We start from the raw sequence: 144,179 nt of genomic DNA, 5'->3' as shown, positions 1-144,179 counted from the left end.
GAGCACTATGGGACTCAACTGCTGAGGTCATTAGTCCCCTAGAACTTAGAACTAGTTAAACCTAACTAAACTAAGGACATCACAAACATCCATGCCCGAGGGAGGATTCGAACCTGCGACCGCAGCGGTCTTGCGGTTCCAGACTGCAGCGCCTTTAACCGCACGGCCACTTCGGCCGGCGGATTCGTGATATTCACTGTGCACTCGTGAAATGGTCGTACGGGAAAATCCCCACTTCATCGCTACCTCGGAGATGCCGTGTCCCATCGCTCGTGCGCTGAGTATAACACCACGTTCAAAGCCACTTAAATCTTGATAACGTGCCATTGTAGCAGCAGTAACCGATCTGACAACAGCGCCAGACACTTGTTGTCTTGTAAAGGCGTTCCCGACCGCAGCGTCGTATTCTGCCTGTTTACATACCTCTGTATCTGAAAACGCATGTTTGTACCAGTTCTTTTGGCGATTCAGTGTATTTTAGTGTGGTTTATCTACAAGAACTCTATTACATGCTATTTCATAGTATGAACTGTAGCAGCTGAGCGTAAGTGTTAGTCATGATTTTTTGCGCCCGTATTGATATCTTAATTATTTGATGTTTCAGTGAAACGGATGCAGTGAGATTACGACGCGTCATTTACGAGAATTTTATTGATATTTTAGGTAGACACTTGAAATTGTTTATGCAAGCCGAAATAAGTTGTGTCTCTGACGTGACTAAGAAGTCTTAGCATATTTTACAGCCTGAGTGGAGAAATGCCGCCTTCTTCAACAAATGTAGTAACCCTTTCGTCGATACTCAATTTATTCGAGAAGTGCGGACTGAGGCGGTCAGTAGGACCAGACATTTCGCTTCGTAGACAGACTCGGGGGTCGTCGGCTTCGCGAAATGAAAGATAAACATCGCTTCGGATACCACGCCACAGTCGGGATAAAAGTCTAAAAACTTTGGGGAAGTGGTGACGTAAGGGAGCGCTTTATGGTCGCTCGGTGGGTGACAGGAGGCAAGCGGTGAAATAAAAGGGGGCGCTCCGGCGAAGATTGCAACGTCCCATCTAGGCGACAGCCGCCCCCCGTACACCCCACCGCCCCCGCCAACGCCCACGCACCAAGCGGCGTAATGAAACTAAAACAAAGGCCAGAGGCGGAGCTGCCGGACACGCGTATACACGCACAAAGCTGTCCGGCGCGCGCAAAATACGGGACACCCTCGCACGTCATTCGGCGACACACACTTTCACGCACACAGGAAGCGAGACAGAAAAAAAGAAAGAAAAACGGAGATGTGTTCAGTCCTCCCTCCTCCACCCCCGTACACCGTCGAAATGAAAATTGTGTCGGCCTGAATGTGGCGTAATGACGTCCATTTCGCGGCGGGAATTTTAGCGCGCGATATTGTCTCCGCTGCAGGGTCTGGGACGCCAGCTAATTTTGCGAGATGCTGTGTGTGTGGCGAAGCAGGTGACATCATGTTTGTTTGTGTGTGCCTGGTGCAAACCTTTCGGGATATTGACGTTCCCGACGGAAGGCGGAAGGAAGATGCAGAAGCAACTTCGGTAGCGCCCCAGGAAAGCGTGTGTACTGTACTTGGCGGTCGGTATGCGATTCCTCATCCCAGTTTAAGAAAAAAGTGTATCCTGCAATATCTAGTCCAAGCAATAGGTTTAATAGAAATGCAATCTAAAAAAACGAGGCTCTGGTAACTCTGTAATTGCGTCCGGCATAGCTAATAACAGGTATCATGAGTCCTGTATTGTACAGGAGGTCAAAATGGTTATAATGGCTCTGAGCACTATGGGACTCAACATCTGAGGTCATCAGTCCCCTAGACATAGAAATACTTAAACCTAACTAACCTAAGGACATCACACCCATCCATTCCCGAGGCAGGATTCGAACCTGCGACCGTAGCAGCAGCGCGGTTCCAGACTCAAGCGCCTAGAACCATTCGGCCACAACGGCCGGCGCAAACGGTCAGTGAGACGGGGGAACGGATATGTAGACTCGACAATGTTCGAGTCGCATTGCTGGCCAAACACCTTTTTTCAGTTAAAGAATCAAACTGAATCTAATTTACACCTCTACAATGCGGTATCTTCTTTGTTTCTTTCTGTAACCTTTGCTTTTATTTAAACATTAAGACATAACACCAACTTCTTCCAGAGGTAAACGACCATCATTTTTTCGTACACGACACAAATAAAGCCAATAGAATATAATAGTGGATACGGTATCACAGTCTGTATCCAATGAAGTGCAAAAATTACAGTAGGCACGCTACGTTAAATTGCACGTTATTCTACTTGCAACACCTATTTTCGAACTATTTTTTATCTATATCGACATTTCTACGCCAATTTTTTGGAGACTAGAAATCTACTCTGTAGGAATCAGCATAGGTTTCGAAAAGACGATCGTGTGAAACCCAGCTCGCGCTATTCGTCCACGAGACTCAGAGGGCCATAGACACGGGTTCCCAGGTAGATGCCGTGTTTCTTGACTTCCGCAAGGCGTTCGATACAGTTCCCAACAGTCGTTTAATGAACAAAGTAAGAGCATATGGACTATCAGACCAATTGTGTGATTGGATTGAAGAGTTCCTAGATAACAGATGTCATTCTCAATGGAGAGAAGTCTTCTGAAGTAAGAGTGATTTCAGGTGTGCCGCAGGGGAGTGTCGTAGGACCGTTGCTATTCATAATATACATAAATGACCTTGTGGATGACATTGGAACTTCACTGAGGCTTTTTGCGTATGATGACACGGTATATCGAGAGGTTGTAACAATGTAAAATTGTACTGAAATGCAGGAGGATCTGCAGCGAATTGACGCATGGTGCAGGGAATGGCAATTGAATCTCAATGTAGACAAGTGTAATGTGCTGCGAATACATAGAAAGAACGATCCCTTATCATTTAGCTACAATATAGCAGGTGAGCAACTAGAAGCAGTTAATTCCATAAATAATCTGGGAGTGCGCATTAGGAGTGATTTAAAATGGAATGATCATACAAAGTTAATCGTCGGTAAAGCAGATGCCAGACTGAGATTCATTGGAAGAATCCTAAGGAAATGCAATCCGAAAACAAAGGAAGTAGGTTACAGTATGGCCTGTTCGCCCACTGCTTGAATAGTGCTCAGCAGTGTGGGATCCGTACCAGATAGGGTTGATAGAAGAGATAGAGACCATCAAACGGAGAGCAGCGCGCTTCATTACAGGATCGTTTAGTAATCGTGAAAGCGTTACGGAGATGATAGATAAACTCCAGTGGAAGACATTGCAGGAGAGACGCTCAGTAGTTCGGTACGGGCATTTGTTGAAGTTTCGAGAAGATACCTTCACCGAGGTGTCAAGCAGTATATTGCTCCCTCCTACGTATATCTCGCGAAGAGATCATGAGGATAAAATCAGACAGATTAGAGCTCACATAGAGGCATACCGATAATACTTCTTTCCACGAACAATACAAGACTGGAATAGAAGGGAGAACCGGTAGAGGTACTCAAGGTACCCTCCGTCACACACCGTCAGGTGGCTTGCGGAGTATGGATGTAGATGTAGATGTAGATGTAGATTTGTAGTGATGCTTATGTAGTGTGTTGTATCAATCATGAAAATTCTTTGACTACGTATATGTATTTCAGATGTGTGAACTTTTTGAACGATGTTGTTTAAATTATGCTTGTGGATTTAAATAACTACTGGAATGATTGTTATATAATGTACTGTAAATGACTTGGTTCATAGTTAAGAACGTAGGGTAGAATGTAGAAGATGTGGGGAAGCCCCACTGCTACTGAAGTAGCCTGGCGGAGTGCAGAAGGTATGGTTGGCGCGCAAGTGGCAACTCGTCCTTTGTGACGGGTAATGAGTCTGGGTTGACCAGTGCTGTGGTTAACATCTCGCTAGCAACTACATATCATTGTGGCTCATATTCTTGGAGTTTTGAGGCCAGAAGATCTTAAGAGCATTATTTATTGGCCTCGGATGCTGTATTTGGTGGTAATATTATCAAGCCATGGTTTTTGGCCCTATAAAAATAAAATTCCAACGGCAAGAAAATTAGTAATAGGGGAGGCGAACAGTACTGCCATGACAGCATCGCCCTGGTTAACAGCCACTGCAAATTAAGCCACCAGCACCTATCAGCCTTTCACTAAATTTTTTATATTTGACACACTGTAAATGGACCAGGTATTTGTGAAATTTGGTTGATTTTAATAATAATTGTGGTGTTGCTAAAAACTCTATCTTGCACCCGTGATTATCCAACTTCACAAACCTGGACAGGTATCCTATCCTAGTGAGTGTAATTCCCAGTGTCCCAAATTACTACGGAAAGAATTATTCGGCAGCTGTAAAAATAGTTATGACTGCTCTCTAATGTGTGGAGCTATAGTTTTTAAAACTCAGTTTTATAGTTCGAGAAATACTCACGTCCAGTGCAATTTTAAATCAATCTGCAGTTATTTTCTTGAACAATTTTCCTTACTTGAAAAGTTGACAGAAAAAATATTATTAATTTTTGCATTTATGTACTTTGATCAGAATTACGAAGTTTATCAGTGTTCAGTTCATGAGAAAGTATTTGAACTTGGATTTAATGTTGTGTTGGCATTTGCACCGATAAATATATTTTGAGTAGCTTAAAAGACTGCTTATCAAAGCACATTGGTTATTTAAAGAGCATGGTTCTTCAAACCATGAAAGATTAAGGGCCCTCATGTACTAGGCTAGTTAGTTTATGAAGCAAAGCAAAGGCTCCTGCAGAGCCAGTGTAGTTAGATTCGCAATTTGTCTAACTGCTTCGAACCTAGTTTAAGAAAGACGTATTTACTGTGTTAGCTATTCTAATGCAAGCTGGTTAATGCACAGGCATAGAGATCCCGTACTAAACAATAATGTTGTAGAGTATCATCATTAACAGACTCCGTCATTTAGATCAGAATCATTTCACGCTCTTCCCTGTTTAATATTGCTTCTAGTTTCATGTGTATTGGTGATTGGTTCTATTCACTACTGCATCTAGTTCATTTAAGGTACGTGTTATTGAGAGGTATATCTTACTGTTTATCTGCAGAGACCAACTATGTCCAGATAATCACAGCAAGAATCTCTCTTGAATAAGTTCTCCACAAACAGAAAGAAAATAGGGTGTTTAAAAACTAAACTCATTCCACAGCAACATTATAGCCTGCAAGAATTAACAATTGCAACTTTTCGGGCAACAAATCTGCATCTATTTCTATGTATTCATTCACATATACATACATGTTCCTCAAAAAAATTGACAGTGTTTGGTGGAGGATTAATTAGTTCCAGTATTGAGTGAAGAAAAAAATCAATCTCTATTTGCCTATGTACACACTTTATCTTTCAGATTCTCGTTTCCAAACGCGTTGCACTAGGCGACGAAAAACTTCCTTATCGGGATGGCGCCTTTGAAGGTACCGCGCAGCATACGCACGAGCAGCGGCAGTAGCTTGGTTGTCGGACGCACCCAGCATCAAAAGCTCTTCGACTTATTCATCGTTTACGTACTCCATCGGGAAACCACCCTACGTGAACTTAGGTTATGGTTGCACGCTGCGCCACTAGTAGGCACACAGTGCAATTTAATGGATCCCACTGTCACATGTGGTCATGTGACAAAATGATGTCCTGCTTATAGACGACGAGAACAAGCGAACACGACAATAACATCCCTGTAATGGATTGGTCTGCACAGAGTCCTGCAGATCATCGAATGCAGGAAACAGTGGTTTCTACTTTTGGAAGTAGCCCACCTCTTGTACTTCTACCATCAAACCCAAGAGCAGGTAAGGTAGCAGTGTTGGCGTTTCTCCTTTTAAAAAGGAGTGCCTGGTTGAAAGAAAGAAAGCAAGTATCAAGGCTACAGGGAAGACACCATCTTCAATAAAACTTACTCCAGGAGCTTCATTTGATGCATCTAATAGACTTTCAAAATCTGGAGCTACCAAGAGGACGCTTTTCGTAAGGAAGAACCAGAGAGTCATGAAACATCAGGATCCTTGTGAGAAAGACCCTGTTTCAAGCGTTAGTGAAACCATGTAGAATGACTCATCATCTGAATATGAAGACGACGTGGAGTGGGTTTACAGCGAGCCACTGTGGTCAACTGATATCTCTAAAGAGACCTGGATTAATGATCTAGTGGACAGCATACAGAAGGTATTCTGTTGGTATATCGTCAGAGGCCACATTTTCAAAGTAAGCTTTGAAACTCAGACCTTACCAACTTCACGAAGAGGGATCGGCCTCGTCAATGCCTGACATAAGTGTCGGACCTTACTAATCTACCGTACGCATTAAACTATCAACAAAGACACACCAAGCTTAATCAAGAACTTAAGGCTGAATTGGAATCCATGCAGTATAGTGCCAACAACTGATGAAGCTAAGATACAAATAACCTTTCGCAATATTAGATTCTCTACTGCGAGTTCAGTTATAACCAACAAGCTGACAACAGCCATCCATCTTACATTAAAGCCAGAATCTATAGTTCTCTTGCAACAGATGATAGAGAAATCAGAGTCATTCAAAAATACCCGCAAGCTAAGTGGCATACAATCTGGCGAAATATCCATAGCTCTGTAGTGCCATCACGCGTCTGGTCTACATGGTATCGAACCATCAACGACAGAATTCCAGCCAATGAGTAGCTCCACGATATCCACCAGAGCCCCACACCCATCTGTATGACATGCAGTCACGTGTACACCTTAATTCACAGGTTGACCTGTGGTACACATGCCAAGTAGACTGGTAATAATTGACAACACGGTTCCGCACAACATCGACATCATCGGATTAACCAGAAGAGAAAAAATACGATACTACCGCAGGAAGCAAAATGCCGCCATTCGGATTTTAGGTGATACCGCTGCTTACATTGTCACTAATCGCCATACAACACTTGAAGAATCCTGTGCATATGTGGAATACAAACATGCAAAGATAAGAGGACAAAGAGATTACATTGACACATATGGTAACATGTTGAAAATTACGGTGCAGATGTGAATCAATTTATTTAAGTCACTACTTTGTACAAAACAACGTATCACAAGAGCAAGAAAAACCAAGCACTACATACAGATATTTACTATCAAGAACAGTCTTGATCACAATTTATTTATTATGATGACCGGTTTAACCACTACTGTGGACATCTTCAGACCTTACTCACTGGTCTGAAGATGACCACACTAGTGATTGAAACCGGCCACCATAATAAATAAATTGTGATCGAGACTGTTTTTGATAGAAATATTTGTAACACATTGATCACTGTCACTCCCATAATGTATTCAAAAGTAATACATACAGAGCTATCCTATGTTAATATCATTATTATTTCTTATTTTTCCTTTATTTGGCAAGGAGCCAATTTTAGTTTCTATAAGAAGACATTTTAAATCATCAGAAGATTACTTTCCTCTACCTGAAAACAGACATCACTTGCCATATTAACGTGGCACTATTCTTTCAGTTACGGATGTAGTTAAGAAAAACACAAGAACCCAGAAAAGAAAATTTCTGTTTCACAACTATCCAAAAGAAGGCTATTTTGTGAACAATAGCGAGGTATAGCTTGAAATTTAACACCTCCTGTTTTTACCATTACAAACATCAACATCCTAAATTTATATGTAAGAGTAATATAACTTTCAACAAGAATATTTTCAAGATTTGAAAACTAACTAACCCTTTGTGGATTAGTACATTGGTGTGAGGAACTCTAAAAGAGTATTTCATAAAATCCGTATGTTGCCATCTTAACACTAGTGATAAATTTATCCTGCTGTTCAATCACGGAAATGGGACAGTTTACTTCAAGGAAAGGAATTCTTTACTTGAAGTACTGTCTGAAGATAAAACTATGGGATAAAGTGCAAAAATAATTTTTTTGAATCCTGTACCTAATTCCTATAAACTGTTAACTGTATGTGCATTCAGAGCATATTTATACGAACACATACAAGGAAAATTTTCTTATCAAGTAAACTTAAGGTTCAGCCTGCACATTCAACTGTTGGATGCAGTAGAAATATATTTCCTTTATGAATCTAGCATCTATTTCTTTTAAAATGTCAATTGTGTCTGCATTCAGTGCTTATTTATGTATGTATTTGTGTATGTATTAAATGTTCATATGTAATTAAAGAAAAAAGTGCATCGGCTGCTTTCGCTGGTGCTACGAGCTTTGGGCAGATGCCGACGATGATACATGGAAAGTTTTTAAATGTGTCTTTCGTCAAGCAGAGTAGAGACTGACCATTTTCCTTGTTATGGCTGAAATGAATGCAGAGTACCCGACAGTTGTCCAGCACTCTTTACTTTCGAAGCAAGCATTTAGTGCGGGTAAAGGCTAAGTTACTAAATGATTTAATTTTATTATTTATTTACAACGCTTTATTAGGAAACCTGAGAACCAGAAATTAGGAACTATATTTTCCGAAGGTGAAATTTTAAACGTTTTAGTTCTTTGTTTAGCTATTACAGAATGAGAAAATATTTGGAATATTTTTTGCAAGAGTAGCATTTAAATGAATTTTCCATAATTTAAAGACTTCTAATTTAATTCAAATTTTAAATTTAAAATCGGTAGCCGATTGTGGGGCACCTTTTCCTAATACTATTACAAGCTATACGATCCTTTGAGTGAACAATGTAAGTGATGTAGGTGTTTGACAACTGTTAACTTTCCTGTACCGTACATTTTCCAGATAGACCGTAAGTTGCAACACCGATCAACACAATTAGATGAAAATTATTTGGTGTTGAATGGTAAAAACAGAAAAAAATAGCCCTACGTATTTAGGGGGCTCCATTATCACTTCCGGCCGCTTTTGCCTCTATGCAACTCATAGGATGGCCTTTACTTTGAATATGTAACACTCGGAAGTGGGTAAGCAAGTTGACGATTGCACGTACCATACGTTAGCCGTCACACAGAAAACAATTTTTAAATGTTTTCACAAACAGTTTTTTAACTATTCACTGTGATATTTTTGATCTTAAGATGACCTGATGATGTTACTTGGTTCCGAAACAGCTAGTAAGTAGACAAAATAAAAGTGCGGTTATTGACTAAAGGAATTAAATTTGCTTCTTCAACGACGTTCCTGGTGCTGCCTCCAAATCAGTGACGAATCATGCCTGATATGTGCACGGCGGAATTTTCCTGTCTGTTGTGGGAAGTTGTTGGTGTATGAAACATCGTCAAGCCCCATCCGGCGAAGTTATAGCAGGTGGCCCAACATTGGGCGACTTGCGTGTCGGTGATGATGAAATGACTATGAGGACAACACAACGCCCAGTCCACGGGCGGTGAAAGTCTCCAACCCTGCCGGGAATCGAACAAGGGCCCGGTACATCATAGGCAAACGCGTTACCACTCAGTTTTTTATCTCATTTTGTTCGTTATTGTTTGCTCTGTTTGTTCAGGGCAGATGTCCCGTGACACTTGTTCAAGTTCATCATTGATCCATTAAGTCAGTTTTTTTTATTATAATTATAGAGGGTAGATAACCCTTTGACCGAACACGCTGAACTACCGTGCCGGCTGTTGAGCAGGCGGACTTAGCCGTAGTAATAGAGATAAACACCGTTCTGCAAAACTTAAGAACGAGAAAGGTAAATTAACACAACACATTAACTACTCAATGTTCAGATGTTCAAATATGTGTAAATTCCAAAGGGACCAAACTGCTGTGGCCATCGGTCCCTAGACTGACACACCACTTAAATTTATTCTAAGAACAACACAGACAACCATGCCCGAGGGAGGGCTCGAACCTCCGGCGGGAGGCGTCGCGCAATCCGTGACATGGCGCCTAAAACCACGCGGCCACTCAGAGCGGCAATTACTCAGTGGAAATGAATGAAAGCGCGAGAGCGTATTTCCCGAGATTTCCTAACCGTGCCCAGAAAATTGACGTCACAGGGCGTCAGGTCAGCGTGACTATAGTGCCAAATGGGGCCGGTCATGCAACAAGAGGCAGATGGTGCGACGGGAAAGAACAGTATGTGTGAATCACAGAGCAATTGCGGTGCACTGTGGTGACACTCTTCATTACGCCATGGCCCGAAGACAACGTCTGGATGCCTTCAGACGGGGATGAATCATCGGGAAACTGGAAGGAGGTCGAAGTATGACGAGCTTAGCCAAGGAGTTTGGTATTGCTCATAGCATTGTTTCATGTGCATGAGGAGCGTTCCGAAGCACAGGCACTGCGTCAAGAAGAGAAAGTGGTTGATCACGGTCAGCTACAGCAGCAGGTAACCGTTACATTGTGCAACATGCAAGTCCTGCACACCCAGTGTAAATACACTGACTTTTGCGGCCGAAGTCAATTTCCGTAAGAGTCCTCTGGATTTTAGAACAAGTCTTGTTGTAAAATCACGTTCCAGAGTTTTGGAAGTTACCTTCATCACGTTATGTGTGAAGACATTCTCGAAACAATAAGCAATTTTTTAGAGAAATACTGTAGGTATTTGTGAGAATGCGACAAACCTCTACGCGCTATTTGTAATGTATGTCTTGAGACTATCGATAGTCACTTAGAACAGTCGCTTTGAACTGGAGCTCTTGTTGCAGGACTAAGGAACTTTATGTTAGTAAGAAAACTTAATTTTTGGGTTTATTCATTAGTTCCCTTTCTCAAAGTACTTACTTTATGATGTTGAAGTTTGTAGAAATAAAGAAAGCTCAGCATGTTCCCCCTTCGTAACATTGGTTATCGTTAAAAAAACGACAAGGGAGAAATGAAGAAAATAGGAGACAGTGTAATTTCAAAACAGGCTGCATGGTGTTGATGGAAACAATACCTGCATGTCTATCAAATCTATCAACACACAATCGCATTGCTTACAAGGTAGAAATATCTAGATTCATCTATAAGATAATATGGCCATCGAGTGACTCTAAAAAACAGATTCTCTTGTAAAAACGCTGGAAATTTTTTCTTGGTTTGATTAACTTTGCTTCATTTTTTAAGATTCTAATTAAAACTCGTTTAAGGACAATTAACCAAATACTTTGAGACAAGAAACTAATGGTCAGACTTTTGAATACTTACGTGTTATTGGCATAATAGACTTACCCTTTATAGCTACAATTCAAAGTGGTATCCGCTTCTATCATTACAAGAGTTATAGCGGAATCCATTGGCGGAACGTAACTACGATTGATAAATCGATTGACCTCATTGGTCGCACACGTTTGTTTATGGTAGAATTGCTCCTGCTACACCAATATTTTCAGTATTTCATTTTTCACAGGGGCACTGACAAGTGCTTATTGATGCACCTCCTCCAACACGACACATCATCGTCTCAAGTTCAAGTGTTCGAAAAATGAATTACCAAGAATGGTCGCCAGTTCTTGGTTGTAACAATCCAGTTTCTAGTACTTTTATGTCCTCAACGACGACATTTCTTTGTAATTACAATGACGCCTGATGCGAAAATTTTCCTTTATCATTCGTTTGCACCTCAAAGTACTGCATCCCACTCAAGATAGCACGGCTAAAACACAGGGAGCTTAAGTTGTACAGAAAGCAGAGTACAGTTATGTAAGCGTCGGCAGTGATAGGGAGGAAGTAGGTGAGAAGGTAGTGTGTTCGGTTTTTAGCCTACCCCAGATGTTAACCAATCTGCACTAGAGCAGACACTGAAGGAAACGAAAAGGAAATCGGGAAGAGGAGTTCAGGTTAAGCGAGAAGAAACAACAATTTTGATGTCTAATGGCAACATTCTACTGGCAACATTGTAATTTTTTTTAGAGACGGGAAAGGATTTGCAACAGCAGCTGAAAGTAATGAGTAGAGTCTTGAAAACAGATTACAAGCTGTTCATCAATGAAAGTAAAGCAAGAGTAATTGAATACAGCTGAATTAAATTATGGGACGCTGAGAGAATTAGGTGAGGAAACTAACAGTAAATGCAGTAGATGAGGTTTCTTATTTAAGCAGCATAATGAGTGGCGATTGCTGAAGCGCAGGGGTACAGAATATAATTGATTTATGTTACGTATGTTTGAGAATAAAACACATGCCAGTCACGAGAGGGTAAAAATGTTGCCCAGTAACAGCGGTTCTGGAAAAGAGAAATTTGTTAACAGCCAATGTAAATTAAACTATACGGAAGTCTTCTCTGAAAGTATTTGTGAGGCGTGTAGCCTAATGTGGAATGTAGCCTAATAGTATCACACGAAAGTTGTGAACAAATCAATGAGGATTTGCAGAAACTAGATGCATGGTGTAATGACTGGCAGTTATCTCTCAAAATTAGTAAGTGTAACCAATTGCGTATAACAAGGCGAAAATCCCCATTAATGTATGAGTACAAAATAAATGATCAGTCTTTGGAAGCGGTAACTTCAGTGAAGTATCTAGGTGTGACTATTCGAAATGATCTCAAATGGAATGATCAGATTACACAAGTAACGGGTAAGGCGAACTCTAGATTGCGGTTTATTGGTAGAATTCTGAAGCGATGCAGTCCTTCAACAAAGAAAATAGCTTACAATACGTTAGTTCGTCCAGTCTTGGAGTATTGTTCGTCTGTATGGGACCCTTACCAGTCGGGTCTGATTCAAGAGATTGAGAAGGTCCAAACAAGAGTGGCAAGTTTCGTGACTGGTACATTTAGCCATCGCGTGAGCGTTACAAATCTCATAGAAAGTTTGATGTGGGACACACTTGCAGATACATGACGCGCTAAACAGAAGGGGCTGCACACTAAATTCCGAAATCCAATCTTCACCGAGGACGTAGAGCATATATTATTACCACCAACTTTCAAATCGCCCAATGATCATCATTCGGTCCCGGCGGAGGTTCGGGCATGGGTGTGTGTTTGTACTTAGGATAATTTAGGTTAAGTAGTGTGTAAGCTTAGGGACTGATGACCTTAGCAGTTAAGTCCCATAAGATTTCACACACATTTTTTTGATCATCATTCAAAGACAAGGGAAACAAGAGTTCGTACTGAGGCGTTCAGAGAGTCTTTTTCCCCTCGCGCGATCCGCGAGTGGGGGGGGGGGGGAATATGACTTTGGCGCGAATTGTGCCCTCCGCCACACACCGTTTGGTGGCTAGCGGAGTATATATGTAGATGTAGATGTAGATGGAAGTGAAACGGTAATGATAAACAGTTTAGACAATAAGGAAATAGCAGTTTGGGAAATGTGAGAAAACAGAAGAATGATGAAGATTAGATGAATAGCTGATGATTTACATCACTATTTTATTTATTATATTTTTTACAAAACAATCACATAAATATTTCACAATTCAGTGACCGGTTCAAAGCAGCATCTGTCTTTATTCTGAAGGTGTTCACTGACTCTGTCCTAAAAAATATAAGAATGCTTTAAATCACCAGCCACAGGTTTAATAAGAACACAGTAGAACACAAGTATTAATGAAGCTGTTTTTCAGAAAAATATACAGGGTGATTTAGCTGGCCTGGTCTCTGGTTTTTATGCAACACATAACGCCTTCAAAAACCACGAGTGAGATTTTCATATTCTCTCGCTCGCTACACACGAACTATCAGTCTTAAAGGGGAAAAAATGAATTAGACCTTTTTGTAGGAAACTTAATGTAATTAAATTTTGTACTGAGACATGTTTTCACTGTAGGTTACGATTTTCGAGTTATTCAAGAAAATCACATTTCAGGGTCACTTTTGTACGTTTTTCTTGAATAATTCCAAAACTGCAGCCTGTAGCGAAAGCGTATCCCAGCACAAAATCTGACTGCGCTCAGTTTCCTACAAAGACGTCCTTTCATTTTATCTGAAGCACTAATACTCTGCACGTGGCAAGCGAGAGAATACGACAATCTTGCAGGTGGTATTTGAAGGCATTGCACGTTGCATAAGGCTCAGCGATAAGCACAACTGAATTACCCTGTCTCCGTAAACTATAAAAATGACTCTAAGTTTCGCTGGATGGTGCGTGAGAATCTCCACCGTGCCCATTCACATGTAGCCACACTTTATTCCGCCGTGAGTGACATGTGTTATCGGAGGCGGACGCTTGTTCACCAAACGTAGTTACATCGGTCCCTGCCAACTGTCTGCCGTCCATCCGCTTCCCTCAGCAACCAAATACAGGAAATAAAATCAGCCGAGTTCCCTGTCGAGTTATTCAAACTTCCCAGCGCGCGCCCTCTAACTTGGTTCCAGAAAACAAAAAAAGAGAAGAGAGGATGGTTGTAAGAGAGTTATTCTACTCCTTTTGTCGCCCAAAAGGGTATTCGAGAACATTCTGGTATACAAAGAGCAGTTTTGTGTATTTAGAGACATGGAGTGGAAGGGGAGCGGAGGCAAAAGCGAAAGGAGTGTAACACCAACACTGCTGTTTACGTAGCTTCCAGCAGGAATTACAAAATACGTCAGATATTTCAGAATTATAACTCGGAAACAGCTTGCATGAACGCAAAACGAGTTGCAACGGTCGTTGTTTTGCTTATTGTGATTAAACTACGGGTAAAAATTTTAGAGGGAGACGAAGGCTTGAATAGAGTAAGGTGATTGAAATGAATACAGTTTGCAGCAGTTACACAGAGATGAAGAGGCTTGCACAGGACAGGCTAACATAGGGAAAGCAACGGCAAACCAGCAACAACACGTAACACAGAAAAGCGTGCTGGGTGGGGGGCTTGTATTCATCATTCACGAGAAATATTTATAACATAGGTACACAAACCGTCTTCGTGAATCGGTTTATCTATTAATGAAAATCAAATCACATCTCTACAGTAGCTGTGAATAATAATTAAAAAAACGTTCAACACTCAATAACCTTTCAAATTATCATAAAAATTATATCAATTAAAAAAGTCAAGAATTATGAGGCGTTTCCAAGCACCGCATACGTATATGAAGGTACTTTGTTCCAAACTACCCGTTTCACGGAAATATAGACGCAACTTCAGGTTCATGTGCCAAGAATACAAACCGTTGTATGAAATTTATTGAAATGATAGAACTACATAACCATGGTGTTGGCAATCAACAAAAAACAATGAAAAGCACTCACAATATATACTGAAGAGTCAAAGAAACTTGTACACCTGCCTAATATCGTGTAGGGCCTCTGCGAGCACGCAGAAGTGCCGCAATACGACGTAGCATGGACTCGACTAATGTCTGAAGTAACGCTGGAAGGAACTGACACCATGAATCCTGCACTTTTGTCCATAAATCCGTATGAGAACGAAGAGGTGGAGCTCTCATCTAAACAGCACACTCCAAGGCATCGAAGATACGCTCAATATTGTTCATGTCTGCGGAGGTTGGTGGCCAGCGGAAGTATTTAAACTCAGAATAGTGTTCCTGGAGCCACTCTGTAGCAATTCTAGACGTGTGGGGTGCCGCATTGTCCTGCTGGAATTGCCCAAGACCGTCGGAATGCACAATGGACGTGAGTGGATGCAGGTGATCAGACAGGATGCTTACGTCTACATCTACATTTATACTCCGCAAGCCACCCAACGGTGTGTGGCGGAGGGCACTTTACGTGCCACTGTCATTACCTCCCTTTCCTGTTCCAGTCGCGTATGGTTCGCGGGAAGAACGACTGTCTGAAAGCCTCTGTGCGCGCTCTAATCTCTCTAATTTTACATTCGTGATCTCCTCGGGAGGTATAAGTAGGGGGAAGCAATATATTCGATACCTCATCCAGAAACGCACCCTCTCGAAACCTGGCGAGCAAGCTACACCGCGATGCAGAGCGCCTCTCTTGCAGAGTCTGCCACTTGAGTTTGTTAAACATCTCCGTAACGCTATCACGGTTACCAAATAACCCTGTGACGAAACGCGCCGCTCTTCTTTGGATCTTCTCTATCTCCTCCGTCAACCCGATCTGGTGCGGATCCCACACTGATGAGCAATACTCAAGTATAGGTCGAACGAGTGTTTTGTAAGCCACCTCCTTTGTTGATGGACTACATTTTCTAAGGACTCTCCCAATGAATCTCAACCTGGTACCCGCCTTACCAACAATTAATTTTATATGATCATTCCACTTCAAATCGTTCCGCACGCATACTCCCAGATATTTTACAGAAGTAACTGCTACCAGTGTTTGTTCCGCTATCATATAATCATACAATAAAGGATTACGTACGTGTCACCTGTCAGAGTCATATCTAGACGTGTCACGGGGGCCCATATTACTCCAACTTCACACACCCCACACCGTTACAGAACCTGCACCAGCTTGAACAGTCCCCTGCTTACATACAGGGTCCGTAGATTCGTGAGGTTGTCTCCACACCCGTACACGTCCATCCGCTCGACACAAATTGAAACGAGACTCGTCCGACCAGGCAACATGTCTCCTGACCTGAACAGTCCAATGTCGGTGTTGACGGGTCCAACCGAGGCGTAAAGTTTGTTGTCGTGCAGTCATCACACGAGTGGGCCTCCGGCTCCGAAAGGCCATATCGATGATGTTTCGTTGAATGGTTCGCGCGCTGACACTTGTTGATGGCTCAGCAATGAAATCTGCAGCAATTTGCGCTGTCACGTTCAACGATTCTCTTCAGTCGTCGTTAGCCTCGTTCTTTCAGGATCTTTTTCCGGGCGCTGCGATGTCGGAGATTTGATGTTTTACCGGCATCCTGATATTCACGGTACAATCGTGAAATGGTCGTACAGGAAAATCCCTACCTCATCGCTATCTCGAAAAAGCTGTGTCCCATTGCTCGTGCACCGGACTATAACACCACGTTAAAACTCACATCTTGATAACTTGTCATTGTAGCAGCAGTAACCGATCTAACAACTGCTCCAGACACTTGTTGTCTTATACAGGGTGTTACAAAAAGCTACGGCCAAACTTTCAGGATACATTCCTCACACACAAAGAAAGAAAATATGTTATGTGGACATGTGTCCGGAAACGCTTACTTTCCATGTTAGAGCTCATTTTACTACTTCTCTTCAAATCACATTAATCATGGAATGGGAACACACAGCAACAGAACGTGCCAGCGTGACTTCAAACACTTTGTTACAGGAAATGTTCAAAATGTCCGTTAGCGAGGATACGTGCATCCACCCTCCGTCGCATGGAATCCCTGATGCGCTGATGCAGCCCTGGAGAATGGCGTATTGTATCACAGCCGTCCACAATACGAGCACGAAGAGTCCCTACATTTGGTACCGGGGTTGCGCAGACAAGAGCTTTCAGATGCCCCCATAAATGAAAATCAAGAGGGTTGAGGTCAGGAAAGCGTGGAAGCCATGGTGTTGGTCCGCCTCTACCAATCCATCGGTCACCGAATATGTTGTTGAGAAGCGTACGAACACTTCGACTGAAATGTGCAGGAGCTCCATCGTGCATGAACAACATGTTGTGTCGTACTTGTAAAGGCACATGTCCAACATTATCTTCCTTCAATTGGGCCAACTGGCGGTGAATCGAGGAGTTACTGTACATACTGACGAAACTAAAATGAGCTCTAACATGGAAATTAAGCGTTTCCGGACACATGCCCACATAACATCTTTTCTTTATTTGTGTGTGAGGAATGTTTCCTGAAAGTTTGGCCGTACCTTTTTGTAACACCCTGTATAGGCATTACCGACCGCAGCGCCGTATTTTGCCTGTATTTGAATATGAATATCTATACCAGTTTTTTTGGCGCTTCAGTGTATTTTCATAAATTAGACGATTATTTAGTTACAACATACGCTAAGCTATCCACTTTAAGAGTCAAACCACATTGGTGGGTTGTCATAATAAAACTGATTACACCACAAGATGCTTTTCAGAATGTACAAATCATGACTAATGAATGAGTGAGGCATGGGAAAAAGTTTGGGAATAAACAAATAATGAATGGAAGAATACTTTGAATGGGGATAAAATGCCTAAAAACTAACTATGTCCGGGGAAAATACCATAAATATCAACCAATAACAATACAAAAGTGCGGAATTGTAGCGTCGAGAAAGGAATACATCTGAAAAATAACTTACCGGTATCACCCCTTAGAATAGATTACAGGGTTAGGTAGATACCAACTGTGTAAAATAAAAGCAACTAAAACTTAAAATCTGGCCCGATGTGTGTACTTACGCTGTGTACTGCTAGCCCCCATGGGTTGCTTACACCACATCGGCCTGTTAGCAGTACCAGACTGTCTGTCTATCCGTCCATAAGGCCCCTTATTCTCCGGAACGGGTAGAGATATCAAGCAGAAATTTATGTCCCATACTAAGATCTTTGGTCCTTTCACGCTGTAAGAAAAATTAGCTTCTACGTCAACGCAATCAAAAGATTAGTTTTAGCCAGCGAAGACCTCGTATCCGTATGAATTTTGAAAAATTCTGGAGCTTATTATCAGTGAGAAAAATTGATATAAAATAACTGAAAGTGAAGTTTCCAGAGGGCGCAGCGGTAAAGAAGCACAGGCACAGATATACGAAAGAATGAAATACAAACAGTGTAGGATTATATTTAAAGAAATTATCAAAAGTAAAGACTCGTGGTTACAGACACATCAAATCTTTACCGTTGCGACCTTTTGACAGCTTTACCATGAGTTTTTTTATGTTTATTTTTCACATCGATAATAAGCTTCAGGTTTCTTCAAATCCACGTGGAGGAAGTCCCGGGCAAGGTATTACTACTACCACACAAACTTCTCAACGATAATAGTTACAGGAATTGAAGACTGATCTCAAGAATGTCTATGGATAACGGAATTAAACTGTCAACATTATTATTATTATTATAAAACGTTCCGAAATAATTCTTTTTGTGGATTCTATCATTTATATCCTGGTTTATTTTGTTTAGTTTTATAAATCTTCTGGTGTCCCGATTTTTTTCTTCCAATGTAATGAAATGATCCTTACACGAAACTGAGTCGATCCACATAAACAGAAAGAAGTTTGACTATTTCACTCATTATCATGGACAACTCGCACTTGACCAAAAAATTGATTATGGCAAAACAGTTTTTACAAACAAGCACCTAAAGGTTCCTAAGATCAATGGATTCCATTTTCCTCTTACTAACTCAATTTAAGAAAATACTCTGCATGTACAGATAACTCGGATTCTAGGAGGCCTATCAAAATGAAACATGAACCAGATTTTAAGTTGCACCTCCTGCAATATAAGTGTGAAAACCGCACCTAATTTCATGCTGCAGGTTTTGCGTGATGTGCGTCCAAACATACAGACAGACAGGCAGACAAACGAACTAAAATTTTGTTGCTGTTATGAAGACCTCTCATATTAAATTTTCTTAAACATCTCCTCTATACAGATATAGGCAAGTTATAATTTTATAATATGTATAGATATTTTGACACTCGTAAATTCACTCATTAAAACATATAGGATCCTTCATCAAGAAAGGTTTCACATTACAAGTGAAGAAAAGAATCAGAAAATTGTTAATTTGTAATTATATCGCACGAAGAAAAATATTTTTCATTTGATAAACGAATTCAAACTTAAAGTTAAAACCATCTCGAACGTCTTGGAATATCTGGGCCCGATACCTTGCCATTATCAGTGCTGTCGGTAATAGGTAAAAATCGTGTGAATTCTAGATCCCCTGAATAGATGAACTGTCTTTATACACAATTAAGTTTATACGCAACTCTCAGTACACCTGCCAAATTTTTTTCTTTTCTTTCAGTATTGTCACTACTTCAATGCGGCCCGCCACGAATTCTTCTCCTGTGCCCAGTTCCAACTTCTTCATCTCAGAACAGCACTTGCACCCTGCGTTCTCAGTAATTTGTATTCCAACCTCAGTTTCCCGTACAGTTTTTGCGCTCTATATCTCAAGTGCCATGGTAGGTAGATTTCGATGTATTAAACCTGTGACCCATCAAGTTGTCGCTTCTACTTGTTGAAGTTTTTGACTTGTGCCCCTTCTCACCGATTCTGCAGAGAACCTCATTCTTAATTTTGCCACTCCACCCAATCTTGAATATCCTTCCGCAGCATCACGTCTCAAATATTTCCATACTCTTGATCTCCAGTGTCCCACAGTCCACGATTAACTTTTGCCAATGTAGTGCTCCAATCACACATTCTCAGAAACCACGCAACCCACTATCCTTTAAAGAATCGATCTCCCATGTATAAAATAGCTTCAAACTTCTGATTACTTTACAATTGAGTTAAATTGTTAAATATATGACTTGAAGTATGTAGCGTGAAAAGTTTTGAAATTATGTTTAAATTTTGTTGGAAGTGCCCAGATGCTCCCATCAGCAAATACCGGATGAATCTATCTTGGGTAATTTGCCCTCCGTTTTAAACAAAATGTATTTTTCAGGTACCTTACTGTTTATGACATTTCTCCTGATTTAAGTGTCGTACAATGATATGATAATTTTGTAAATACATTCAGTGGTGGATACTGCCTGCAACATGTATTGCGAATAGAGTTAGTACTATATAATGAATAACTTAAATCCTCATACCTGATGCTATAGTTTTACTGCATGACCAGCGAAAATGCAGTAAGCGATAAACTTTTTGCCTGTCATCATTTATGTGTGTCTGTGGGAGGGGGGGGGGCGTTTGGCAAGGGAGGGTGGCAAGTCAGCGAGAAAGAATTTTGTAAGGTGTTGAAGTTATGTGTAAAGTTTGTTGCAAGTCACGAAGTGCTCTCATTTTCAAGTACTGGATTAATATTGGATGGGTATTTGCGAGAATTATCGCACTATCAGTTTAACAGCTCATTCATATAAGTTGCTTACGAGAATAATATACAGAATAATGGAATACAAAACTGAGGTTCTGTTAGACGATGATAAGTTTGGCTGTAAGAAAAGTAAAGGCACCAGAGAGGAGTTCTGACATCGCGGTTGATAAAGGAAGCAACACTAAAGAGAAATCAAGAAACGTTCAAAGGATTGTCGATCTGAAAAAAGCATTCGAGATTATAAAATGGCACAAGATGTTCGATATCCTGAAAAAACAGTGGTGAGCTACATGGAAAGATGTGTAATATACACTGATGTTGAGGAAAAAAAAACAGAAACAAAACACAACTACATTCTAGTCCCGCATGTATATTAGATTCTCATCTCCCTTTTCGTACTGAGATACCCTGTCAATATCCTGATATACTTTCTCTGTCTATTCATTTTAAGTTTGTGACGTCAGCATATATACCTAAACTATCATTTTCGGTGTTGGTTTGCCGTCGATCTTGATACGAACAAGCCTATCACTGAACTGTTCACAGTAACACACTCTCTGGCCTACGTCCCTATTCATAACGAATCCTACACCCTCTTTGACAAGGTCGTTGGCAGAATGGGAGTGATTTCTCATACTGCAAGTCTTCGTCCGCCAATGCTGATGATTTTAATTCAATGTTTAAGCGATGGTGGGGTTCGGGACAGAGGAATATTTGTGCATGATACCTTCATAGCTGAGAAATAGAGGTAAATAGCAAGAGAAGCTGGAAGTGACCTCTTCCACCTGTATACATAGTTCAACACGGCGTTGCACGTCCTTGAATTTTGCTTGCAGACTATTCGGCGTGCCTGCCTGAATACCACGGCGGATGTTCTCAGATAACTTGTCGATGATGTTTGTTCTCGTCCTCATTACCTTTAAGGTGACCCCACAGTCAGCTTAGGTCAAGCCAGGTGACCTTGGGAGACATCATCATTTCCAAATCACTCTGTCAAGGAAAAACGATTCTACTGCAGCCATATTCATAGACATCTTTCATATGGCCGTTATTAGAGGAATCACTTATTCAATACTGTTTCACGAGAAACATGCGATCTACCGCAGAATATCGATACCTCGTCGCAATCAAACAGCGCCAGAAGAAGCAAGTCGCATAGAACACCACGAATAGTAAGCCAAACTATGTTGAAACGCGAGATCCACAGACAGTTTATGGAACCTCTTTGCTCCGACATTTCACAGGAGCCACATCGACGAGTTACATGAGAACATGTGCTGTGAATTCAGATACTGGGGCAGCAACATTCACTAACATGCAGCACCGTGTTGAACTGTGTACACGGGTGCCGGTGGTCACTTCCAACACCTCTTGTAATATGCCTTCATTGCTTCCCCGTGAGGTTGTGTCACATACAGATTAGGTTTTGTGCTATTTTCAAAAGATGAAACTGCAAAGTTGGCATCGCCTGTCGATACCACAGACATCAGCGATGTCTCACAGCAACCCCCAAAAATGAATGGGAGACGCCGCTGAAGATATTACCGCTCTTTCTCAGCCCTGCAGCACCATCACATGGAGGTAGACATAGAGCTGAACATGGGCTTGCTCTCCCCCAGTTCGTGACATCTGATGAAGCAGTCAACATCATCTAGTTATGACACCAGTGCTCTTCTAGTCTCAGATGGAAATGTACTTTTGTAAGTGATGAACTTGTACGTCAAGAGAAGAGTTTGTAGTTGTGTGCACCAAGAGAATCTATACTGTTCAAAGACAGTCGTAAATACTCGACACACTCCTGTGGCAATAGATTGTATAAAATTAAGTAAATATTTCTATCATTCTTGTAATAAAGTTAACTAACATTGTATTTGTTGTAGTTCCGTGAAGCCATCTCCCACAGCTATGGCCGGAAGATTGTAGTTTCATTAGGCCATAACAGGTCCCCTACCTTCATTTATCCCACCTTACGAGTGAGATACACTATATCACAAGTGTAACGTTTGTAAGTAGGCTGTTTATTTTCTTATATTGGTAACGCCGCCGCCACGTAGCGCTCTCTGTATGAAAATCAATGAAAATCACTGGCTGTGTGCAGTCTGTGGCTAGTTTGCATTGTTGTCTGCCATTGTAGTGTTGGGCAGCGGCAGCTGGATGTGAACAGCGCGTAGCGTTGCGCAGTTGGAGGTGAGCCGCCACCAGTGGTGGATGTGAGGAGAGAGATGGCGGAGTTTTGAAATTTGTAATACTGGATATTATGAACTGCTATGTATATTATGATGTTTCAACACTATTAAGGTAAATACATTGTTTGTTCTCTATCAAAATCTTTCATTTGCTAACTATGCCTATCAGTAGTTAGTGCCTTCCGTAGTTTGAATCTTTTATTTAGCTGGCAGTAGTGGCGCTCGCTGTATTGCAGTAGCTTGAGTAACGAAGATTTTTGTGAGGTAAGTGATTTGTGAAAGGTACAGGTTAATGTTAGTCAGGGCCATTCCTTTGTAGGGATTTCTGAAAGTCAGATTGCGTTGCGCTAAAAAATATTGTGTGTCAGTTTAAGGACAGTCTTGTATAATTGTTCTAAGGGGATGTTTCACGTTCGACGTATTTAATAGGTATCATTTTGATTGAATTTTCTCATGTTGAGAAATTAGAAGGAACGGTTTGCCTTACTTGATAAAAACTTGTTGAAGCCAAGATTGCATAAGCGTTTCCTTCTTCACAAACAACCGGTTTCGACAGACTTTCCCTTTCATTTTCAGGTCTGTAACACAGTGCATATACAAGGTGACAATTATTGAACGATATGAAAGTAAAAAACGTAAATTAGTTACGAATTACGGCGTACAGACACTTTATTCAACATGCAAGCGTCGCTACGTACATCCAGATTTAGGTTGTGACATGTTCGATATGTCTGCCAGCATTGGCGATGATGTGGCCCAGACGAAAACCGAAATTATGCATGACGCGCTGAAGTGTCTCAACATCGATGCTGTCGATGACCTCCTGAATGACTGTGTTCAGCTCCGCAATAGTTTTGGTGGTTATTGCTGTAATCCTCGTCTTTAATATATCCACACAAAAAGGAGTCACCTGAGTTCAGAACCGGAGAATATGGCGCCCAATCGAGGTCCGTGCCAGTGGCCTCAGGGTACCCCAGAGCCAGAATGGGGTCCCCAAAGTGCTCCACCAGGACACCAAACACTCTCCTGCTACGATGGGGTCGAGCTCCGTGTTGCATGAACCACATCTTGTCGAAATCAGGGTCACTTTTTTATAATTGGGATGAAGTCATCTCCCAAAATCTTCACGTACCGTTCGCTAGCCACCGTGCCATCACGGAGTGTCGCACCGAATATTCCGTGACTGGACATTCCACACCGCACAGTCACCCTTTGAGGGCGAAGAGACTTCTCGATCGCAAAAAGCGGATTGTCAGTCCCCCAAATGCGCCAATTTTGCTTATTGACGAACCCATCCAGCCGGCCGTGTGGCCGAGCGGTTCTAGGCACTTCAGTCTGGAACCGCGCGACCGCTACGGTCGCAGGTTCGAATCCTGCCTCGGGCATGGATGTGTGTGATATCCTTAGGTTAGTTAGGTTTAAGTAGTTCTAAGTTCTAGCGTACTGATGACCTCAGAACTTAAGTCCCATAGTGCTCAGAGTCATTTGAACCATTGAACGCATCCAAATGAAAGTGGGTTTCGTCGGTAAACCACAAATCATGCATGTGCATACTAATTCCCATGCCCTGTGGTCAAACGTGCACTTTTAACGTCCTAACGCAAACCGTTCAGATGCTATGGCGATTTTATTTCATACAGTTCGGTAATTGTCACCCTGCACATGGAATATATCTCATGTTTTGAATTATGACGCAATATTTGAAAGTGGTATAGTGTTTATTTCTACTGTTCTCATTTCTACTAGTAGAAATGGGAACAGCGAGAAACTTAACATCAGGATTGATGGTCACGAAGTCAATGAAGTTAAGGAATTCTGCTACCCAGGCAGTAAAATAACCAATGACGGACGGAGCAAGGAGGACATCAAAAGCAGACTCGCTATGGCAAAAAAGGCATTTCTGGCCAAGAGAAGTCTACTAATATCAAATAACGGCCTTAATTTGAGGAAGAAATTTCTGAGGATGTACGCCTGGAGTACAGCATTGTATGGTAGTGAAACATGGACTGTGGGAAAACCGGAACAGAAGAGAATCGAAGCATTTGAGATGTGGTGCTATAGACGAAAGTTGAAAATTAGGTGGACTGATAAGGTAAGGAATGAGGAGGTTCTACGCAGAATCGGAGAGGAAATTAATATGTGGAAAACACTGATAAGGAGAAGGGACAGGATGATAGGACATCTGCTAAGACATGAGGGAATGACTTCCATGGTACTAGAGGGAGCTGTAGAGGGCAAAAACTGTAGAGGAAGACAGAGATTGGAATACGTCAAGCAAATAATTGAGGACGTAGGTTGCAAGTGCTACTCTGAAATGAAGAGGTTAGCACAGGAAAGGAATTCGTGGCGGGCGGTATCAAACCAGTCAGTAGACTGATGACCAAAAAAAATAAATAGTGTTTATACAAGAATATATCTCTTATCGAAAGTTACGACTTAATATTACATTGTAACTCGTGAAACGATTCATATTCCATGTATATGCAGTGTGTTACAGGCCTGAAAATGACAGCAAAGTGTGTTGAAACGGGTTGTTTGTAAATAAAGACATTTTTCCAGAGTGAAATTTTCACTCTGCAGTGGTTCAAATGGTTCAAATGGCTCTGAGCTCTATGGGACTTAACTTCTGAGGTCATCAGTCCCCTAGAACTTAAAACTACTTAAACCTAACTAACCTAAGGATATCACACACATCCATGCCCGAGGCAGGATTCGAACCTGCGATCGTAGCGGTCGCGCGGTACCAGACTGTAGTGCCTAGAACCGCTCGGCCACACCGGAAGGCTCTCTGCAGTGGAGTGTGTGCTGATATGAAACTTCCTGACAGATTAAAACTGTGTGCCGGACCGAGACTCGAACTCAGGACCCGAGTTCGAGTCTCGGTCCGACGCTTAGTTTTAATCTGCCGGGAACTTTCTAAGAAATTTTTATTCTATATTCGGTTTTTCAGTTGAATTTTTCAGTTAAGTTTAATAATCAGATCCATAATCGTGGAGGGATAATATGGTGATTTTCCAGAGCCAAAATAAAATCGATAAGAAAATCAGATTGTGAAAGGATGCAGGAGAACGGGCATTCGGTGTAATACGTTGTGCTCGTAGGCAAGAGACTTTCACACGGGAAGGATCGAGAACGTAAAAACTGCAGTTGCCAGCCTCGTGCCGACGGCTGCCAGATAAGGCTCGGCGCCGTCGCAAAGAAATAAAGGCACGCAGTAGCGGGAGATAACGAGCTGGGTGGCCTGGCCTGCGACCTGCGTCAGCGCAAGCCGGCACGGCGGCAAACGGGTCCGGCGGACGCGTCCCGCTATCAGCCTGCCGGCTGCGGCCGTCGTTAACGCGCGGGAGGATTCCGAAACAGCGCGGCGGCGACCACTCCGTGATGCGACACAGTGGCAAAGCGCTCGGTTCTGCGAAGCGGGCGACGGGCGGCTGGGCGTGGCTTGGCGTGCACAGCGCGCTCTCGACAAAGGCGAGCAACGCAGCCGGCCGGCCGGCCTCTGGTGGAATGAGCGGCCGTAAAGCAAGCACCAGCCCACGCCGGAAGCTGACGAGACAGCGGCGATAAGTGTAGCGTAACCTGTGGGCTGCTCTGCGACCACGTCGCGTTCAGTGGTCTCGGCTCGGGGAACATGACATACGACTGCCCATACGAGTCTCCGAACCAGGCGGCTTTCATGCGAAGATTTCCCAGAAAGTATTGCACCGCATATTTTCTTTCTCAGCCGAAAGCAACGCTAAAAATGCTAAACGTTACGCGTGTAAACTACTGGCCGTTAAAACTGCTACACCACGAAGATGACGTGCTACAGACGTGAAATTTAACCGACGGGAAGAAGATGCTGTGATATGCAAATCATTAGCTTTACAGAGCATTCACACAAGGTTGGCGCCGGAGGCGACACCTACAACGTGCTGACATGAGGGAAGTTTCCAACCGATTTCACATACACAAACAACAGTTGACTGGCGTTGCCTGGTGAAAGGTTGTTGTGATACCTCGAGTAAGGAGAACAAATGCGTATCATCACGTTTCCGATTTTGATAAAGGTCGGACTGTAGCCTATCGCGATTGCGGTTTATCGTATCGCGACATTGCGGCTCGCGTTCGTCGAGATCTAATGACTGTTAGTAGATAATGGAATCGGTGGGTTCAGGAGGGTAATACGGAACGCCGTACTGGATCCCAACGGCCTCGTATCACTAGCTGGCGAGATGACAGGCATCTTATCCGCATGGCTCTAACGGATCGTGCAGCCACGTCTCGATCCCTGGGTCAACAGATGGGGATGTTTGCAAGACAACAACCATCTGCACGAACAGTTCGACGACGTTTGCAGCAGCACGGACTATCGGCTCGCAGACCATGGCTGCTGTTACCCTTGACGCTGCATCACAGACAGGAACACCTGCGATGGTGTACTCAACGGCGAACATGGGTGCACGAATGACAAAAATTCATTTTTTTCGGATGAATCCAGGTTCTGTTTACATCATCATGATGGTCGCATCCGTGTTTGGCGACATCGCGGTGAACGCACATTGGAAGCGCCATACTGGCGTATCACCCGGCATGATGGTATGGGGTGCCATTGGTTACACGTCTCGGTCACCTCTTGTTCGCATTGACGGCACTTTGAACAGTGGACGTTACATTTCAGCTGTGTTACGACCCGTGGCTCTACCCTTCATTCGATCCCTGCGAAACCCTACATTTCAGCAGGATAATGCACGACCGCATGTTGCAGGTTCTGTACGGGCCTTTCTGGATACAGAAAATGTTCGACTGCTGCCCTGGCCAACACATTCTCCAGATCTCTCACCAACTGAAAACGTCTGGTCAATGGTGGCCGAGCAACTGGCTCGTCACAATACGCCAGTCACTACTCTTGATGAACTGTGGTATCGTGTTGAAGCTGCATGGGCAGCTGTACCTGTACACGCCATCTAAGCTGTGTTTGACTCAATGCCAAGGCGTATCAAGGCCGTTATTACGGCCAGAGGTGGTTGTTCTGGGTACTGATTTCTCAAGATCTATGCACCCAAATTACGTGAAAATATAATCACATGTCTGTTCTAGTATCTTATATTTGTCCAATGAATACCCGTTTATCATCTGTATTTCTTCTTGTTGTAGCAATTTTAATGACCCGTAGTGTATTATTTGAAGCCTCCTGAGTGAGCGCGCCAAGTTTCCGTCACTTCTGACAGATACCGTAGCTGCAGGACAGTTTCAAAATGTCGTCTGTAGCTGATGTACGTTACAAGCAACGTGCTGTCATTGAATTTCTCACTGCAAAGAAAGAAACTATGGGGAATATCCGCAAACGCTAGTGCAAAGTCTGTGGAGAATTTGCTGCCGACAGAAGTACAGTTAGTGGCTGGGCACGGAGGGTGAAGTCATCAGAAGGCGGTTCGGTGGAGCTCTACAATTTGCAGTGATCGGGGAGACCATCCATCGTTGTCACACCTGACATGTTGCAGCGGGTTGATGTTCTCATTCGCGAAGACAGACGCTTTACGACTCGGCAGTTGGCGCTGCATCTGTCAATCGTCTCTGATATTCAAAACTGTGTGCAAGATGGGTCCTTCGTTGCCTAACAGTCGATCACAAATTGCACAGAAAAAACATTTATCTTGATTTGTTTCAAGGTTATGAAGCTGAGGGAGAGACCTTCTTGACCCAAGTATGACAGGTGATGAAACAGGGTTCACCATTTTGAGCCCGAAACGAAACAACAGTCGATGTAATGGCGCCTTTCCTACTCCCCAAGCAAAGCAAATGCTTCCGCTAGTAAGGTCATGATCACCGTGTTTTGGGACTGTGAAGGTGTGATTGTCATTGATGTGATGCCAAGAGGCGGTATCGTGAATTCACAAGCTTACGTCACCACATTAACAAAACTCATGACGCGCTTCCGCTGGCTTCGGCGCCACAGCAACGCAGGAGATGTTTTGCTGCAAAACGATAACGCACGGCCCAACACAAGACTGAGGACTGCTGAATACATCACAGAACAGGATTGGACAGTGGTATTCCATCCACCCTGCAGCCCTGACGTAGCCCCCTCGGACTTCCACTGGTTTGGGCCATTAAGGGATGCCATTCGTGGAACACATTTTGAGGACGACGAGGATGTGAGCAACACAGTGAAGCGCTGGTTCCGTCACCAGCACACAACGATTGGTACTGACAGGGAATACACGTGCCTGTTTCGCGCTCGAGGGGGGCCGTAGGACGGGATGGAGATTGTGTGGAAAAATAGGCTGTGTAGATTAAACAGCATTCTTTCGTAACTGTAAGCCTCACTATGTTCAATAGAATTGTTTAAGAAAAGAATTCGCTGCATTACTTTCTGGGAAAGCCTCGCATTTCCCATTACTACATTTGTTCGACTGTGATTTCATTCGGAAATCGTAGTATCGAACCAAAACTCGACTAAAGAGGATAATGGAAGAGATGAGACAAACGATTATTTCGGGATATCAGTTACCGGGGCTGCAGTTATTTTTGTATACCAGTTACAACCGTCTGTAACTTTTACAACAGAATTCCACAGATAGGGGGTACAGTTATCTCTGAGCGTTCTCGACACAGGAGCTCCCAGATTTCCTTCACATCGCGTAAGCTCTTAGTTGGACTTTAAATAATTTCTCTCTGATGTATTCCTTATGGGCGACACTGTAACCTTTGTCGACCAACTATAGGCAGTGCGATCTCTTAAAGCAGCGGTTCCCAAGCTTTTTCGACTTGTGAACTCCTACAACAATCCGACTTGCATAAACCACTGACATTTCAATACGCTACAATCGACATACATAAAATTTAATTCGAAGAGAAAGGTTACTAACCTTAAATTAACTTAACCGCTAACGGTTAAAACCTCAAATTACTCTGTTTACGGCTTAAAAGTTACACAACGTGTAACAATAGTTGCAATAGTAAATACAAGTTTTCGTTGTAATTACTCACCTCATCCTTGGAATTCAGTGAGAAGATTCAGCCTGCTTTTCATGACACACAGCCTTGAAGTCAAGAACCACTGAAGTTAAAAGACGTCTCACGTCACTATCAGCACATAGTCTATTTCCGAATTTATCATTTAAATAGGAGTACGAATAAAATGACTTTTCGCATAAATACGTGGTGAAAAAGATAACAAAGCCGTTCCGGCTTCATTCGATAACACTGGGAACTCCTTTAAACTTAACCAAAAACCTGGTCACAAAGAAGATTTATAAGTTTTCTGTAACTGAAAATCAGTGGAAATTTCGAAAAACTGCTCTTTTTCATTTATGTTTGATGTGGACTCTAAAGCTGTTGACTCCTGGAAGGGACTGCGAATTCAATTGTTATTATTGGACATTGCAGGGAGATATCCTCTGTGGCCACTGTGGCCGAGAGGTAGCAGATGCTTCAGTCCGGAAACGCGCTGCTGCTACTGTCGCAGGTTCGAATCCTGCCTCGGGCATGGATGTGTGTGATGTCCTTAGGTTAGTTAGGTTTAACTAGTTCTAACTCTAGGGCACTGATGACCTTAGATATTAAGTCCCATAGTGCTTAGAGCCATTTGAACCATTTATCTTCTGAAGGCTTCTCCAAGTCCCTTCATAAGTTCATTAACCATGTTCTTGACATTTTCATCGAAAGGAAGATTATTTTCCACCAGGAAGTCGTGGAGGGTATCAAAGCAGTCGGGTTGTTTCGTCTTGAAATTCGTTTCCAAAAATTGATTTTGTAATGAATAATTCGTTACAATGTTGCACAGTAAATACTTTATATTTGACCCCCGGAGAGATAAGTCGAAACTGTTAATTTTTGAGAAAATATCTGCCAAATAATCTTAAGTCTGAAGCCATGTTTCATCTTCCACTCACTTTGCTTTTGAGAGGCATGACTGGAGAGAAAAACGTAAACTTCGTCTTTAAGCTCATACAGTTTGAAAACAGTTCTACCTCGAGACTGCAATTAGTATGACACAATAAACACTTATAAATCCTTCCCATTTTCTCACAAAGCACTGTAAAGATGCGGGAATCTGTACTATGTGCCTCAATAATATTAATTATTTTCACTGCATCGTCTAGCACAGATTTCAATCCATTGGACATGCGTTTAAAAACAACAGCCTGTCTATGAATGCAACAGTGCGTCCAAGAAGCGTTCGGAGATTCCTATTTCTCTTTGGCAACAACACCAGCATAACACCCCGTCATAGATTTCGCACCACCTGAATAAATGCCTATACAGCGACTCCAGTCTATTGAATTTTCGTGGAAGCATTCGTCCGTCAACTTAAATATATCTCCTCCTGTAGTTCTCTCTTTCAGGGGTGTACAGAATGGAAGCTCCTCTTCTATAGTCCCGGCCTCCATTAATGCAATGGGTGAAAAGTAACAAAATGGTTAAATTGGCAACATCAGTCGAATCACCAAATTGAACCGCAAAAGAAGGACTGCCACGAAATATTCCCAAAATTTCATTTTCAACATAATCTGACGTGTCTTTCAACTGGCGGTTGATCTGTTGTTGAACAATGGTATCATACTTACTTTTTTTGTAACAGATTCTCCTGGAACGCACTGTAGTACATCATTTATGCATGGTCACAATAAATCTCCAATTACTGAACGAAGTTTTGCCGTTTTAGCAGTTCTGTAGCTAACGCAATAAGACACTTCAAGAGCATTTTCATTGTCCTGTTTGCAGCGGATACCTGAGCAGTGAAATCATTTTTCCACTAGTTAGCTCTTCGCTTAAGAAACTCAGCATATTTGTTTACGTGGGCGACGGTGTTTACTTTTTTTTGTCGGTTTGACACACTTCACTAGAAGCTGAATGACCTGTTGGCACAACACTAACTTGCGATTTTGTTCAACCCTATTTCCCTTCCAATCTTCCACTTTTCAACCAGTTATCCCTTTTAATTCGAGGCGATTCTGATACACAGCTGACAACATACTACATTTGCCACAAGGATAGAAGAAGTAGGCTATTGTTGAAAATCAAAAGCCTGACCGCCATGTAACCGTTGTAGTGGGGTCGGGTACAATTGTTAGTATTGTTAGAAAACAAAGAAGCTGGCAGACTAAATTCCCACTGTAGCGAAAGCAAATGCATTCCTAACGTTGTTACATAACTGTAACATTACTTTTGAGGACGCCTTCGTATCTCTGTGGGTTCAAGACTAGTCCTGTGCCGGTCAGGGCGGCCGAGCGGTTCTAGGCGCTATAGTTTGGAACCGCGCGACCGCTACGGTCGCAGGTTCGAATCCTGCCTCGGGCATGGATGTGTGTGATGTCCTTAGGTTAGTTAGGTTTAAATAGTTCTAAGTTCTAGGGGACTGATGACCTCAGAATTTAAGTCCCATAGTGCTCAGAGCCATTTGAACAATTTAGTAAATCAGGCATTGGTGGTAAATATTAATTTATTGTGAAAATAATGTGGTAAGTTACCGATGTGACACATATGTAACAAGGGGCATTACAGGGTTAATTTAATTTTAAAGTAATTGTATTATTATTATTGTTATTATGACAGTGCTGTGGAAACTAATGAAACAGTAATAGGTCTAATCTTGAAACCCACCATTATGGAAAAGAGTTTTGGCATACCCCTTGAAACATTTTGCGAACCCCTGGGGTTTCAGGAACTACAGGTTGGGAAACGACGCTCTACACCAACAAAATGGCAGATGTCTAGACACCGAGGACAGAGTTATAGCGCATCAATGGCTGATTCATCTTCTGTTAAGAGTCAGGCTCGAAAATTCGGAAACCCCTTCTCAGTAGCTGCTGTATGCCTATGGGATACGCCGCTCGGCCCACAGTTCAGTGCTCTGTTTTTTGCATTTAAGAAAAAGCTGTCCTGCTTCCTTTTGTTACCCACGCAACAATTCCTCAAACTAGTTAACATTTACGGCCACGGTCCTTCTGCCAAACAGTACAGCAGATGAAACTTCCTAGGAGATTAAATCTGTGTGCCGAACCGAGACTCGAACTCGGAACCTTTGCCTTTTTTGGGCAAGTGCTCTTCCGGCTGAGTTACCCAAACACGACTTTCGACTCGTCATCAAATCTTTAATTCCGTCAGTACCTCATCTCCCACCTGTCAAGGTTGGGTACTGGCGGGATTAAAGCAGTGAGGAAGGGTCATGAGTCGTGCTTGGGCAGCTCAGTCAGTGGAGCACTTGCACACCAAAAGCAAAGGTCCAGAATGTGGGTCTCGGCCAGGCACACAGATTTAAACTGTCAGGAAGTTTCATATCAGCGCACACTCCGCTGCAGAGTGAAATTTTCATTCTGGAGTGCAGCAGATGCTTTCACTCCTGTTACGCTACCTTCTTGTTTCGCTCTCCGTCGCTCATGGGAACCTTATCTGTTGGGTGGGAAGAGCGTTCCTGTCCACGCTGTCACGGTTGTTGTCACACGTTATTAACTTTTGTTTACTGATGATTCTATGTCGCCTGCAACTACTGAAAGGCGGTCGCTTTGTAGAGATGTCCTTTCATGATTCCACGCCCACACTCCGTGTGAATCACTTGTTGCGTCAAATGGTTCAAATGGCTATGAGCACTATGGGACTTAACATCTATGGTCATCAGTCCCCTAGAACTTAGAACTACTTAAACCTAACTAACCTAAGGTCATCACACAACACCCAGCCATCACGGGGCAGAGAAAATCCCTGACCCCGCCGGGAATCGAACCCGGGAACACGGGCGTGGGAAGAATCACTTGTTGATTCGCTGGTTGTCAGTCACTAGTGGTCTCTGTGTCCGATGGAGTGGCTCAACTTTTCCAAAACAGAAAATGGCAGGGACCCTCATCGTGCAGTTGTTTCCCTCACCTCACGCTCTTTGAAACCGGAAGACGCTCTTGTCTCTCGACCTGAGTAGCATGCCGTAGCAGAAGTATTCAACCATTTGTAATTTTTATAGTTTGTGGTCAGTTCCTATGGGACAAAACTGCTGAGGTCATCGGTCCTAGCCTTACACACTACTTGATCTAGTTTACCTAACTTACGCGAAGGACAACACACACACCCTTGCTCGAGGGAGGACTCGAACCTCTGACGGGAGGAGCCACGCGAACCGTGGCAAGGCGCCTCAACCACTTGTCTTACGTATATGATATGGGCGCTTTCGATCAGCAATTTTCATTATAATCGTGAGACTACAGAAAGTACTGCGCATCTCAGTTGCATTAACTTAATTAGAACAGTGAAAACAAGTAATTTAGGTAAGTTCATGTCTTTGTCGCGTTTTCCTTTGTATGAGGACTGCACAATACTGGGTCTTTGGTCTCGTTTTCGACTGCTTCAGAACAGATTGTCATTTTAATGGCTCTGAGTAAATCATCAGAAAATTTGTGGGACTTACGTACAGCTTCTCTAGCTCGGAAGCAAATTTCTACACCGTTTGTAGAGCTATTTTACTCAAGGTTATATAATTATGCTTCGGAAAGGTGTTCAATATTCTAACTTGATTTTTCATACTGTTGGGTTTCGCATATTTATTATCGACATATTTCCTTTTATCACAAGTTATACAACGTGTACAGTGCCTGCGTGTTTAAATATTTAATCTTTCATATCATAGGTGCCCCATTCAGTTAAATCAGCGATCTAGGCAAGGCGACGTTGATGCGATGCGCAGTTTGAAGTTATAGACGGACGATATCGTGGCATCGTAAAGTGTTCTTTTCACCACTCAAAGTCTCTGTTTTTAGGTTACTAGGTAGTGTAGGCGCAGACGACAAATCCAGCGCATATGGTGCGAATTCTTACACCCTGAAGTTTTCTTGTATGAGTTTTGCGTTACAAGTAATTCCCCCTCCCCCCCCCCCCCCCTCCGCGCCATCTCAGATAGCGCTATTAACACGCCATATTCAGTGTTTGGGAGTATATTTCAGATAGTAATTTTGTACGAACACTCTGGTACAGTTCTGAACGGAGTGTCGGGCTTAGACTACCAGTCCTTGACTGGTTTTCTGCATAGTTGTACAATTTCGGCGTTATATCATTTTCAAGCACCGTCACATATTTTCTGGGTCCAGGACCACCTAAAATAGGTGATAGCAAATGTTGACGTACTGAACTTTGACACGTGTTACAAGCAGCTCAACCCGAACTCTGCCGACAAAATGTCGGAGTATGTTCAGGGATATTTTTCAGTGTTTTGCTGTAAAGGACCCGTCGTCTCCGACGAAACTATGACTTACTCGGTTTCTACCGCAGTTACATTTGTTTCTGTGGTGATGCCTTCGCAACAGGAAGAAACCCAGCAGAATGTCAGTATTTCCCGTTCCAACACAGAAAGGTCCTATTTCTCGTAGGCGCCAAAGAATATCCAGTTCCGGTTCTCCATTATGCCAGTTGCATTATTTGTTATCAAACTTTTTGTTTGTTGGTAATGTCTTCTTTTCCCGTGCTAAAAATAGAAAAAAACTGCGAGCACAAGGTTGCCAAATTACTGTTTACGTTCTGTGCTTCTCCCCCCCCCCCTCGACAGACACACAACCCTCTCCAACCCCCCCCCCCCCCCCGCCGAATTACTTATATATCCGCCGTACGAGGTCTGTTGTTTTCGAGACTTGACAAACTTCTTTTATTTCAACTTTGTGGCCAGGTACCCTATCCGTCTCCCCCGGTAGGCAGTTAATCTAAGGAAGAGAAGTCTTGAGCACCACCTGTTTCTGAACGGTGTAAACTTCATACTGCGTGTTTCGTAATGTAACTCGTATTTTCTGAGTCTGTCGTATTTTATGAGTCGAAGATTGGGGACCAGCCCAGGATTTGCCTAAATGAATGTGGGAAACAGCCTAAAAACCACAATCTGGCTGTCTGGTGAACAAAACCAACTACCCCTGTCTTGCTCACCTCCCTGTCTGGAAAGCTACAACCACCTGCGCATTAAGCTATACGAGCAGCTCTTGGCCTGCGTAAAAGTATTCCAAAGTTAAATTCGTCCACAGATTGTGCGTCGTCGCAGATATTGCATGCCACTAGCGAAGATAGAATCTTCCTCAAACTACCATATCAACTGGGCACGTTTGTCTGATGTGTTACTGGCAAGCTTCCTGTCCGATCCTTAGACCTCGAATAGCGTAGGTCAATCACAACCTAGCAGTCAGTATAAATGTCGGCGATAGGACGGTGTATTGTGAAAACTATGAGGTATCCCATTCGTATTTCTACTGCTTCTTCAGTATTGAAATTATACCATTTTAGATTGTAAGAACGGATTTATCGCATTGTGTTTACGTTTCGTTGTTCACCTAACGATGCAACCGAGGGAAGTTCGTCTGAAGGAAGGCTCAGACTGCCTGGGAAGCCGGCTATTACATGATCACGTGGTTCTAGCGTGCGATCTCTTCAGGATCGACTTCGGTAAATTGCGAAATCGCTGGATATTATTAGTTAGTTGTTAACACAAGAACTATTTCCAATCTACAGGGTGGACAGAAAGTTTTTCCCATCTTAATTAACAGAGCCACCGAAGTTATTTGTCCGCTGTTGTTAATTGTTGTTGCTGTGGTACACTCCTTCTAAGCAGATCGTTTTCATAAATTTAACATACCTGTCATTCAATAATATTTTGTTACGTATCCTTATGTTTTCATCTAATGAAAGAACAGAAAAATAATCAACCTTACCTCTAAATCAAAAATGACAGTGTTGTAAAAGTTTCATTTTCTTCAAGTCAATATATTTACACATTCCCTATTTTAATTAACTTCTCAGTTTCTCAGTATAGTTACTGCTCTTCGGTTATTTGCGTTTAGCACTTAAGGGTTTTCTTAAAAATGAGATCAAAACTGAACATATTCGTTCACAGATTCAAAATCTTCATGCTAGTGGATTGTCAACACCAAAATTGCCCCAACGTTGGGCGTTGATTCAAAAAAGTTTCACTTTTAGTTGATAAAGGTGATGGCAATGTAAGGGACGGCAACAGAATCGTTCGAACAACAAAACTGACACCAAACACTAAAACTAAAATCAGACATAAGGTAAAAGATAAAACTGGCGTCGGTACTCGGACAATCGCCCAACGTCAGAATTTTTCAGATGCCTGGCAGCAGAGACAGAAGACCAATGTTAGGACAACTGTAAATGGCTTTATTCGCAGACAATCCTGGTTTATGTCTAACCAATAAAACACATGCTGTCAAAAAAAGTTTGTCGATCACCAGGCATTTTGTGAAAGAATAATGTCTCAGACTGCAGTTATGGAAAATTCTTGATTGCACAGTTCCTTATTAAATACCCCGCGTTTCAAAAAAATATCGACAGACATAAGCTGTCCGTCAATGTACAGGAATTATTAAAAATAAGTAACACATATCAGTATAGTGCATGATCATGACAAACTCTTTCTGCACAGTCGTTTCATTACTTACGTGTAGATCCAATTTTAGGCTCAAAAAACTGAGCACATGGACTGTATATAGAAATACGATTCTCATTTAATAAAGATTACCTAAAGTACTTCTGTTGTGAGTTCACTGAATACAAGTGTTGGTCTGGCTGTAGCATATTAAACTGTCAAAGAAATAAATTATCCCGATATATGGTGCAAGCATTAACCAGAGACAATTCAAAAAAATGGTTCAAATGGCTCTGAGCACTATGGGACTCAACTGCTGTGGTCATAAGTCCCCTAGAACTTAGAACTACTTAAACCTAACTAACCTAAGGACATCACACACATCCATGCCCGAGGCAGGATTCGAACCTGCGACCGTAGCGGTCGTGCGGTTCCAGACTGTAGCGCCTTTAACCGCTCGGCCACTCCGGCCGGCCAGAGACAATTCACATCTAGGAGTAAATATACTAACAATAAGATGCTTTCACTGCGTAACGACGTTTTACAGTACTATAATAGCTGAGTGAGGATCAAATATAGCCAATTGTAGATGTTTTGAGTGTGCAACGCGTAGCAGACATAATTACTGAGTTCGCACAGACGCTGTACTTTTCACAGTGTATCATGAAATACTTTGATTGATGGAGAACTGCCACCGCCAAATAATGTGAGTGTTTACCGTTCACTACAGCAGATTTAAGAGCGGATAGTCGTGCCACAGTGAAGCAGACCATTACCCAATGCGGTGCTGTAACTATTTCGTCCAGAATCACCTCGTTACTATGTGGTACTGAAGCCACTATCCCACACCTGCGGGCGCAGAAAGACGACGTCCTCATCCCTCGTTCCAACAAAGCTTCGTTCAGGCAGGTGTTGGGGTTATTATCCTCTGGGAATGCTGACGTAGGATGAAATCAGGACACTACTGCATCTGCCGTCGTTCCTCACCGGTGTATGTTGCAGAAAGCTGTTGCCCGGTCATAAGCGTCCATTTGATCATTTTCAGCGCCTTTCGAGTGAATTTCCCTGACAGGATACCCGTTTTCAACAAGGGCCATCGAACAGACGTACAGACATGTAGGTGTATACTGCTGATGTATGTCCGTTGAAGGATTTTAGAAAGGGTTTTATGCTCGCGTATTGTGATATTAGTGGAGACTAGATATCTCCGCAGTAGGAATCAACATGGTTTCCTTAAACAACGTTCACGTGAAACCAGGCTAGTGCTGTTCGTCCGCAAGACCAAGAACGCAGTAGATACCGGCCCCATCATGAAGCCGTCTTCCTCGACTTCCGTAAGGCGAGCGATATACACTCTAACACAAACGTAAAAGACCCTCTACGAGTGAATTATCAGAATGGGACAGAAATTGGGATCTGACGTACATGTACAGACACAAAAATGATTGCGATTTCAGAAAAACTGGATGATTTATTCAAGAGAATGAGCTTCACAAATTGAGCAAGTCCGCTTTGGTCCACCTCTGGCTCTTATGTAAACAGTTATTTAGTTTGGCAATGATTGAAAGAGTAGTTGGAGATCCTTCTGAGGGATATCGTGTCAAATTGGTGCGTTAGACGGTCAAAATCCCAGGCTGTTTGAAGGATCCTTTCCATAATTCTCCAAACGTTCTCATTTTGGAAGAGATCCGGCGCTGTTGCTGGCCAGGATAGGGTCTGGCAAACACGAAACCAAGAAGTAGGAACTCTCGCCGTGTGTGAGCGGGCATTATCTTGCTGAAATGTAAGTCCAGGATGTCTTTCCGTGAAGGGCAACAAACTGAGTCGTAGAATATCGTCGACGTAATGCTGTGCTGTAAGGGCGCCGCCTATGAAAGCCCAGGGGGTCCTGCTGTGAAAAGAAATGACCCAGACCACGACTTGTGGTTGTCGGGCCATACGATGGGTGACAATCAGGTAGGTGCCCCCCCCCCCACCCCCGATGTCCAGAACGTCTCCAGACACTACATTGACTTGAAATCTCATTGACTGTGGTAGAATTGTCTCGTAAAGTCATCAGATGATCAAAACCACTGACAAAATAGGTATTATACGTATTGTGCAAAAAGTGGCAATTGCCTCTAAATAATGAAAAGTTTGAAGTCATCCACATGAGTACTCAAAGTAAACCGTTAAACTTCAGTTACACGATAAATCACACAAATCTGAAGACTGTAAATTCACTAAGTAGTTAAGGATTCCAGTCAAGAATAACTTAAATTGAAACGATCACATGTATAATGTTGCGGAGAAATCGTACAAAGACTGCGATTTAATGGCGGAAAACTTAGGGAGTGCAACAAATCTGCTAAGTAGACTGCTTACACCACGCTTGTCCGCCCTCTTCTGAAGTATTGCTGTGCGACGTGGGATCCGTATCAGATGGGACTGCCGTAGGACATCGAAAAAGTTCAGAGAATGGTGACTCGTTTTGTATTATCGCGAATTAGGGGACAGAGTGCCACAGACATGACACCTGAATTGGGGTGCCAATTATTAAAATAAAGACGTTTTTCGTTGCGGCAGGATCTTCTCGTGAAATTTCAATCACCAACTTTCTTCTCCGATTGTGAAAGTAATCTGTTAGCAAGCACCTACATAGGGACACATGATCACCATAGTAAAATCTGAGTGGTCAGCGTGACGGATTGCCGTCCTACGGGCCCGGGTTCGATTCCCAGCTGGGTCGGGGATTTTCTCCGCTCAGGGACTGGGTGTTGTCTTCATCATCATTTCATCCCCATTCGGCGCGCAGGTCGCCCAATGTGGCGTCCAATGTAATAAGACCTGCACCTATGCGACCGGACCTGCCCCGTAAGGGGTCTCCCGGCCAATGACGCCATACGCTCATTTCCATTATCACAGTAAAATAAAAGAAGTCACATCTTTCGCGGAAGGATGTATGTACTCGTTCTTCCCGTGCGCCGTTCGAGAGTGGACGGGTAAGTTCGTTCGATGAACCCTGAGCCAGGCACTTGGTTTGAGGCGTCACGGAGATGGGTAGCCAACTTCAAGGTAGACTGTAGGGGAGAGCCGTTATGCACAACGCTGTAGTTTACAATACAGATTTAGAGAGCGTATGTTCCTAGAAGAGTCAAACAATCGACTGCTTCCATCTATTTATTTCAGAAATACGACGAAGGTGAAATTAGAGATTCTAACTCACACGAAGGCGTACCAGTTACCGATTTCCCGAGAACAATTCGCGACTGGAAGAGAAGAGGGGGAAATACCAGTGGTACACAAATCACGATGCACACACACCGTAAGGTTGCTTTCGAAGTACATCTGCAGGTGTAGATGTAAGGGTAGATTTACCTTCAACAATGCGTTCACCAATGAGTCACTCTCAAAATGGGTCACATTGTAGAGCACGCACAGACACGAGATGCAGCTGCGGTACTCGAGGTCACACGATCTTGAAACTTTTCAACACAGTAGTACGCTTCTGAGGATGACGGATCGAGTTTCGATTACTCTCTTTGGGCATTCTGGGGGGTGGATCAATATCATACATCAACCTATGACATCTCGTGTAATCTACATCGTTATGCGTCCCGTCAATATCAGCGCAAGACCGGGTACTGTAAGTTACAGGGACATTGGGCTTGCATCATCTCCTATGGAAACACGTCTTGCATCATCTCCTATGGAAACACGTGTCATAATGACGAAAATACTCGTATTATCAACGGTAAAGATAATCTATTCAGCAATGGAATGCAAGAGTAAATTCTTACCTGCATTTATTTCAAACTTTTCATTTCACTATCCGTTTTCACATTTCCACAAGGAGGTTCATTCGACTGACAGGTATCAATCTGTAAAGAAAAGCACAATAGGTGCCGCATATAAATCTATCGTTCAGCGTAATTGTTTTAACTCTGAACCAACTTGAATAGAAAAAAAAAGAACAGTGTTATATGTAATGTACGAAGCTAAACGAGAAGGAAACGTTATGCTCGCGACCAAATTTATGCTCGTAACATTTGTATGGTGGCTCAGAATTGGCCGATAATCAAACTATTGAATATCAAGTAGATAAAAAACGAAAATTCAGATTCCGTATTTCACTATTTAAACAGGAAAATTGATTTCTAGTTTAAAAATAGGTAATTATTTTGGAGTGTTAACATTGATTCTGTGAATGATATGTCCTTTTAAGACATCCATACAAAATAATAGCTTTCATATCACCGGAAATACACACTGTCTTCATAAAATGTCGCTGCATATAATGATTGTATCATGAACAGTCGGTGATGTGAGTTCCACAAGAAACTACAGACTTACCACTTAACACTATTACAACCTCACGATTAAATATTTGTGACAACAGAAAATAGAATGCACTCGGTACAGTCTTCTTACATAACATCTACGTAATCAAAAATTAAAATGAAGAGTGCAAGTGCAGAATTTGCCAAATCTCTCTGGCGTTGACTGAAACGCCAAACGGAAAATGACAGAATGAACTCATCAGACGATCTATCTGGCTTATTAACTGGAAAGCTGCAGTTCTTACATCAAACCTTAACATCTTCATTCAGACAATTTTAAATAAACGATTACACTTATGATTAGTTTCATACAGAAATTCGTATTCCAAACACATTCAATTACACGTCGCTTCTCCAAATTTCAATGCCAAGACACACCACTCCATTACGTAATGTTGATAGGTGGTTGTGTCTCATTCTGTAGATTAGTAAGAAATTTAATCGACAGTTAACGTCACACAATGAAAAGCTCTGCGCTCCTAGCTGCAGAAAGTTTCTACCACAGCGTAATTTGTATGCAGTTAATACTCTCAACTCTCACTTTTCTGCTAAGTGCGTCGTTTTACTGCCTGTTATTTTAGTCATTACGAGATGAAAATGGATAGAGCTGCAATTGCGAGCTAGAAATACCGTAGAGAAGTGAGTGGAACAAATGTGAAGAAAAAATTGCCTTCGGCGTCGAGCAGGCGATTCCGCGTTCTCCAGTTCCGGTGATGTCACCGCCGTCTTATCGCGTCAGCCAGCCCGCCTCAGGTCCGAGAGCAGACTGCACGTCGCCTCGGGCGAACGGACCAGCGCCACCTCTACCCCCACCAATTGGCGAGTGTCGTGTGGCCAGGAACGGAGGCGGAAGACGCACGTACCGCCGGCATGTCTTTCACCAACCAAGCCTCAGTTCGGTGAAACAGTGCAGTTACAAGCGTCTACTCTCGCTTCTGTAATTGATACTCCATATCGAAAAAGCTGTTATTCCAAAGAAAACGACATACCACGTCCAACAGGGCCGTGCCTAGTAAATGCGGTGTTCAAAACAATCTTCGCATTAATGACTGCTTTACTTATTTTAATATCTCTGTAGAGCCGATGAGGAAACAAGTACGTGGAAAACATTGACAAGAGGAAGGGGCAAGATGGTAGGACGTATGCTAAATCATCAGGGCATAATTTCCATGGTACTAAAAGCGCCTGTAGAGAGATATATAGTAATATATCCAACAAAAGGTGGTTGTCACAGGCGGCACCAAACCAGACACAAAAAAACGAGAGTACTAAATGGTTTCCCTGAAAGCTACTTAGTACGAGTAGCTCACAGGCTCACACATAGAAAAAAATATAGGGTGTTCTCACGAAACCACCCTCACTTGAAAACGCAATAAAAAAACTGTGAAACACAGACGTGGCAGCACGTAACACAACTCAAAACATTTAATGTAGATTTTTTAAAAATTCTTTTTTACTCAGGAACTTTAAATAAAAGTGCTTTCAGTCACAATTTCTTCTTGTTTTGTTAAATTACGCAATGTATTTCTGACCCTGGGAGTCCATCTTCAGGTGCAAGTCGTCTAATACATAATTTACATTTGCTCTTGAATGAGGTGAAAAGCATGTTCCTGTTATGAGAAAGTTAGATATTACGTTGTGTGTTTCATGAATAAAGTGCGCAAAATATATGAAAAACAGCGGGAAGAAAACAGTAAAAACTTACCTAACAAACAAATAAGAACTTTTCAAACCTTTTGAGGTCAGCGTACGTTGGTTGATTTATTTTGAGATCTCACATCGTGTCACTAAAGGCACACACTGGTTTACAGTTCTAACTACGCTTCACGGCTGTAGATTAAATTCGCATAATCAAAGATTGCCGTTATCACGTGGTGTCAGAGATGTGAGTATCAAGTTTATACAGGCAAGACATGAATTTAAAGTACGTCTTTAAATAACTATGGCTAGCGAAATATATCTCTTAATTTAACGTAAATCCAGGGTTTTTAATTTTATGAGGGTATATTTCCAGTTGTTCTAACAGATTTACGTCTTACCATTGGTTTCATAGTGTAGTGGTTTCTAGCATTTGCTGTGCAATAGCTGATTTTTCAAAGTGGATGAATTTTTGTGGTAAGTTGCTATGGGACCAAGCTACTGACGTTATCGGTCCCTACGGTTACACACTACTTAGTCTACCTTAAACTAACTTACGCTAAGGACAACACACACACCCATTCCCGACGGAGGACGCGAACCTCCGACGGGGGCAGCCCCCCGAACCGTGGGGAGGCGCAGTGGATGAATCTGAAAAGATTTACGTGCTCTTGGAAACTGGATTTGAAATTTCTGCCTGTTTTCCCTATGTAGTAGGCCATGACACTTTAAACATTTCACTGCTGTTGGAGGGGTTAACTGACTGTTTTTGTGCTGTAGACTAGTAACTGTCCTGACTTATAGATAGTGGAGAGTGCCATTGTTTTCTCAATAGGTTAGCAATTTTTTTGTGATTATGTTTTTTTTTTTTTTTTTTTTTTTTTTTTTTTTTTTTTTTTTTTTTTTTTTTTTTGAGTGGATGAACGTGCATGGGCGTGGGGCAACCTCATGAATCCATAGATCCTGCATGTCAGCAGGGGACTGTTCTAGCCTTTGGCGCCTCTGTAGTACTGCGGGGTGTGTGCAGTTGTAATATGGGACCCCGATACGTCAGATGAACGTAAGCACGTTGTCTGATCATCTGCATCCATTTATATCTACTGCGCATTCCGACGGACCTGGGCAATTTCATCTGGGGGGAGTGCGACACCCCAAACGTCCAGAATTACTACAGAGTGGCTCCAAGAACAGTCTTCTGAGTTTAAACACTTCCAGTGGCGCCAGACTCCATAGATATGAATATTATTGAGCATATCTGGGATGCCTTGCAACGTGCTGCTCAGAAGAGATCTCCACTCCCTTGTACTCTTACATATCTATGGATAGCCCTGCAGGATTCGTGGTGTCAGTTCGTTCCAGCACTAGTTCAGACATTAGTGGAGTGCATGCCACGTCATGTTGCGGCACTTCCGCGTGCTCGCGGGGGCCCTACACGAATTAGGCAGGTGTACCAGTTCCTTTGGCTCTTCAGTGTATTATCTCGTTATAGGCAAAATAACAGAGATACAGTTAATATCCTTTCTGGGGTCACATAACGTAAAACAGCGGAGAATTAGGCTTTTTCCAACGACGGTCCTTTCTCTCGAAACAGGAATCAGTTACTGTAGTCAGTATGCCTCCCACAAAACAGAAGTCTAAGACCAGATTCAACAGAATAGAAAAAAGGGGAAGTATGGTGAAGAAATGATGATGCATGGAGAAATTCGCTACAGATATGTGTGATATGTGGGCGACAATTGCTCGTAATGGATTTTTATAACTCTATTTTTACTGCCGAAGCCACAGTAGCTACGACGCCATACAGGCTGCAATAATAAATTTTATAGTGCCTGACGATAATTAGATAAATTTAGACTGGTGGCAAATAAACGTCTGTTCATTAGCAAACTGACTTTCTTTTCTTTCGACACTATACAGTGCTTACTTTCCTACATACAGGATTGTGTGTTCTGGTCCACGTTATACTGTGTGTACATGTGCCTTCAAGTAGAGTATTTAAGTCGTAGTGTCTTCAAAGTGGAGCAAGAGAAGCAAAGCAAAGCTCCACGTTCTCGCCCTTATGGCTCAATTGAGTCACGTTGACCGCCGCATCAGCCTCTGCCAACGGCCTCATTGAACGCAGTATGGAGGGGCGTATATTCGACGGAACACTCCCAGGGCCGTCCTCGGCTTTGCTGACCTCGGAGCTGAAACTTCTCATTCGGTAAGCTTCTCTTTTCGTATGACAAGGCTAATTGCACCCCGTTCACGTCTTTCCACCAATGGACAAAAATCCCTAGAAGTACGGGGAATCGATCGCGGATCCTCCGCGTAGTAGGCAGAAACAATGACCACTGTGCTACGGAGGCCGACAGAACAGGAAAAAGCAAGTGAAAAATCGTAATAGTTAATAACACAAGAACACTGGTAAGAGTTGAGGGGAATAAGTGTTCTAAGCCTTTTTAACTCGATAAAACAGACGTTATCTTTAATGACCAGATAACATTGTGCTTAACAGACTGACTACTCTGCGAACTCGTCGCATACACCTTTGCAAACGGGCAGTATAGCAGCCCATAAGATGCGTTTCAGAATCGGCTGGCTGCTGTATTTCCTAGTATTACTTTATTTGCCCAGCAGTGGCACTAAGTTCGCAGAACCCTAATAAACCAACTGCTTTGTGGTCTGACAACTTGTTCACGTTGTGCCAGCTTTAGTATTGGGGATGTATACGATCGTAAACAATAGCTTTAGATAAACAGTGGTGGAAGTGGGAAGTGCTACTCTTTTTACACGAAGATTGCACGCGACCAAATTAGTATTTCAGTACCTGTCGTATACGCTGATTAAAATTTCATTCTTATGGGACCTTATTTTTAATCAGTAATCCCCCATCCCAGATGCTTTAAAGAATCGAGCTCTCCGTACATTAAGTTTTAAAACGTCTGATTACTTTACGTATGAGGTTTTCCTTTTTTTCTTTTATTTTTGTAGAGTAATCAGTCTTCTGACTAATTATGTGTGACCGGCCACGGATTCATCTCCTGCACTAAGCTCTTCGTCTCAGAGTAGCACTTGGACCCCGTGTCCTCAGTTAACTGTTGGATGTAATCAAACCTCTGTTCCTCCTGCAGTTTTACCCTCTACAGCTCCCTCTTGCACCATAGAGGTTATTCCATGATGACGTAACACATCTCCTGTCATCGTGTACCTTATCTTTTTCAGTGTTCCCAGTGTTTCCTCTCTTCGTCGGTTCTACAAATAACCCATTTATTATCTTATCAGTTCACTAGGTGTTCAACATTCTTCTGCACCACGACATCTCAAATGCTTCGATTTTCTTCTGATTCGGTTTCCCCACTGTCTATGATTCACTACTATACAGTGCTGTGCCCCAAACGTACGTTCTTCTAAATTTCTTCCTCAAATTAAGACCTGTTTTTGACACAATAAGACTTCTCTTGCTCAGGAATGTCCTTCTTGCCACTGCTAGGCAGTTTTTTGAGTTCTTGCTTCGTCCGTTCACTGGTAATTTTGCTGCCATGGTATCAGAACTCCTTAATTTCGTCTACTATGTGATCACCAATTTTGATGTTAAGTTTATCGGTGTTCTCATTTCCGTTTTTCATGTTCTATAATATCTTAAATATTTGATATTATACCGAGCGAGGTGGCGCAGTTTCTAGCACACTGGACTCCCACTCGGGAGCCGACGTTTCAGATCCGTGTCCGACTACTCATATTTAGGATTCCCGTGATTTCTTTAAATTGTTCCAGAAATATGCTGGGTTGGTTCCTTTGATTTTCTTCTCCGACCTATTCCGAGCTTGTGGGTGTATCTATCCTTGCTGAAGCCTTTCAGTGAAAATCTCAAAACATTCTTAGCGGATGTACCCATACAATTGTCACTTTAGTGGCCCGCTGCAACAAACACTTCAAAGTTCTTATTCACAAGCGTAAGCGGTGCAACCAGACAACAATTGCTTTGGGGATACAAACCACGTACCTATCAAGGGCGAGCGGATGTGAGTGAAAAAGAAGCATACTCTGCGACGCGTGAATTTCCGGAATTTATTGACCAAGTATTTGAGAATGGGATCACTTAGCAACTTGCAACAACTTTTACACATAATTTCAAACCTTTGCGGTATCTTTTCACGCTGATAATCCCTGCAACATGTTAAAAGTGAAAACGTTTACCGCTTACTACTTTTCTACTGTTCGTGCAGAAAAAGTAACACATGAGACATGATGTTACAATTTCTTACTTCTTTGCTACAGATTATCTTCGGGACAAATTTTGCAAGTAGTATTGACGTATAGCACTGAATGTAACTGCAAAATTATAACGTTGTGGGGCATGTAGTTCAAGAGATATTCACGTCATAAACAATGAGACGCGTGAAAAACTGTCGTATCGTGCATGACGTTTAAATTCATTACATCTTTGTTAGCAACTCTTTTCGCAATAAATTTCACAGACAGTATCTGAATATGTCTCTGAACATACCTACAATATTACATCATTGTTCGACACACGGCTCGGGAGATATGATGTCATGCACAATGAGATGCGTGAATAATTGCCGCATCGTGCATGGCATTTAAATTTGTTACTCCATTCACAAAACATTTTGAATGCAGTATCCACATATGCCGCTACATATACCTACAATATTGTACTATTGTACTACTCATAGTTCACGAGATATGACGTCATAAACATCAAGCACAAGGCCAAACGCTGCGAGCTATAGATATGGACGCACAACTACAATTAAATACCTAGACAACGCCGGGTTTCTGTGCAAGTCAAGAAATAATAATTAACCACTTACGTGAGCAATAATACAGAAGAAATACCAGTTTTGAACATCGCAGCGCACTTCAGACGGAAGTAGATTGGAACAAGCGGATCGCAAGTGACCATCGTCTCGACAGCATATTCTCGAAAATGCATAACCACAGACGGGCGTTCAGTGACTGGCCTCATTGCGAAAGAAAGTTACGTGGAATCCGAATGTAAAAGACAGCTTTCTCGGTCATGGATGAATCCTCGAATCTCGGTTCAGTTGTTAAGTTATAGAGACTCATAAAATTCACATTTAACAGGCCGAAAAAGCGCAAAACGTCTTTCCTTCGCTGTCGGCCTAGACCGGCAGATAAACTCACCATAACTGACGAGCTGGTGCGTCAAATCCTACATACGGCGGAGTCTTCTGTGAACCGCTAATCACTCGGCGACGTGTGATCGACTGGCCATTAGAAATATAAGTGCGGCCTCCGCTTCACCACTTCTCCAAGCCCCGAGCATCTGCTTCCGCATCTTCATCCAGACTACCCACTTCCGCGTTCTCCTCCAGACTGTCAAAAAATATTCCGTCTTTCCTCTCTGCTTTTCACAAAACTCGCGCAGAAGAGTACTCCACCAATCAGAAGGCTTCGTGAAGCATTACCCAATCAGAAACTGTATTTGAAAGTTAGACGCAACGCCCTACCCAACAAAAGCTTAGTAAGTTATACAGTGGGCTCCCTTCCTGCAGGTACACAACTATGAAAAGCCAAGTGCCCAACTCCCTATCAGGTATCTTCTTACGTCGGCCAATGGGCTTTGTTCCAACGTCAGACACTTATAGAAAACAACATCTTAATCTTTCACTTTCAAAGACTTTTCACAGGGGCTAATCGGCTTCCTCCCTCTCTCGCGAGGCAGAGACTTGTTTACTTCTCTTGGAGTGGCGTCAGGTATTAACGTATTCCGGCCAGCCCGGGGATCCTCATCTTTTCTACGAAAAGCGTTACAGGGGAAAAACAACATTATTTGCTTCTCGATGTTTGAAGGGTGCTGATCTTGCAAGAAGTCGTCAGTTAATGAGAAGCCTCTCCAATTGCTAGATCAGAGGTTTTGTTCTATCGACACGACCGGTGGTAAACAAGTGTAACACAATCTCTCAATAACACGGAGATATGAATATTTTGACACGTTCTTGTCAGGCCACTTTCTTGTCTGTTTATTCGGTACGAGTTTTGCAATTGATTTTAAACTAACTTTTCGAAGAGCTATAGAATTAAGATTTTCAAGATAGCTCAGAAATTGAAAACAATGGTACATTAACTCGCTTTCCTGTCTAGCGTGTGGTGGAGTGTAAATCGTGTACCACTGCTATTTTTTCCTATTTCTGTTCCACTTGCGTTTGTTTCGTGGAAAGATCTTTTGCTGTTGAGCCTGAGCGGCTGAGCTCGATTCTCTCTGACTCTCGCCTAGGATGTCTTTTCGTAAGATAAGTGTGGGAGGAAATAATGTATTGGTTGACTGAGGTAAAGAGAAAACCGAATAACTCTAAAATTTACCACATGTCCCTATTGTAATCTCATTAAAATGGTCGAAATCGATGAAAACGCGCAAGACTAGAGAGCAGAAAATATGTATTTAAATAAAATCTTTTTCGCATAACACGTTTTTAAAAGGTATTACAAAGTAAAAAATAATTTCTCCTTGCCTTTTACAGATTCCTAAACTACACAGACATTCCTGAAAATTTGTGTTGTGAATTTGAAATAGCTATGAAAATACTTGAATTTAAAACGCAAAATGAAGGCTGCATGCAATACATAATTTGAACGATGTAATGTTCTCATTAGAGAAATTTATTTGCGCGCAGATCGCAATAAAGTAATATAGGCAACTAGTTTCGGCACATTACATTGCCATATTCAGATCTGAAGAAGTATTACAGAAAAATTTTACAGCCTCGTAGTCGTTATTCGATATAAAGAAGAAATTACAAAACACGCATTACATACCATCTACATACACATAGACCATTACACTGTTCTGTGTAGTGCACGGTCATTTAGTCATGGACTTGGGAGCAATTGTTATATGAGTAGAAGTGGTCATGGTAAATCCAATGTCAAAAATATAAAATATAACCTGCTTGAGATGAACATTCCTCATTGAGAAAGACGCTCCATGTGACTTATACAATATACAGTAAAATCACGATTGCGCCAAACACACAGGAAAGTTTCTAATAAAATATATTTGGTTCATAGGAGCTCATAGGTGCCTGCTATCTCCAAAAAGACAGCTGACGCCACACTGCTGGGCAGTACTCAAACAGATTATGTAGTGTTTAGGTGGCGGCAGTCTTTTACACGATAATTTACGGACATAATAAATAAATATTTTCAGTGTTTATATAATATATAAAAGGATGTTGATAGCTTACAAAACGATTTTGTTGTAACTATAAACAAGATATATAAGTTTCTTTATATTAAAAGACAGCAAGTGGCATTACTAATCAACTACAACAAACATACAGTTTGAAAGTGTTGTACCGGCCATACAGTTTGTTCAGAACATTGTTAGATCATCTTACAAACATTTTACAAAGTTCATCGACAGAAACCACAGGATAAGATGGGGTTATACAGATGGTAACAAGGAACTTGCCTAGAGGAAGTTCGTCTCAGTCATCGACAAAACATTACCATATATTTCAACATAGCATAGGAAAATATTTACAGTATTTGTTAAACACATCGAAAGTACGGTGATAAAACAGGAATAGGTCTTATCTCTGGAGACAGCTGTTCTAGATATATACGGAATACACCTGGACTACTTAAAACAGTTCACCACTGGCTGCTACAATCAGAAAAACATAAAATATGATTCATAATTGCTAACTGATTGTTATAGATTTTCACAGAATACACCTATGCCATGCCATGTACAAGTTATTCACAACAAAAAAGGTTCCATGCACTCCTCTAAAAGTTCAGAGTTCACCATTTGACGTTTGATTTTATATAAGCGTATTTACTTGCGTTACATTTGTTCCCAGATATGTCCATGACTAAATGACCGCTCACTTCGTAGAACGGTACGATGGTCTACTTACCTAGATGGTATGTAATACGTGTATTAGAATTTCTTCTTTATAACGAATAACAATTATTAGACAGCAAAAATTTTTTGTAATAGTTTTTCACATCTAAAGAAGCAGTTTAACTTGCCAAAACTAGTTATCTGTATATACAGGGTGAAAGTCGTTGAAGCCGACAAACTCTGGGACGTTACACAGGACACCGAAACAGATGCTTTTCTCTAATGGCATATTTTCCTGTGACGATTTTTTAAACCAGTGGAGGTATCTGTCTCTTGATGAAAATTAATTGAACTAACAAACTAATGTGTTGACCTATGAGGAGAAAAGGTAACATGAAGAAGTTTTAATTCTTTATTGCCAGGATACAACAACATTAACACAACATTTACTTCAAGTACAGTAGAGGTTCAAAAATGCCCGCATTGAACTATAAACAGAGGTTGCAACTGTGGGCCATGTTCTATTTAACACAGACGAAGACTGCAGAAGTGTCCTTAATTCATACTGGATGTGATACTATCCGGGCAACCAGACCCTCCTCAGATACAACAGGCGTTTTGTAAACAAGATTTCACATCTGTCCTCACACAAAACAGTCCAGAGGGACTTGGTCAGTGGATCGAGTAGGCCGTGATGCAGGACCGCCACTGCCAATCTACTTTTCTGGAAAATGTCGCGTCAAGAGTGGACGCGCAGGATGACTGCAACGCGTAGGCTTCCAGCCGTGCAGGAACCACATGCATTGCATCGTAATGAGTGGCATGTCATCCAGAAACTCTGTAAATTCTCTGACGAGGAAACTGTAATAATGCCTGTCATTTAATGGCCTAGACAGGAGATACGGTCCAATTGAAGAATCACCTACAAGACATGCCCACATATTCATGTAGAACAGCAGTTCCTGAGCGCGGTTGAATGTCTCATGTGGCTTAACATCACTCAAAATATGTCACCAGTGAGTAGTGAAGACCCCGTGATGCCCGAACGCCCATCTGTAAACCGTGCAGAGAACGAAAGTGTAGAATGCTTCTGACACTGTTCGAGGTACCAACGAGGAAACTGTGCTCTGAGTGGACGACCATCTGGTTCCAGGTGGTGCACACGCTCAAGTCAAGTGAACTGCTAACGAAGGACATTTCTCACATTCCTCTGGAACGTCCACCTTTTACTCGCAACTGCACGAGTGCTGAGAACGAGTATTAAAAGAATACTCGTTGATAATAATGACATTAGAGAAAAATGTTTGCTATGGTGTCTCGTGCAATATATCTGAGTTTGTCGGTTTAAATAATTTTCATCTAGTTTATCTACTGCGATCTGGACAAATAAACTTCTCCAGCAAGAAAATTACATGATTCAAATTCTGACATCGATGTCAGAGAGGCCACAGTTCGTAGTTATTGACGGAATGTCTTCAAGTAAAACAGAAGAATTTCTGACGTCCCCAAGGTAGTGTTATAGGCCCTTTGCTGTTTCCTATCTATATAGAGGACTTGGAGGAGAATATGAGCAGCTATCGTAGGTTGTTGCAGATGAAGCTGTCGTTTATCGTACAGTAAAGTCATCAGAAAAACAAAACAAATGCAAAACGATTTAGATAAGAAATCCGTATGATGCAATAACTGGCAGTTGACCTGAAATAATGAAAAGTGTGAGGTCATGCTCATGAGTGCTACAAGGAATACGTTAAACTTCCATTACACGATAAATCAGTCAAATTTAAAGGCCGTAAATACCTAGGAATTACATTTACGAACAACGTAAATTGGAAGAAACACGTAGAAAATGTTATGGGGAAGGCTAGCCAAAGACTTTTTTTATTGGTAGGACACTTATACAATGTAACAGATCTACTAAAAACACTGCCTACACTGCGCTTGTCCGTCCTCTTTTAGAATAGTACTGCGCGGTGTGGGATCCTTACCAGACAGGATTGATGGAGTACATCGCAAAAGTTCAAAGAAGAGCAGCACGTTTTGTATTATCGCGAAATATGGGAGAGAGAGTCAGTGAAATGATACAGGATTTGGGGTGGATGTCATTAAAACAAAGGCGTTGAGTTGCAGCGGAATCTTCACACGAAATTTCAACCATCAAGTTTCTCCTTCGAATGCGAAAATATTTCGTTGACGCATACCTACACAGGTAGAAACAATCACCATAATAAAATGATGGTAAGCAGAGCTCGCACGGGAAGATATAAGTGTTTGTTTTGCAGCGCGCTATACGAGATTGGGGGAAGAATTGTGAAGGTGGTTCGATGAACCCTCTGCCAGGCACTTAAATGTGATTTTCAGAGTATCCATCTAGATTCAGATGTAGATATCCAGCTGACAACGTTAGTTAATCATAATACATAACTGTTGCATGAATAGTTCACCTGCTTACTGTCACCTGTTACATGAGCCCCTCGTCTTTTGTTTTAAAGTCTACAAGTATTTTCTTCACTACCAAAAGTTCAAAAGCACTATTTTGCAGAACTATCTCTATGGGCTTATGAATCTTTATTGAGCTAGGAACAATTATTTTATGCTTCTCTATGCAAGCCCTTACATAATCAGTATTATTAAACCACGTAGGCTGCGATGGGCGGGTCACGAAGCTCTAATGGATGAGGGCAGGGCAGCGCGCAGATTACTGGTAGGGCAGTAGAGGGAAAACGTCCTGTGGGGAGACCGAGGCGTAGATGGGAGGACAATGTGAAGGCTGATTTGAGGAGCCTAGGTATTGAAGGTGAATGGAAGAAAATAGCCCAAGACAGGGACAGATGGCGAAAATACGTTGCTGCGGTAATGGACTCACGAGTCCAGTATGATCAGTGAGTGTGTGTGTGTGTGTTCTCAGATCGTTTTAAAAACGTTTGCAACTAAAGAGTTTTGCATTTTAATAACGATTTATAGAACAGGATAGGAGACAGTTCTAATATATGTATAGTAATTTTCAAGAAGGTTAGAGCACACACTGCAGAGAAGCAACATCAATGACTAAAGAGTAACATGCTAAAACTAATTGGAGTTACTATAGATGTAAAATAATTGCAGTGGATGGAGGCTCCAAGTCGAGGGTTAGTTTACAGCCTTTAACGAGCAAAATTTAAATTATCGGTAACTGCAGAAGACTATAACTACCCTTGGATACATCATGGACTGATTAGAAATGTAAGCTTACGATCAATTACATACAGCTTCCAACGTGCAGGGCGTCTTTAAAGGAATCGTCAGCAACGGGACGATAGATATCCAAGAAAATAGTTTGCCCTAATGTGCATTGTTCTTTGAGCGTCTTTCCTTGTATTTTTCTGGTGGGTGTAAATTTCTGTGTAAAGTATCCCTTCCTCATTGTATGATGGATTACGAGGTTGGGTACTGCATGGCTCTCTTATATGAGACGAACTGTGAAGATGGATTTTCTTTCTGTGTTTTTTCTTGTTAATTCTGTGTGTTCTTTACATCTCGTTTTAAAATTCCTTGCTGTTCGCCCGATGTATTTATATAACATAAAAAAAGAGAGAGACAGACAGATTACCGAGTAAGTAAGTGTGAGATCTGGCAACTGAAAGGAAACGATACAAACTGCTTTTACGTTGTACTTCATTTCTGTCAATTCATTCTTTTTAGATTTATCAATGAAGTAAATTTCATCAGTGATTGTGCTATAATAGCCATTATTCCAGGATATATTTCACAATTAAGTTCTACTTCTACTTCATTAACATGTAGTGAGGGTTAAGAAGTCTATCGCAGAATAACAAAGGCCTTTTTAAATTGAGAAAGGTGGCATGTGGCAGGAATAATGACGTCGGAAAATGTAGGTTTATGATAATACCAAAAGCATGTCTATGTTGGTTTATGCCAATGGAAAAATCAAAAAATTATACTGTTGTCATATTCTTGCTCAATTATAAAAGCAACATAATTATGCATATAAATACATTTGGTAATTGGTCTTTTCTTATTGTGAGCCACAGAATAACATGAAAAATGCATCAACATAAGGTGGTCTTCGAAGAATTCATTTTTCATATGACTAACGAAAATATATCTCCCAGTCTATCTGCCACCGGAGATTCCATAGCAAATCCATCTTTCTGAATATAGAAATTGTTTAGAAATGTAAAGCAGTTGTACTTTAGTACGATTTCCAAAAATTCGATAATTTCAATAATTGAACCGGGGGGAAGTGTCTTGTATAGTAGCAAATTATTTTTAATTACTATTATGGTTCCTTTTGTAGGAATATTCGTATACATATTTGCTATGTCGAAAGAAGCGAACCTCTCATTACAAATATGTCTCAATACAAATATGTCTAGGCAGTTCCTCAAGTTCGTAAACTTTTTCCACAGAGTAATAGTTTTGAAAGGTATATTGACTTCTGAGCTGGTAACTGAGCTTTTACACAAGGAAAAAATCAGTTTCATTTACTGTATGGCATTAATTATTGGGGTGGCAGCATTTTTCTTGTGCGTTTTAATCTGTAAAAGTGGAAAAGCTGTTCTCGGATTCATCATTTTCAAGCTTTTTCTCTTTTGTCATTGAATAAAAAGTAGTTACTATTGATTTCCAGATCTCTATTTGAAGTTAATTTGTTAAGTTACTATATATTGGTGTAATATTATTTTCCGAGAAAAATTTTTCGCCTTTCTCAGTATAATCGTGAGTATACGTAATAACCAAAATATTCGCTTTATCTGCCTTGGTGATCAAAACTTTTTGCTCTTTTAATTTCTGGTCAATGAGCCGACATACAGAAAGCTCGAAACCATTAGCTGTAGGGCAGTTTGCGGCTCCACTTAGATTACTGTAGACTCCTACGGTTAATTTCACTTTTTCTGTTTTATTTACTTTAATAGAATCTATTGTCACTTTTTCGTGAGCTATTAAAGTTTTAGCTTGTTTCTTTACGAAAACCCCTCCTCTACGTTTGCAGATGAAGACCCACAAGTACAATACTGCTACAGCCGTAGTTAATGTCATAGACAAACCTAACCCCTTTTTTGGAGAAAAAAAAACTCAGTACACCACTAAGAGATCATTATACCTTGCAAAAGATTTCTCTGTACAAAATAAAAGAAAGACTTTTGTGAGGTTACAGAAACGATGAGACATATGCATTCCTGCTTCTCGATGAGCTGGTCTTGGTAATACCTCATGCACTCCTCCCACCTGATTAGAGTAATCCCAGGACTGTCTTTGTTTACAACTCTCACCTTCTTTAGCGTGTTCCCCTCTCGACTTGCTTTAGTACTACCGATGTTTTCCTGTGTATTTTCTCCGCCTTTCTGTCAAGCCTCGCTTTTAGCTTTGGTAATGGCACTTCGTGCTTCTTTCCGTTTAGCTCCACATGTCGTACGATTTTCATCAAGCCGAGTGCTCAGCCTTTTATTCATCTTCATCAATTTCTCTACTTCCTCATTCCACTGAATATTGCTTTTGTTTTCTCAGTTTTGTTTTCTCCCCGTTGTACAAGGAATGTTAAATTTAGCAGAAGATAACAACCATGTACAAAACAGATAACCTTGCAAGAAATTCGTAAACTTGTGAAGCGTATGAAAAGTGGGTAGTCATGGGGTGCTGAAGTAAACGTATTAACAAAGGCAGCTCCTATGGTTGCGTATGATATCTTTGCCCAGTTGTATAACTAGTGCTTGGAAGGGAATTAGGTATCGAACGAATGGATAAAGATGATTGTCACTTCAATCTACAAGATGGGACAGGCACGACGGTGGAAATTAATTGGGAATAAGTGTGATGCCATCACTACCCTCTGCCATACATTCTCAGAGTGATGGACAGAATTGGTTGTGTATTGCACAAACACGACGTAAAGACGATTTTCTACCCGACAAAGAAGATAAAAGAGTGTCTTATAACAGCAAAGGAAAAAGGAAATCACTTGCAATGTCGGAAACATACCGACATGAGGAAATGATTATGTCGGAATGACTGAACGATCAATCAACACCAGGATCGCAAAACATAAGCGACGTTGCAGGTTAGGGCACGTGGAGAAATCGGCCATGGCAGAGCATGCGATGTATGAGATCGACCACTTAGTAGAATTGGCCGACATGGAAGTTCTGGCTGTAGTGAAGCACTATCGTACTAGCTTGTTCAGGGAAGCTATAGAAATACAAAAACACGGATAAAGCTTCAACAAGAAAGAAGAAAGCCTTAAGGTAAACGGATCCTGGCTTCCTGTACTGCTTCCCTTCGAACATAGCAAGAGGAAAACAACACCGAAAATGACCGTGGAGAAGCCCTCGGACGTTGACGTGCCGGGTATATAGAGTCTGCGGCAGCGAGCTCGGCTCCAGTTCACCACCGGCAATGGAGGGTGAAGCTTTGACAGTGCCAGCTACTCATGCTGGCGAAACGTCAATAAAATCACCAGACGAACGCCGGCAGAAGAACCAGAGACAGAAGCCAATAGAATGTTTCATATTTGTTCAGGCTGTAAATTTGAGTGAAGTGAGCTGGGTCTGCCTCTCAAATCTGCTTAGATTCTAAAGTTTAATGGAGAAATCGATTCTATGAAAGATACAAAATTCACAAACATCACCCGTTCCTTATGTATTCGGGCGAGGCGCATTCTTGTATTTTTTTCGTATTGACCAAGTGAAGCAGAATTCGTCTTCAAGACTTTGGATGCTATGACATGACTGTTTTTAGCTATATCCTCTGGAAGAAGGCTATAACTAGCCCACCATTTGATGGGTCATGGACATGAGAGTGCACAACCAAGAAGAATGGACAGCTGAGTGCCTTACCAGACACTCCTCTTCTGCAGTTCGGAGAAATGCCATAGAATCACTCAGCAAATGATATTACGCCATGTCCCCTCTCCCTAAATACACGTAATTTCTTTTGCGATGCTTTCAAATTTTCCTGTGTCATTCCTACGTGATTCATAGTCCTGTATTCCTGTCTGACCATGAGCATTTTTGTACTCCCTTCCTTCGACGATCAGATGTAATGTTTCTTCTTTTACCCAACATTTCTTCGTAGTTGCCTTGTTGGTACCTATGCTTTTTTTCCAACATCTGTGATTGCACCTTTCATAGATGTCCACTCCTAAGTGAGCTGCTTACTCTGATATTCCTTATTGCAGTACCCACATCCGAAGTGTACTTCAAATGCGTCTCATCATTCCTCACTACTTCAGTATCCCACTTTCTATAATACTGATTCCACCAGATGATTCTTCTAAACCTCAGTATAATCACCATCATTACTAGATTGATCTGATCTATATCTGCTGTTACCATCTGAAATTATTACAAAACTCAGTTAGTCTTTCTCCTCTCTCATTCCCATTGCCAAGGCCATATTTTCCCGTGACCATTTCTTTATTCCTTTCCCTACAACTGTGTTTCAATTTCCTATGGTTTCTAGATTTTCATCACACTTTATGTATTGAACTACCTGATCAGTATCCTCATACACTCTTTCTATCTGTTCATCTTCTCCTTACGACATTGGGATGTATACCTGAACTATCGTTGACATCGTTGCTTTACTTCCAAATCTTACGAAAACAACTCAATCACTGAACTGTTCGCAATAGTCACTTTCTGTGCTTTCTTCTTCATAACGAGTCCTACACCCATTATACCGTTTTCTGCTGCTTTTGATTTTACCCTTTACTTGTCTGACCACAAAATCCTAATCTTCTTTCCATTTCAGTTCACTGACCCTGCTACCTCTAGATTGAGCCTTTGCGTTTCTAACTTTCCTTCTACTTTCAAACTCCACATATTCCGTGCGCCAACACATAGAATGGTACTCCTTCATTGGTTATTCCATCTTTTTCTCATGGTCACTTCCCCACTGCCGGCCCCCCAGTGGAGATCTGAATGGGGACTGATTTGGAATTACGACACTTCTTCTATGAAAGGTCACATGTCCTGTGAATAAGGTAAACAGCACAAATTTTAAGTGTTATGATACCAGGAAACTCAAAGAGTCGCGTTGGAGGTGGTGGTGATGGTGGGGAGAGGGGGAGGGTAGCAGTAGGAATGCAGAACAAAAGCAAGGGAGAGTAGGCCAAATTTTTGGAGCATAAATTCTGGTAATGAATATTAGGCTAAAAATATCTCTCCAGTGTGTAAACAAGACACAAATGGTCTACTTGATGGCCATCTAGGCTCATAAATGTTGTAATCAAAATGACAGTTGTGGGTCATTAATTAGATCCTAGATAAACAAAACAAAGAGTTACGAACTTCCAGCATGCTGGAGTAGCTTGGGTCAGCAACTTCTGTCAATCGAGAGTATGATATAGCGGTCCAAGTTGGCAAACATTTTACTTTTCTTTCGATGTCCAGTTTTGGGCCGAGGCCCATTTTCCAATTGACATAACAAAGTCGAAAATGACTTTTTAGAATATCTTTTTCGAAGATCTCAAAACTGTGTATGTACTGTAAATGTGCATTACACTTTTTATGACATCTTCATAAATGTCATTTTCGACTTCGTTATGTTGACTGGAAAATGGGTTTCGGCTGTATGCACTGTAATGTACGTAACACATTTTTTTACATCTTCGTAAATGCCATTTTAGATTTTGTCATGTTGATTTGGAAGTGGGTCTCTGCTCGAAACTTGTGATAGAATGAAAAACAAAGTATTTTCAACTTGGATTGGTTGGGTTGGTTGGGTGGTTTGGGGGAGGAGACCAGACAGCGAGGTCATCGGTCTCATCGGATTAGGGATGAACGGGGAAGGAAGTCGGCCGTGCCCTTTCAAAGGAACCATTCCGACATTTGCCGGGAGCGATTTAGGGAAATCACGGACACGGGATTGAACCGTTGTCCTCCCGAATGCGAGTGCAGTGTACTTGGATTGATTTTTCGTTCTACTGAAAACAAAGAGTGCAAAAAAATGTTCAAATGTGTGTGACATCTTATGGGACTTAACAGCTAAGGTCATCAGTCCCTAAGCTTACACACTACTTAACCTAAATTATCCTAAGAACAAACACACACACCCATGCCCGAGGGAGGACTCGAACCTCTGCCGGGACTAGCCACACAGTCCATCACTCCAGCGCCTCAGACCGCACAGCTAATCCCTCGCGGCCAAAGGGTGCAAATGAGCAGTTTTTTTTGCATTAGGATCACAAATTACGTGGTTTTCTTATGTAAAGGAAGCCGAGGAAAGTTATGTACTTCGTTACAGAATGAGAACAATAGGCCTATTCAATCCAAATTGGCATAATCCCACTACTTGCATATACGTCTCAACTGTCATTTGTATGTATGTTAATACACGACTAACACACTGCATGATATATGCCAAAATTGTTGCATATACAAAATTTACTTCTCCAGTTGTAAAGCTAGGTACTTAATGCAAATAGGTAGGAGTTATAAAACTCGATATAACGAACACACAGAATTAAGAAGAAAAACACGTGAAGTATATCCACTTCCACATCTCACCTCATAAAACATACTAACCTAGTACTCAGCATCGAAAAAAGTATAGCAGTCCTTCATACAACGAGAAAGAGAAACTTTATAGACATTTGTCACCAGACCGAAATTGATGAACACCTGAAAAAATTCAAGAAAAAGACACTCAACGAGTAATTCTGATTAAGGAACACCAGTTTCTTAGTTATCTGCCGTCCCATTGTTGACAGTTTCCTTTAAATATGCTTCACACATTATCATCTGTATCTAGATATTTGTTAACAGTCAACGATGTGTCCAAACTACGCTAGAGTCCTCAACAGTTCCTGATGGTTTTAATTTTGCTCATGAGAGGACATAACCTTACACTCGATTGGGATGCCATATCCACTGCAACTGTCTCACACTTTTATTAAAACCAAATAATTACTTTTAGCATTTTTCTGAAAAATATGCATTTTGAAATTTTTAGACATGTCACAATATAATTCTTTTTCATGCTGGAGCATGCTAATAGATTTAATATATTGAACTGAACTGTGTTATAACTATGACGTGCCCATTTTTTTCTTATGGGCACAAAACTTCTTAAATTCACTTTACTTGCAGTTTTTGTCTTTGATTTTGCTTCTCTAGGGCATGAGGTAAGTTTTGCAATGATTTTGCAAACATGGCATACGTATATTAGAATTGTCATCTTCCCTATTATTTATATATACATACACACACACACACACACACACACACACACACACACACACACACACACACACACACACACACATATATATATATATATATATATATATATATATATATATATATATATATATATATATATATTGCTGCTTTATTGAAGGCCGCTGTCAGCATCTGGCAACCCAGACATAACTCTCCTTCAATTGTTTTAATATCTGCACATGGCAGCGAAAGGTTAGTCGCTATCAATGAAAATCACTCAAAAAGACAAAGAAGTTTGAAAGTAAGTATCATTATCAATCATTTATAAATATATTCGTTTATGCTTACGTTTCCGTATTTTTTTTTATTCCAACAGCACACTGAGCCTTAGCATAAGTGACAGAAGAGGACAATCAGGTGTTCAGTATGCCATTGTGTGCCCCACCACAGCAGCAGCAGTAGCAGCATCCCGCAGACGACCTTCCAGATTTATCAGCCCAACCATCATGCAACTATTATGTGACTCCACTAGAACTCCCTCAGATAGTGTAGCCTCAGCTAAGTCCCACAACATTATTATTGTTCACCAACAAATATAGTGCGACAGCTAATCGTTCTAAACGTATGAATGTAGGCCTAACGCTTGGCAGTGACTTTGGAGTAGTTACAGAAGTAAAAAACATTCAATGTGTTGATGTTGAAGTGCAGTTTTCATGGTATCAATGGGACTACCTGCGTAGAATGAGAGTTTACAGAGAAGAAAATGACAATGGATTACAGACCATCTCATACTCCTATTGACGTTCATGTGCTTGGCCATTAGGTTGCACAGGAGATCTGTACATTTACCTAAAGCATTCAAGTGTTCTGAATTTGCATGGTTAATTCTGCACACTAGCAATTGCAGTAGACAGTCTACCACATTGGCATCTATATATTAGAGCTGCATACTATGACACTGTAGAGTATTCGTGTCTTAATATACAATGAAATTAGAACAGTACATGAATGCATGTATTCACCTGGTGTCAATGAATGTTAAGTGTTGGATCTTTGATGTTAAATCTACGGCGGCAGAATTTACTGAAGGAACACCTACGAATGTAATTGCACCTATAGGTTTGAATATGATTCAGCCTGAATTCAAAGCATATAGAAAACATTTGTTGTAAAAATAAAGACATGATTCATATAAACAGTAAAAAAATTGTTTTCAGAGATTTCCTTTTTTTGTTTTCTCACTAATGCTACATTGTTTTTTTTACTATTTCTTATATATATAGCAACGTAAATAATTTTCAGTGACTTTAAAAAAGACCTGTTTATGCAATATTGTACAGGTACGTTTTCACACTAAACCTGTTATGGTTTTTTTCCATATGGTTAATATACTCATATACAGAACGAAAAGATGACCTATATATACAGTACTGCAGAGGTATATTTCTTCACACTAGTACTACTGTGGACTTTTTTTTCTATGTAGTTCACACAATTTGTGCAATGATGTTTCAGTGTGAAGACCCATAGTGGAAATGGTGCATATGGAGCTTGGAGACATCCAGAACACACATACCGATACAGCCTGGCTTCGAGAACTGCACTGAAATCTTAGACATATACGCAAGGACTAGCCCATATGGAAGTTTGTGGCCCACTTAAAATTTTCGATGGTAACATACTCTGTTCCCCCATAACACCCATCCGGTCGATCAACTTAGTGAATTTCGTAGTGGTTTCTAATATTCTCGGAGGTTTTGCCACAAACAGAATCATTCATTAATTTATAAGAATCTTTTTCAATAGTCTCTTCATGTATTTTCAGCGATGTATTCCTTCAACCAGGGACTCTGCTTGAAGTAGTAGCTGCAGGTGATTGTAATAAGTCTCACATAAAACCTGAATAGTTGCTGGAGGTCTCACTAATGTAGAATGTACCTCGCTTATTTCCTAGTGTTCTCATCAGCTTGGGGATGGAACCATTTCATGGGATCAGGCGCCCAAGAGACAATAAAAAGTCACTGTGTACATCAAGCAAACCTGAGAGGTATTTCAGTTTCTGCCTCCAGGACATATCGTACACCAGTATTGGCTGCTATGTTTCAGATCTCTTCTCTCAGTCTGTCACGTTCATATTATGACAGAGGTTGGAACCCTCCAAACGCCAGAGATTGTTAAGTGGCTTGCCTGTAGAGATGTTAAGTGCCATGCCTGTAGAGACTGATCATCCAGTAGTGGATGTACCTCAAATCGTGAGATGGCATACACTCCTCCTCACTCATTTACAGGTTGTTTCAAATGGTTCAAATGGCTCTGAGCACTATGGGACTTAACATCTATGGTCATCAGTCCCCTAGAACTTAGAACTACTTAAACCTAACTAACCTAAGGACATCACACAACACCCAGCCATCACGAGGCAGAGAAAATCCCCGACCCCGCCGGGAATCGAACCCGGGAACCCGGCCGCGGGAAGCGAGAGCGCTACCGCACGACCACGAGCTGCGGGCTTACGGGTTGTTTGTCTTGACGTATCTGTCCACACAGAGGCAAAATCCCTTGCGCATACCACGTTCGAAAAGAAAAAAAAAATGAAGTCAACATCGGAACATCGGTCAACAAGTTGATTCATGCCTTATTTAACACTGTGTTCCATAGAATTGCTGTTGCGGTATAATAAAAGGCAGAATCCAGAGTGTAAGTGTCTAGGAATACACTCTAAAATTTCTAAAAAATGTCTGCGAGCAGGTATACATCTGTTTTTATGTATAGTCTAGCATATTCCTCTAAATTAGAGATGTTGAAATCCTGCCAAATGATCACCGCGTGAATTTACTCTACATCCATTATACCAGAGACTGTGAGTTTGCTGGTGAATACAGCTGCAGTGGGCGATTTCGTAAAGCCTTTCAATCGAATACACAATTCGTAAGTGAAGACTTTCATTGTAACAAGCTGAAACTTTTCGTAATCGGGATATATGATTCAGGTTACATGCTTCTTTCTAACGAGGTTGCATGCACAAATCTTATTGACTCCAGGGAGCGAAGCGATATTCTGGAGATGATTTGCTTGGAAAATGAAATGTACTTTTCTGTGTTTTCAGGTATGATACTGACCTGCAGGAGCGAAACTTTAATCTCACAAAACTTTGCTGGTTTATGTATGATACCAACCTGCAGGAGCGAAACTTTAAGCTCACAAAACTTTGCTGGTTTACCCAAAGCATAAAAAACGTAACAGAAGTTCAACAAAAACAACAATGTCAAACCATGATTCTACTAAATAAAAAATAATTATACATGTTCTTCCGTTTATAAGGTACAATCAAGTGGAAACGTGATTGTTGTTGTGGTCGTCAGTCCAGAGACTGGTTTGATGCAGCTCTCCATGCTACTCTATCCTGTCCAAGCTTCTTCATCTCCGAGTACCTACTGCAACACACATCCTTCTGAATCTGTTTAGTGTATTCACCTCTTGGTCTACCTCTACGATTTTCACCCTACACGCTGCCCTCCAGTACTAAATTGGTGATTCCTTGATGCCTCAGAATATGTCCTACCAAGCGATCCCTTCTTCTAGTCAAGTAGTGCCACAAATTTCTCTTCTCCCCAAATCTACTCAATATCTCCTAATTAGTTATGTGATCTACCCATCTAATCTTCAGCATTCGTCTGTAGCACCACATTTCGAAAGCTTCTATTCTCTTCTTGCCTAAACTATTTATCGTTCACGTTTCACTTAAATACATGGCTACACTCCAGACAAATACTTTCACAAACGATTTCCTGATACTTAAATCTATACTCGATGTTAACAAATTTCTTTTCTTCATAAACGCTTTCCTTGCCATTGCCACTCTACATTTTATATCCTCTCTACTTCGACCATCATCAGTTATTTTGCTCCCCAAATAGCAAAACTCATTTACTACTTTAAGCGTCTCATTTCGTAAACAAGGTCCCTCAGCATCACCCGATTCAATTCGACTACATTCCATTATCCTCGTTTTGCTTTTGTTGATGTTCACCTTATATCCCCCTTTCAAGACACTGCCCATTCCGTTCACCTGCTCTTCCAGGTCCTTTTCTGTCTCTGATAGAATTACAAAGTCATCGGCGAACCTCAAAGCTTTTATTTCTTTTCCATGGCTTTTAATTCCTACTCCGAATTTTTCTGTTGTTTCTTTTACTGCTTGCTCAATATACAGATTGAATAACATCGGGGATAGGTTACAACCCTGTCTCGCTCCCTTCCCAACCACTGCTTCCCTTTCCTGACCCTCGACTCTTATAACTGCCATCTGGTTTCTGTATATAATTGTAAATACCCTTTCGCTCCCTGTATTTTACCCCTGCCACCTTCAGAATTTGAAAGACAGTATTCCAGTCAACATTGTTTCTAAGGTAAGTCGCAGGGTCAGTATTGCCTCACGTGTTCCAACATTTCTACGGAATCCAAACTGATCTTCCCCGAAGTCGGCTTCTACCAGTTTTTCCATTCATCTGTAAAGAATTCGTGTTAGTATTTTGCAGCCGAGGCTCATTAAACTGATAGTTCGGTAATTTTCACATCTGTCAACACCTGCTTTCTTTGGGATTGGAATTATTATATTCTTCTTTAAGTCTGAGGGTATTTCGCTTGTTTCATACATCTTTGCTCACGAGATGGTAGAGTTTTGTCAGAGCTGGCTCTCCCAAGGCTATCATTAGTTTAATGGAATCTTGTCTACAACCGGGGCCTCGACTTAGGTCTTTCAGTGCTCTGTCAAACTCTTCACACAGTATCATATCTACCATTTCATCTACATCCTCTACCATTTCCATAATATTGTCCTGAAGAACATTGCCCTTGTATAGACCCTCTACATACTCCTTCCACCTTTCTGCTTTCCCTTCTCCTTTCTGCTTTCCCTTCTTTGCTTAGAACTGGATTTCCATCTGAGCTCTTGATATTCTTGCAACTGGTTCTCTTTTCTCCAAAGGTCTCTTTAATTTTCCAGCAGGCCGTATCTATCTTACCCCTAGTGATATATGCCCCTACATCCTTACATTTGTCCTCTAGCCATCCCTGCTTAGCCATTTTGCACTTCCTGTCGATCTCATTTTTGAGACGTTTGTATTCCTTTTTGCCTGCTTCATTTACTGCATTTTTGTATTTGGTCATTTCATCAATTAAATTCAATATCTCTTCTGTTACCCAAGGATTTCTATTAGCCCTCGTCTTTTTACCTACTTGATCCTCTGCTGCTTTCACTATTTCATCTCACAAAGCTACCCATTCTTCTTCTACTCTATTTCTTTCCCCATTCTTATCATTCGTCCCCTTATGCTCTCCCTGAAACTCTCTACAACCTCTGATTCTGTCAATTTATCCAGGTCCCATCTCCTTAAATTCCTACCTTTTTGCAGTTTCTTCAGTTTTAATCTACAGTACAACAATACATTGTGGTCAGAGTCCACATCTGCCCCTGGAAATGTCTTACAGTTTAAAACCTGGTTCCTAAATATCTGTCTTACCATTATATAACATATCTCAAACCTTCCAGTATCTCCAGGCTTCTTCCATGAATACAGCCTTCTTTCATGATTCTTGAACCAAGTGTTGCTATGAGTAAGTTATGCTCTGTGCAAAATTCTACCAGGCGGCTTCCTCTTTCATTCCTTACACCCAGTCCATATTCACCTACTACGGTTCCTTATCTTCCTTTTCCTACTATCGAATTGCAGTCACTAATGGCTATTAAATTTTCGTGTCCCTTCACTACCTGAATAATTTCTTTTATCTCATCATACATTTCATCAATCTCTTCGTCATCTGCAGAACTAGTTGGCATATAAACTTGTACTACTGTGGAAGGCGTGGGCTTCGTATCTGTCTTCGCCACAATAATGCGTTCACTATGCTGTTTCCAGTAGCTTACCCGCATTCCTATTTTTTTATTCGTTATTAAACCTACTCCTGCATTACCCCTATTTGATTTTGTATTTATAACCTCGCGGTAGCGTTCTCGCTTCCCGAGCAGGGGGTCCCGGGTTCGATTCCCGGCGGGGTCAGGGATTTTTCCTGCCCCGAGATGACTGGGTGTTATTGTGTCGTCTTCATCATCATCATTCATCCCCATTACGGTCGGAGGAAGGCAACGGCAAACCACCTCCATTAGGACCTTGCCTAGTAAGGCGGTGCGGGTCTCCCGCATCGTTCCCCTATGCTCTGTAAAGAAGCATGGGACTTCATTTCCATTTCCATTCACCTGGCCAGAAGCCTTGTTCCTCCTGCCAAGGAACTTCACTAATTCCCACTATATCTAAATTTAACCTATCCATTTCCCTTTTTAAATTGTCTAACATACCTGCCCGATAAAGGAATCTGACATTCTACGATCCGACCCGTAGGACGCCAGTTTTCTTTCTCCTGATAACAACGTCCTCCTGAGTAGTCCCCACCCGGAGATCCGAATGGGGGACTATTTTACCTCCGGAATATTTTACCTAAGAGGACGTCGTCATCATTTAACGATACAGTAAAACTGCATGCCCTCGGGAAAAATTACGGCTTTAGTTTCCCGTTGCTTTCAGCCGTTCGCAGTATCAGTACAGCGAGGCCGTTTTGTTTACTGTTACAAGGCCAGATCAGTCAATCATCCAGACTGTTGCCCCTGCAACTACTGAAAAGGCTGCTGCCCCTCATCAGGAACCACACGTTTGTCTGGCCTCTCAACAGATTCCCGGCCGTTGTGGCTGCACCTATGATACGGCTATCTGTATCGCTGAGGCATGCACGCCGGCCGCAATGGCCGAGCGGTTATAGGCGCTTAGGTCTGGAACCGCGCGACCGCTACTGTCGCAGCTTCGAATACTGCCTCGGGCATGGATGTGTGTGATGTCCTTAGGTTAGTTTGGTTTAAGAAGTTCTAAGTTCTAGGGGACTGATGACCTTAGATGTTAAGTCCCATAGTGCTCAGAGCCATTTGAGGCATGCAAGCCTCCCCACCAACGGCAATGTCCATGGTTCATGACCTCATCGAGCCCAAAATCATCCAAGTGCTCAACAAGAATGTGAACATCATACCCACTCAAATTATGGAAGAAGATGGTTATTTGTCGTTGAATGTGGTATTTCAAGCTGCATGCATTCTGAGCTGTACCGCAGAACTTCCCCATTAGATGGTAGTGGGCTCTGCATGAAGTTTCCAAATTTCTGTCCGACAGTAGCCCACAAATAGGTAAGCCACATGTCTGCTTGTATAAGGCATCATTATCCTGCCATTTCGCCATTGGAAGCTTTTGCTATGAAGGTCATCAACATGCCACACAAGTTGTTCGAGCTCAGAGAGCAACCATCTTGCAGGATTATCCCCAACGCGTGATAAAATTTATAGTAATTAGAATAATATGAGCATACAACTGCATAAGGTTCCATATGCAGTACACGTCGCTCTGTGAAAGTGGTGGGAGAGGCTATCAGATCACTTTCACAACGCACCATAGGTACTACCTATTATTTATGTCGCACAACGCCAAGACCGTAGGATCCTACGCAGTGCCGTAGGGGACCGCACCGCCACTTCCCAGCAAATTAGGGACACTGTTGCTCCTGGGGTATCGGCGAGGACCATTCGCAACCGTCTCCATGAAGCTGGGCTACGGTCCCGCACACCGTTAGGCCGTCTTCCGCTCACGCCCCAACATCGTGCAGCCCGCCTCCAGTGGTGTCGCGACAGGCGTGAATGGAGGGACGAATGGAGACGTGTCGTCTTCAGCGATGAGAGTCGCTTCTGCCTTGGTGCCAATGATGGTCGTATGCGTGTTTGGCGCCATGCAGGTGAGCGCCACAATCAGGACTGCATACGACCGAGGCACACAGGGCCAACACCCGGCATCATGGTGTGGGGAGCGATCTCCTACACTGGCCGTACACCACTGGGGATCGTCGAGGGGCACTGAACAGTGCACGGTACATCCAAACCGTCATCGAACCCATCGTTCTACCATTCCTAGACCGGCAAGGGAACTTGCTGTTCCAACAGGACAATGCACGTCCGCATGTATCCCGTGCCACCCAACGTGCTCTAGAAGGTGTAAGTCAACTACCCTGGCCAGCAAGATCTCCGGATCTGTCCCCCATTGAGCATGTTTGGGACTGGATGAAGCGTCGTCTCACGCGGTCTGCACGTCCAGCACGAACGCTGGTCCAACTGAGGCGCCAGGTGGAAATGGCATGGCAAGCCGTTCCACAGGACTACATCCAGCATCTCTACGATCGTCTCCATGGGAGAATAGCAGCCTGCATTGCTGCGAAAGGTGGATATACACTGTACTAGTGCCGACATTGTGCATGCTCTGTTGCCTGTGTCTATGTGCTTGTGGTTCTGTCAGTGTGATCATGTGATGTATCTGACCCCAGGAATTTGTCAATAAAGTTTCCCCTTCCTGGGACAATGAATTCACGGTGTTCTTATTTCAATTTCCAGGAGTGTACATTTTAACGGCAATATCTGGAGGATGAAGACGGTAATTGGCCAGTCTGTAATTGTATGAATTGTGAACTTTAAGCTGCCCATACAGACATGCTGTCGATGGCGTCATGCAATGAAGTAAGCCTGATTTGCATCCTCATAGCTGCGCTACTAAAAAAAATAAAAAAGTACCGATGGCTCTAAGCACTATGCACTATAGGACTTAACATCTGAGGTCATCAGTCCCCTAGATTTAGAACTACTTAAACCTAACTAACCTAAGGACATCACACGCATCCATGCCCGAGGCAGGATTGGAACCTGCGACCGTAGTAGCAGCGCGGTTCCGGACTGAAGCGCCTAGAACCGCTCGGCCACAACGGCCAGCAGTTGCGCTACTGGCACCACTTATTTATGTCGCACAACTCCTTCTTCGTGTTGCGTTTTTTTGCCATCACTTTTCCCGAAGATTAATTACATTATTCCAGAGTGAAATTTTCACTTTGAAGCGGAGTGTACACTGATATGAAACTTTCTGTCAGATTAAAACTGTGTGTCACCCTGAGACTCGAACTCGGAACCTTTGCCTTTCGTGGTTAAGTGCGCTACCATCTGAGCTCTCCAAGCACGATTCACGACCCGTCCTCACAGCTTCACTTTCGCCAGTACCTCGTCTCCTATCTTAATTACGTTGTTATTTAATTACACTATTATTTAGACCGAGTCATTCCACTCTAATAGTCGAATTGTGGGCACTGAATAGTGTAATAGTGTCAATACTTGAAGAGATTGTTTCCAGAAGGAATAACGTGTGTCGAGTCAAAGATTCTCTCTATCTGTTTGCTCTGGTTACTACGCCGACGACTGATTTCTGTTGACACCAAGATCAACGAGAGAGAAACTACATCGAAAATCTTCATTAAAAATATCGTAGACAACATACCTTGCTCTCAAGCTGTAAATTAATAACTTTTAGACAAAGTATTGCCTAATGAATTGAGACGTTTGGTTAAACAGAGCTGAAAACGACTGTTAAAATTAAAACTATAGTCCGCTGATTCCTGGTCGCACAAGCAAATCGTACTTCGTGAATGGAAAACAAGCAAGTTCTAAGTCATACGTGTGACTAACAATCACCTTCATTAGATGGCGACAGTGGGGACTGATCAGATCAAGGCCAAGCCGATTAATTCTGATTGCAAAAACTCACTGATTGTCCTATGACAAGAGATGTTAAAATGTGATATTGTGAGTAAAATTAAAGACAACAATATAGTGGATTCCGTTTCAACTTAACTTATTATTCACTAAGTAGAATTACATGGACCATTTATCAGAAAAGAAGACTAAAAGCAAATAACTCAAAAATGACGGTCTGTTTTCTTACTCTTGGAGATGAAAATTAAGACAGCGTTATTATAACTCCTAATAATATGTGAATCCTTTTCTCGTAGTAGTAGTCCCATTCAATATAACAACACTGTCTTTTCAAATCAAGTTTTACAGTCTAAGAAATAAAAGAAAAATAACACTGATTCCTTCCGGGCCCTCTAAAGTCATCTTAGTCTCACTAATATACAATGCGTCGGAAGTTCCATGGGGATTTTCGCGGATGATGCTGTAGTATACAGAGAAGTTGGAGCATTAGAAAATTGCAGCGAAATGCAGGAAGATCTGCAGTGGATAGGCACTTTGTGCAGGCAGTGGCAACTGACCCTTAACATAGACAAATGTAATGTATTGCGAATACATAAAAAGAAGGATCCTGTATTGTATGATTATGTGATGGCGGAACAAACACTGGTAGCAGTTACTTCTGTAAAATATCTGGGAGTATGCGTACGGAACGACTTGAAGTGGAATGATCATATAAAATCAATTGTTGGTAACGCGGGTGCCAGGTTGAGATTCATTGGGAGAGTCCTTAGAAAATGTAGTCCATCAACAAAGGAGGTGGCTTACAAAACACTCGTTCGACCTGTACTTGAGTATTGCTCATCAGTGTGGGATCTGTACCAGGTCGGGTTGACAGAGGAGGTAGAGAAGATCCAAAGAAGAGCGGCGCGTTTCGTCACAGGGTTATTTGGTAAGTGTGATAACGTTACGGAGATGTTTAGCAAACTCAAGTGGCAAACTCTGCAAGAGAAGCGCTCTGCTTCGCGGTGTAGCTTGCTGTCCAAGTTTCGAGAGGGTACGTTTCTGGATGAGGTATCGAATATATTGCTTCCCCCTACTTATACCTCCCGAGGAGATCACGAATGTAAAATTAGAGAGATTCTAGAGCGCACGGAGGCTTTCCGGCAGTCGTTCTTCCCGCGAAGAATACGCGACTGGAACAGGAAAGGGAGGTAATGACAGTGGCACGTTAAGTGCCCTCCGCCACACACCACTGGGTGGCTTGCGGAGTATAAATGTATATGTAGATGTAGTTGAGGTGACAAAAGTCATGGTCTAGTGATGTGCACGTATACAGTGTCGCGTGCACAAGGTGCAAAAGGGCAGTACTTTGGCGGAGCTGTCATTTGTACTCTGGTGGTTCTTGTGAAAAGGTTTCCGACATGATTACGGCTGCACGACGAGAATTAACAGACTTTGAACGCGGAATAGTAGTTGCAGCAAGACGAATAGGACATTCCATTTCGGAGATCGTTAGGGACTTCAATATTCCGAGATCCACAGTGTCAAGAGAATGCCGTGAATACCAAATTTCAGACACTACATCTCACCACGGACTACGCAGTGACCGACGGCTTTCACTTAACGACCGATTGCAGCGGCAGATGTGTCATTACTAACAGACAAGCAACACTGCGTGATATAACCGAAACAATCAGTGTGGGACATACGACGAACGAATCCGTTAGGACAGTGCTGCGAAATTTGGTGTTAATGCGCTGTGGCAGCATACGACCGACGCGAGTGCCTTGACTAACAGCACGACGTCCCCTGCAGCGCCTGTCCTGGGCTGGTGGCCATACGGGCTGGACAGTAGAGGACTGGAAAGGTGTGGCTTGGTCGGATGAGTTCGAATTTCAGTTGGTAAGAGCAGATGGTAGGATTCGAGTGTGGGGCAGATCCCACGAAGCCGTCGACTCAAGTCGTCAACAACGCACAGTGCAAGTTAGTGGTGGCACCATAATGGTATGGTTTGTGTTTACACAGAATGAACTTCGTCTTCTGATCCAACTGAATCGATCATTGACTGGTAGTAGTTATATTTGGCTAGTTGGAGACCATTTGCAGGAGGTCCGACACAATATTTAAGAGGTAACCTATAACTTTTTGTCACACAAATGTTTGAGATGCCACAACTGAAAGGAACACGGTAACACCTGTTGTTAATTGTCACTATCGATACTTACTGAAGTCGGTTATCTTTCGTTGTGTGGTGGCGCAAGTGTTTACAGTGTGTGTGTGTGTGTGTGTGTGTGTGTGTGTGTGTGTGTGTTAACATACCGGATTTGCTCTGCAAACCAATGTTTTGAATTCCCTTACCGAGTTTTTTTAAATGCCCTGCATATCCCTTACTCGCCGCAGTGTTGTCTAGAAAATGACACCTGTTGAAAATCGGTAGTTGTCGACTACGTCACCTGGCTGCATTCTCATAAGAGATTTCATTATGCACGGATAATTTACCGATCATAATCTGCATGCTCATTATCGGTTACTAAATACATACTGGCCATTAAAATTGCTGCACCACGAAGATGACGTGCTACAGACGCGAGATTTAACCGACAGGAAGAAGATGCTGTGACATGCAAATGATTAGCTTTTCAGAGCATTCACACAAGATTGGCACCGGTGGCGACATCTAGAACGTGCTGACATGAGGAGTTTCCAACCTATTTCTCATACACAGACAGCAGTTGACCGGCGGTACCTGGTGAAACGTTGTTGTGATGCCTCGTGTAAGGAGGAAAATGCGTACCATCACGTTTCCGACTTTGGTAAAGGTCTGATTGTAGCCTATCGCGATTGCGGATTATCGTATCGCGACATTGCTGCTCGCGTTGGTCGAGATCCAATGACTGTTAGCAGAATATAGAATCGGTGGGTTCAGGAGGGTAATACGGCACGCCGTGCTGGATCCCAACGGCCTCGTATCACTAGCAGTCGAGATGACAGGCATCTTATCCTTATGGGTGTAACCGATCGTGGAGCCACGTCTCGATCCCTGAGTCAACAGATGGGGATGTTTCCAAGACAACAACCATGTGCACGAACAGTTCGACGACGTTTGCAGCAGCATGGGCTATCAGCTCGGAGAGTATGGCTGCGGTTACCTCTCACGCTGCATCACAGACAGGAGCGCCTGCAGTGGTGCACTCAACGACGAACCAGGGTGCACGAATGGCAAAATGTAATTTTTTCGGATGAATCCAGGTTCTGTTTACAGCATCATGATGGTCGCATCCGTGTTTGGCAACATCGCGGAGAACGCACAATGGAAGCGTGTATTCGTCATCGTCATACTGGCGTATCACCCAGCGTGATGGTATGGGGTGCCATTGGTAACACGTCTCGGTCACCTCTTGTTCGCATTGACGGCACTCTGAACAGTGGACGTTACATTCCAGATGTGTTACGACCCGTGGCCCTACCCTTCATTCGATCCCTGCGAAACCCTACATTTCGCCAGGATAATGCACGACCGCATGTTGCAGGTCATGTACAGGCCTTTCTGGATACAGAAAATGTTCGACTGCTGCCCTGGCCAGCATATTCTCCAGATCTGTCACCAATTGAAAACGTCTGGTCAGTGGTGGCCGAGCAACTGGCTCGTCACAATACGCCAGTCACTACTCTTGATGAACTGTGGTATCGTGTTGAAGCTGCATGGGCAGCTGTACCTGTACACGCCATCCAAGCTCTGTTTGACTCAATGCCCAGGCGCATCAAGGCCGTTATTACTGCCAGAGGTGGTTGTTCTGGGTACTGATTTCTCAGGATCTATGCACCCAAGTTGCGTGAAAATGTAATCACATGTGAGTTCTAGTATAATATATATTTTCAATGAATACCCGTTTATCACCTGCATATCTTCTTGGTGTAGCAATTTTAATGGCCAGTAGTGTATTTAGAGGGTTAAATACGGTTAAGCAGTTTTTTTAAGAGGAGATCTAAATAACAGAATTTCACCTCTCCTCCAGTAGGTAACCACGACTGAAGGGATGCTAGGGGGGGGGGGGGAAGGGGTGCTGGTCTTTGGCCAACAGTGAAGAGGTCTGCCACGTGACGCGGCGGCCTAAACGGCTGGAGAGAGCAGCTGCGCGTGACAGCTCGCTGACAACTATTGGCCACTCGTGAGCGCACGCAACTCCGACACTGTGCCCGCCTGCCACACCGCAGCCCCACGCCGGCTGCTTCTCACTGGGAGCCAGAGGTCATCAGCTCCTGCGTCGGCCGCCAGTGAGTGGGTCAAAGAGTAACGCACTATTAAATTACTGCAGTGGGGTCGTCTTTACTTAGACGCGTCTCTTCTTGATTACAGACTGGAACAAGGGGATTCTACGCTGATGAGACAAAGAAACTAGTACACCTGCCTAATATCGAGTACGGCTCCCGCGAGCGCGCAGAGGTGCTGCAACATGATGTGGCATGGACTCGACTAATGTCTGAAGTAGTGCTGGAGGGAACTGACATAATGAATGCGACAGGGCTGTACATAAATCCGTAAGAGTACGAGGGGTTGGAGATCTCTTCTGAACGTTACAAGGTATCCCAGATATGCTCAATAATGTTCATGTCTGGGGAGTTTGGTAGCCAACGGAAGTGTTTAAACTCAGAATTGTGTTCCTGGAGACACTCTGTAGCAATACTGGACGTGTGGGGTGTCGCATTGTCCTGCTGGAATTACCCAAGTCCGTCGTAATGCACAATGGACATGAATGGATTCAGGTGATCAGACATAATGCTTACGTACGTGTCAGAGTCGTATCTATACGTATCAGGAGTCTCATATCACTCCAGCTGCACATGCCCCACACCATTACAGAGCCTCCACCATCTAGAACAGTCCCCTGTTTACATGCAGGGTCCATGGGTTCATGAGGTTGTGTTCATACCCACACACGTCCATCCGGCCCATACAATTTGAAATGAGTCTCGTCCGACCAGGGAACACGTTTCCGGACATCAACTGTCCAATGACGGAGTTGACGGGCCCAGGCGAGGCGTTAAGTTTTGCGTCTTGCAGTCATCAAGGATGCATGAGTGGGCCTTCGGCTCTAAAAGCCCATATCGGTGATGTTTCGTTGAATGGTTCGCACGCTGACACTTGTTGATGGCCCAGCGTTGAAATCTGCAGCAGTTTGTGGAAGGGCTGCACTTCCGTCTCGTTGAACGATTCTCTTCAGTCGTCGCTGGTCCCGTTCTTGCAGGATCTTTTATTCGGTTTCAGCGATGTCGGAGATTTGATGTTTTACCGGATTCCTAATATTCACGGTACACTCGTGAAGTTGTTGTATGGGAAAATCCCCCCTTCGTCGTTACCTCGTAGACAGTGTGTCCCATCGCTCGTGCGCCGACTATAACACCACGTTCAAACTCACTTAAATCTTGATAACTTGCCATTGCATCAGCAGTAACCGATGTAACAACTGCGCCAGTCAATAGGCGTTGCCGACCGCAGCGCCGTATTCTGTGTGTTTAGGTACATCCGTGTTTAGATACGCGTTCCTATACCAATTTCTTTGTCGCTTCATTCTAGTACCTGGAAAGAAAGTAGGAGAAATTGTTCTAATTGCAGAGGAATCATCCTGTTACCACACTGTCGTAAGATATTGAAAAAGATTACTGAGAAAGCATAAAAATCGTTCTTTTAACGGACATTATATTCGCTGTTGATTGCAGTAATTATTTATTTCACAATAACAGTTCGGACTTTGCACCATTTTCAAGTGGTTCTGCAAAACATTTTGTGTCAGCACATGTCAGATTTAAAAAACCTCCAACATGTGTACATGTCATCTTGAAAAATAGGGTTTTTCACTGTAGAAACACAGTACCATCAGACGAGTGCGAAGCTCTATACATCGTGAAATGATGCAGATTACGTGAAACGTTACCAAAGTTAGCGTCATTCAGCTAAATCGCTGCAAATCAGTGTTATAGCAACCTGTTTATATGTAAACAGTACCATTTGAAAATGGCCCAAAAGTCGAAATTGCAACTGTGAAAAGAATAATTTCTTCTGTCAATTGCGAATATGAGGTTCTTTAAAAATTCTACATCACTGTGAATCCCGAACATGAGAAGATAATCATTTAAGATCGTTGTAAGAAACCAGTTTAAAGAGGAACATCGTTGATTCAGAAGCAGTACATGAACAACAGACCATGAATTGCACTAAGACTGTTAATGGAAAAGCATTGGAAAAAGGGTAAAGATCTCATGCTAATTTGGAAAAAGCATGACACTGAGCCATGGTGCAAGATTTGGGAGCATTTAGAAAAACTAATGGTTCCAGTCTCCCTGATAGGAAAAATGCAAATGCTCCGTGAAAGTGGGTAATGACAGAGCGGAGGAGTTGAGGACAGAGAGAGGAGTACGACAGGGCAGTGCACTTTCCCTCATTACTTGGAATTGGATGTGATTATTAAAGAAATCAGGGAAATGGGAATGATGATCTCAATGCACTCCAGTCTTAGCTGTTGATTTTACTATGTTTGGAGAAAAGGAAGTAGAGGTATAAGAAAGGTTAGATAAATGGAACTCCACGTTTAAAGAGTACCGGCCGACAGTAACCAAGAGCAAAACTGTAGCAATTATTACGAACAGAACGCCTGCCCAGGGCAACCTGATGCTAGATGCAGAGAAAATTCAATGTGTGGAATCTTTCAATTCCCATTAACGTTCAGTGTCAAGGAACGGGACTATCAAACTAAAAGATCTTAACAGAGTAACAAAAGAATCTAATTTTTTTCATCAAGTACAGAACAAGAGTATTCCTATGGGATCCAAACACACCATGTTTAATGAAATTACAATTAATACCATTAGCTGCTGACGGGCGTTGATATACATCAATGGGGACAATTCGAAATGTGTGCTCCGACCTGGACTCGAACCCGGGATCTCCTGCTTGCATGGCAGATGTTCTATCCATCTTTTTATTTCTTTTTTTTTTCATTTTGTTGGATATAGTTTGTTGCGTTTGGTCTGGGTGGACGTCACAAGACATCCGTTCAAACTGATCGTTGATTCCTTTAAGCAGTTTTTTCTATTACAGAGAGCAGGCCGGCCGGTGTGACCGAGCGGTTCTAGACGCTTCAGTCTGGAACAACGCGACCGCTACGGTCGCAGGCTCGAATCCTGCCTCGGGCATGGAAATGTGTGATGTCCTTAGGTTATTTAGGTTTAAGTAGTTCTAAGTTCTATGGGACTGATGACCTCAGATGTACATCCCATAGTGCTCAGAGCCATTTGAACCATTTATTACAGAGAGCAAGCAGCCCTCTGATTCACCTGAGCCACCGAGGGCACAGAGGACTGTACGACTGCAGGGACTGATCGCCGGCACGCTCCCCGTGAGACCCACATTCTCAACTTATAGTCCACACACTACATTCGTAGTGCCCCTGCCATTATACCCATTACTGGCGGCAGACAATCGACCGAATCCCGTAAGAGTTCAGGCAATTCGTGTGCTTTCGCACTGAAGCAGCTCACCAGCCGGTTAGCCTTAACGATGTGTTTAAGCGTAGCACCTGCCGGTTATGACGCACAGCTTGGAGTGCTATGTAATTAACAAGGCACATCTCAGCAAGTTACAGCAATGTGAGATGATATTTCTGCAATCCGTGTTGCTGAAGACTAGAAGAGATAAAATTAGGAATGAAGACATCAGAGGAGAGATGCAAGCGGCTCTGTCAGTGACTGAAACACTGGTTGCTGCACGGATCAAGTGGTTTGGAGATGTGAAGAGGATCAAGGACTGTCAAAACAGTACTTGGATAGAAACGTGCAAAGGAAGAGACCAATGAGACCAATAGGACGGCCGAGAAAAAAATTGCTGGGTCAGATTAAGGAAGACCTGAAGACTAGAGGAGAAAACTGGGAGAGAATATTCAAACAAGAAGTATATCAAGAGACTGCAAATTCTTCGTAAATACCCTACCTGGCTCACTGAAAGAATATGAATATGGAATATGACGATGATGATCGTAATGATGATGATGATAATAATGAGAGTGGAGTAACCGATCATCTTGATTCCACATGTAACTACACATTGTATACGAGAGATAAATAAGGAACTATACTGCCCGCGTTACTACCTATTTTAATAGATATCTGTGCAGAGATTAGTGAAAACACGTCCGCACCATTTCAGAAGATGGCAGAAAGTAAACGTACCAAGTTTCTTTACTCTTGGTGTACCTGTCATTAGTGCCACTGGTAATGTTAGTAAACCTGTCAAAGAATGACCTTTTATTAAGTTTCGTGTCAGATTCCGTGAGATACAATATGAGGTTGTCGCTGTAGATGACTCTAGCGCGAGTTTCAAGTGAGGTGTTAACTTTGTTAACGATATGAGAGCAAAGGTTGATTTTTATTCAGGACGTTTCATTTTGAAAGACGCTGACAACAACGACAGCCTGCAATTCAAAGATTTGTAAATAAGCGAGATGAAGGTCCTAAGTGCACTTAATGGCGGGCTTGTTATTTGAGGAAGAACTCTGAAGCTGCAGCCGTGAATTATGATGGGACTGATGAAACCCATCTACCTGAAGAGAAAAGCTGCGAAAACACCCGGACGCATGTTCCCGCGAAGATCACAAAATTTAAGGAATCGATGGAACCAAAGAAGTAGGAGCACTTACAGGTACTGAGCTGTAATCAGGCAGCCTTTGTGAAGAAAGAGGAATGCATACGTGAATGCACGCGTCAGTTTGACGTGTGTGTGCATGAGCCATTTGGCACTAGGTCGTACCTGACACCTGCCGTGGAAAATGAATTATAATATGTGGTACAGAAAGATCTTATTGAGCAATGTAGCAGTAGTCTGCAACTGATTACTGATTAATTTGTACTGTACGCTACAGTGTCGTTTTTAGTGAGTGTAAAGAAGGATGTAGGGTGACCTGGACAGAAGTTCGATTTGGTGCGACGTATGGTACATCTACATCTACATCCATACTCCGCAAGCCACCTGACGGTGTGTGGCGGAGGGTACCTTCAGTACCTCTATCGGTTTTCCCTTCTATTCCAGTCTCGTATTGTTCGTGGAAAGAAGGATTGTCGGTATGCCTCTGTGTGGGCTCTAATCTCTCTGATTTTATCCTCATGGTCTCTTCGCGAGATATACGTAGGAGGGAGCAATATACTGCTTGACTCTTCGGTGAAGGTATGTTCTCGAAACTTCAATAAAAGCCCGTACCGAGCTACTGAGCGTCTCTCCTGCAGAGTCTTCCACTGGAGTTTATCTATCATCTCCGTAACGCTTTCGCGATTACTAAATGATCCTGTAGCGAAGCGCGCTGCTCTCCGTTGGATCTTCTCTATCTCTTCTATCAACCCTATCTGGTACGGATCCCACACTGCTGAGCAGTATTCAAGCAGTGGGCGAACAAGCGTACTGTAACCTACTTCCTTTGTTTTCGGACTGCGTTTCCTTAGGATTCTTCCAATGAATCTCAGTCTGGCATCTGCTTTACCGACGATCAACATTATATGATCATTCCATTTTAAATCACTCCTAATGCGTACTCCCAGATAATTTATGGTATTAACTGCTTCCAGTTGCTGACCTGCTATTTTGTAGCTAAATGATAAAGGATCTATCTTTCTGTATATTCGCAGCACGTTACACTTGTCTACATTGAGATTCAATTGCCATTCCCTGCACCATGCGTCAATTCGCTGCAGATCCTCCTGCATTTCAGTACAATTTTCCATTGTTACAACCTCTCGGTACACCACAGCATCATCTGCAAAAAGCCTCAGTGAACTTCCGATGTCATCCACCAGGTCATTTATGTATATTGCGAACAGCAACGGTCCTATGACACTCCCCTGAGGCACACCTGAAATCACTCTTACTTCGGAAGACTTCTCTGCATTGAGAGCTTGCTCTAGATATGGAAAAACGTAAATTAATCCAGATGAGTAAGACGCATTCTATAACGTTAAAATACAGTATCTGTGGTGTGCTCCCCCTAACACAGTAATGTTAATTATCTAGGCATAAGATTTCAAAGCGACGTGAAATGCATCGAGTACGTAAGGTCGATTGTAACGAAGGCATATGGCGACCTCAGTTTATTCGGAGAATTCTAGATAAGTGTATCTTGTCTATAAACGAGACTGCGTGCAGAACACTTGTGCAAACAACTGCTATGCGCTACTCGACTGCTTGGGATCCCCACCAGATAGGATTAAAAGAAGAAATCGCATAAATTCAGAGGCGTGGTTCCAGATTTTCGGCCGATAGGTTCTACCAAGACACGAGTGTTACGGAAATGCTACGTTAACTCAAAGAGGAATCCCTGGAGAGAAGAAGTAAGTAAGTCTTGCTGAGCACTGCTGAGAAAGTTGAAAGAATATGTTTTTACGGCAGACTACAGGACGAATCTATTGCCATCAACGTACATTCGCGAAGGGACTGCGAAAACAACCGAAATCGACTCTCGTGCGGAATCATATACAAACATTTTCTCCTCATTTCATTTGCGATTGGTATAGGAAAGAAAATGACTAGTAGTAGCACAAGGTCTGTTCCTCCCATGTACCGTATTGTGGCTAACGAAGGGTATACATAGATGCAGTTACTTTAATCCGTTACGTATGGTTATAAAGAAAAATGAACCGATGTGATTGTTCATCGATGAGACAGAGGTAAAATTTTGCCTCAACGAAATCAGCCTGAAAAGCTGGAAGAGTTGCTGCAACGTTTTACAGGCGTGAAATATCTGACTAATCTGGTTAAATTAATTCATGTTGGTTTGTTGGTGTCAGCAGCCGCTTATATGCGTGCATTGGATCAGGTACTAGGTAATGAATACCATCTACATAGATGATATTATAGTTGTCACAGTGAGATGGGAGTAGCATTTGAATTCTTTATGAAGTCTTATGGACCTTCCGCAATTCTGGTTCTACAGTCAATTTAAATGTTAGAAATTGTAGGCACTAAATGAAAGTCACGTATCATTGAATTTCAATAAAGGGTACTGAGCCTGCTCGAGGAAAGGACGAAGTGGCCCGATAAATTAGTGCATCCGGTCACGAATCGTGATCCTTTAAGATAAGTTTCCGAAACTCCTCGAAACATAGCTGTACTTCGTTTTCCCGTGAGGATACGCAGGAAGTCCCTCAATTTTCCGTTCCGGCGAAGACAAGAACAAGTTTGCAGTGAATTGCTCTAACAATACCACTCTTTTGATCGAGTTTCATGAAACTTATCACAAATATAGGACGCACCTGAAGGTCGTAAAACAGTGGTACGTTAATACTCTGCGATAAATAAGCCGGGAGTAATGCGAGTGGCCCTTTTTTGTCAGTGTGTGTGAATTCCGCATTCCGCTGTACAGTACGCCGTGGAAGACCGAACAGAATGAAAAATAAAGCTAGTATTAACAAAGTTCAGTATTTTTATTTGTATATTTATTTGAAAGACCATTCATTAAAAGTCGCCTTTAAAATAATGCTAAGCGCACTACATTCCGTGTCTGCCAAAAGTGAAGGTATCTTTGGTAGTATAGTTAAGTCATGGACAATGTGTCTGTGCAGCGCAGGCAGGGTTGTTTTCTGGAGTTGCTGAGGTGATGCGCATCGTTAGGATGTACAAAGTGGATGTTACGCGTCGATGGTTATCTCCATGCTGTAGCCTACAAGAATCATAGTGAGAACGTGTCTTTGTTAGAGCAGCCTGCGTAATATTTTCTTCGGGACGTTTTCAGGGCTTGACATATAACTTCCGTCGTGTTCAGACAAAGCATCCGTTGTTCAAAGAGAGAGATATTGTTCGTTGTTTACAACATAGATACCTCAGTGGTGCATCCGTGGCATTAGGGTAAGGCATTCAAAATGGTTCAAATGGCTCTGAGCACTATGGGACTTAACATCTATGGTTATCAGTCCCCTAGAACTTAGAACTACTTAAACCTAACTAACCTAAGGACAGCACACAACACCCAGCCATTACGAGGCAGAGAAAACCCCTGACCCCGCCGGGAATCGAACCCGGGAACCCGGGCGTGGGAAGCGAGAACGCTACCGCACGACCACGAGATGCGGGCAAGGTAAGGCATTCACTTCTTTTCCTTCTATTGTAGAGTAAATGGGGCTTTGTTTTCTTCTCATTCTCATGATTAATAAAATTTTATTGCATGTTTCGTTCATGAATAATAGCTAGCCACTATTCTAAACTGCTTTCGATATATTCTCGTCCCACAGTCATTCACAGAACTCTCTCAGTTTCTGAGCTGTTCCCATGAGCTCTTTCATCTGAGGGTGAGTCAATAAGTAACTGGTAAATTGGGATAGAGACATCCTTTTCAACATACTCCTCTTGTAAACATTAACACCCATCGCTCGATAATGCGTTAAAATCCTGCAGCATAGAATTCTTATGGCAGCGTTCGCATCTAATGAGTGACCTCTCAGGATACTTCCCCGGACGGGGCCTCCAGGCCAACAATGCCACACGATCATCTCGTTTCATAACAAATTTATTTGGTTCCTTATACTGCAGCAACCCACAAGACTGATGTGTCCTGGGGGTAACAATGTACCCCTATAGACGGGAAACAAAGTGCCATCACAGGATAACCAGGAGTGTAAGGTCGCTCCTAGTGCGGTGTGTGACTTTTTCTGTCCTTTGCTGAATTCCTGTATCCAATTGAACACATAGATTCATAAAATACAGTTATAACGATACCCGGGACGAATTTAGCTATGGACATACTCTGTAGACAGTCCTTCAGCTCACAAAAATCGCGTTTTTCTATTCGATTACACACTCATGGCATAGCTGTCATCTTGGTATTTTTGCAGATCATTAACCATTGGCCATGGAATACTGTGTATAAGCTGCCTTCCACCCGACATGTGCTGCCACCTTCCATATACATGTAGACGCCAAATTTAAAACGATATGTGGTATAATGACGTTCACGATTTATATATTGAACCATACTCGTATTTTACGTGAAGCAGTACTTGATTAGTACTTGATCTGAGAACGACTATCACGTTCGTTCTCCCTTCAGTGGAGTTATTGTTCAAAATAAATTCCTATAACAGAAATATTTTGAGTTTTTCGATGTATATTACAGCCAGTTAATTAAATTAGTCATGGCGGGAGTTCAGAACGTCTTGTTGATCCAAACTACGCTATCACAAAATGCTTAAAAGGGAGGTTATAATAACACTCACGCTTTTAACAGTCACATTATAAATGTAGCAGCAAAAATAGGATTAAATAGATCAGTTGAAGACGTAAGAGAATATATTAAAGCCATCATTTCATAAAACTTTAAACAACTTGAAGTAGTACCAGCATCCTTCACTGAAATTAAAATTATAAGATCTCTACAACACAGAAGCTCAAATGATTTCAAATAGAACCCTGAAAAGTTGTTCCAACTCAGTAAATAATGCATCATTAGGGAATTTTTCTAGACAAATTGAAAAATGATATTGTTTAACCTCTTTGTAAGTTAGGTGACAAGAAGGACTTGAATTATTATCGTTCACTTTCATTATTGACGCTTTTTCCAAAATATTCGAAAAAATAATTTAGTCTAACATTAAAGTAGAAGATACTTACTTAGTACATCACAGTTTAGATTCCATAAGATAGCAGTATTTATACATTTACTCGCAAAATATTACAAGTCCTCAATATCAAAATATCACCAGTTGGTATTTTTCGTGGTCTCCCCGTGCGTCTTATTGCGTAGATCGTGTCAGTGTCCCAGAAAATCTTAAGAATTATGAAGTGATGGACTTCCACACAACTGACCGGAATCGTACTTAAGAAACAGAAAGGAAAAATTTGTGCTGAATAACTCAAATAATGTTGACTGGAGAGAAAACTTCAGTTAAATTATGAAGGGAGTCACACAAGGTTCAATATTGGGCCGACTCCTATTCCTTAAGTATGTGAATGACCTTCCATTTAACACTAATCCAGCAGTATTGGTAGTACTTGTATACGATACTAGTGTTATAAGAAATTCCGCTAGAGAGAAAGCAAAGGAAGAGACCGTTAACGATATTTTTCAAAGAGTTACTAGTGGTTCTCTGAAAATGGAGTCTCCCTTAATTTTGAAAAAACACACGGTATTCAGTTCTGTGCAATAAATAGACACACACCAATAACTAACGTGGTACATGAACAGTCAGTAAACAAAGCGGATTGCCGCCTATTCTTGGATGCAGATATTGCTGAAAACTTGAACTGGAAGAAATATTAACTTAGATGCTGAAATAATTAAGTCCATCTATTTTTGCTTTTCGAATAGCTGCTAGTCTTGGAAGGGAAATGAATCAGCATCCTGACAAGTTTCATATATTTCCACATAATAATGTGTTACGGAGTAATTTTCTGTGGTTATTAACCACATAAAAAAGTGTTGATTACACAAAAGGGAGCAGTAAGAATAAAATGTAGTGTTCATCTATGTTCGTCATGTAGCCACCTCTTCAAGGAAACAGGCATTTTTAACTGTACTATCACATACTTATATTTCCCAATGAAAATCACCATAAATAATTCATCACATTTTGAGAAGAATAGTGATGTCCATACATATAGCCCTAGAGGAGGAAATGGCTTTTACAACGCACCATTAAAACTGTCAGTGAGTCAGAATGGAATTCAATAGTTAGCAACAAAAATTTCTCATAATATGTCCCATACCATAAAATGTCTACAGGTAGCAACGCAGGGTTTAAATTTAACCAGAATTATCTCTCCTGAAAAACTTCTTCTGTACCATGGACGAATTTTTATTTAAAAACTAATAGGTGCTAAAGAATGTAGTTGCATGATTAAGAGTAAATTATTATGTGTTCATTAATGTTAACACCAATCACAGATCTATATGCTGTCCCTACCACTGGGATTTATATAACTCGCAGCGCCTTCAAGTACCACACGCAATATTTTCGTGTTCTCTCTCTCGGTGTTCACAAACCGTTATTCCTACAGAAAAAATGAACAGGACCTATATGTAGGAAATTTAATGTAGTCAGATTTGTACTGACATGCGTTTTCGCTAGAAGGTGTAGTTTATGAATTATTCGAGAGAAACGTACAAAAGCGACGTCGAAAATGTTCAAATGATCTATGGAGCATTGACTAACTAAAAAAACTAATAACTGACTAACATTGGTATCGACAGGCAGTGTAATCGTAATACTGCGTTCATCAAAACTTGCTAAAGCTCCGCTGTTTACTGTCGGTTGTACAATGAAAGCATTTCCTACCTCTGAATGTTACATTACAAACAGCGGTCAGAGAGCGTTAATGGTTGTACTTGGGTCAAAATCTGGCAATAAAAGGGGGTCATTTTCAGGGCATTTTACTCGAATTGTGTCTTTTACGTACTCAGTCAAGTTCGAGGAAAGAGGTCGGAGGCTTTCAGTGTTCTGGCTATTATATTTCACATTTATTATCTGACAGGAACTTCGGATCTGAAGCCCACACTGAAGTGAATAATCACTTACACTATTTCTTCTAAATATTCATTCCCTTTCTTTAGCAGTTTGCCTATCAACGCACAATTACTGTCTTCAAACCGAGGTATTCTTCATATTCTATGAACGCTTTCAACAGGGGACGCATTTTGCAAGAGGTATTACGTTTATCACACTATCTGACACTTAAACAAAGTGATGACAGAGAATCATGTTTCATTACGTAGCGAATTCTGGCATATTAAAACTGTCTGCTGGGCAACGACTGGAATTCCCACCTTCACCTTCGCAGGTCGAAAGCTCTCACCGACCAAGCTGTCTAGGGAGTGCTCACGATCGTCCTCCACAGCAGTATTTCCGTCCTTCCCTGACGGAAGTGAAACTGTGAGGAAGGGTCGTCAGACGTGCCTGTGTGGCTTATTTTGTAAGAACTGTTGTAATGGGACGGCATTACCTCTGTATGCGATGTATTCATGATTATTCAGAGAAGGATATGGCGAGAGGTATAGTAAAATGATTGTAAATGTATACTTTGATTAATAAATGAACATTTTAATCCATCGTTGCACAACTAAATAATTCAAGCAGTCATGTTTGTTAAGTATGAGCTCTCCCTGATAATGCTGTAATATACCAATATGGAACGAGTAGTATTCAACCAACGAAACGACGGAACTAATCCTATATGGTACACAAAACAGGTCAGAACACTGTTGTTGAAACAACGAAAAAAGGATGCCAAATTTAAACTAATGCAAAACCCGCATAATGTACCCCGCGATAATGTACAGAAGCTCGAAATTTAGCGCGGACTTCAATGCGAGCTGCTTATAATAGTTTTCACAACGAAACTATCTGGAAACCTAGCAGAAAATCAAGAGACTGTGGACGTATGTAAAGTACGCTAGCGTCAAGACACAATCAATACCTTCTCTGCGTGGTAGCAATGGAAATACTATCGACAACAGTGCTGCTGAAGCCGAGTTATTAAACGCAGCCTTCGAAATTCCTTCACCAAAGAATACGAAGCAAATTTTCCAGAACCAAAAACAGCTGCCAACATGAGTAACTACGAAGTACATCTCCTCGGAGTTGTGAAACAGCTTAAACCACCGAATAAAAGAAAGTCTCCCGGTCAAGACTTCACATCACTTAGGCTCCTTTCACAGTAGCTGCATTTTAACAATTCATATACAACCACACGCTCGATGAAAGATCCGTACCCAAAGACTGGAAAGTTGCACAGGTCACACCAATACCGAAGAAAGGCAATAGGAGTAATCCACTAAATTACAGGCCTAGATCATTAACATCAATATGCAGCAGGATTTTGAAACATGTATTGTGTTCGAAAATTATGAATGACCTCGAAGAGAACAGTCTGATACATAGTAAATACGGATTTATAAAATATCGTTGTTGTGAAACACAATTAGCTACTTAATCACACCAAGTGTTGAGTACTATCGATAAAAGATTTCCAATTGATTCCACATTCTTAGATTTCCAGAAGGCATTTGGCGCTGACCCTCACAAACGGCTTGTAATCAAACTGTGTGGTTATGGAATATCGTCTGTGACATGCGAAAGGATTTATAATTTTCTGTCAGAGATTTCACAGTTCGTAGTAACTGATGGAAAGTCATCGAGTAAAACAGAAATGATATCTGGCGTTCTCCATGGTAGTGTTGTAGGACCTCTGTTGTTCCTTATGTATATAAACGATTTAGGAGACAACCGCCGAGCGGAGTGGCCGCGCGGATTGAAGCGCCACGTCACAGATTGCGCGGTCCCCCCTCGGGCATGGGTTTGTGTGTCGTTCTTAGTATAAGTAGTGTGTAAGTAGCATACGTAGTGTGTAAGTCTAGGGACCAATGACCTCAGCAGTTTGGTCCCTTAGGAATTCACACACATTTGAACATTTTTGAGACGACCTGAGCAGCCGTCTTACGCTATTTGCAGATGATGCTGTCAATTATTGTCTAGTAAATTTATCAGAAGATCCAAAACAATTGCAAAAGGATTTACATAAGATATCTGTTTGATGCGAAAATTGTCAATTGACCCTAGACAATGAAGAGTGTGTGGTGACCCACATGAGTGCTGAAAGGAATGCGATCAACTTTGGTTACATGGTAAATCAGTGACAGCTAAAGACCGTAATTTCAACTAGATACCTAACAACTACAATTATGAACAACTGAAATTGGAAATAACACATAGAAAATGTTATGGGGAAGTCGAACCAAAGGCTGCAATTAATTGGCAGAACGCTTAGAAGATGCAACAGATCTACTAAAGAGACTGCCTGCAGCACGCTTGTCCGTCCTCTTTTGGAGTACTGATGCGCCGTGTGGTATCCTTACCAGAGAGGATTGACGGAGTACATCGGGAAAGTTCAAAGAAGGGCAGCACGTTTTGTGTTATCGAGAAATGCAGAAGAGAGTTTCACTTACATGATACAGGATTTGGGGTGGACATCATTAAAACAAAGGCGTTTTTTGTTGCGGCAGGAACTTCTCACGAAATTTCAAACACCAGTTTTTTCCCCCGACACGGAAGCATTTGGTTGACGTCGACCTACGTGCGGAGAAACGATAATCAGAATGAAGTAAGGGAAATCAGAGCCCGCACGGAAAAATTAAAGTGTTCGTTCTTTCCGCGCTCTATTCGAGAGTAAAATAACAGAGAATTCTAGTCAACATGGTTCGATGAACCCTCTGCCAGGCATTTAAGTGTGATCTCCAGAGAAACCTTGCAGGTGAAGATGAAATGGTGAAGCTAATAAGTCCTGAGGACAGCTATGCTTTTCCCCTTGCGATTCTTTTCTGGGCTATCTTTTCTGTGAGGGGAAATGTGCAGTAGATTAACCGAGAAGACAATGTTCATACAGTGTTGGTAGATGGACTGTGTGGTGTCCATTTCTGAAACCCCATTTGCTGTGGAACATAGAGTACTGCAGGCAGACAAGAAGCCGGATAGTTGAATGGGGTTTCATAACGATGCGCTCGTCAGGATTTTAACATTACGTGTTAACGCTACTGCATTTTATTGAGGAAGGCGATATTTAGTATCACTGCAGTAATAAGTCGACTCAAGTCTATTGTAGCTCTAGATGCAAGACATTTCCATGCTAAAATTTGATGTCGCAAAAATTACACCATTTTAAGACCAATAATAGTTCTAAAAGGTAGACATTATGACATATTTGGTTTATTTAAACACTATGGGGCGTGAAGGGTCTATGGAATCATTTTTGTACCATATTTTCAATTGCATTACTTCTGATAAGGCAAGCTACTCATACTTTATTTTGTTATTATTCTTGTAACGCAAAGCCGGGTTTGTATTAAAGTAACGTCTGACGAAATGCGCTTTTGGAGAAATACATTGACGGCAAACCCTGAAAAGTATTACCATGTTATTTCAGATATCTGTAATTTTCTTTCCTTACAATTATTACCTATTAAGTGTTAAAGTAATTGCATTTAATCCAAATTAATGTGGTTCATTAAAACAAGAAAATGGAGCCACGTAACTCTGATGGGTCGTATCGTAACAGGACCTGCTTAAATTCTCAAGGGCAAAATAAATTCAGTCTGATGATATAACTAATTCATTTCTCTTTGCAGAGTTCGTGAAATAGTGTCTGACAAGGAAGTCATTTAAGACCTTAAAAGCAAAAATTACAGTTATTCAAATATTTCGAAATAATCAGTTGCATAAAATAAATTTTATTTCTTAACCGGTTTAGTATCCTTCTTCAGGAACCTTAAAGCTATCACATTATTTCCTAGTGTCAACAATAAGATGCATGCAGAATATTGCCGGTTAAGAAATTAAATTCCTTTTATGCAACTGGGTGCCGATTATTTCGATGTATGTAGAACTACTGTTGCTGAAGACGATCGATAAAATACTAAATTTATTCAAATATAAATTCATTAACAGTTCCAAGTATAATGAGCAGACTTACTTTCAAAATCCGATCCTTAAGCGCTGGCGACTAATGTTAGAAGGTACAGTTCTTGGTTTTGGGAGTGAAGTTCTCAGGGGGAGTTAGTTTTGCTATCTAGGTCAGTGGCAAATACTGACACTTTTAGTGGGAAACTTCGATTATTAAAAAGTAAGTTTGAAGTAGAATGTGAAGTGAGGTGTATATTTTGCTTTAGGATGAAACGAGCCCCCCTCTAAACTGGTGCGTGACACCACTCTGCAGCGTGGGGGATGGGTGATTGGCTGTGGAAATCCGGGAGGCGCAGGTCAAAAAATGGTTCTAATGGCACTGAGCACTATGGGTCTTAACATCTGAGGTCATCAGTCCCCTATAACTTAGAACTACTTAAACCTAAGTAACCTAAGGACATCACACACATCCATGCCCGAGGCAGGATTAGAACCTGCGACTGTAGCGGTCGCGCGGTTCCAGACTGAAACGCCTAGAACCGCTCGGCCACACCGGCCAGTGGCGCAGGTCAAATAATGTCAACGACTATAAAAAGAACTTTATTAATAGCAGATGTAATATACAGCCAACCAGTTTCAATAAATGATGGCTTTCAAATAACCTTTATCGTGGTTTCGACAGACTTTAACCTGTCTTCGTCTGAAGGAGCCCGTAGAATCAAGAGCTTGTCACATTAGTGAAACCAGTCTCTTAAAATAACAGGCCATATTAACAGCTACATGACGACTGGGGGAGAGTGGAGAGCGTTGATACGTGGATACCACTGGCAACTTTTTAAAATTTTACTTTGTGCAGTTTGTTAAGGGGAAGTTTACTATCTTTTGGTTCAAAAAACCGATTTTTAATTACATTTTTGGATCCATAAAAGTGTTTATAATCCACCCCTGAAACAGTTTTCCCGAATACGAAACGGAAATGTTTGTTATTCGCGGTTGAACAAAAAAATGCACCTTCCTGAAATCGGCCTTTCACGCACCAGTTGTTTTCGGGAATTTCGACTTTCTAGCCGCGAAAAATTGTCCTCGCCCATGACCAAAACTGATAAAGCGATCAAGGAGCTTACGACGTACAACGACTTGGTAATCCGACGGCATTCCAATTCGGTGGAACAGGTGAAGAAGGCAATTTGGACAACGTATTTCCACAAGTGTTTGACGGATGACCACCCACAACACCAAAAATGTCCGGCTGGGGAAACTGTCTGGTGCAAGTGGCGCATTGAAGAGGCTACCGTACTTCTGGACGAATATCAACACGGCCAGCCGCTCTCCAAAGAAGTTCAAAAAGTGATTCATCCGATCTTCGAGGCCCTTTCGGAGGACGAGTTATTGTACCGGTGCTTGGGAAGAAACATACAAAATTCAAATGGAAGTTTGATCGCTTGTGTTTGGAAGTTAGCCCCCAAGCATTTGAAATCTGGTAGGAAGCCTGTGGAGATTGTAACTTTTCTGGCAGTGAGCAGCTTCAACGAAGGGTGTTCAGCACTTCTGAAGGCCATGAGAATGATGGACGTCACCCTGGGACTCTATTCTACGCAGTTCGCCAAGCATTCGGACGCCCCACCGGATTCAAGCGGCCGAAAACCGCTTGTCACCGGCCATACGAGCGGCTCTGGAGCAGCGCAGGATGGCCAAGATCGGGCAGAACGCCCTCTATGAGGAAGAGGAAGGAATAGTTTATGGACCCGGAATAGCAGATTGAACGGAAGTTGCATAATATTGCATTTCTACGTAGTCAAAACTTCAAATGCGGTTTTCTCGAAATGACTTTTTATCGCGCGATATGGCAACTTCAAATCTACTGAACCGATTGTCATGATTCTTTGTTTCCGACGAAGCTAACTAAATTGTCTAGGAGCTTTACCACTTTCATTCCGATCCATCAACTACACTACTGGCCATTAAAATTGCTACACCAAGAAGAAATGCAGATGATAAACGGGTATTCATTGGACAAATACATTATACTGGAACTGACATGTGATTACATTTTCACGCTATTTGGGTGCATACATCCTGAGAAATAAGTACCCAGAACAACCACCTCTGGCCGTAATAACGGCCTTGATACGCCTGGGCATTGAGTGAAACAGAGCTTGGATGGCATGTACAGGTACAGCTGCCCATGCAGCTTCAACACGATACCACAGTTCATCAAGAGTAGTGACTGGCATATTGTGACGAGCCAGTTGCTCGGCCACCATTGACCAGACGTATTCATTTGATGGGAGATCTGGAGGATGTGCTGGCCAGGGCCGCAGTCGAACATCTTCTGTATCCAGAAAGGCCCGTACAGGAACTGCAACATACGGTCGTACATTATCCTGCTGAAATGTAGGGTTTCGCAGGGATCGAATGAAGGGTAGAGCGCCGGCCAGAGTGGCCGAGCGGTTCCAGGCGCTTCAGTCTGGAACCGCGTGACCGCTACGGGAGCAGTTTCGAATCCTGCCTCGGGCATGGATGTATGTGATGTCCTTAGGTTAGATAGGTTTAAGTAGTTCTAACTTCTAGGGGACTGATGACCTCAGACGTTAAGTCCCATAGTGCTCAGTGCCATTTGAAACATTTTGAAGGGTAGAGCCACGGGTCGTAACACATCTGAAATACAACGTCCACTGTACAAAGTGCCGTCCACGCGAAAAGAGGTGAACAAGACGTGTAACCAATGGCACCCCATACCATCAAGCCGGGTGATACGCCAGTATGGCGATGACGAATATACGCTTCCAATGTGTGCTCACCGCGATGTCGCCAAACACGGATGCGACCATCACGATGCTGTAAACAGAGCCTGAATTCATCCGAAAAAATGACGTTTTCCCATTCGTGCACCCAGGTTCGTCGTTGAGTACACCATCGCAGGCGCTCCTGTCTGTGATGCAGCGTCAAGGGTAACCGCAGCCATGGTCTCCGAGCTGATAGTCCTTGCTGCTGCAAACGTCGTCGAACTGTTAGTGCAGATGGCTGGTGTCTTGCAAACGTCCGCATCTGTTGACTCAATCAGCGAGACGTGGCTCCACGATCCGTTACAGCCATGTGGATAAGAAGCCTGTCATCTCGACTTCTACTGATACGAAGCCGTTGGGATCCAGCACGGTGTTCCGTGTTACCCTCCTGAACCCACCGATTCCATATTCTGCTAACAGTCATTGGATCTCGACCAACGCGAGGAGCAATGTCGCGATATGATAAACCGCAATCGCGATAAGCTACAATACGACCTTCATCAAAGTCGGAAACGTGATGGTACGCATTTCTCCTCGTTACACGAGGCATCACAGCAACGTCTCACCAGGCAACGCCGGTCAACTGCTGTTTGTGTTTGAGAAATCGGTTGGACACTTTCCTCATGTCAGCACGTTGTAGGTGTCGCCACCGGCGCCAACCTTGTGTGAATGCTCTGAAAAGCTAATCATTTGCATATCACAGCATCTTCTTCCTGTCGGTTAAATTTCGCTTCTGTAGCACGTCATCTTCGTGGTGTAGCAATTTTAATGGCCAGTAGTGTACAAATATTTTTACTTGGCCGACGAAGTCGAAAACTCGATGAAAAACCCCTATTTTTTCAAATGGTCGCCATTTTGTTTCCTATGGTCCAAATAACTTAAGCAAGGTACAACTCCTAAAGAATCTTATATACTTCGCTAACGTCAGCTCAATTTTGATTTCAGACGACGCGGCTGACCTGTGACATACCGCGCGTGAACGTCTACATCGACGGCACTTCCTCCTTTGCTCTTCGACATTCCCGGACGAATTCCAGTTTCTAGAGGAAATATCAATAAAGATTTTGACCAAATGTGACATTGAAATCTATAACACATCCCGAGAAAAAATTCTCAAAGAACATTCTTTTTTCGGGTCAAAGATAGTGAACCTCCCCTTCATGATCGAGAAGTTTCAGGCTGTCCAGCAACTTGTTACTGTAAATAACTTGTTTTTGGTATCGTAGAAGTTAAGAAACCAGCATGTTCCGTTCCCCAAACCACTGCTCTCTACCTACGCAGTACAAAGTGCTGCAAAATGTGTATACATCATTCCGCATTTAGCGTCCTTTAAAGCGCAATATGGACACCTCAGCACAATTACGGAAAACACCCCCATGCCGTAACACCGTCCCTCCGTACTTGACAGACTGCACTACACATGACGTCACGAATCTGCCAAACCGAAACTCATTGAATTGCCACAGGTTATTCCGTGGTTCATCCCTCCAAACCACTCGCTTCCAGTCATCCACTAGCGTCGTTCTTCACACCATCTCAAGCGCCGCTTAGCATTTGCTACACAAAGTGTGGCTTATGAAGAGCTGGTCGACCATTGCAGCCCATTCTTTCTGTCTCCCTGCGGAAACTCATTGAATTGCCACAGGTTATTCCGTGGTTCATCCCTCCAAACCACTCGCTCCCAGTCATCCACTAGCGTCGTTCTTCACACCATCTCAAGCGCCGCTTAGCATTTGCTACACAAAGTGTGGCTTATGAAGTGCTGGTCGACCATTGCAGCCCATTCTTTCTGTCTCCCTGCGCTCAGTCATTGTGCTAGCTGGACAGCAGCTACCACTTTGAAATTCATGAGTGATTCCTTCTGCTGATATCATGAGATTTCTTACATCACCTTTCTGTAGTGTTCTACGGTCCCTGTCAATCAGAGCATAAGATCTCACTGCTCTTGGTTTAGCTGTGGCTGTTTCCTCGCGTTTTCCACTTTACAGGCACATCCCCAGTATTAGGCGTGGAGAGCTTTAGAAAAATTGAAATGTTCTACATGGGGGTTACTCAGATTTGAACGCAGTCACCGAGCTTACCTGACTAATCGAGTCTGCTGTTACCGCTTCTCTACTGACAACACAATACTCCCTGCCTTCTTTTATACTGGCGAGTTCACCTATGTGTAGCAGTCACTTCCTCATTACGTAGGGATGTCCGGATACTGTTTGATCACATTATGTACTTCGGCGTGAAGCAGAACCGTATAGACCTGAGCTAACATGCCTCCGGCACCTGCGTCTCCATCGAATCTGGCTGAAAAGTGATTGTTGAAAGTAGACTATTATAAATATTGAGGTATACACCAGGTTTGCATTTCACATACTTTATATTAAGTTAGATGTTGAGTATCCTACTGCTTATGGCCAGATGGAGCCTCACGCACTATAATTTATGCACAGATAAATGGTCAGCCGCGTACTACACTCTGTTGAGGTCAAATAACGTAATTGTTCAAGTGCAGCCTAACACTGAAGTGGCATAAAAGATTACTTGTGGTAGGGAAGCCATAAATTACCTAATTACACTGACCCTAATTACACTGTCCCTAATTGCATCAACATGAAAAACTATGTGCACAATAAGTACAATTTGGAAATAAGTCCAGTACTATGGTCATGGTTTACAGAAAGCACTATTAAAGATTAACACAGTTCTTGAGATTAACTGGAAGTTCACAGTCACTCATTAAAAGCCGTCACTGAATTACAGAATGATCTTTCATTTGCGAAGTGCAGATAAATCTCGGTCGGTTATGCAAACTGCAATTTGTGCTATCTCATCTGTGGTACATTTTTCGACACAGATCTGAGTCGTTTGAGAACCTTCTGCAGACTGTCTAAAATGGCTTCTAGCAGCGTTCTTATAAGATTACAATAATTAAAACTACCTTTACCTCTTGTTGTTTACTGGCCTTTTACATATTACAATTGAAAATTTACATTTCTGATTAAATGAACAGTGGAGAGAGATTCTTCTGAAAGTGAATTTTCAGAAACAACTGAATTATGCTGTTTACTTTGACAAAATGTAGTATTCTTTTTTAGTAAGAGTGCTTTGACTGTGAATGGTAATTACTCTGAAACTAAGTGAGGGTTAAAGATGCTAACATAAATTCAACATTAGTTCTATAAATGCTATTGCTCTACGTACGGCTTTTTTATCTACATTATCAGGAAGCCAGCTATCAGGTATATGTTTACGCATGAAAAATGATAACCAAGTTTTATGTTGCTGGTAGTTTATAATTAGCACAGTTTTTACGTAAACTAGTCACACCAGCAGATTCTAATTAACCAAATGTATTTAATGAATAATAGAGTTGAGATGGATAAGCACTGAGTTAGGTTTTTGGTACTGTGCACATGCCATATAAATGATCATATCGAAGATATTAAAAAATAAAATTACATAAATAAAAATTAAAAAATAAAATAAATATTTTGAGGGAGAAGAACAACATACCAGCTGGATTAAATCCACTTGCTTTGTTGCAAGCTGTTTTATACGAGGGTTTCCCAGAAAGAAATGCACAGCATTCTTTTCTTCAACCATTCTTCATGGAACATAATGAGAATTACACACATGAAAGAATGGTGTTTTATCTGCACACCTTACTTTTCCACGTAATCACCATATCACGCCATGCCCTTCCTCCAGCTCGAAACAAGGGCGTGTATGCCCTGTCGGTAGCAATAATTGTCCTGGTGGCGGAGCCAGTGCTTCACTGTGTGAATCACCTCCTCATCGTCTTCAAAATGTCTTCCAGGAATGGCAACCTGTAATGGGCCACACAAGTGGGAGCCGGAGGGGCTAGGTCAGGGCTGTAGCGTGGATGGGGTAACACTGTCCAAGCCTGTTTTGCAATGTGTTCAGCAATCATCAGACCTGTGTGGGGCCGAGCATTGTCATGTTTGCAACAAAATGCCTCCTGGGTCGCTCTGGCGCTGAAGTCCTCAGAAGCGCGTCTTGAGTCTTGTTAATATTTTTGACATATGCTTCTCAATTAATGGTACCGCCCTTTGGCATCACACCTTCACAGTCCCAGAACACGGTGATCATGACCTTACCGGCGGAAGCAGTTTCTTTGAATTTTTTCTTCTGTGGGGAGCGGGAATGGTGCCGTTTTATTTCGGGCTCAAAATGGTGAACCGAGGTTTCATCACCCGTAACAATCCAGGACAAGAAGGCCTACCCCTTAGCTCCAAAACGTTGCGGCAAATCAAGACAAATGTTTTTTTTTCTGTGCTATTTGAATCCACCGTTAGACACTGCGGGATCCACCTTGCACACAGTTCTGATTGGCAGATGCTGCGCCAACTGTCAGGTCGTAATGCGTCTGTCTTCCGGAATGACAACATCAACTCGATGCAACATGTCAGGTGTGACAACCGTGGATAGTCTCCCCGATCATTGCAAATTGTTGAGCTCCGCCGAACCGCCTTCTGATGACCTCACCCTCCGTGCCCAGCGACTAACTGTACTTCTGTCGAGATCGGATGCTCCACAGGATTTGCACAATCGTTTGCGAATATTCCCTACAGTTTGTTGCTTCGCAGTGAGAAATTCAATGATGGTGCGTTGCTTGTAACGTATATCACCTACAGACAACATTTTGAAACTGTCCTGCAGCTACGGTATCCGTCCGAAGTGGCGGAAACTTGGCTCGCTCACGTAGAAGACTTCAAGCAAACACAACGTTTCGCATTCGTAGTACTGTTTATGGCTGAAAAAAATGCGATGCATTACTTCCTGGGCAATCCTCGTAGATTAAATGCCAGCTTTGCTAACAGTTAACATTGTAATGCAAAAGCCAAAGCAAAGCCGATGCCACGGGAGTAGGAAAACATGTTTGGGAAAGGAGGACTAAAACAGTCCCTAGTATAATCTCCATCTGGTTTCCATAAAAACGACACAGTAAGAGCACTACATATACTCTTTCCAGTTTCTTTCCTTTAATTAGTAGGCCTCAAGCACAAGCTTTATAGCCAGTCTTGAAATTCCGCCAATAACGTCCGCAGTGAAGTAGAAATTCCTAACAAATACGACATTAGCCGAAAAGGTGCTTGTTTCTATGAATTTTTTGCATCTGTATCAAAAGGGATAATGAAGCAGGCTGCCGACAGGATTTGGTGACAGTGGAATTTATGTGTGCTCACAATAATGGCTGTAGTGAAACGGGCAGATTTTTTTCCTGGCGTGAATTGCTGCAGAGGCACTTGATTGAGTTGATATAAGCAACAGGATGTGTGCAGTGAGGTCGCCTTGTTTGGATCTGAAGATGGGAGGGGGAGACGAGGCACGGAGGAAGCTAAGAGAATTCCCCACGACCCAATTAAAAGCGGAGCTAACTCTTCTCCTGGAGAGTAAGAAAAGCAGAAGACGTGCATTTTCACGGCGGCACGACGCAGTGTGATTGGGCCGCGACCAGACTGCAGCGTTGTGCGATCGGTTTTCGCCGCCTCTGCCGGAAGCGTCGGGCGAGGTGTGAAGAAAGCGCGGTTCTACACACGAGCATGGAGTGAGCGGCTCAGATAAGAGGCCGTCGCCGCGGTCGCTCCCTGCTGCCGACAAAGGCTTTGTTTCTGAGGCGCTGCCTGCAGGCCTCTTCTCCCAGAACCGCCTGTTGCTGGGAAACAGAAGGCGCGCCTGCACAGAACGCGTCCGAGGAAGCGGCCTGTGTGACTTCGGCACTGCGCCGCTTCCGGACTGTAGCAGACAATGTCGTATTACGAAGTCTCACCAGACTGTCTATCTCATTAATTCAATGTACGTTGAAGAGCCAAAGAAACTGGTACACCTGCCTAATAACGTGCCGGGCCCCGGCGAGCACGCAGAAGTGCCGCAACGCGACGTGCTATGGATTCGACTAATGTCTGACGTAGTGCTGGAGCGAAATGACACCACGAATCCTGCACGGCTGTCCAATCAAATCAATTAGAAAAGCGAGGATAAGCGCCCAGGGCGGGAAACAATTGATACTAGGGACGGAGGACCAGGCGGGAGAACATCTAAACACAAGAGAGGATAGAATGAAATCAGCAACGGAATTCTACAGAGCAATATACGCAAGTTCTCTACCAAACAAAGCCACAGACCTCAACCCTGTCGATCCAGTCCCAAAAACCACACAGAAACCATACCTGCTATAATACACAGCGAGGTTAGAACAACCATCACTGAATTGAAAGATGGAAAGTCGCCTAGGAAAGGCAACAAATACAATGAGCTCTTAAAAGGAGCACAAGATCTCCTAACACCAATCATCACAGACGTGTTCAACAAAATCGTACAAACCGAAGACATTCCCGATCAGTGGAAAACAAGTGCGATTGTACTTTTGCACAAAAAAGGTACGAAAGTTGACATGAACAATTATAGATCCCCATAAGACTGATGTCTAACTTACATAAACTGTTCACGACAATACTAACAAGACGATTGACTAAAACACTAGACGAGAACCAACCCACAGAACAAGCAAGATTCCGCAAAGGATATAGCACACTGAACCATATTCAAACCATTAATCAGATAATAAAAAAATGGAAGATCACCACCTCTAAATATACCTCTGCTTTTGTTGATTACAGCAAAGCATTCGATACCATCAAACAACCAAACATACTCCAAGCACTAAGAAATCAAGGAGTAGAAGCAAAATACATCCAATTACTAACAAACATTCAAAACCACAGCTTCGTTAGAGTTAAAACCGAAAAGACAGGCCAACATTTCCACGTGGAAAGAGGAGTTAGACAAGGGGATCCCATCTCCCCCAAACTATTTACCTGCATACTGGAGGGCATAATCTGGGAAAATAAAATGAAATAAGAAAGACGGAATATGCCTCAACGGCAAGAGACTAACAAATTTGAGGTTCGCTGACGATATAATCCTCTTCACCAGAACTGCAAGGGAACTCAATCAATGCTCCAGGAGCAGTAATGACAAATGTATTAGAAACCCCAATATATCTTGAAGGAACGAAACTAATATGTGTATCATAATGCATACACCTAGGCCAAATAATTTCCTTTAACAACAAAACGGAAAAAGAAAAAGAAACGAAAAGTTTCCTCAGGTTGGAAAGCTTTCTTCTGGGCCGTAAAGTTCATATTGCTAGACAGAACCCTGAATAGGAGGCTCAAAATGGAGGCACTCGAAAGCTGCGTTTTTCCAGTGTTATTGTATGGATGTTAGACATGGGCTCTCAAAGCCAAAGAGAGAAACACTCTACAGGTATGCCAAAGGAAAATGTGGAGGAACAATCTTGGCATCATTCTGAAAGACAGAATATCGAACACCTTGCAACATCATAAATTGCACAACAGGCTACGAAGACCACATGGAAATGGGGCTGCCACGTGGCGAGGCTGTAAGACGACAGATGGATGGCACAAGTTACCAAATGGAACTCCTACATCGGCTAGAGACTCCCAGGAAGACCAAGACGCAAATGGTCGGACTTATTCAGAAATCAAGCAGGAAGACAGTGGACCAGCATAGCCAGAAACAGAAACAAATGGAAAGAACTGGAACTACAACTAAGTGATCAAGTGTAACTCAATGTGTAGTGTACATTAAGTGAGGTACCCGTTTGCGCGGATAGCTCACTGCGTGAGTCTATAGAAGCAGCTACACCTACTTGTAGCAGGCCTTTGCCCTCAATGGGAGAAAAATGGCTCTGAGCACTATGGGACTTAACTTCTGAGGTCATCAGTCCCCTAGAACTTAGAACTAGACTATTTTCATTCATTCATTCATAAATTCATATTGATGTGAATCGTCGATTCTTCCCTTACGTTAGCCAGTATACTTCCCATAAGACGTCTTTCAGCATTTGGGTTTGAAAATTGATGTGGTTGTTTCGGAACTTCTAAATTCCCGATGACGATATGGATAAATTCCTGATGGTTCCGCATCCTTCTGTTACTGCGTTCCTAGATAATTTCCAACTCGATAAAGCCGTTTTTTAGTATACATACCTAAGCACATTTAAGTCCCGCAAGTGTGGTTACTAATGCAGACGTCTTTAACGTAGCGTATGGTTTGTTTAAATGTCTCTCTGCACAATTAGTCTCCACTAGCAGAAAACTGAACAATAACGAAACCGTGCCGAATTCCAAATCTCAGTATAAGAAAAACTGCCCGCAACTATACCGTTTTGGATGTGTGATAGCAGCAGAAAGATTCTGAAAATTAGGTAGACTGATAGGAAAGGAGGAAACGCTCAACAGAATTATAGACGAAAGGAACACATGGAGAACCGGTACAAGAAGAAGATACAGTATAAAAGGAGATGTAACAAGACGTCTCGAAACACCTTCCGTGGCGGTAGAAAGAGCTGAAGAGGAAAAAATTTGTAGGGGAAAACAGAGACTGGAGTGTACACAGCAAATAAGAAAGATCGTTTGACTCCAAGTGCTTCTCCCAGATGAAGAGGTTCGCACAAAAGAAGAATTAATCAGTCGGAAGACATATGACAAAAAAAGAGAGAGGGAATCATCTTTCGCCCTCCAGATCCATGGTCGGTATTCTCCGTCCTGTTATTGTAAAGAAAATCTTCGTATACAAAAGTAAAAGTGATGATAACCTCGGAGAACTGTGTTCATGAAAATTTAGATCACCTCGTGACATTCTCAGATGATAGAATAGATCTTTTCGCTGTTTCCTCTTACCGCACGAGCTTCAAGACTTGGGTTGTCGTAGATTTGGAACGAAAAACTTGTCTGCCATTGAATGACTACGATAAAAGGTGGCATACACAAATGTCATGTATTTCAGGCAAGGGATAATTGAAAAACTTTCATTCACATAAAACAATTTACATATGAGCTGTTAGTTTTACGCCTATGTGATGTTTCGTACGCTAATGTCTACCAAAGGTTTACTACAACTCATTTGATTTTCATTTCCTTCAGTCATATCTCTCATTTCATTCTCATTTTGTTTTCTGCATTCACTTCATTTCGATGCTTTTCAGTAGTTACTGTTCACTCCCTTTAATAATTTAGAACCCATATGCCTTTTTATGTGTTAGAATGTCAGTTTTTCATTGTTTTTTTTCATCTTTTGAATTTCACTTCAAGGTTCATCACCGCTAGGAGAATCAGGTAAACTGAAGAATAACACTGACGACTTGATTGTTACCCTTTTAGATAAGAAATTTGTCTACCAAGTAGCAAAATTACCTATCAGCGTAAGTTTTGATGTATTCATCAAAGCATAAAAAATAAAATGATTCAATAAATAAATGTAGGAAGTACTAATTCTTAATTTACATTTAAATTACACATCACCTATTACTGTTTCTTTGTTAACTATAGATATTTTAATATTAGCATCGATTTATGCAATAAATTTTCAGAAATCTAACAAAATATTTGCGGAAAGCCACCATATAAGTAGTAGTTCCCTTGCCATCTGTACATTGGGTCAGAGACGTTCTAAGACGTTGTGGTCTCCTGACCTTCATTGCTTACATATTCCGCCCTCACAATCATATTCCGCACATCCAGATGCTTCATTCGAATCCAAACTCGATAAGATAAAGTCAGTTTGTATGAATTCATGTAAACGATATTCAAATAACTAATATATCGCAAATGCGCACCGAGATTGAAATGCATGAGGCTGGTGTACACACACACATTCAAGACCCAAACCACACACCAGGGGGCCGGTCCCTTCAGAGGACGACTCAACCTATCTATGCCGGCGCAATACCGCCCATAGAGCAGACAGTGTTTGCCCAAGTGAAATGAAGAACAACCCCATGTTCGGCTTAAAAGCAAATTCCGCTACATTGTGTGGGAGCGCCCAGCCTACGCATTCTTTACAACATAGCACGCAGTTTCAGAGATTTTCACAGGGAGACAACAAACGCCAAACGCCAATGCCACAGATTTCCGGATTGGTCGCCTTAAACGAAACGCCATACCCCAGTTTTAGAAGAGCAATGCTGATTGGCAGACGATTTTTCTGACGCCTTGAGCTGTAGGAGGAATGGAAGAGACCGAAAGATATACCCTTTCATGTCTGGCATGGAGAGGAGCCGTTCCGTTGTCGCTCTTGGAGCGAGAACACGTAACGAGAGCGTGCGCGCTCGTACGTGTATTCAAAGAGCGAGGTACAAGTCTCTCCTCAGTACTTCACTGGGAGAGCACCTATGTCAAGAGCGAATCGAAGTGCGACTCTATATTGAGTCCTTGCGATTAAGCATTGTTCACTGTGTTGGCCGCCACACTTATTGCGCGGTGTGAATGGACAGAGCTATAGTTAGATGCCTGCGAGCGAATTTTTGAGTGGCATCACAGTTGACTGGTTATCTGACCGGTGTACCACAGCAATAGTTAGACTAGGGGCGAATAGGAGTCCTTGACTTCATCAAGGCGTAGTGAGAGTTTGATTGGCACACATCAATTCAGATAGAATGAGAATTATCTTACTTGTCAGCAGCGAGCAGTGCAGACAGCAGTCATCGCAGCTTACAGTATTGTGCGCTACAGCTCTTGCGAGCCCCATATTTCCTCCACAACAATACACTTCACTGCATTTCACACGTGACAGCCTCAACCGTACCTAGCAACATTCTAACGGATAATTATTCAAGTTGAGTATGCGCAACTCTCAGCCATTCTGCCAAGTCAATAACAATATTAAACTCTGTATAGAAATTTCATTAGCGAATCCTATCCTTAAGAGGTAACTTCACATTCCAAAAAGAACCCGGAAATAACTTGTTCAGGTCATAACTAAAAGTGCCATTGTGATTTCACAGAATTTTTGCAAAATAAATAATAATTTTTGTTATTTTCATGTTTTTCTTACACTAACTAGCAGTACTCCAGTACCCAAGTATTCCACTAGTTATGTAAGAAATTTTGTCAATTTTTGTGTCATTTCCTTACAGCGGACGACTCCAGAAGATATTTATTGCTGAAAGTTTTTCAGGCATTTCTCTTTAGAACGTTAGGAGCGTCTGTCTGACTTCTGTAGTAGTGTGGGGGTGGAAATTGCATCTTTCAGGAGCCACAGGGTAAAGGGTATATCTCAGATTAATCCGGTTCGCAGAATGACAGAATAGCACCCACATGCTCATAATGTACGTCATTACTGTGTAGCATCGATTCAGACGAGAGGAAATAATCAAACCGCTACATCATATTTGATCTTGTTAATGGTTTCCATGCAAGTAACAGATGTTTAGCTAAATTTTCTTTGTTTTCCGTGAAGCGAAATTTATTTCTTGACACTTCATTGTGATAAGCCAATGGTATGCGACTGAGACACAACAGTGTTGTACTTAAACAATGCAAGGTAGCGATTTATTGAGGAAGTTACTAGAAAGTTCAACTAAACATCTTAGGTTATTATAATAGACGTGAACATCTTAGGTTATTCATCTTGTGCGTTTTCTGAATATTGACTGACATTTAGATTAACTGCATAGTGACAGTGTTACATATATTTTTCAGATCTGTATATACACTACTGGCCATTAAATTTGCTACACCAAGAAGATATGCAGATGATAAACGTGTATTCATCGGACATATATATTATACAAGAACTGACATGTGATTTCATTATCACGCAATTTGGATGCACAGATCCTGAGAAACCAGTACTCACAACAACCACCTCTGGCCGTAATAACGGCCTTGATACGCCTGGGCATTGGGTAAAACAGAGCTTGGATGGCGTGTACACGTACAGCTGCCCATGCAACTTCAACACGATACCACAGTTCATCGAGAGTAGTGACTGGCGTATTGTGATGAGCCAGTTGCTCGGCCACCATTGACCAGACGTTTTCAATTGGTGAGAGATCTGGAGAATGTGCTGGCCAAGGTAGCAGTCGAACAATTTCTGTATCCAGAAAGGCCCCCACACGACCTGCAACATGCGGTCGCACACTGACCTGCTGTAATGTAGGGTTTCGCCACGGGTCGTAACACATCTGAAATGTAACGTCCACTGTTCAAAGTGCCGTCATTGCGAACAAGAGGTGACCGAGACGTGTAACCAATGGCACCCCATACCGTCACGCCGGGTGTTACGCCAGTATGGCGCTGACGAATACACGCTTCCAGTGTGCGTTCATCGCGATGTCGCTAAACGTGGTACGACCATCATGATGCTGTAAACAGAAACTGGATTCATCCGAAAAGTGACGTTTTGCCATTCGTGCATCCAGGTTCGTCGTTGAGTACACCATCGCAGGCGCTCCTGTCTGTGATGCAGCGTCAAGGGTAACCGCAACCATGGTCTTCAAGCTGAAAGGCCATGCTGCTCCAAAAGTCGTCCAACTGTTCGTGCAGATGGTTGATGTCTTGCAAACGTCCCAATCTGTTGACTCAGTGATCGAGACGTGGCTGCACGATCCGTTACAGCCATGCGGATAAGATGCCTGTCATCTGGACTTCTACTGATCCATATTCTACTAATTCCATATTCTGCTAACAGTCATTGTACCTCGACCAACGCGAGCAGCATTGTCACGATGCGATGAACCGCAATCGCGATAGGCTACAAGCCGACGTTTATCAAAGTCGGAAACGTGATGGTACGCATTTGTCGTCCTTACACGAGGCATCACAATAACGTTTCACCAGGCAACGCCGGTCAACTGCTATTTGTGTATGAGAAATCGGTTGGAAACTTTACTCATGTCAGCATGTTGTAGGCGTCGCCAACGGCGCCAACCTTGTGTGAATGCTCTGAAAAGCTAATCATTTGCATATCACAGCATCGTCTTGCTGTCGGTTAAATTTCGCGTCTGTAGCACGTCATCGTCGTGGTGTAGCAATTTTAATGGCCAGTAGTGTACTTCTACATTCAGCAACCAGCTGTACAGTACATGCCAGAGGATGCCCTGCCACACCGACCGAGCGAGGTGGCGCAGTGGTTAGACACTGGACTCGCATTCGGGAGGACGACGGTTCAATCCCGCGTCCGGCCATCCTGATTTAGGTTTTCCGTGATTTCCCTAAATCATACCAGGCAAATGCCGGGATGGTTCCTCTGAAAGGGCACGGCCGACTTCCTTCCCCATCCTTCCCTAATTCGATGAGACCGATGACCACGCTGTCTGGTCTCCTTCCCCAACCAACCAACCAACCAACCTTCCACACCCTTAAATGTCCTACAAAAGTTCATTGTTATCGGCGGCATACCAACTCTCCTAACACCGATAAACCTACTTATTTTGAGTCATTAGTCTCACTATAAGAGTTTCACCCCGTGAGACGATGCGAACTATTCTAAACAGAAATCATTCCGCCATTTGACAATTGCAAAGAAGGAGCGTCCGTTAATAAGGATTGACGAACAGTAGGGAAACCAAGGCATGAGTACACACAACTAGGTACAAACGTCGCCTATCGCCACGCAAAGATTACGACGGACACTGAAAATGGAACTTCGGTACAATGGGACCTAAAACATTTGCAGGTAAAGAAAGTAACTGTTAGGCGGTTTTAGTAAGGTTTAATGAAGCTTCTATAACACCCTTAGGCACTTCCAGACCGTGACAGCTAGTAAACCCCACAAACTACCTGTCCTCCAGTCTTCAACCAATTACAATTACCTGCATCCACGGAGCCTTACCTTCGACGGCGTGTCCTGCACCTCTGCGCTCTCCACCGGCCCAGGCCTTCGGCTGCTTCCAGCTCATCACGAGGCGGTCGGCACTTCACACTTTTACACTACCCGCTCCGACCCCGGACCAACACCGACGCCTCCTTCACTGCTCTTCCCTCTTCTGTACTTGTGATTGGCTGTCTTCCAGACAACCACTGTGACGATCTCTCATTGGCCACTCAGTTCCCTGCTACCCCGTTGCCTCTCTTGCTCCTCCCATATAAATTTCTCGGAATAACTGTGGCCTGGGAACCTTAGGTATTCACGGGAGAGTAACACAAGGCAGCTGCCGACACATCTACAGTCTGGGTTTGCAAACTGGTCTCGGAGCCGTTATACTTCCGTAACAACCTCAGGCATCGGAAGAGGCCGTGACAAACATTTCCGAGAACGCTATAACAGGCCTGTGTCCTGCGTTTGGCAGCTACCAAGAGGCCTCCGTTCTGCGTTTGCAAAATAGCCTCGGAGTTCCCACAGCCGCTGTGGATCCATAACACGACTCCAGGGATCGCAAGGCGTCTTGACAAACAATTCTCAGAACCACCTGAATTCACTGTGTCCAGCGATTCCAATGCGCTCGTGCGTGCGGGCATACACCCTTTCCATCGCCGGAAATCGTTATTCAGTAAACTTCTCTCGACCGAAGCAGCACGATTCTCAGCGTCTTCCATTAACTGAAGCATGACCACCATAGATTTTAACTCATCTCTAAATTAAAGTCTCACTAAATGTTTCGTCACTTAGAAACATCCAGGGTCACTTAGAAACAAGGTTAGATATTTTAAGTCGAAATTCTATTTTCACATTGAGCAAGGAAAAAATGATATGCCTTGATTCATTTTATTCTCTACTCGTTATCACAACTTGGAGCATACGATGAGGGCAGCAAAACTGTTGCACAGCCCTTCTACATGTTCTCTGCCAAATGTCGTGAGAATTGCTTCATCATTCTTCCTAACATTTAAAGACAGCTGTCATTGTACAGTTCAACTGAAAATATCGTACAGGATTTTCTGAATTTGCCTTCAATCATCCAGCACATATATACTTGTAGAAAACACCATCGCTAGCAAACAATGTGAAAGTTCATTTAACACTAACTGTTTCTCTTCATTTCTGTCATTCACCTTTAGAGTTCTACTTTAAAAACCGTTTCATCTTTATGCAGTATGACTGAGAGAATATCTCTCTCTCTCTCTCTCTCTCTCTCTCTCTCTAAAACACAGCACTTTAAATACCCCATTTGCCCGATACCACTCGTGTTCTCTGTACCTCCCGATTGATGTATCTTTCGTGAGAGAGGTCAGAAAATTTAAGGTAGGTTTTATTGGCCTGTCCATGACCTCAATATTTTGGACATGAAACATCAGCTAACGCAAATTGGAGAATCCTGTCTGTGTGTGAAAGTTGTCAGTATACCACAAAGAAATGAGGGACTTTCAATCCACATTATAGGATTTCAGTTGCAATAGAGTGGGATAAGGGCAAATGAACGTATGTGAAGTAATACTTCTACTTTCCCCTGCGATTTTTAATGCACGTAAGACACACCAGATGCCACCAGAAAAATGGACAGAACATCCCAACCAGCCCAAATAAATAAAAAGTGGCGACTCTGATTTTGAAAAATCTACTCTTTGTTGAGCCGTGGGGGAATCGCTGACGCCAATGGTTCTCTTTCTAGTCGGGGCAGAAATCCAGGTTGTTGTGACATTCGTGTTTTATCTTTGATTTTCCTCTTCTGGTCGCTATTTAAGAGCGGCGCTTCCGGCGACTTGATCCCCTCCACTGCCTTTCCCACTCCTCCTCGCAACCGCCCAGGCCCTCCTTTTTCTTTTTTCTATGTCCCCTCCCTTTTCCCTCTCATTGGTCCGGGTCCTTCCCCCCCTCCCCCCAACTCTGCCGCCGTGTCGCCTGTATAGTGCTGCCTTATGTGAGTGTTCAGTGTTGTGCGTCCCCCGTCAGTGTTGCGAACAGCCACCATACTGTCGCTAGTTGCGTGTTTTTAACTGTTGCGAACAGAAACCTGAGTGTCACCGTGTTTTTCAAATTGTGCCTGTCTACTTACTATGTGTTTTAATCAGCATCGCCGACCGTGTTGTTTTTATAGTTTCTTCATATCTTTTTCTCCATGTTTCAGTTTTTACCAGTCACCGTTTTATCGCCTGCTTTTGTTATCTCTTGATTCTGTTTTTTAACTTTCTGTAGGCTGCAGAGCGGCGTATTGTGCTGCTGTCAGCCCCCTCCCCCCCTCCCCTCTTGGGGAATCGAAATCCCATGAAGAAAAATAAATAAAGACTACTTGATTCAGTGTCTTCTGCTCCGGGGCGCTAGAGGTCATGAGTGCCCGTGGTGGGTCTGGCAGTGGTCGTTACGTGGAGTATTGCTTCCTCGCGACTCCGTGTTAGGATTTGAGAAATGTGTCGGCGCCAGACTGGTGGTGATGGCCTTTGATGTACTAGCAAGAGTGTATATAGTACGACTTGATTCTGGATGCCTATGTACGCTATGAGGAGTCTCGTCGCTTGCTGCTACTAACAGTGGTCACCCGCTATTTTCTTTGAAATGGCATTGGTGATTAGTCTGATCATAATTTGTGTTCACAGCCGGAAATAGTATTTGACTGTGATTATCTCCGCTGAGGCGGAAATAAGAAATTAACTCTTGGTTCCGGTAGATGTATATTGAATAGTGGTTCAAAATGGTTCAAATGGCTCTGAGCACTATGGGACTTAACTTCTGAGGTCATCAGTCCCCTAGAGCTTAGAACTACTTAAACCTAACTAACCTAAGGACATCACACACATCCATGCCCGAGGCAGGATTCGAACCTGCGACCGTAGCGGTCGCGCGGTCCCATCTACGTTTTGGTGACGCTCCACGCTACTTGACTGTATCCTGTCAATGTCGCTGCTCGCCCCAGTAGCTTACAGAAGCTGAGTATTTTTCTCTCGTTATTATTTGGAGATTTATCTCGAAGGTGTTCGAGTTGCACCAACATGCGTCTTCTGTTCTTAATAATTGGTTTCTCTCGCGTCTATGTGGATCATCCGTCGGGGTGTGCCTGCTGTTGCATGGAATTTAAAGTGACTATTAAAATAACTGTTTCGCACATATTTGGTGTTATACTTGGAAGGAATTCCACGAGTGTTCAAATGGTTCAAATGGCTCTGAGCACTATGGGACTTAACATCTGACGTCATCAGTCCCCTATAACTTAGAACTACTTAAACCTAACTAACCTAAGGACATGGCACACATCCATGCCCGAGGCAGGATTCAAACCTGCGACCGTAGCGGTCGCGCGGTTCCAGACTGAAGCACCTAGAACCGCTCGGCCACACCGGCCGGCAATTCCACGACTGTGTTCTGTGGAATGCCGGCCGAAGTGGCCGTGCGGTTCTAGGCGCTACAGTCTGGAACCGCGGGACCGCTACAGTCGCAGGTTCGAATCCTGCCTGGGGCATGGATGTGTGTGATGTCCTTAGGTTAGTTAGGTTTAACTAATTCTACGTTCTAGGGGACTGATGACCTCAGAAGTTGAGTCCCATAGTGCTCAGAGCCATTTTGTTATGTGGAATAGTCATTCTATTATGAGTAGAGCTCCATTGATCTGTTTAATGGACTAAGCTTCCCATTGCTGAAATTGCTCTTTAACAAATTGTTATTAAATTTTCTATACTGTTGCTTAATGCATCTGTGGGGATTTTGTCGTGGTAAATTCCTGTTACATTTGTGGGGAATTACGATTGTCAATCATATTCATTGGAGTCCGTTTATTTGTTTAATTATAAAAGAAGGATCTTTACATGTTTCTTTCTATATACTCATGTAAAGATTGTATAAGGGATTTGATTATCCTTGTGACTAGTGGCTATTAGAAAGCCGGTTTTGTAAAAGAATTTGTAAAACTGTTTTGGGGACACGTGTAATAAATCTTTGTGAACTACGAGCCTGTGTTTGCGTTTTCTTGTGATTACTCTTGGTGACTGTTGAAGAATTGTAAATTTCACGTCCCACTTGTGACATGAAGTTGTGAGTAAGGACCTTGTATACATACGTGTAACGTTATCCCTCGCAATGAAGTCCTCACGCTAATCGCGTTTACATCTTCATTTAGGAAGACGGCGAGCAATAGAGGAGAATTTACAAGGACAAGAAAAATAAAAGCAACCATTGGAAAGTTATGGCCGTACCACCTCTCGAATGTCTGTACTATTGTGATTGTTGCAACTATACAAATAAAGTATTCCGTTTTCATTAACAGTAGTTGATTTCCATAAATGCACCACGGTTTGAAACTTCAAATGTGGCATTTTGAGTTTACTGTAACACCAAGTTGGCTATTTACCAACATGTTTCGTAGCTTAGTCCAGATAAAGCTCTCACTTACGATAAAATCGAGCCGGCCACTGTGGCCGAGCGGTTCTAGGCACTGAGTCCGGAACAGCGCATGCTACTGCAGTCGCAGGTTCGAATCCTGCCTCGGGCAGGTTAGTGAGGTCTAAGTAGTTCTAAGTCTAGGGGACTGATGACCTCATATGTTAAGTCCCACAGTGCTTAGAGCCATTTGAACCATTTTTGATAAAGTCGAAAGAGGTCTATACAGTGGGAGAAACAACTAGTATCTTGTGGAATTAAATGCATGTTTTCCTAAACTTCTTTTTGTATCAACAAAGTAATCGTACTTGAGATCTTTCTCAGCCATCTTGAACAGTCCCCGCCAGTATTTTCAAAGTAAGTGAGTGCTGTGTCTCGGATTCCGTGTTTGACGCATACAGTTGGTGACGCAGAGAAACTGCAGAGGGCATGTCATGTTGACCCATACAATGACGCGAGAACGACTGTAAATATCAAGGTACGGCACTCATCTTGCAGTTTTCTGAATATGCGCCATTCATAACAAAGTGATTGATCATGTCTGTTTTTTTCGATTCGGATCTCTCCCTGGACTGTTTACACACCCCCACGATGACTTTTTCTACACTCTGGGCTTTTCTTCTGGTTAGCTGTTGTAAACTCCATCCGCAATTTTGTGTCTTTGTGTGTGTACGTATGTGTGTGTGTGTGTGTGTGTGTGTTTCCGCGTGTATTTGATGTTGGCTCCAGACATCATTGCTTTTAACCCATCATTTACATTACAGTTCTTCTTGGCAAGTTTTTGCTCAGTTAATTGAGTGGGTACCTCATGTATCAATTCCTCTAGCCAGAATTGATCTTCATAAAAAATTCAACAAATTGCTTGCATGAATTAACGATGTTTCTAAGTTAACAAAATCAAACTGCTTAATTCTCGCTGCTACAGGACGTGCTTCATACAGATATTTTGCAGTTGTAAGTATTAATTCACTTCCTCGAGTTCTATGGATAGTTATAAAAAGGACAGCGTCATTCTCTTTATGAGTATGACTAATAACTTTCTCGACAGGCACTTCTAGTTACCAATTTTCCTTTTTTATCATTTCCAAGTCACTGAAGTCCAATACTGATGTTTCAAGACTCAACACGAACAGTGAAAAGCTAGAGGTAATTAGCATGATAACGGGGCGGAAATGTAAGAAGCCCAAAAATCTTCTTTCATCTGAACGTGACATCGCCAGCATTAAACTTACGTTTTGCCGGATGGTAAAGGGAAACGTCGGCGACAAGGAGAAAGAACGTTCAGATTTATAGAATTCCTCGAAAAGCAATTAATTTCAAAGCAGGGACACCATGTCGCCTTTATTTGTCTTCTGTATAACTTAGGGTTAATTTCCGTTCCTGTTTATCTTTGAAGTTTCAGTGCTTTGCAGTCCTTTGCGGAAGAGGGGCCTCTAATCTCGCTGCTTCGGAATTCTGGGCCTGAAAAGCGCCCTGGGGAAACCGCATTAATAACTAAATGGACAAATTTGTGCGTCTGAAAGAGGAATAAATTACGCGCGTTAGCATTACTCTCGCCCCCGTAATCCTGTAAACACAAGAAAAGGAGAGGCATAATCTGAAAGCGTTGTTCGTAATAAGGAATGACCAGAAAGCGCGACCTTAGGCGTTCAGTCACACAGATCCCTCTTTAGCGTTAACAATAGCATGAAGTAGGACTCGAAAGAGACAATGTTCACAGTTCGCGTTTTAGTGCTGGAAAATGCTTCACTGTTAACTCTCTGGTAATGCGACTCTCGCCGTTAATCTCGAATTTTAAAGCACCATGGAGGGAGAGCAATTTCACTGTCTCACATTAGCCGAGTATGTTGCATAATCCGTGACTGCTACAAGAACAATGTGTAATGATACATCCGCCTAGTATTATCCCGTAGTCGAGTCGCCTCACCGATATATGGAGAGTTACACTATCATTTTACATTAGCGTTGAATAATCAATGTACATTAGCAGAAATTTAAATCGAAAAAAGACTTCTAAATGTTTGTGTGTGTTTGTTTCTTTTGTTACATGACCGACGCAGCAAATAAATGGAGACTGTCGGCAGTTTTCCACTATGCACGAAGACTTTCCGTAGCCGGATGTAATTTTTCCTTAGATGCCTGCAGCTGCAGTTAATTGCTGTTATAACAGTTATAACAACGTAAGAAAAGTACTGTATGTGATGGAATATATTCAGTCTGTATGGAGAGCTTGTATTCGTACGTTGTACACACAACACTCAAGTTGATGTCACGATTTGCAGTACATGGTACACTCTAGATGAGCAGTGTGAATTTGTTTGTGAAGAAAAGTACTTACCAAGTGAATGTCTTCAATGAAAGTACATAGCGTCCTCAGCATTTAATATCTTTGGGCTATCACGTATATTGAAGTGAGAATTAATCGGAACAGAAAATTCGATACAGTGGATATTACTCACTCCTGTTCAGAAGAGAAACAGAACGCCTTGAACGACTAGAGATAGGACATTCACACTCATACATTAGTATGTTCTGCAGAAATGATTATCATTTCACCCACTGCGGTTCAGCACGTGTCCTGTTGCTTCGAAGGCACATGGTCCCCCATGGGCCCTGATAACTTGTTCCATGTGTGATGGCATCGACGCGTACAAGGCGCGAATGGCGTCCTATGGTATAGCCATACAAGCTGCATTCACCTGGTTTCAAAGTTCACCTGTTGTGATTGACATTGAGTCACAGCGCTGAAGCTGTCGTTTCACCATATCCAAAACATCTTCTGCTGGTGACAAGTCTGGTGATCTGGCGGGCCAGGGCAAAAGGCTCACATCCCGTAGCACCAAGAAGGCGCGTGTTCGTGCAACAAGTGGTCGTGTATTGTCTTGCTGGGAAATGGCGTCTGGGGTGTTGTGCAGAAAGCGTGTGGCTAAGGGTTGCAGGATGTCATTCACATACGAGGGCAGTTCAATAAGTAATGCAACACATTTTTTTTTCTCGGCCAATTTTGGTTGAAAAAACCGGAAATTTCTTCTGGAATATTTTCAAACATTCCCGCTTCATCTCGTATAGTTTCATTGATTTCCGACAGGTGGCAGCGCTGTACGGAGCTGTTAAAATGGCGTCTGTAACGGATGTGCGTTGCAAACAACGGGCAGTGATCGAGTTTCTTTTGGCGGAAAACCAGGGCATCTCAGATATTCATAGGCGCTTGCAGAATGTCTACGGTGATCTGGCAGTGGACAAAAGCACGGTGAGTCGTTGGGCAAAGCGTGTGTCATCATCGCCGCAAGGTCAAGCAAGACTGTCTGATCTCCCGCGTGCGGGCCGGCCGTGCACAGCTGTGACTCCTGCAATGGCGGAGCGTGCGAACACACTCGTTCGAGATGATCGACGGATCACCATCAAACAACTCAGTGCTCAACTTGACATCTTTGTTGGTAGTGCTGTCACAATTGTTCACCAGTTGGGATATTCAAAGGTTTGTTCACACTGGGTCCCTCGTTGTCTAACCGAACACCATAAAGAGCAAAGGAGAACCATCTGTGCGGAATTGCTTGCTCGTCATGTGGCTGAGGGTGACAATTTCTTGTCAAAGATTGTTACAGGCGATGAAACATTGGTTCATCACTTCGAACCTGAAACAAAACGGCAATCAATGGAGTGACGCCACACCCACTCCCCTACCAAGAAAAAGTTTAAAGCCATACCCTCAGCCGGTAAAGCCATGGTTACAGTCTTCTGGGACGCTGAAGGGGTTATTCTGTTCGATGTCCTTCCCCATGGTCAAACGATCAACTCTGAAGTGTATTGTGCTACTCTTCAGAAATTGAAGAAACGACTTCAGCGTGTTTGTAGGCACAAAAATCTGAACGAACTTCTCCTTCTTCATGACAACGCAAGGCATCACACAAGTCTTCGCACCCGAGAGGAGCTCACAAAACTTCAGTGGACTGTTCTTCCTCATGCACCCTACAGCCCCGATCTCGCACCGTCGGATTTCCATATGTTTGGCCCAATGAAGGACGCAATCCGTGGGAGGCACTACGCGGATGATGAAGACGTTATTGATGCAGTACGACGTTGCCTCCGACATCGACCAGTGGAATGGTACCGCGCAGGCATACAGGCCATCATTTCAAGGTGGCGTAAGGCCGTAGCATTGAATGGAGATTACGTTGAAAAATAGTGTTGTGTAGCTAAAAGATTGGGGAATAACCTGGTGTATTTCAATGCTGAATAAAACAACCCCTGTTTCAGAAAAAATTGTGTTGCATTACTTATTGAACTGCCCTCTTAGTTCACACCGGTCACAGTGCTCCGGACACACACCAACTGTCATTTGTGATTGTATCCAATAGCACCCCACACCATAAGGCCTCGAATTGGCGCCGATGTCGTGTGCGAATACAGTCACTGTGATGCCGCTCCATCTGTCTGCAACGAACCAAACTGCGGCCATCATTTTCCTGTCCCCAGTGACGTCATTCCGTATACCATCGCCATCTAGCATGTTTCTGCACATTCGTCAAAGGTAGGCGGAGAAATGGACGACGCACACGTAACCCATGCCATAATAAACGACGATAGACCACCACTCTTCTTAGTGTACCATGTGTTACGGTCTTCCACTATTGCGACAGAGCCGAGGAGGACGCAGATCTGTCCTGCACTGCCATTAGGATGACGTGTCGATCTTCTTGAGGGGTGGCCTGCACGGTGCGACGTCACCCGTAGCGTCGTGTTCTATGGCCTTCTGTGAACCATTCCGCACACATCCGTTGCACTGCCGAAACAGTTCGTCCCACACGAGCAGCAATTTCCCGGAAGGATGCATCACATTCTTCCATACAATAACGTGCCGTCTCCCAAACCCACTAATTTGACAGTACCGTTAGCGCATATGTCTGCGAGGCATCCTGTACGTCTGCTCAGGTCACACCGATCCATTACCTTCGCTTCAAAGCGACAACGAGGGCCGCAGACACATTTTACCGATAGATGGTGTTGGGCCGCGATATCGATGTTGACCTTGAACCCACTTGACGACATGTTTCATTAGCTAGTCATTTCTGCGGAATATACTAATGTATGTGTCCTGTGAATATGAACGGTATTCTGTATTTTTCTGAACATAAGTATACTAATATATTTGGATATAAAAAACACAATGAAACACTAAATTATCGCCGATTACTGATTTTTAAACTTTTCTTTTAAAGTGGAAGGAAACCATGAGTTTTCTGTCTAGAATAGATACAATACCTCTTAATTACTAACGAAGATTAAAGTGGAAACGAAATCCTTAAATACTTGTATAAAAATATTTGAAATTAAGTAGTGTGGATACAGAGAGTAACGCTAACCTGCGAGAGAGTCGTGTTGTAGAATCTTTGGTTGCCACAGTACCGACGTCAACTGCCCTACTAATATGTATCATTGAATTGAAAATTCTGAAATGTTTTATGGTGAAAAGAAGAGGATTTTATGCCCACAGTTTAATCGCAAGAGCGATGAAGTGTCTTCACAGACAAAATTTAACTCCGCTGATTATAGTCAAGTACGTTTCTAGTGGAAGCGTCAATATCGATCATAAAATGATGATAGCGAGATTACTTTCGACAGCGATGGTCATTACGCTAGTGTCCCACACCAGAAAGATCGTACCGGGGTCGTACCTCCACAACGGTCGGCACACGAATTGGATGAACAGGAAAATACGTTGTGCCAAAGATATAACTCACCATGGGAAAGCTGGAGTTCTGTCCCGTTGATATCAAAGAGAATTAGACCTAACTCATGTGGAAGCAATATGAGAGAAGAAATCCGCCGTAATCTCGAACACATGAAGCACTTTACGGATACGTATGCTTAATCGGAAAGTCTCAAATTTAAATACCGGTACATCAATTGACGAGTCGTCACCACTTAGTTCGATATGAGAACCAACTGTAAATGTACTGCTAAACCATGGAACCATAATGCACGGAAAACCAAATTACATATGATAGTCTGCAGGCTCGCGAGGCCGTTGAAATCCCCTGAATTGTTAGGGCACGTCATCTTCTTCTTGTATCCGTTTGTGGCAGAAGTCTGAAGTGTGGAAAAGGGAAAGATTCATACTGATTGTACAAACTTGTGGAAACTCAAAGCTGTCGTGAGGATCGGCAGAATATCTTCCGTGGTACTAAAATCTTTGGAAGCTGTAGAAAGTAGAACACTTTTTTCTTCTGTCTCGAAAACATAGGAGAAGAGAGATACACTGTCATATATCCAAAGAAGTATTGCATCACATTACTCCAGAAGTCATGAAAGGAAGCATTAGGCGATTAGTTTGACATCTCAAGTATGTAAGCTGCTGAATACAGAATACAGTAGCATAGAGAACAACAGAAAAAAAATATGGAGAACGTACTGCGGAAACATTAGCTTGGCGTTGTACAAGGTAAAACTATCAAAGAAGCCATTCTAGAAGAGCCGTACTAGAAGACGATCCGTCATCCTAACTTTTTAGTCGTGACTTATGTTTTTCTTGCATGGAAATTGTATAGACCGAAGGAAATTTATTGTTTGCAGGTTGTCAATTGCTTGCGACACCTGTTTGTGAAAAAGGCAAAGTTAAGTGTTGTCAATTCAATTTCCTGAAATAAACTCCATTAATATGATTCGCTTGAATGTTGTTTAGCTAACCGATAAAACAGCTTCCTAGGCACCCTATGTTAGACGAGTGATCAGGACCCCACAGTATTTATCCATTAAGAGGCGACAGTGGTCTGTTTTGAAAGCCAACAGTTTTTCTGCACCTTAACATTGTAACCTCCCATTAGATAAAAATTACTTATATAATATTCACATTCAGCGTAACACAGTACCAAATACATCCCAACAGTAAAAAATAAGTATAACATTCACATTCAATGTAACCTTGCAACAGGTTATTATTCTGTAATCTTGCAATAATAAAATGTGACTAATCTCTCAATAAAATTGTGGCTCACTTATAACTTTTCAATAATTGACTGTGAATTTAAACTGGTAAATTTTGGACGTCAGCAGTGCTGCATCATGGCCCTGAAAGATCATAGTGAATAAATTGAAAATTCGTACCTCAATCAGGTCGCCGGATAACGCATATATGTCTGCTCCTATAAGAAATTTTATTGGCACGGCCAGTGCAATGCTGGCCGATAGATTTGTCTTGTATAAAAAGAAGCAACTGATTTTTTTTACAATAATCGGGATGACCATGATTTGGAAAAATTAGTAAATTCTTTAAATTGAGATGAATGATTGCCGAAAGTAAATTTTTATAAGAAAGATTATATATATATATATATATATATATATATAATTCCGCCATCTCACTCCCCACATCCACCACTGCTGGCGGATCACCTCCAACTGCGCAACGCTATGCGCTGTTAACATCCAGGTGCCCAACACTACAATACAAAACAACAATGCAGACCAGCCACAGACTGCATACAGCACAGCCAGTGATTTTCATACAGAGCGCTACGTGGCGTTACCAATACAAAACCCTAAACAGCCTACTTAGATAGCGCCCATGCCCCCCACAAAAAATTTTACAAATTATTTTGGGCAGTGGCCAATACAGATTTGAAATATTTTTTCATAATTACAATAGCAAAGAAATCAAATGAACACACTTATCGATACAATGTTGGTCAAAGCTAAAATTTTCTCACAGTCCATAAAGACAGTCCTGATCGTTCATCACAGGAAAATTGCAGTGTTTTTTTTCCAAAGTCTGAGCAGTAAAACAAAAGGCACACGGAAGTAGTGGATTTCCATGCAGTCTTGAAGAAGTAGTGTTATTCTTCCAATAGAAAGACAGTGCTGACTCTTGACATGCAGACAGGTAATGGGCCACAACAGAGCAAACCCACAGCAGAGTCATTTGAAGTTTTGAAGAATATTGGTAGGTAGGTCATCACAGAGCAGACCCACTACAGTCTTGGTAGAGAGTATGGCATTGGTGGGCCACCAGAGGTGCAGACCCACTGCAGTCCTTGTAGAAATAATGGTATTGGTGGATCATCAAAGGTGCAGACTCACTTCAGTCCTTGTAGAGACGGCCAGCAACCATCTGTTGTGACTGTGCAGGTGCACAATCACCATCGAAGAGTCTTGTACTATATAGCAAGTCTATAAACCACCACTTGGAATTATCCTTAGAACCAGCAATGCTGTTAACCAGTTCCTTGCTGAGTTATCAACACACGTGCAAACACTAAGAGTCCCCACTTCTCACATATTGTCCATATACTATGACCAACAGAAACGTGTGCAGTGAAATGTAACTTACAAGTTACTTAATTTGATGAACTGGTGTCAATTACAATTTTATAACATAGGAATACAATAACAAAGGTACAAAATACATCATTAAAGAACATAATGAATGGAATGAAATGTATCACGGTAAACCTTTGTATCATTGTAATTCAAAAATCTTTAAAACATAAATGTTTTAAGTACAAAGTTAATCACTCAGATGCGTGTCCTGTAGCGCTATATGTGCGTCTTGCTGTAAGATAATTCTGTGGAAGTGTCGTAGTTATCGTCCTCTGTAAGCAAAGTTCTGCCGAAGTCAATGTACTAACCTCATCTTAAACAAAAGTGAAATGCTTTGCGTATAGATATCGTAGTTATTACGCTTATTGCTGTGATGAAGAAAGTACTGTACCGTAATGTATTGTTGTGCTACGGAAAAGGCTGTCTCATTGTAGCTATGCCACAAAAGTTACTACTAAAACATGTTTTCCTTTCCAGAAGAATTCAGAAAAACAGTGCAGATATAAAACAGATACAGCGCAAAACCAATAATATAAATTGTGTCACTCATTAGTAGTATCGTGATATAATCGTGTAGCTGTCAAATAAACTAACCACTGTGTCATCTGATATCTCTCAGAAAGTACTTTAAATCCAGAATGTATTTTCAAGTAAACCAAAATGTTGCATTAAAATCTCATTAGCAGTACCGGTACATGTTCTAAGTATGTGACCCTTATGGTCATTACGTAATCGTGCAACTAACAAGCAAGAATGTACACACACAATAACACTGTGTCGTCTGTTCACTATAACAATGCATTCGTAATTACTGTCTAAATATGTTCCCTAGGTTCTAGACTGGATAGTTTATTTTAAAACACAGTTACATGTTAACAGTTTATAAGTGTGACAAAGAGTACTAGAAACGTGAAGTGAAAAATTTTATAGGAAAGACTAAGTTAAAAAGCAGATTATCTTTCAATAAACGGTTTTACATGTGAAATGTGATGCAATCTTTTACCCTTTCTAGTGCTCAGAGTTTCAACTTCAAAGTAATTATCATGTTGTATACGTCGGTAAGGAATGCTAAAATTTCTCTCAAGGTTAGTGTCTATGTTATTTTTCGCTGAGCCAGCCAGCGCACGTGGCTGCCTGCGGTGCGAGTCGTTGTCTCTTTGTTGGCGCGCATCGTTATTGGGATTAGGAGACCTAACTTCTATCAATTCACCACGTCGAGAGGGCCCTGCCCTGTTTGAATCCCGCCAAGTCTGATGAAATTCAGGTCTGTCGTTTTGTCGGTAGTTTACATAGTTTCTTTTTTGTTGGTCATGTGGTGGAGAATTTCGCCCAGAATAGTAACTGTGCGGTGGGTCATTGCGTCTGAAGTTATTCTGTCTCCCTTGACAATAATTGTTTTTGCTTCCATATTGTCTTTTTCTATGGTTATTTCTGTCATATTCATTACTACGGAAGTGCGATCTTTCTCTGTAAGTATTATTCAGGCAACTGTTGTCATAAGGGGGGTGTCGGTTTTGGTTACGATTTGTGTTGTGAGAATAGTCTTATCGTGTCCAGTTATTATTTCTTTCATCGTGGAATTGTGATGGATGTGACCTGCAATTGTTGTGTTTCTGTTTTCGCGACTCGTGATTGTCAGTGTCGATTCCCAATTCTTGTAAGAGTCCCTGAAAAGCTTCAATGTCGTCTTTGCAACGTCCTGCCAAAATAGTATGTCGTAAATGTTCAGGCAATTTGATTAAGCAAATGCGGATGAGTTCTGAGGGGCTGTATGGGTTTGACAGGTACTGATTCTTGTGCAACATGTCTTCAAAATATTTCACAAGACTGGAAAATTCAGATTGTTCAGAATGTTTCATCATTATGATGCTATGTTTTACTCGGTCTTGTGTAGCTTGAGACCAATATGCTGAGAGCAAGGCATGATAAAATTGTCCTTCACTGTGGCAATCGTGAATGACCGATCGCATTCTTACAGCTGGTAAATTCTCTAAGTAGCCACACATAAATTCTAATCTGTGCTCTAATGACTGGTTGGGAGGAAAACAATGAGAGAATTGATGAAGCCACGCTTGTGGATGAATGTCGTTGCCAGAATTCTTAAATGTTTTGAATTTACGTGTAGTAATGAACAGCTTATAGTCAAAATCATCGTGTCGGCAGGTTGCACGTCGGTCATTGTTACGTCGTTTCGGCGGTTCCATCTCAAAATTCGGTGCACCTTGCCAATTTCTTTCATAATTTCCGAAATGCGCTGTGTTATTATTTTGTGGCTGTTCCGTATTTCTATGTCCCTCTTCCCGTATTGGAGCGCGAGGGTCCTCTGAAATATGTAATTCTTGTATTACTTGTGCCAACTGATCATGTACTTCCCGGATTTCTCTTTTTTGTTGCGTATTAATTTAATTCTGATTTTGTTTGAATTTCTTAATTTGTCCATACTCTTCTGTGTCAGTGAAGGTTACACGTCTTGTGTCACTCAGATCATCATCCACCTTTGTAGATAAGTTAGTGAACTGATTCGAAAGTTCGGCTACCTTCTCTGATAGTGAACTTATTTCCTCAGTGTGTTTTTCTGAACCAAGTTTCAGAGTGTCGATTTGTGTTGAAATAATATCTACTGTGTCCTTTAAGTTTTCCTGAGTTTTTGCATGTTGCGTAACCGAATCGGTGGATACAACTGAGTCAATTTTAGCTTGCAAGGTGTCGTGATTTTCATGAACAATAGTTAACAGTTACTTTATGGCTGCTTCGTGATTATGTAATGCATTTTCATGACGCAAAAAGATAGATAGGAAATGCTCACAAATTTGTGTTTTCACGTCATTACAAACTTTTTGACATTTCAATTCGATTTTATGCAACTCAGTACTTAAATCTTCACGTTTTCGTTCAAGTGTGGTGTCTAACTTCCGAAGATTTTGTTCCATTACGTCTAACTGTTGCTGTGTTTGTCTCTGGTGTTGTTCCATTGTGTCTAACTTTAGAAGATTTTGTTCCATTGTGTCTAACTTTTGAAGATTTTGTTCCATTGTGTATAACTGTTGCTGTGTTTGTCTCTGATTTTGTTTCATATGTTGCATTAATTGCAATAATAATGTATTAGTGCCTGGAATCTGTTCCTCTATGCTTTTCGGCAGTGCATTTGCACCGGCAACATTCACATTTTGAAAATGTATCTTGACTTATTTGAGAAAACGGTGAAGACGCAAAACCTTAATCTACAGTATTTGCAAGATTGTGTCCTGTCATTTCGGATTCCTGAGGCGAATTGTTGCCTACCGATCGATCGATATTGCTTCCCTGTTCACTAATTGTTTCACTGTCTACACCATTATTTGCATCCCGCTCCATTTCCCTACGCACAATTACCAAATTACCACTTTGAATGTCTGTTAATTCATTACACAGTGGTGCTGATAAGCTACGCTCGTCGTCACTATTGTTTCTCAGTTTACAGTGGAGTCTAGTGTTACGTCTTTCACACGCCATTATTGTTACAATATTTCACACGATAACACAGAAAAGCACAATTTGAAGGGCAAAATAAGAAAGCACGTTAACATAGCATTGAAAATAATATCTCGTTAATTGCAAGCGCAGCTGTGAAATACTTGGTGCAAATCTACATGCATGCCACAACTGTTTTACTGTAGAACAATGAAAAACTACATCCGCTCTCAAAATTCCGCCATCTCTCTCCCCACATCCACCACTGCTGGCGGCTCACCTCCAACTGTGCAACGCTACGTGCTGTTAACAGCCAACTGCCCAACACTACAATAGCCAACAACAATGCAAACCAGCCACAGACTGCACACAGCACAGCCAGTGATTTTCATACAGAGCGCTACGTGGCGTTACCAATATAAAAACCTAAACAGCCTACTTACAATATCAAGCTGTCCACCACCTTGAACCATGGAGATGTTATTATGGTCCTACTGTTTGGTGTACCTAATGTACTACCAAAATGATAACATAGAACATTAATACAACATTTCAGTGTCTTGGCTACACTGATAAATTCTTCAGGGAAGAGAACTTCAGATTGTCTCACTTGGGTTGTGCTTCTGTAGAAAGATATGGACATTCAGTGCAGCTATGTGCAACCCACTGTGCTACAACCATGATGCTATCCTTCCCATTCCTTTCCTAGTTCATGTAAAAATGCTAAAGACTTTTACAGTGTGAGTGCACTTTATTTCACTCCTTGATATTTTTAATTCATATAAAAATGCTAAAGAATTTTACAGTGCATGTGCACTTTATTTCACTCCTTGAGATGTTTAATTCATGTAAAAATGTTAAAGACTTTTACAGTGTGTGTGCACTTTATTTCACTCCTTGATAAGTTTAATTCATGTAAAAATGTAAAAGACTTATACAGTGCGTGTGCACTTTATTTCACTCCTTGATATGTTTAATTCATAAAAAAATTCTAAGGAATTTTACAGTGCATGTGCACTTTATTTCACTCCTTGATATATTTAATTCATGTAAAAATGTGAAAGACTTTCACAGTATGTGTGCACTTTATTTCACTCCTTCATATGTTTAATTCATGTAAAAACGTTAAAGACTTCTACAGTGTGTGTGCACTTTATGTCGCTCCTTGATATGTTTAATTCATATAAAAATGCTAAAGACTTTTACAGTGTGAGTGCACTTTATTTCACTCTTTGATATGTTTAATTCATGTAAAAATGTTGATATGTTTAATTCATCTAAATATGCTCAAGACTTTTACAGTGTGTGTGCACTTTATTTCACTCCTTGACATTTTTAATTCATATGAAAATGCTAAAGAATTTTACAGTGCACGTGCACTTTATTTCACTCCTTGCGATGATTAATTCATGTAAAACAGTTAAAGACTTTCACAGTGCGTGTGCACTTTATTTCACTCCTTGATATGTTTAATTCATGTAAAAATGTAAAAGACTGATGCAGTGCATAATTTTCAATTTATTCACTATGATCTTTCAGGGCCATGATGCAGCACTGCTGACGTCCAGAATTTACCAGTTTAAATTCACAGTCAATTATTGAAAGGTTATGAGCTAGCCACAATTTTATTGAGAGATTAGTCACTTTTTATTATTGGTAGATTACAGAGTTTATCTGTTGGTAAGTTATGCTAAATGTGAATGCAATATACATATTTTTACTGATGGGAGGTTACACTAAATGTCAATGGTATACATAATTATTTTTTTTTATCTGTTGGGTGGTTGCACTTGTCGACAACCGGCCAGGATCGTATTTTTGTGAATTTCTGAGTAGTAGTCAGTTTTATATCTGCTCTTATTTACTTAATGTTAAATGTAGTTTGCATCTGGCGCAACGCATTTACTGGTTTGTCACTCCTTCTTTCACAGATCATCGACAATTTCTTGTTCGTTGTTGTTATTGTATTTGTTCAATTTTGCTTTGTCTTTGTTTGATTTTGTGCCTACTTTTGACTTGTAAAATGCCGCGAAAAACTGCTAACAGTACATCGCGATGTGCAATGAGTGAAAAAGCCGACTCGAATAATTTGTCTGATAACACTAGCGACACTCAGTGTCTTAATGATAACCCTCCAATTACAGATAATCAGTGTGTGCCAATCACCAATAATGATTTTAATCTAAATGATGAGCAAACAAATTAGATTATGTCCACAGTAAATTTAATGACAATTGATGATGCGGCACATTCATTTACAATGAACGCTGTCCAGTTTGACATACCTGATTGGCAAAATTTACACAGTGAACAGACAAATGTTTCTAAAGAAGGTGAACAATGTACTCAAAATATGTCAGATTTATTTGATTCCGATGTAGTGACCAAAAGTGCACATCCGATTAGCAAACCTTTTTGTGAATCTGACAATGACCAAATGGTTACACAAAAGTGACACATGCAAATACACCATCACACAGCACAGACAAAAGAGTCGCTAATTTTGTCTTGTATAAAGTTATGGCATTATTACTACAACTCAATGAAAAATACGACAACCATTTCAAACAAGTTAATGAAAATCTCAAACAGTTGAATGAAAAATATGACAGGTCGATCAAACAAAGTAATGAGAATCTTAAACAAATTAAGTTAAAACGTGACACCTCTATTGAACAGCTTACTGAACACGCCATTAAAGCAGACGTTAAGAAATTAAACAAAACCACATGTAAAATCCAAAAACAAGTTAATGTTTGTGATACTAAAAATAACGATCAGGTAAAACCACTGGCAGAAAAATTTGATGAATTGGCCAGTCGTATTGACGTTATCTAAAATAACAATGACACCAAATCAGACGATACGTCTCCAGTTTCGTTCAATCAAACACTCGAATTATAAAATATACAGCAAACAATCAGTGAGATATCCAATAATATATTACGTAGAAAATCGTCATCTTTACAGCAAGAAGTGACAGAAATGAAAAATGTTTCAGCCTCCAACACGTCACAGCATATGGCACATTCTGAAAGTTTGCCACACTCACACAGCCAGTATAACTTACGTAATTTACAGAGAGTACGTGACTTAGATTCCGCACAGTTACAGACAAACAGATTATCATACAATGCTGAACCTGCTCAGACATACAGAGACGATAATTTTGATTATAAGCACTTTCTATCCGTGAGTAAATTTAAGGTATTTAAGAATGAGAGAACACAGAGTCACCCTTTGGACTGGATACAACAATTTGCTTTCGCATTTCCACCGGCATTGCCTGTAATGCAGAAACTAGAATTTATTGTTAGAATTTATTATTAAGTGACCTCAGGGGATTCATTACACTTCGATGAATATGTGCCGCAGCGTGCACAGGGCCCCGAGCTGTAGTAGTGCTATTTCATCTTTAGTTTTCTGCACTGCTGCCTTCTCTTTTACTATACTTTATATCCATCAAAACAACTCTTAAACTATCGATCTGTCTAGAATTAGGAATGAGTAAAGAAAACCTGATATGACAAGTTTTACCGAAAGTGACAGTTTTCATTAGACACTCCCGAAATGACAAGAAATACCAGCATAATTTTAAAAACAGACAAAAATTTAATCATCAGTATGTACAAAATTTTCAGCAATCGCAGACACATTTTGACAACAATATAGGGTTTTCACCACAACAGCAACAAAACTAGCTAGTTGGCATTCCTAACCAACAATGTAATGTACAAAGTCAACCAACCATTAATGTTTCGCCACCTACACGTATAGCGTCGGCTCCACCAAATAGTAATGCACAGCAACAATGAAATCAGTATGTACAGAAAACCCATCATTTCAACTCCTATCGCAATGCGCCGTACAGTAAAGACTATCATGACAGACGTAAAAGTAATCAGCACAGTTTTCCGCGTAGATTTATAAAACAGTCGGTCTTACCAGCAGCAGAATCACCCGCAACAACAGATTATCATGAGTGAACCAGACAGTCGTTATCATCCCGAACCTAATACTTCAGGACGAAGTAACAGAACAGTTCAAATAGTCGAAATGCCACAGCATCCTCCCGCAAATAACAGAACGTCAGAAAGAATTTGACTAGATTCAGTACAGGTTGCATCTTCCAGCAAAGTAAGCAATACTTTTGATACACAGAGTTCTTGTTCACGAAAATGTTATTACTTTTGACGACATTCGAGACACACTTTTGCATGAAAAACCATTTATAAGAAAAACAATTTCCCACCCTGTCATTGAAGTAAAGATTGGATCATCCACATTTTCAGCAGTAATAGATTCTCGATCACCTATGTGAGTTATAAATGAAGAAACATTCAACGTTTGTAACAAAGAGAACACCTATCCTAAGTTACCATTAGGCAAAACTAAAGTGAAAGGAGCAGTATCTGGTAAAGGAGTAGATGTAAAATTACAGACACACTTATCATTTTATACTGCAGGTCATACGTCCCACTCAAAGTTTTAGTTTGTTTTCTTATTGACAACAGACGTTATTTTAGGTACGAATTTTTTGGTACAACACGACGCAATTATTGACTTTCAAAATTCCTATTTAATGTTAAAGGATGAAAAAGTACAACTGGCATTAGAATTTCGGCACGCTTTATCTGCAGATGAACAGGCAATTAATCGAACAGAGGTCACTTCTACATCGCGTAACACGGACTGTCATTCGACATTGTTCACAGTTAAGTACGTACAGAACGATAACACACCAGACGAAGCCGACTATGACGTTATGCAAATGATTTCTGAGAAAGTAAAACAGAGCAGTGCAAACACAGACGACGAACTTACTCAACTACGCAATATTATTTTACAGCAAGCTCCAGTTTTTGACAACATCCCAGGTACTATGTCCGGTTTTATGTATGAATTTCAAGTTAAACAGCATGACACATTTAAAGCTAAACATTATCCATTTCCGTATATCCACAGAGAACAAGTTAAGAAAGAATTGCAAGCTATGCTTGACCAAGGAATTATTGAACCGGCAGTTAGTCCGTACATTAACCCGCTCCACATTGTTAAGAAAAAGGATGGATCACTTCGCCTCGTACTTGATTCGCGTCATGTCAACGACATTATTATTAATGAAACAAATCGCCCACAGACACTAGAAACGACTTTTACAGCAATATCATGGTACTGCTGTTTATTCCACATTAGATTTGAAATCGGGATTTTGGCAAATTCAGCTCCATCCGAACTGCAGAAAGTACACAGCATTTCTCTGTTTTGGTGGCTGTTACCAGTTTTGCAAATTACCGTTCGGTCTAACAATTTCTTCAGCTGCATTTATTCCCGGTTTGAATACTACACTTCCGACAGAACTTAAAAACAGAATCACAACGTATGTAGACGACATCCTTATCGCAGAAGCTAATTGGTCTGAACATAATTTGATTCTTGAACAACTGTTGCAAACTTTTCGTGCACAAGAACCCACAGTTAATCTTAGCAAATCGCACTTTGGCCAAAGTCCGTAAAATTTATTGGACATGTAATTTCAGAAGAAGGCATTGCGCCTGACCCGGAAAACCTTCAAGCTTTACGTGACATTGCTGTTTCAACGACGAAGAAACAACTACGCATCTTTCGGGGATTAATTAACTTTTTCCGTAAATTTATTCATTACTCTGCTTTAGACACCCCTAGATTATGCCAATTGACGGGTAAAAACGCTATTTGGTCCTGGGATAACCAAGCACAGTCTGAGTTTGTTAATCTGAAACAAGCCTTGTTGAACGCACCACTTTTATCACACCCAGATCCTACTAGAAATTTTTCCACTGCCACCGACAGTTCTAACACAGCTTTAGGCGTCCACAATTTTCAGGAAATTGAAGAAGACGGTACTACAGTAATTAAAAACATCGCCTTTGCAAGTCGAATTCTGTCACCTGCTGAACGCAATTATTCTGTTACAGAACTTGAAACATTATGTGTTGTATGGGCATTTACCAGATTTAGGCATTTTCTTTATGGAAGACATACTATCGTATATGCAGGTCATAGAGCTACACAGTTTTTACTTTCTGCTAAATTTACACATGACTGGTTAAGCAGATGGAAACATTATTTACAGGAATTTAATTTTACAATTGTTCACATTCCCGGTACACAAAATATTGTAGCAGAAGCACTATCCCGTTCTCTCAGCAACAATCAGCAAGACATCGCAACCAACTTCTGCCAAGCAAATTTTAGCCTCAGTTATATTCAACAAGTTGCATTTGAAAATTTCATTTCGTCGTCGTTACGAGACATAGCACAAGAGCAGAGCAAAGACAACGTATGGAAAGAAATTAAACACCTCTGGCAAGATAGGAGTAACGTTACCATTAGAAACCATTGTACTGTACGCAAGAACATCCTGTTTCGGCGCTCTCACCCTGACAGCAACAGCTGGTTATTATGTATTCCTGACAAGCTTGTTAACAGATTAATTTGGTATACTCATTTAAGTTACGCACATTATGGAGCCAGAAAATGTTTTCTTATACTGAGACAGAACTGTTATTTTTCCAACATGGAGAAACGTATTCGACGAGTTTTAGCGTCATGTAAATTCTGCCAGAAAGCTAAATCAGACACGACTTCACATATTCCTCCATTACATCCCATTGTACTGATAAAATTGAGACATATGGCCGATGTAGATATTTTTGGTCCGATTCCCCGATCCAATAGAGGTTTTTGTTACATCTTTGTCGCTGTTGAACTCACTTCGAAATTTGTTACCTTCACTCCGTTACGCAAAGCTAGTGTTAAATCTATTTCGAATGAATTTGTAAAACATTTTTTATTTCATTTAGGGCATGTATTGAAAGTAATTTCCGACAATGAACCACAATTTCGATCTGAGATATGGAAACGTATGTATGAGCTAGATATATCCAAGTATCACGCTTCTTCGAACCCTTGTGAACGACTAATGAAAGAAATTGGTAAGCTATGTAAAATATACTGCCATAAAAGATATATTGATTGGGATACACACATACTCTCATTCCAGGATGTAATTAACTCCGTACCAAATGAATCTACTATGCTATCTCCAATTGTTACATTGAAAAACGTTGAACCACCTAACAAAATTAAAGAATTACTATCTTTTCCTACATCTCGTCGACTACGCCACCATGAAATAAGTGACAATGCACTCAACAACATCAAACGTGCCGCAGAGCGCCGGAGAAGACAGCAAAATCAGATTTGTACAACCCGTGACTTTCACTTAGGACAGAAGATATTAGTACGCACACACTATTTATCCGACAGAGGAAAAAGTAGATGCAGTAAATTTGAGACTCTACACGCAGGTCCATATCGAATTCGCAGCATTCGTCACCCAAGTGTAGTACACGTCGAAATTTTGAGAACCAGAAAAAGCAAAGGCAATCACCTTATTTCCAATATTAAACCCTTTATTGACTGAACATACTTTATGATTTATCACACTGTAATGCCATTTCCAGATATTTAAATGACTACTTACTGATGATGATCATATTTTTTCTTGGCAAGTGCCCTGCAAGGTAAGGTCAGCAGGTCGCTTTTCTTGTCGTTAGACATCAGACTGTGCACATTTTCCATTTTTTTATGTATATATGATTGTTTTCCTATGGAAAGTAGAATTTTTTTCTGTATGCACTATGAAATCTTTAAGATGTAACAAACACCAGTTGACTTTAACATTTTTGCCTTATGATATTTCAATATCTTGACTATTCTACAATTTTTGCTACTACATTATGATACTGTGTGTACATTTTTGCACTTGAAAACTGTCTATGTTTTGACCTAACACATTTTCTGTCATGCTATGCTGTATGCTTAGTTATATCACTAGAAACAAGTTTTCTTTTTATGGATATATGATTTAAATGCAAGATATTAATCCACATTCATCATTTTCAGAAAGAAATGCAGTGTAAAAGAAATAAATTAAACAGCCACAGTGGTTTACTATGAAATGGAAATTTCACAATTGGAATGAACAAAAGAAATGGGAATACCTTGTCATGAAGAGTAATTGGATCAAAATTAACAAGCATTGAGAAGAATATACTATACGCACTGTATAATAGCAGTCTTAACTAATTATTTTTCTTTCAGAATATGAGGCGATTGATGCAGGCTGTCAGACAGAACTACAAAGAAACTCTATACTATATGAAGTAATGAATGATAATGAATAGTTGTATAAAGTAAATGGTAATATAAATATGAATAATGAAGTGTCTATTTTTTGCAGATGATAATAAATGATGATGAATAGTTATATGAAATACATGGTAATATGAATAATGGTGTTTTTCTTTGCAGATGATGATAAGGATGAAGTTTATATATTTTCTATTAGTTAAAAAATTCTGTGTAGTTATTTAAGTATTTGTTGCAGTTCCTTTTGACAGTATGTCTTATGTCGCATAGTATACTGACTGAATGTTTTGGGAAAGACAGCTAGAGAACATACATATTAAGTGCACGTTTCATTACCAGCTAATTCGAAGTTTACTACTTTTCAGCATAATATACATTTTTTTTCTTTCAGGTCAATAATCCATTTTGTATTTTTTCCAGGAGAAGCTTTTCATGATATTAATTTGCTATAAGCAGTTAATTATTAAATCTGTTCTAGTACTTGCATTTTTTTTACCCAGTTGTGTGTATCATTCATGAATGTGATCACATATACTCTACTTGTTTCGTAACCTTGATACATCTGACTCATGAACAATGGCGTTAATAATCCTTATTTCCAGCAATAAGTCAAAATCAAATATTTTCATGCCCCAGCAATTAATTATCGATCCCAACGCAATGCATTGCTAGCACAAAAAAAAGTTATTACCAGTCCCTACCATTACCAGTATACAACTAAATAATGCTACCAGTTTAAGATATATTTCTAGTCCTAAATATAATGCAAAGTTTTCTGATGAATTGATTCGCATATGTCTATATATTATTGGACTGCAGACCTTGAGAAATAGTTCCAATGTCTTACATTTTAAATATGTCTTATGTCACTTAGATGATATCATATATAAACACTAGCAGCTTAATGTTACACCCAATAACTCCTGTTTTGAATGATGACTTTTGAATAATGCATAATAAATGCCTTGCAACTGGCCAATGAATGCCAATAATTACTGTAATGAGATGTCTTATGATGCTAATGATTAGTGTAATGAGATGACTTATGCATGAATGCTACGTCAATAATTACTGTAATGAGGTGACTTCTGAATAATGTATAATAAACGTTTGGTAAATGGCCAATGAGTGCCAATAATTACTGCAGTGATATGACTTCTTAATAATGTTTTGTTATACTCTATAGATGAATGCCAATGATTACTGTAATGAGATGACTTATCCATAAATGCTATGCCAATAATTACTATAGTGATATGGCTTATGAATAATGTTCTGTAATACTCCATACATACCACATGAATGTTTAGTAACTACCCAATGAGGGCCAATAATTGTTCAAATCGGTTGATAACTAGTGTAATTCTGAATGATGACTAGCATAAGACTTAATGTCCTTCACCTTCTGACCTAATTACCAGCAATTACTGCAATATACGTATGTCCTGTCCATCCTCATGATCATGGAGCACTATATTTGGTTTTTGCACTAATTATACGTTGATGTAACAGTATGGATTCTACAAGAATGTTGTGTTGACATATTGAAACGTCCCCTTAGAAAAATTAATGAATTACTGTGCTGATAAACCTCTTACATTATTTGATTTTCAAACAGCTGAGCAAAATTGAACGTACTCAGACATTACTCTCTTTACTTATTCTGATCAACACTAAACTGACACACAATGTTTTTTAGCGCAACGCAATCTGACTTTCAATAATCCCTACAAAAGAATAACCCTGACTAACATTAACCTATACCTTTCACAAATCACTTACCTCACAAAAATCTTCGCTACTCGAACTACTGCAATACAGCGAGCGCCACTACAGCTAAATAAAAGATTCAAACTTCTGAAGACACTAACTACTGATAGGCATAGTTAGCAAATGAAAGATTTTGATAGAGAAGAAACAATGTATTTACCTTAATAGTGTTCAAAAGTCCTTACATCGCTCAGGCACCGCCACCGCTCCCCACGACCGGCCCAGCCAACTCGATACACCTCACTGCTAGCTACTACCACTACTACTGCTAAACAGTTCCTACTGCTGACAACACTGCTCTCTGGTCTGAGATTCTCTTAAAACATACATATCGCAGGCAGCGCGTGAGCAATCCAGCGAAATTACATCTGCTCGAGTGCGTTAGCAACGAATTCCTTAATCATGGACCTCTTACAACATACATGGAAATACGTTGCGTTATTGGTGTTTCCATATCTTTGGACATGCCCTGTTAATAGGAGTAACGTCACTTACATTCTGTCGACACAGTAATGCCACGTAGAGAATTTCTCATTCAGAAGTCGCATTTTAATGATGGATGTTTGCGACAAGATCATGTTATGCTTCCTGTAGAAAGGAGATAAGTCTACTATTCGCGCAAATTAAGCTGACAGTTGGCGCAGTGGGTGATGGCAGCGACTGTACATGAGAAGTGCCTTTGCGGTTGCTTCTCATCAGCCACCACGCCGAGTGTCAACTTAGTTTGCACGAATAATACCAGCGTGTCGACAGAGGCGGGATGGTGGGCCGTCAAGAATTTCCACGATATCGTTGCTTACCCTCGACTGGATTTCACGACTGCGAATATGATACAGTTGGGTGCAGGAGGGCCATACCCAATGCCATGTAGGATATCAACGATATGCGGCCAGTGTGCGTTAGGAAAGACATATCTTTAGTTCGGCCGTGCAGGGTTGTACAACCTTGCCACATACTTACAGTAAGGAACCGCACTTGTTTGTACGAAGACAGCTATCCACCTGGACATTTAATTATTTATTTGTTCTTCGCAGACTGTTATCTGAAAAACTAAAATGGCCTCATAGTTCACATTCTCATTCATAATAATAAGTGTATATATTAATTATTCAGTCCTGCTACTTAATAACAGATAGATGAAAACATCTAAAAAAGTTTAAAGAAGTACAGAGTCTGCCAGAAAAATTCATACACTCTTGATCAGGCTCTATCGAGATATCGATATTGTCGTTCGACTTGAGTTACTAGTGTGTCGTAGCATGGTCTTTGGTTCAAGAGATGTTACTACTTTCATCTCGGTATTGAGAAAACGAGATGGCTTGAGCACGCTTGACATTCGAGCAACGAAAATGTATTGTGAAGTTGTTTTTCAAGTTAGATAATGCTGTTGAAGTGCAACGTCAGTGGAGGTTGGAGTCTGAAACAGAACCGCCAACCCGCCTAACAATTAAACGCATCACTGACAAGTTTGAATTGCATGGAACGATTTGCGTGTTCACAAAGGAAGATCAGGAAGACAGCGTACAGCTATAAGTCCTGCTTCGTCGCCTCTCGTGTTGGAAGCGTTTGTTAATTCTCCACAGAAGTCTGCTACGCAATGTTAAAAGTGAAGTGGGGATTAGCAGTACAAGTGTACGAAGAATTCTGAAAGCTGCAGAGTGGAGAGTCTACATTCCACGATTACTGCACGCGATTAATGATGACGACCCTGATAGCCGAATGCAATTTAGTAAATGGTATCAGCCAGTCAGTCTACCAGGGGTTCATGTGTGGTGTGGACTATCATTTTGGGGCTTAGTAGGACACCTTTTCTTTGATGCTACTGTCACTGGAGAAATGTACCTGGGAATGTTATGTTCATCAATTTTGCCAGGTATGTGTGCGCTTTATGGAGATGATGAAGAGGTCTTCTACAAACAGGACGGGGCGCCACCAGACTACCATCTAGCCGTACGAGCTTTCTTGGATGACAGTTTTACGGGGCATTGGATTGGACGAAGAAGTCAATTGAGTTACCTCCATGGTCGCCAGATCTAACACCTTTGGGTTTTCACTTGTTGGGAACTGCGAAAGTTGTCTATCGACGTAAGCCACGCACGCTGCAGGAACTTTGCCAGGAGATTACAGCGACATGTGCCGCTATCTTCACTATAACATTAACTGCCGTAGTTGCGGCGACCGCTCATCGTTCTGTTATGTGCACACCCGTCAACGGTAAACATTTTGAACATTTAAAGCATCTATGTGCTAACCTGAAGGTTGCAAAACATGTGTGATCAATTATTAAATGCCGGCCGGAGTGGCTGTGCGGTTCTAGGCGCTACAGTCTGGAACCGAGCGACCGCTACGGTCGCAGGTTCGAATCCTGTCTCGGGCATGGATGTGTGTGATGTCCTTAGGTTGGTTAGGTTTAATTAGTTCTAAGTTCTAGGCAACTTGTAAGTAGGATGTTTATGTTTTCTTATTGGCAACGTTACGTAGCGCTCTGTATGAAAATCACTGGCTGTGCTGTGTGCAGTCTGTGGCTAGTTTGCATTGTTGTCTGCCATTGTAGTGTTGGGCAGCTGGATGTGAACAGCGTGTAGCGTTGCGCAGTTGGAGGTGAGTTGCCAGCAGTGGTGGATGTGGGGAGAGAAATGGCGGAGTTTTGAAATTTGTAAGACTGGATGTCATGAACTGCTATATATATTATGACTTTTGAACACTATTAAGGTAAATACATTGTTTGTTCTCTATCAAAATCTTTCATTTGCTAACTATGCCTATCAGTAGTTAGTGCCTTCAGTAGTTTGAATCTTTTATTTAGCTGGCAGTAGTGGCGCTCGCTGTATTGCAGTAGTTCGAGTAACGAAGATTTTTGGTGAGGTAAGTGATCTGTGAAAGGTATAGGTTAATGTTAGTCAGGGTCATTCTTTGTAGCGATTACTGAAAGTCAGATTGCGTTGCGCTAAAAATATTGTGTGTCACTTTAGTGAATGTTTGAGTACGTTCAGTTTTTCTCAGCTGTTTGAAAAGCAAATAATGTAAGAGGTTTAGCAGCACAGTAATTCATAAATTTTTCTAAGGGGGCGTTTCAAACTGATGACCTCAGAAGTTAAGTTGCATAGTGCTCAGAGCCATTTGAACCAATTATTAAATGTAAAATAAACATATAAGTAATACTTTTTATTCCTTTAAGGTGAATACATTTTCCTGTCGGACTCGCTATTTTAAGGTCTAAATCGCACTCAAGACTGTTTTTTATTGACCACTCGCAATACGTATTTCGACTGAGAAGGTTCCAAGGCGTTTTTCACTCGTGTAAATGTAAAAATTAGAATAAATGTGAACTATAAGCTATAGGCAAACACGGGAAACACACAATGTGTACAAAAACCAATAGGGAATGATATGAGTGGAAGACCAAGGACGAAGTGTTGGGATCAGAAAAAGTGTGAGACAGGAATGTAGTCTTTCGCCCCTACTGTTCAATCAGTACATCGAGGAAGCAATGATGGAAATAAAAGAAAGGTTCGTGAGCGGAATTAAAATTCAAGGTGACATTATATCAATGATACGACACGTTGATGATGTTGCAGTCCTCTGTGAAAGTGAAGAAGAATTACATGATATGCTGAATGGAATCAACCGTCTAATGAGTACAAAATATGAGTTGAGAGTAAATCAAAGAAAGACGAAAGTAATGAGGAGCAGCAGAAACGAGAACAGTGAGAACCTATACATCAGGATTGGTGATCATGAAGTAGATTAAGTTAAGGAATTCTTCTGCCTAGGCAGCAAAATAATCCATGACAGACGGAACAAAGACGTAAGAAGGGCATTCCTGACCAAGAGAAGTCTACTAGGACCAAGCACAGAACTTAAGTTGACGAAGAAATTTCTCATAATGTATGTTTGGAGCCCAGCATTGTACAGTATTTTAACATGGACTGTGGGAAAACCGGAGAAGAAGAGATTCGAAGCATCTGAGATGTGGCGCTACAGAAGAATTTTGAAACTTAGATGGACTGATAGAGTAAGGAGTGAGGAAGTTCTCCGGAGAATCGGAAAGGAAATGAATATTTGGGGAACATTGATAAGAAGAAGAGTCAGGATGGTAGGATATATGTTAAGACATCAAGTACAACTTCCATGGTACTACAGGGAGCTGTAGAGGCTGAAAGTTGTAGAGGAAGACAGAGATTGGAATACACCCAGCAGCAAATATTGAGGATGTAGGTTGCAAGTGCTACTGAGAGATGAAAAGGCTGGCACAGGTGGGTAATTCGTCGCGGGCCGCATGAAACCAGTCAGAAGATGACGCCACATAAAAAAAGGTAGTACGTTTATTGATCAGCAGGTCGTGTACCCCCGTAGTCTTCTTCTCAAAGCTCGGTCGTCGATCGAAAGGATTTTGATGTGACTTTTCAAAGGTGTTCGCAAGTACGGTTGGGGGGATGGCTTTTCACATTTAGACATATTTATCAACATTATCACTCACGATGATGATCTGAGTATTGCTAGTTCTCATATTTTTCACTCAAGAGACCAGTAGCTCACACACAATTATCAACAGCACTTGGTCTCCAAATAATGATTATTCAGTACAAAAGACCAAATCTAGATAGCTCAATTATCGCTGCTGACATTAATGTTAAGCACCAATTCACTGATACAGGGTGATCCATTGATAGTGACCGGGCCAAATATCTCACAAAATAAGCATCAAACGAAAAACCTACAAAGAACAAAACTCGTCTAGCTTGAAGGGGCAAACCAGATGGAGCTATGGTTGGCCGCTAGATGGCGCTGCCATCTGCGTTTTACAAAAATAGGAACCCCCATTTTTACTACATATTCGTGTAGTACGAAAAGAAATATGAATGTTTTAGTTGGACCACTTTTTTTGCTTTGTGATAGATGGCGCTGTAATAGTCACAAACACTTCGTGATGCATTATCTATGTTAAAATGGACCGTTTATCAACTGCGGGAAAGGTCGATATCGTGTTGATGTATGGCTATTGTGATCAAAATGCCCAACGAGCGTGTGCTATGTATGCTGTTCGGTATCCTGGACGACATCATCCAAGTGTCCGATCCGTTCGCCGGATAGTTACGTTATTTAAGGAAACAGGAAGTGTTCAGCCACATGTGAAAACGTCAACCACGACCAACAACAAATGATGATGTCCAAGTAGGTGTTTTAGCTGCTGTCGCAGCTAATCCGCACATCAGTAGCGGACAAATTGCGCGAGAATCGGGAATCTTAAAAACGTCGGTGTTGAGAATGCTAGATCAACATCGATTGCACCAGTACCATATTTGTATGCACCAGGAATTGCATGGCAACAACTTTGAACGTCGTGTACAGTTCTGCCACTGGGCACATGAGAAATTACGGGACGATGACAATTTTTTTGCACGCGTTCTATTTAGCGACGAAGCGTCATTCATCAACAGCGATAACGTAAACCGGCATAATATGCACTATTAGGCAACGGAAAATCCACGATGGCTGCTACAAGTGGAACATCAGCGGCCTTGGCGGGTTAATGTACAGTGCGGCATTATGGGAGGAAGGATAATTGGCCCCCATTTTATCGATGGCAATCTAAATGGTGCAATGTACGCTGATTTCCTACGTAATGGTCTACCGATGTTACTACAAGATGTTTCACTGCTTGACAGAATGGCGATGCACTTCCAACATGGTGGATGTCCGGCACATAGCTCGCGTGCGGTTGAAGCGGTACTGAACAGCATATTTCATGACAGGTGGATTGGTCGTCGAAGCACCATACCATGGCCCGCACGTTCACCGGATCTGGCGTCCATGGGTTTCTTCCCGTGGGGAAAGTTGAAGGATATTTGCCATCGTGATCCACCGACAAGGCCTGACAACATGCGTCAGCGCATTGTCAATGCATGTGCGAACATTGCGGAGGGCGAACTGCTCGCTGTTGACAGGAACGTCGTTACACGTATTGCCAAATGCATTGAGGTTGACGGACATCATATTGAGCATTTATTGCATTAATGTGGTATTTACAGGTAATCACGCTGTAACACCATGCGTTCTCAGAAATGATAAGTTCACAAAGATACATATATCACATTGGAACAACTGAAATAGAATTTTCAAACGTACCTACGTTCTGTATTTTAATTTAAAGAACCTGCCTGTCACCAACTGTTCGTCTAAAATTGTGGGCCATGTATTTGTGACTATTACAGTGCCGTCTATCACAAAGCGGATAAAGTGGTCCAACTAAAACATTCATATTTCTTTACGTACTACACGAGTATGTGATGAAAAATGGGGGTTCCCATTTAAAAAAAAAACGCAGTTGATATCCGTTTGACCTATGGCAGTGGCATCTAGCGGGCCAACCAAAGCGCTATCTGGTTTCCTCCTTCAAGCTAGACAAGTTTCGTTATTTGTAGTTTTTTCGTTTGACGCTTATTTCGAGAGATATTTGACCCGGTCACGATCAATGGACCACCGTGAATAGTAACCGTGCTGGGTGTCCACAAAAGTCTCGCTTGCATTTCAAAAAATCATAACTTGAAAACTATTAGAGAATCGTGGTTTGTCGTAAAACGTTGATCAGCTCTCAGTTTTCTTCCTTTGTCCGTTGTTGCAGACTGGATTTCGAGTGCATCAAAATGGCGACTGACCAAGAGAAGTTGTAAAGTGTCGTCTGGTAAGTAGAATTGGAGGCCTCAAAAAACACATTCCTCAGAGTCCACATTTCCCAGTGTGTCAAGCAACACAGCGCAAGCTACATTTCATCGCAGCCCCCAGAAGCCAATTCGTCGTGGATAATACGAATAGCAGAAAGAAAGATCACATACCCATAAAGTGTTACGTAAGCGGCTAGGTCTTTTTCTGTGCGAAGAACAAGTGGTCTAAGCATTGCAGCCAAAGATTTGTCCTGAACAATAGCCTGTTTGCACACGAAGAAATGTTCCACATCTCCACTACGTTAGGATTTGGGGCTCCGAAAATCCACAAAACACACGTGAACGTATCCGTGAGAACCACAAGCATAGTGTTCGGTGTGACCTAGTGGACGACAGGGTGATAGGCTCGTGTTTCTTCACAGAGAAACCATAAATGGAAATGAAATGATAATTAAATCAAGACCATAAGCTGTCGACAGACGCTGATACACATCAACGGGGACAGTTGAAAATGTGTACCCCTACCGGGACTCGAACCCGGGATCTCCTGCTTACAGGGCAGACGCTCTATCCATCTTCTATCCATCTCTTTTTTTTTCTTTTTTTTCATTGCGTTTGGTCTGGGCGGACGTCACAAGACATCCGTTCAAGAAGTTGATGGTTGATTCCTTGACTCAGTTTTTTTATTATTATTACAATCCATCTGAGCCACCGAGGGCACCGAGGATAGTGCGACTGCAGGGATTTATCACTTGCATGCTCCTCGTGAGACCCACATTCCCAGCTTAATGCCCACACACTACATTCGTAGTGCTCCTGCCCATTACTCTCATTATTCGCGGCAAACAATCTTACCGCGTAACGTAAGAGTTCGGGCAATGCGTGTCCATCTAGCACAGAAGAAGAAGGTCAACGGCCGTTTAGCCTTAACTATATGAAGATGGTGTCTGTTCTTTCGGACATATCTGAAAGAACAGATATCATCTTCATGTAACTGGAAATTTTTACCTGGAGATGCTCGAATAATACCTGTAACCACAGATCGAAGAGCTGAATCCGTCTCCCATCTTTTAGCATGTTGATGCTAAATGTGCGGGATGTAATGAATTGACATATATCGCTAGGGATGCACGGCTCGTGATGGTCTCATTGTGTGGTCCCAGACGCTCTCCCTATGCCACTCCATTAGACTCTTTTTGTGGAGTTATACCAAGGACTGCACGTACACAACACCAATGACATCACTACCTTTCGGGCACAAATCAATTAAACAATCAGAACTTTAGAAGCTACAACGCTGACCTGCACATGGGCTTAACTCTTGTATCACCTTACTGTTCTATGAGTGACTAATGGGGACACATTGAAATTCTGGCACAATGGAAAAAAATTTTTTTTGAGAGCTGGACAGTCGCTCTAGTACAGCTCTGGCATGGGGGAATATTGCTCGGTCTGCGTGTGTGCAAGTGGCTCGCGGAGACAAATAGTACCGTGCCTGTCATGCTTCCAGCGGCGATACAAGCACCACCTGTGATGAAGCAGGTACCAATGCTCTTCGTGACATCTGCAATTTCACACGAAAATAAAGCGATCACGCCGGCCGCGGTGGTCTAACGGTTCTAGGCGCTCAGTCCGGAACCGCGCGACTGCTACGGTCGCAGGTTCGAATCCTGCCTCGGGCATGGATGTGTGTGATGTCCTTAGGTTAGTTAGGTTTAAGTAGTTCTAAGTTCTAGGGGACTGATGACCACAGATGTTTAGTCCCATAGTGCCCAGAGCCATTTGAACCAAAGCGATCACGTTGTCGTCGGTCGGAATATTTACGTGTAATTTGCGAAGGTAGCGCAACCTGCAGGACCGGCACATCTGCAACCCACCGTACACACTTGTTTTGCTTGTGGACGAAATGACCCGATACAGTATCCATATCCCCCCTATTTCCCCCCTCCCCACTCCCCCGCCTACCACCCTAGGGCAATGGATGGGTGAACTAGAAAAGTTGGTGATGTGCGGCGAAATAACGTCAGGCGTTCACCAAACACGCCTTCCATCAGAATGATGGTGTCCGTCACTGCAACATTCTTTCCTGGAGACTGTTGTCATGGTAATGGTGGAGCTGTAATTTCTGAAGCTACTGAGGTTCTGTCAGTGGATGTACCAACTTGGAACCTCTCGTGGCTTGTCTGGAACAGAAAAATTGGTGGAATCACTGTAGGAAACGCCCAGGCCGCTGAAAAGGTGAAGTTCATTAATACGAGGACATGTTGAAAAGTAATTCCTCAGAATTTTTTGTGAAAACTCTTAAAGCATTTTAAATAACACGATCTTATTAACATTCTAAATCTTTATTCTTCATGCCTACATGTTTCTAACTCTCTATCGCTATAGGGTTCTTAATTTTAGTGTGTAACATAATGTAACTATGTCGGCACGTGAGAAAAAGCATGCTGCAATTCAGCTTCTAATTCGAAGAATTTGTCCACACCTCGAACACCCTCTCCTTCGATATGACAATGCCAAGCTACACCCGACTGCTGCAACACTTGCAGCAAACCCGCACTTTCGCTTCACTGTCACTGATCATCCTCGATTTGGCCCCGACATGCCCCATCCGACTTCCATCTGTTTCCAAAACATAAAGAAGACCTGCGAGAACTTCACTTTCATAGTGATGAAGTGGTGCAAGTAGAGGTGAGGTAGTGGTTCTGTAACAAAGTAAAACTTTGATCGTTGACGGTATCAACAAACTGGTCTCTATTTTTCCGCAAAATTTCCGGCGAACTGCCGGATGTTTGCAACTTCCTGCCACATTATTTCGGGGCAGAACCTTCTGGCCGTCTTCAGGTGATACTGGCGAAAACTCCCCGAACTCTGGTATTTAGGGTCCCTCCGGCACATGCGTGGTGGATTCACTTGGCGTTGCGCATGGGCTACTTGAGCGCGTTCAATTTTGCTGCGCCGCGCGCCCTCCGTGGTGAAAACTTGCCGCATCGATATCAATTCCATTGTCTTCCGACGGTTCCATCACAGACCTACGCCGGCTACAGAGGACACGAAGTTTTTCGACGATTGGATTCCATGCCGAATTCAACTGATAACCGCCGCAACGATTAATAAGAGACTTATTGTCAGACAGCCGTATTTCCACGGATTCATTAATAATAGAACTCCAAAGGTTAGATGTATGGGCCACAATTTTTGTCTCATTGTAATTCATGGCCTGACCAGTGGGAATACAGTGTTCAGCGATGGCAGACTTACAAGGCTGAAGAAGGCGAGTATGCCGCTGATGTTCTACAATTCGGTCCTGCACAGTACGCATCGTTTGCCCTACATAAGATCTGCCGCATTCACAGGGAATCCTGTAATTACCTGCCTTGTGCAGCTCTAGGTCGTCTTTAACAGATCCCAAAAGCGACGAAATTTTTGCAGGTGGGCGAAAGATTGCTTTCACTTTATATTTTCATAGTATTCTGCCTATTTGCGCTGAAATATTACCAACATATATTAAATAGGCAGTCGTTTTAAAGGTCTCTTCCTCTTCTTTGTTCTGTCGTTTTCAGGTTTGCAGCGCTCTCTCCACTTGCTGGGACGAATACCCATTCTTCAGAAATACAGTCTACAGGTGCTCCAGTTCCATCTGCAAACTATCGGTGTCAGCGATAACGTGAATCAATGTCTTCAAAACCCCCATCGTTTGTGCCGGATGGTGACAACTAGCGGCTTGCAAGTTAAGGTCTGTGTGAGTGGGCTTTCTGTATACCGAATGACAAGTGTGCCATCGCTCTTACGTCGCACCAATACGTCTGAAAACGGCAGGCAACCCTCCTTCTCCAACTCCACAGTAAATTTTATGTTTTCGTGTTTGGAGTTCAGATGTTGTACGAACTCTCGCGGACGATCCAAACCATGAGGCAAAACTATAAAAGTATCATCAATGGCCAGAAGACTCTGCGCCGAAATATTGTGGCAGGAAGTTGCGAACATCCGGCAGTTCGCCCGAAATTTTGTGGAACATTATTACGCCGGGAAAGTTTTAAATCTCACAACTGGTCTGTAGTTGGGAAATACGTGTTCGTCATCAGAGTAGACAGGGGAAAGAAAGATGTAGAATATTCAGAACGTTGGTTTTATTTAGAAAGCTTTGACAACTTTCACATAAAAAATTCGGGACATTACTTTTCAGCACGCCGTCGTATCCCCGTGAGATCAAGATTAGTCCTGTACCAGTACTACCACTATGGATGGCTCTGTCTAGGAGACAGACGATGTGTGCTGGGTGTCACAGATGCTTTCCGCTTGTAAATAATACTGTCGCTCAAACATCCACATGGAGTCTATAGCAACGGAGGTGTGTCACAAGCAAGGGATCGTTATAGGCTACTGGTTTCACTAAGGAGGTCTTGGTTCTCTGGGGATGCCCAAGCAATTTTTTCACTGAATTAGACCTATCTCGCTGAGAGGACGAGCATGAAGCAATGAATAGCATGAGTATACCACCCATGTTGTATTCCTTTTGCAGCTTCAGCATTTGTCATTTAAAGATGCGTAAAAACATTCCACCATGCCATTCGAAGCAGTATGAAAGCCGCCTGTCCATTTAAGTTGACCGATATTAGGCTCATAAGACTTTTGGTTATCGCAGAGGCAAATTTTGGACCATTTTCTGTGACAATCGTTGTCGGAAAATCTGCAGTGGATAAATTCTAGACAAGGCTTCGTTTTTGTTAGCTGTCATTGTA

Source organism: Schistocerca cancellata, chromosome 6 (genome assembly GCF_023864275.1).
Source record: "Schistocerca cancellata isolate TAMUIC-IGC-003103 chromosome 6, iqSchCanc2.1, whole genome shotgun sequence".
NCBI lineage: Eukaryota > Metazoa > Arthropoda > Insecta > Orthoptera > Acrididae > Schistocerca > Schistocerca cancellata.
Note: the sequence above shows the minus strand (reverse complement) of the source record.